The sequence below is a fragment of the Diceros bicornis genome, chromosome 12, assembly GCF_020826845.1.
Source record: "Diceros bicornis minor isolate mBicDic1 chromosome 12, mDicBic1.mat.cur, whole genome shotgun sequence".
NCBI classification, from domain to species: domain Eukaryota; kingdom Metazoa; phylum Chordata; class Mammalia; order Perissodactyla; family Rhinocerotidae; genus Diceros; species Diceros bicornis.
The window spans coordinates 68,480,834-68,619,512 of NC_080751.1; the positions used below are offsets into that span (position 1 = coordinate 68,480,834).

The window sequence follows — 138,679 nt, forward strand, 5'->3', positions numbered from 1 at the left end:
GAAAAATACCCCTCTTTCTTCTCAAGCCTTCCTAAACAAAGTGGGGAAAAAAAAAACTTAGGAATACTGTCTGAACTTAGAATTTATCATAGCCAGAGTGCAAACAGTTAACCACAAAGAGCGAGAGAGATGCAGCAGGATGGTGCTAATCTTGTAATGCCAATTAGAGGACAAACCGTAGCACTATATACAGAAAAATAAAGTCCAGATTAACAAAGGAGGAAATAAGTTCTAATGAAAACTCACAGCCATGATTATTACCTCTAACAACATGGTTTTCACACAATAAGAGATATGAGAGTATTGTCCAAAATTTGAAGAGCTCGAATCATTTCTTTGGCTTCTCTTTCACCATTTCTAAGATGAGGGTAATAATTACATCACAGGGTTGTTGAAAGAATGAAATGATGTAATGTATATAGAGAGTCTGCTTTAGTACTTGGCACCTACTAAGCATTTCATCATTTTTTAGTGCTTTTCAAAGTCGAGTTCAATGGTCCTTTAGAATTCTCATTCTTATTGTCCATCTGATTGGAGGAGCAGAGCTGTTTATTGAGGGCCCGCTCTACATTCGTTACTCTACAAGGTGCTGTATAAAGTGGAGTGTGTGGGCGCACCCCGTGTGATGTACGGCATGAAATGGTTGACGAGCAGTACCCTCCGAAGCTCTGATTGTTGTCGCCAGGTCTTATCTTTAATACTGTGATACAGAAAACGTCATGGCGTCTACATTTCTACTCGATAGCAGAATCTGTTTTCAGCTCAGACGCCAATAACAAAGTGAGTCTTGCTACTGAAAGGCATTCACAACACCCTTCCTTTCTCCACAGAGCAGTGGAATTCAACACTGAAAGAGAAGAGGTGGGAAGCTCAGAACAGAAAAGGAAGCCAGGCCTGCATTCACAAGAAGAGCAGGCGACCAGTGTTTCCGGAGAGTGCAGAAGGAAGCTAGCCTCCTCAGATACAGTCAAAGTGACTGCACTTAGAGAAAATGGAGCAAGTGCATGCATACACAGACAGATGCGGGTTCCTATCCAGGAAGACGCCCACCACGCCATGGTAGCAGGGGTGGCATTCACAGATGATAGGCAGAGGGGTCAGTCCTCCCACACCAGGTCATACTGGTTACCAGTAATTCTTCATAAGGAGGTTCTCAATCCTGGGTGCACTGTGCAGTCATCTGTGACAAACGCTTGGTTGCACCCCAGCCCTACCTGATTAGAGTCTTTGGAGGTGGTGCCCGGGCATTTCACAAATATTACCCCTCAGTATCCTGCCTTCTGACCACCGCCTCCAATTTCTCCATATCTTTCCCACCTTCATTCTCCTTACATCTGTCTCTGACCTTGAAGAGACCTCTAGGTCCTGCTTATGTGAAGCAGTGTCCATTTTCGCACACCCTCCTGGTCTCTCTTCCTTTCTAGCCCAGTCTGAAGTCTGTACTAGTCTGGGGTCTTCAGAGAAAGAAAACCAATGCGAGATAGATAGTTAGATAGATAGATAGATAGATAGATAGATAGATAGATAGATAGATAGATAGAGATAGATAGATAGATAGATAGATAGATAGATAGATAGATATAGATAGATAGATAGATAGATAGATAGATAGATAGATAGATAGAGATAGATAGAGATAGATAGAGATAGATAGATAGATAGATAGATAGATAGATAGATAGATAGATAGATAGATATAGATAGACAGACAGATATAGAGATAGATTTTTTATAAGGAATTGGCTCATGCAATATGGAGGCTGAGTCCAAGATCTGCAGTCAGCAGGCTGGAGACCCAAGAGAGCCAGCCAGTGGTGTGTTCCAGTCTGAGGGCTGGAGAAGACCAATGTCCAGCTCAAGCAGTCAGGCACACGAAGTTCCCTCTTACTCAGCCTTTTTGTTCTATTCAGGTCTTCAACTGATTGACTGAGGCCCACTCACATTAGGGAGGACAATCTGCTTTACTCAGTCTAGCAACGCAAATGTTAACCTCATCCAGAAACACCTTCACAGACGCACCCAGAATAGTGTTTAACCAAATGTCTGGGTACTCCACAGCCCTGTCCAGTCGACACATAACATTAACCATCACAGACTCCATGGTTGATCACCAGGACCACAGTGATAACTTCTACCATCCCTGCCCAGTAAGATCCAACATCTTCTGCATTTCTACACCCAAGTGGCTCAGCGCTCTTGGGGAAAAGTTCATAGTGTGGGATTGGAACAACTACAGATTCATCTCCCCACTGCCAGCTGGATCCTCAGCACTCCCTTCAACTCCTTCACTTACCCTCACCTCTACCCCAAATCCCTTCCATAATTGTTCCACCCATTTCCCATCCCCTTCAAGCCCCTACTAAACCCCTCTCATGGCTCTGCTACCTCCTGCCTCCCTAACTGTAAATCCAAACATGCCTACTCCCATCACTACTTTATTTTCCTGATTTCCCAATCTTTTCTCCATCTGCTCGTGATGTCCACTGTTATCACTTCCTCTCCTCTGTCTCCAACCTCTCTCTCTCTTCCTCTCCCTTTCTCTCTCTTTCCTACCTCCTTTCCCTCAAACTTCAAACATGCTCAATTCTCTCCCATCCTATGGTTGACAGAATAATGCCCCCTCCAAAGGTGTCTGTCTCCTAATTCCCAGAGCCTATCAATATGTTACCTTATACAGCAAAGGGACTTGCAGATTGATTAAATTGAGGACCTTGAGATGGAGAGATTTTCCTGGATTCCATCTGGGCCCAGTGTCATTGCAGTGGTCCTAGTAAGAGGGAGACAGGAGGCTCAGAGTCAGCGAAGATGTGACTACAGAAGCAGAGGTCAGAGTGATGCAGAGGGAGCCATGAGCTAAGAAATGCAGATGGCCTCCAGAGGCTGGAAAAGACAAGGAAACAGACTCTTCCCTGAGAGCTTCGAGAAGGAATGCAGCCTTGCTGACGCCTTGATTTTAGGACTTCTCATCTCCATGACTGTAAGAGAATAAATTTGTGTTGTTTTAAGCCATAAGTTTGTGGTAATTCGTTACAGCAGCCACAGGAAAATAGTACACATCTTAAAGATAATCTCCCTTGATTCAAATCCCTCTAGCCCACCACCCAAAACTCATCTTTCTTTCTTATCCAAACTTCTAGAATTAGTTGTCTGATCTCCTTACTTATACTTCCTCAACTTCCATTGACTCTTCAATCTACTGCTTCCTATCCCATCCCTACTGACACGGATTTTATAACTTCTTAGTTATAATAACTTATTGCCAAATACAATGGGACCCATCCAATCATATCTTATTGGGAATGTTGGATGAGTTTACTGAATGGAGGGGTTGACTGCCACCTATATACTCACATCCTGAAATCACAGCTCCAGGCCACACCTCTCCCCGTCACTTCCAACCATCGGATCCACTGCCTGTTGCACATTTACACATAGGCACCCAATAGGAGCCTCAAACTCAGGTTGTTCAAAACAAAACTTATTTCTACTACTACCCTCATCCTCCCCCAAAAAAAGCCTTCTACATATTTCTCTCAGTCTGAATTACAACGATACAAGTCACCAATGTTAGAGACCAGGATTCGTCTCAATTTCCTCTCCCTCCTTCAGTCACCACATCTCCTCAGTCTTGCCAGTCTTACACCTTGATTATCTCTTGAACCCATACATTTTTCTTCATTCCCCATGGTTGCTGTTTTATTTGAGGTCACCATTGTTTCTCACCTGGAATTACCTCTTGATTTACCTACCTGCTTCCACGTGTATTGATCTGCTATCCCCAGTGCAACCAGAGTAATTAATCTAAAATGCAAATCTGACTATTTACTCCTTGCTTACAACCTTTCAGTGGCTCCCTGGATGAGACAAAGTGAGAGGCATGGCTTACAAGCCCCTTGCTAATCTCATGCCTCTCTACCTCTCCAGCCCCCTTTAACTTCAGACCCGGTCTCAAGCTTCATGCACCATCAACACCGCATATACCAAGCTGTTCCTTACTTCCATGTCTTTTGCTCATGTTGATTCATGTCTTTCCAGTCCTCTTCACTGTCTTATCCCTCAAGACTCAATTCAAGCATCACCTCCTAAAAAATATTTTAGTTCTACACTCTCCCAGACTGAGCTAGGTTCTCCTCCTCCAGGCTCCCAGAATGTGCTTGCCGCAGTGCCCAACACATTGTAGGCAGTTCCATCAATGCTCATTGTGTAAATAAATGAATACATAAACAGTCCATTATAGTTAATAGGTGCACTAATAGAGGTGAGAAAAAGATGCTATAGGAACACTGGACAATGGAGGGCACCTCACTCTCTTGGAGAGTGAAGGAAGGCTCTGCCATAAGGAAGCAGCCAATCTGAGCTCGGGAAGTGAGCTAGAGGAAGGAGAAGAATTGTGCGCCAGGCAGATAGGCAGAGTCAACTTCATGGGCATGTCACCTGTGTAGTTGCTCAGGGACCTTACTTTAATGCTCTGCTGCCATCATCTTGAAATTCTTCATTTTTGAACATAGAGACCTGCATTTTCATTTTGCACTGGGCCCACGACTTAGGTAGCCAACCATGCAGATAGGGCTCCCTTGTCCAAAGGCAGAGGGACCTGAGGGAGTTTGACAGAGTTCATCGGGATACCTGCAAGTAAGTCCAGTCTGGCTGTGCTCCTCCTAGCAGGACACTTAACCACAGTGAGAATGAATGTTTTCTTCCCCCGTGCATCTTGATCTATTTATAAACGTTTAGAGTTTACGAGGGAAACACCAAATCCACATTTCCAAGCCTTTTTCTGCTCAATACTTAAATGTGCCTATCAGGGGGCAAATCAAATCCATATGTTTCAGATTCGTTCACACTCTGTTCCTCAGACTGGCCTCCTCCTCCCGCCCCATGAGGTCCAGCTCACGTCTAAGAAGCCATCTAAGCACTAGTGGAGCTTTCAGGTTTAAAGAGAAGAGTTTTGAAAAATCTGAATCTGACTCAAGAAAACTGGATTTAAACCTCCAAAGGTCCGATTACATTTTGCAACTCTAAATCCCCCCTTTCCAGGGCACTCAGCTTGGCTCAGGCCCCTGAGTCAGCCCAATATCCCGTGGCAGGCACAGCCCCCAAGGAGGGACATTTCCTCCCTCGGAGCAGACAGTGCCTTGATTGTGCGGTAAGAACTGGAAACTCGGAGGAAATCATATCAATAGCTGCTTGAGAAGAAATAAGCCTCTCTCTCACACTGCTGCATTTAGAATCACAAATCTTTAGGACTGAAAGAGATAATCGAGATCATCTACAATAATAACTACCATCTGTGCAGTGCTTTACACTTGATAAATCACTTCCACACTCATTTTCTTATCTAATCCCTATTTGGTAACAGAGGTACTGTTATCATCACCCTCAATTCTATAGCTGGGAAAAGCAGGCTCAGAAAGGTCATGCCGGTTTCCCAAGCTCACACAGTAAACAGCAGCTGTGCCTGGACTCAGACTCGTGCCCTTGACACCCTTTCCCCCGCCAGGGCTTGTCCCCAACCCCACTGCCCACTTCTCAGGGGTGTATGAGACCAGCAAGGCAACGTCCAGGCCCTCGCCAGGCTTGCCAGTGTCCCTCGTGTGCAGGGAGGAGCCACAGAACCAGCAGGCCCACTTCCCGTCTGGCACTCTTTCCACTTCTCTCAGTGTCCCTTTTCTCCCTTTATTGGAAGAAGCCAGGAAGGAAAGAAGCTTATCTCTTCTCATCCTGTTCAAAGATGTGGCTTCATTGTTTCTGACATTGCAACACCCACCCCTTTGAAATAGCCAGGAACAGAGCCATACATTTTAACATGTGGTATCTCTCCAATTCCTACAACCTGGTAAAGGAGATATTCTGCAACCCATCTTCCTCAAAGAGGAAACTGAGAGTCAGAGAGGATAAGTAACAGCCCCCATGACATCAGTGGTAAAGAGCTCACAGGACTGAGACTTAAACACAAGGTTTTTGGCACCAAGCCCAAAGATCTTTCCACTAAGCCACATTGATGGAATTTGGCTCCGATCCCTTGAGGACAAACAGTGGCAGAAAACTGAGCTGATAGAAGGAAAAAGGCAGAGAGGAAAGATATCCCTAATGGCTTGCAAATGGGACAGATTACTATACAACTTGCCTATTTGGCCAGGATCATTAAAAACCGCAGGAAAATATTACGCATAGAAGCAAGACAGACTGGGAGGAGGGACGGGGGCTTCTTTAGAGCAAACTCTGAGGGGCGCATGTGTCTATGCATACAGAAGATGCACAGTTTTACCTCTTTCAAGTATATGCAAACTAAGCTGTAAATTAGTACTAATCAGTACCCATGAGGTGAATTAATTAAAAAGTTATAATTCACAAGACGCCTACATTCCTTGATAATGTACCACTAAAGCTTATAAATATGAGAATGAATTACTTGGCCCAGATGTTGAAGGAATGTTTAATTTCTTGAGCTCTTGGTTTGAAGCATCCACTGATTTTATATAGCATTGAAACGAAGCTAACATTATTGTGTGTTTACTAAATTATTATCTTAACAAACAGCCGCCATTTATTAATGAGCTAATATTCAGTGCCTAGCTGTGCTAGATGTTTTATAGACATCATTGTCTTTAACCCTCACAACAACTACATAAGATGAACATAATTATCATTTTGTATGTGCTAAAAAAAAGGCTGTATCATCTAAGAAGCCAGGCTCACACAAAGTAAGTGAAGAACTGAATCTACAAACTTGGGTCTGCCCAGTTCTGCCCATGGCAATTGCCCTTATTTCAAATGAAATACGTTATTTCAAATGACTAAACTTCAAATGACTGAGAATTTATTCCATTTGTAAACCATTTGGTTTTGCCTGTTTTTCATTCAAAGCTTAGGGATACACTTGAATCTCAAAGCTGCAGGCAGACAAGTCCATTTGTTTCCAGGCTGCGTGTTCATTCTTAACTTGTTTCTCAATTCACTTTAACCAAAACCAAAATCAAATGCTTCTGCCTGGTAGGTAGTACAAATATAGAGCCAAATTTCAGTCATCACTGAGAGGGCTGGGGCAACAGCATGCACATAAATAAGTCATATCCACATAGCCCCTAAACCTCACTGTACACAGCTGCAGGAAAAAGGAAGCAGTGGAGAAACTGGAATTTAAAAAGTCTGGATTCCATGTGATTTTGAGTTTTTAAGTTGTGTTTTAAATTTTTAATAGTATGTTTTTATTTTCTACAATACACATATTTTTCTTTTGTAATAAGAAAATGCATGTTAATTATTAAAATTATGAATGACAATTTGGCTGGGTATAGAATTTGGAATCAATCCTTCTCCCAAACTTTATATACATTGTTCCATTGACAGCCTTCATCCAATGTTGTAGAGAGAAGTCTGAGGCCTCCCTCGATTTTTTCCACTGTACTTATTGTGTTTTTTTTGTGTGTCTGAAGTTTTCTAGGATTCTTTTGTTAGCCATGGAATTCAATATTTTCACCAGGATATGTCAAGATGTTTGTCAGATTTAAGTAATCTTTCTGATATGGTTCACATGATAGGTTCACAACCTACTTTAGCTTCAGAAAAATTTTATTCTGTAGTATTTTGTCCTTTTTTTTTTTTTTTTTGCTTGAGGAAGATTAGCCCTGAGCTAACATCTGTGCCAATCTTCCTCTACTTTGTATGTGGGACGCCGCCACAGCGTGGCTTGACATGTCGTGTAGGTCCATGCCCAGGATCCGAACCCACAGACTCAGGCCACTGAAGCAGAGCACACCAAACTTAACCACTACACCACAGGGCCAGCCTCTGTGGTATTTTGAATATTATTTCTGATTTGTTCTTTAGGCTCAGCAGTTATTCTGTCTCTAGTCCACGTTTACATCCTCTTTTCTCTGATCTTTTATCCCGTAGCCAGTTTTCCCTCCATCCAGCTTCTCTCATAATTTGGTGCTCTACCATTTAGTTCTGTATGACCCTGAATTTCTACTCTGCTCTGATCTGTTTCCTTACATTATTTTCTGGAGTCTCCTCTATCCCAATAACAATAATGCAATTTCAGTCAAAATACAATGGAATATTTTGAGAGACTTAACATACTAAAGTTTATCTGTAGGAATAAATCTAGAAAACTAAATGGAACATTAAGGGGGAGAGAGAGGGGAATGGTAGAAATAAAAGGAGGGGAGCCATTCAATAAAAGACATTAAAATGAATTTAAAAACTAAAATAAATAAAACAGAAAGAGTGGTAGCCTATTGCCAATATAGGCAGGCAAATCAATAGGACAGTACAGTTTTGTTTATTCTTCAGAAGGAGGGGAAAGGATTCCACATGGCAATGGCAATGAAACTTTTAGCTACCACTTTAGGAAAAAAATACCACACTAGAACCCTGAATTACATTGTATAACCTAAGGTCTAGAGGAATTGAAGATTTCATTTTTTAAAATACATTTAGATGAAATTGATGAGTATCTACATAATCTTCATATATAAGAAGACTTTGAGGTATTTCAGCCAAAGATAAAAACCGTAAAGCAAAATCTGACAAATTTAACCCTAGGAAAATCAATTAGAAAAATAAACACTGAAGGCAATGAGAACAAGTACAAATGGGAAATTCACCAAAAAAAAAAAAAAAAGACAAAAGAAAAGAAATAAAAATGGCCCAAAACTTAAGAATAACATTTAACCTCATTATAATCAAAGCATTATAAAATGAAGGAAACTCTTAACATGTTCTCAACTCTTATCTCTTGCTTCATAGTCTCTATTTTTATGCACTTGTGAGATGTAAAAGAGAGATTTGATTGAAGAGCCTTGTAAGGCCTGAAGTTGGCAGAACTTGCTGGAGACTCGTTAGAGAGAAGACAAACATGACATAGAAGAATGTAACTGTGCCCCACAATAAAAAAAAAGTGCAACAGATTGGACTAGGTGCAGAAGACAGAAAATTCACCATGGACTGATATAGTCAAAAATGACATTCGGGAGAACTGGATCTTTGAACTTGACCTTCAGAAAGGTAAAACCAAATATATAAAGAACTCATACAATCAACAACAAAAAATGAACAACCCCATCAAAAAATGGGCAGAGGATATGAACTGAAATTTTTCCAAAGAAGATATACAGATGGCCAGCAGAAACATGAAAAGATGTTCAACATCACTAATTATTAGGGAAATGCTAATCAAAACTACAATGAGATATCACCTCACATCCATCAGAATGGGTATCATTAACAAGACAAGAAATAACAAGTGCTGCAGATGATGTGGAGAAAAGGAAACCCTCATACACCACTGGTGGGAATGCAAACTGGTGCAGCCACTATGGAAAACAGTATGGAGGTTTCTCAAAAAATTAAAAATGAAATAGCATATGATCCAGCTATCCCACTATTGGGTATTTATCCAAAAAACATGAAATCAACAAGTCAACAAGATCTATGCACCCCTATGTTCATCGCAGCATTATTCACAATAACCAAGACATGGAAGCAACCCAAGTGCCCGTCAATGGTTGGATGGATAAAGAAGGTGTCGTATATATATATAATGGAATACTAGTAAGCCATAAAAAAGACAAAATCTTGCCATTTGGGACAACATGGATGGACTTTGAGGATATTATGCTAAGCAAAATAAGTCAGACAGAGGAAGACAAATATCATATGATTTCATTCATATGTGGGAGATAAACACATAGATAAGGAGAACAGATTGGTGGTTATCAGAGGGAAGGAGGGAGGGCGAAAGGGGTAAGGTGGCACATATGTATGGTGAGGAATAAAAACTAGGCTATTGGTGGTGAACACCGTGCAGTCTATACAGAAACTGAAATAGAATAATGTACACCTGACACACAATGTTATAAGCCAATATGACCTCAATAAAATAATTTAAAAAATAATAATAATAAATTAAAAAAAAAAAAAGAAAGGTAAAACCAGTACAGAGGACTTGGGTATACTCCAAACTTGGCCGCCTGCCTCACTTGACCAAGATGACTATGAGTTCACGGAAGATAATTGGGCAGTAGGAAATTAATTCAGTCTAGATTGCAAGAAAATGTGCTTGAGCATCATGCTTTATAGTTGGAAAAAAGTCCTTTGATACATTGTTTTCACATAATCTTGCCACAAGCCTTAGTGTTAGGCAGTAAAGAGGTCATAACCCTTATTTTAAGAAGAAGAAACTGAGGTTTAGAGAGATGGGATAATGTGCCTGCAGTGCACCACTAGATATTACTGGAGGAGGTACTTTGGTCCCATCTCATGGGGGAACCCTGCCTTCGTCACCATCCATGTTACCACGTGGAATAAAAATAACCAGCTCCGTACTTCTCCATTAGAGCTGCACTGGGTTCAAAGAATGGATTCTCATCCAAGTTTGAAGTGGTTTGCTAAGGAACAACTGGTGTTGGATGCAAAATGTTAGCAGACAAGAATTTTCTTAAAGAATCCAGATGTTCTTACAACCCAGAAAAACCCTTTTGCTGCATCTGGATCCCTTTCTGGAAAGAGTAAGGAAACACTGCAATGAAAATATAAAAGTAGCTGCCACAAGGGCATCATAGCTATAACCACATAAATCAGAATACACAGCTGGGGGCCTTGCCCCTAACCACGGCAGAACTTGCTGTATTAATTCTCCTCACATTGGGCCTCAGTTGCTCCAGGTACAAAACTAAAGGTAAGATACTCTCTAAATTCCCTTTCACCTCTGACCCTTATAAGTACCAGTTTGAGTAGGAAGTAGGCACACACTCAGAGAAGAGTACATAAGGTGAGGGGATTGGAGACTGTGTAATGATAGGGGGTGGCCAAAGCACGCAGGGACTGGGGTGAGAAGACATGGGGACAGGAGTGATGTCTGCAGGGCTGTCTTAGGAAAGACTGACTCAGTTCACCCCATGTGGCCACTAAAAGGGAAATTGAGACTGATAGGTAAAAGCCCAGGGGGTCAGGACTTGCTAAAAAGTAGAGCCATCCAAAGGTGAAATGAGAAGCTTCCAGGGAAGGGGAAGAGAAGGGGGAGAAGGAAGACAGTTATTGCACTCCTGTCTTGACCTTTGATGTGCATGACCTCTACCCCCTATAACAATCTTGATACCTGGGCATTATCAACCCCTTTTCCAGATTAGAAAACTGTTTCTCAGAAAGAAATCATTGGATCAACATCAGTGGTGGTGAGTTATTGAATGCCCCATCCCCAATATCAGGAGAATGTTGAAACAGAGGGTAAAATACCAGTTTAAATGTACTTAGGCATCACATGGAGAAGGTTGGAAAAAAATGGTCTTTATGATCCCTTCCAGCCAGGAAATCCCATGATTCTATTGTATTTGGGTGCTACTTCCCAATCACAATGAAGAATCATATATCTCAAAATACTGAATGGAAAGAAAAAGCCCCATTGATACTCAGCTACACCACCACCACCATGATGACCACCATCATCACCACCACTGCTACCATGATGGCCACCACCATAACCACCACCATGATCACCACCACCACCACCATGATGACCACCACCATAACCACCACCACCACCACCATGATGACCACCACCACCATGATGATCACCACCACCACCACCACCACCACTACCATGATGACCACCACCATCACCACCACCACCACCATGATGACCACCATCATCACCACCACTGCTACCATGATGGCCACCACCATAACCACCACCATGATCACCACCACCACCACCATGATGACCACCACCATAACCACCACCACCACCACCATGATGACCACCACCACCATGATGATCACCACCACCACCACCACCACCACTACCATGATGACCACCACCATCACCACCACCACCACCATGATGACCACCACCATAACCACCACCACCACCACCATGATGACCACCACCACCATGATGACCACCACCACCATGATGATCACCACCACTACTACCATGATGACCACCACCATCACGACCACCAGCACCATGATGACCACCACCATCACCACCACCATCACCGTGATGACCACCACCATCACTGCCACTACTACCATGATGGTCACTACGATAACCACCACCACCATGATGACGACCACCATCATTTTCATCACCATCAGCAGCATCATTATCAGTAGCAGCATCTCTTATACGCTGGATACTAGTATAAGCTATAATTAGAGATATTGATTGTCATTAAATACAATGACTATCAAGGTAATTGTCTTTGTCACCATTTCACAAATGAGAAAACTGAGCCTCAAAAAGGCAAATTATTTACAAAAGGTCATCAGCAAGTAAGTGGCAGAACTCTGGCCCAAGCCCAGCTTTATCTGATTCCAAAGCTGGTGCTATCTTCAGAATACCCACCCTCTTTCTCTAATTCTTCTTGCTCAGTGCCATGCCAATATTGCACATACCATAGAATACACCACATTAGGAAGCAGAGGAGCAGGTGTTGGAGCTTGAAAAAAAAGACGTTTCAAAAAAATGTGCTTTCCTACATGTAGCTATCACAAGTATTACTTCATTGGCTATTGCACTCCTTGAGAAACATAAAGAGCTTGATGGCATGATAAGAATCAGCCTGGCTTCTCAGCTCAGTGTGGCTCTCAGAAGGTAGCTCCAGGACACTGGCCATGCCATCTGAAAGCCCTATCCACAGAACCTCAGGAAGGCAAGATGCCACCTTGCAGAGTACAGCTTATTTGAAAGATTCATCCCCCCTGTGCCGTACCCCCCACTCTGGGGATGCTGACTCGGCTTGCCTTCCCCGCAAGGTACGAAGGCCATCAGTAACTTTCCCCAGGCTCAGCACTTTTTCCGACTCTGGCTCTTTCAGCTGAGGCTGCAATGTTAAACATGGAGTTTTGTAAATTAATTCTTTGAAGATTCACTCTTGTCAGCTAACTTTCCTCACTGCAATAAGCCGAGGAAGTCACTTACGAGCAACTGAATTTTCCACTTTCATGTCCTCCCAAGCCTTTTTAATTTAAAACAGTGTTCCAAAACCTCTATTCAGCAAAATTTACCAGTTATAGACAGGAATCTCAAAAATGGTCACTTAAAATTAATGGGGAACGTGATAATCCCATCTTGGCCTTGGATAAAAAAAAGTGTCTGGGTACGTCATATGGGGTAAGAAAGGAGGCGGAAGAAGAATAAGCCTGCAGCTAGCATTTGACTTAAAAACAATCCCAGTTTTTCAGTTTCATTCCCTCTCCAGCCCCAATTCAGCAGTCATTTGTGCCATCAACAGACTGTGCCAAGCTCAAGGTAAGTGTTGCTACAGGTGAGAACTTAGCAGAATGAGCCACAGCCTCTGCCTTCCAAGAGTTCACAGTTGAATAGGGTAAGGACACACGATCCACCATGGGGCAGAGCAGACAGTCCTCAGAGGTGCGGGGGTCCTGGGAGAAGCTCTGGGCTGGGAGGCCTGAGTCTTGGGTTTTGGTTCTGACTCCATCCCTAATTTGCTTCATAAATTTGGACAAGTCGTTTCCCTTTTCTAACTCTCAACTTATTCATCTAGTAAAACAAAAAAAAAAAGGTAGAACCAGATGATAACTAGATTCTTTCTAACTCTAGTTTTCTAAGACTTAAGAATAGCAAAATGTTCCATCAGAAATGAGGAGAGTGGTTCTCATTGGATTGATCTGGGAAAGTGCCGGGAAGGTAGCAATCATGAGCTGGTCTTTGAGGAACGCTTTAGAATTGATGGGTCTGGAGATAAAGGGTTGGGAGACATTCTTGTCAGAGGAAATGGATAACCACCCCTGCTCTGCTGAAGAGGAGGGGAAGGGAAAGTAGAGAGGTAGGGGAAGAAGTAACACTACCTAACAACAACAACAACAACAACAACATCTGCATAGTCCTTTATAGTTTACAGAGCAGTTCCACGTACATTGGCTCATTTAACTCTCAGAACAAAACTAGGAAGCAGGGATTGGCATGTTAGCCCACCTTACAGACTCAGAGTTGATCACACATCTAGTAATCGAGCCCTGATTGACAGCAAGCCTCACATCACACAACCATGATCACAAGCTCAGTATGCTGTCACCGCGTGATAGAGTGTTCAAAGGACTCTGCACCTGGATGCGTGCCCTCACCTAGGTTAATGGATAACAAGCTCTCCAGAGGCAATGAAGGAGAATCCTGCTGTGCTCTGTTCTGACCACCTCAGGACCACCGCTTTTAGTTCTGGGTCCCACACTTCATAAGGGAAATTGCCCAAGTGGTACATTTCAGACGATGGTGAGAATTCTTAAAGCCAAGTAATATTGGGCGCAATTGAGGAATCTTGGGTCATTCGCTTGGAGAAGGGGGGATATAGTGGGTACATAGTGTTGTTTCAGAATTATCTGAAGGCCTATTTTATCAGCCAGAGTCCCATCTGGAGACAGACGGCTTCATCAAATTAGATTAATCGAGGAGGATTTGTTATTTGCAATGGTATAGGTGTAGAGGAACCCAAAGGATCCAGCTGGAAGCAGGGGTGTTGTCCTGCTTAGACTCAAGGAAGTAGACAGGAAGCGGTTACTGAAACCTGAAGAAAGTGACGCAGAGAGAAGGTCTCCTTGAAAGAAACAATGACAATAATTTGGACAGTAAGGACAATGTCAATCAGAGGCAACCCCACGGGTAACAGCCTAGGGAATATAGACATCGGAACTCATTGTCCTCTCTCCTTTCAATCTCCTGCCAGGACACCCCAATGGCCAAATCCAACCAGAAGTCAGAGCACACAGGACCCCATGGATGAAGTTCTGTTGAATTCCATGCAGGTCAGCTTCCCAGGGCAGACAGCAGAGTAAACAAGGGTGAAGGCAGGGCCCAGAGGGGCAAATGGAAGACATCAGACACGGCCGTCCTGTGTAAGATTCAGACACGGGTGTGAGCCCATAGGGTAGTGGAGAGGGGGTAGAAAGAATTAGAGCCAAGAGCCATTACAAAGAAATGAATTTTAGCTAAATTAAAAAAAAAAAAAAAGGAAGAAATTAACAGTCAAAGAGAGCTGAACTAGGAAGGAATGAATGTGCATAAAGGATACTGAGCTTAAGCCCGCTACCTGAGGGTTACTGTAGATACTCAAGAAGACCACGAAGAACATGACTGCCTTTCGACCTTGTTCCCAACACAGACGTGGATGAATCTGGTCAATTGCTGTTTTCTTGTTTAACTTGAGGGGTGACTCAGGTCTCGAGGATTTGTGAGTTTGTTTTGCAGAAGAAAGAGAATGCCTTTAATGAGGATGGCCAGCCCCCCGGGGGCCATTGTAGATTGCCCAGGGGCTTATCAGGAGTGATTCCTTTGTTTCTCCAAAGCTCCCCCTGCCAAGCCTCTTAGGTCTATAAAACCCCCTGTTTTCTGCTCTTATTAAGGCAGATTTGAGTGAACCCATGCTCCCAACTTCTCCTTTGGACCAGTTTAAATGACTCTTTCTGCATCTCCAAGCACCCATGTCTCAGTGTTTGGCTTACTGCGCATCGGGCACACGAATTTGAGATTAAGAGGTTCAGTATCAAGCTCCCACCGTTGAACCACAAGCCGAGGTTAGAAAACCTGTGAGTCATGAATGCTCAAGAGGAAATCCAATGTTAAATTGGATTAAATGACTTATAAAGTTTCTTCTACCTCTGACATTCCAGCATTTTATAAAAAGGCGATGAAAAGTAAAATAATAGAGGGGTTTTTTTTTTAATTAAGCAATCTTTCTCCTTGGTCTCCTCCCAAAGTACCTGCATTCACTGTACCTGGAAGAGAACAGAAGATGTTCATAGATTAAAAATGTCACCAGAGTTAAAGTTCTGATTAGGCAGAATTTTGAAGTCACTTGAGTTTTTTTAACAAATCTTCTGCCATGTTTATTGTGACAATAAGATGACCTTGACAAGGAAAGGGAATGTTATTTTCTAGTCCAAACAACTTCAGAAGATCACGTCATCATCTCAAGAAGTGTCAACCCTTTGCTCACAAAATTTTGATCCATGATTTCCCCACAATCTCTCCAAAGTGGGATAGCAAATTACAAATAAGGGAGTATCTGATAGGTAATTTGCAAACTTTATTTACCTTTAAGTTTTTTCTCTCTTGTTTACCAAATAATAATGTTAATAAGTTCCCCCCTTTCATTTACCCAGAGTTACACTGTGATCTCTCTCAAGGTTAATTAAAATCTAGATTTGCAGATGCTTCCATTTCCTAAATTTCCAAACAAATGCTTTAGAGAAGTTTAGCAATTGCATAATTACCCATAATGTATCTTATATACTAGAGGCATTTCATGTGGGCCTTGTCTTAAGTGAGTAATAGCAATGTTGTTTTGAGCGAATAACAGTTCAGTTAACTCCATTGTTACTAAGTAATTTACACTTACTTGGAAAACTAAGAGGGTCATTTCGAAATATGTGCATTGAAATCTGCCATACCTTGGTTACACAATATGCTTTTCATTATATCACAGTGTCGTGAAGAATGGAACTAATAGAGCTGATATTTCATAGTGTAGGGTGCAGACTAGCAGTTTGATGTAATGTTTCAGCTTGCAATTTTTTTTATACAAGGAACAGATTAATCTGTTCAACTGGAGGAAAGGACCACCCAAGGTTTAACTGCACAGGTGAGGTTCAAAAACTGACTCACCACGATTCTCTCCCAGAATTAATGTAACTCATTGGCCCATCTCCAAAACAAGCACGACAGAGCCATAGGTCGATGGATTCAATTCCTCTTCCAGGAAAACCATGAATTAATTCAGTTATGCTCAGTAAGCCAAAACATTGCAGCCATTAGGGAATCTTTTAGGAGCGATGGTTTTGATTTCTTTGTTCCTACATAGTCAGTAGTAAGTGGAAGACTTGATCCTGTGATCGGTCCATGTTACAGCACATTAGCAAGAGCTGTTCATGCACAGGCACGCCCCTTGAGAGAGGCAAAATGAACCCAGTGTGCCTGGAAAAATCATCAAATTCCCATCAATTCTCAATACTAGAATTTCACGCAATCACCAAGAAATCCTTGTCACCCACATAATCTCTACTTTCACTCCAGTGTGAGCCTTTTGAGTCCTAAACCATACGGGGAACACCTATCTCTTCTCTGCATTCATTCAGCAAAATCCACCTTCATTCACACTTTTGTTCAGACATCATTTAGAGATCCTCCCTCACAGGACTTCGCCTGCACTGCGCAGGAGGCTTTCACAGACCAGATCTCATCTCCTCCACACACCAAATCTGCCACGCATGTATGTCATTCCTGGTTTTAGCACTATTTTTCATATCTTCACTCCCTTCCAGCGATGCTAGTCCATGTGCTTGCAGGTGCAGATAAGGAAAACAAACTCAGAGCGGGCAATGGGCTTGCCCACATCACCTGGCATCTTAGTCTGTTCAGGCTGCTATAACAAAATGTCATAGACTGGGTGGTTTAACAACAGACGTTTATTTCTCACAGTTCTGGAGGCTGGAATTTCAGGGTCAAGATGCCGGCAGATTCAATGTCTGATGGGAGCCTGCTTCCTGGTTAATAGATGACCGTCTTTTTGCTGTGTCCTCACACGAAAGAGAGGAGGGAGTTCTCTGGGGTCTCCTTTATAAGAACACTCATCCCTTTCACGAGGACTCTACCCTCATAACCTAATCACCTTCCAAAGGCCCATCTACAAATACTATTACATTGGGGATTAGGTTTCAACGTATGAATTGGTGGGGGGGACACATTCAGTCTACTGCAGCTGGTTAGTAAGTCATATAGTCAAAGCAGGATTCCTGGTCTGTCTGACTGCAATTCCATGCTGTTTCTACTGCACCAAACTATTTCAGACACTGTAGTCTCCCCACCACTGTAGCATCATCCATTTTTTCATGTGCTCTAGCAATAATATTATAGGAAATATATCCTGGACACTGTCCAGCACACACACACATACAAATGGCTAGTACTCATTGAGCACTTACCGTACGCTGGACATAGAAGTTCTAAGTGCTTTACAGGTTGTTTACACATCATTCAACCCTCACAACAACCATGAGGAAAGTTACTAGTATTATTCTCATTCACCAGATGAGAAAACTGAGGCACAGAGGGGTTAAGTAACTTCCCCAAGGTCACACAGCTAAGAAGTAGCAAAGTTGAGATTCAAACCCAGGTAGTCTGGCTCCAGAGTCTGTGCTTTTACCCTCTACACTACCCTGATTCAAGAGTTCCTCCATCAACATAAGGGGCCTTTATTTATTGACATAAGCATTTATTAAATGCCTCCTGTATACCAGCATTGAACAGGTCCTGGGCACCCAAGAGTTAATGAGACATGTGGTCCTTACTGTGCTAGAATTTATAGCCTAGTGGGCGAGACAGATATTAAACAACTAAGAGTTATTAAGGAAAATATACAGTGAGAAAAAATGATCATGCAGAGGTGGGGACGAGATCATTTTTAGACCGAGTGGTCAGCAAATGCTTCCTGGATCTGACATGATGTGATTCAGCACTTCTGAGAAACATAACTGATAGATGGGAAGGAAACAGATTCTCCCTCCACAGTTCACGTGCTCAGCCTGCATCTGCATCTCAACTTGGACCCTTGAATGAGTTACTTAACTCTATTGAGATACCATTTTCTCATCTACAAGAGGGAAGTAATAATAATAATAACTTCATAGGCTGCTGTGATCATTAGAACATAGAGAAAGCACCTTGCAGAGTCCTTCATGCACAGTAGATACTGAACAAAGGTTTGTCCTTGCCTTTCTCTCTTCTCGTCAGCCTCATCAGCCAACCAGTGCTTGGGCCCTGGTGTCAACGGGGGCAGCTGTCACTGGGAGTATTACAGCTCAGCCACCCTCACACCCAAACCTTCTCGGCCAGGCACATAACTTGCTCAATAAGTCTCCGAAATAAAAGAAATCCAAGTGTCAGCTGCAAAACCAGCACCATGAAGGCTGTGTGGGCCAAACGAAGCCAGCTACTTTCACTGTCTGCCCTCAAGTACTGTGTCAGTCAGAATAAGCTTGGTCCTGCTGCAATAACAAGGAAAAACGTCGCAAATGCCCAGAGATATAAAACAACAAAGCTTTCTTTCTTGCTTATGCTACATGTCCCTACGGCCAACTGGGAGACTCCGTTGTTTGTCACCCTCCTTCAGGAACCCAGGCTGAGAGAAGCCCCATTCCCTCTTTCCATGATGGCTGAGACTGGGCAAAGCAAAATGGCAAACCCAATGCTGGTGCTTGAGACTTCTGCTCAGACACGACACATGTCACTTCTGCCCACACTTTATTGTCCATGACAAGTCATATGGCCAGATCTAATTTCAAGGGGCCAGGGAAGTACAATCCTAGCAAGTGCCTGGAAGAACAAGAAATAGTCTGTGAACAGCTCCAATGACCCCCACAAGGAGTTTATAAAGATACTGTACATGTGCCCGGAGAGGAGAGATCCCACATGTCTGTTCCCAGAAGGTTCTCTTCCAGGAAGGCTGGGAGGAAACTGCTCCCTTCCAAGCACTGTCAGTGTGGCTGCCCAGCAGGCTCTCTTCCCTTCTGAGAAAGCGCCTCAGCATCTTCCAGAGCTTCCCAAATATTTCCACTGAAACAGCCCGGCTGGCAAGGAAGGCAGAACATGTACCTCTGTGCATTTGAGCACCAAAGAGACCTCCCATTGGTGTGCAATTTCTTTTTTTGTTTTTTGGAGTTTTTGGGGTTTTTTTGCAAGGAAGGATTCTCCCTGAGCTAACATCTGTTGCCAATCTTTCATTTGTTTTGTTTTTTCTCCCCAAAGCCCAAGTGCATTGTTGTATATCCTAGTTGTAAGTTCTTCTAGTTCTTCCGTGTAAGCCGCTGTCACAGCATGGCAACTGACAGATCAATGGTGTGGTTCTGCGACCAGGAACCCAACCTGGGCCGTCAAAGTGGTGAGAGCACCAAACTTTAACCGATAGGTCATCAGGGCTGGCTCGGTGTACAATTTCTTTGAAGCCTTGTGTTTTATCCTAGAAGTTCATGTGAGTTTTGCATCTTAGTCCATTGCATATCACTGTGTGTTTTAATATCAAAATTAATGCTTATAGAAGGTGTGCAGTTCTTATCCCCTGGTTTTGCATTGCCACTAACCCATCACCTCATGCTCCTGGAAAAACTCAGTAACAGATCCCTGACATTCCAAAGAATTATTCTTGAAATTTTCGCAAATTGCCAAAATCTCTAAACCATCACTTTCTCACATAGATCACTTTTCTTTTTCTGGATAAAAATACTATCTATTTACCATTTACTGAGAACCTTTAGTGCCAACCATTTGGCCTGCATTAGCTCATTCCATGCTCATAACAGTTCTCTGAGAAAGGTACAGCATGACTGTGGTGTCCACTCACGATGGGAAGTAGAGGCTCGGGAAGCTCAATGACTTGTCAGAGCCACGTAGTAAGCGGCCAAGAAGGAATGTGAACCCAGCTCTGAACGTCTCTGAACCCCACCCCCCCCACCCCCCCCCCACCCCCGACCCCGGCCTTTTTCCACTATAATAGAATTCCCTCTTAGCTTCAGCTAAGAAATTAACCTCAGATCTCCATCAATATAAAAGAGAATCTGCAATACAATTGCATTTCCTTCCATCTTTAGCGCCTGATCTTGGCTTGATCTCTTTCAGGGGCAAACTTCATCAAGAACCAACGCTTTATTACTTTGCAAGCAGCACTATGAAGTGCCATTGAAATGCAGGGGCTAGACAGCGATGGGCCTGCCATCAACCCGCTAAGCAACTCATTGTCATGCATCAGTATCACGCTACTGGGATTCAAATTCACACCATGGGAAAACACAAACTACTTTGTAGCATGGACCTTTGGAGTGTCTGGTGATAAGTCCAACAGGGATTGTAACAGACACAAAGAAGAGCAGGCACCCACTGCCTGGTCAGGATGATGGGAGGCTAGGGCCAACAGAAAGGAGATAAGCAGTGGGTGTAGGTGCGGTGCAGTTTTCCTGATGGGCTCACAGCAGCACCTCGAGGCTCCAAAGGGCCTTTGCTGATCAACCTCGTGTCAGTTAACAGGGACCCTGGGGGCAGTTCGGCCAGACTCCCCTGGAGGGGAAAACACCCACAGGAGGTCAGCTCCCCCTGTCAGTTCTGCTTCCACAGACAGACAGCCTAGATGATAATGTGTCAATGACATTAATACAGGGTAATTCATACAAATCGATGTAAAATGCATATCTTTTTTAAGAAAAAAGACATTCATAGAAGAACTATAAATGGTCAATAAACATTTCTAAAATGTTTATCCTTTCTGGTAACCAGGAATACAAATTAAAATAAGGTACCATTTTTTGCCTAATTGATCTTTTTCCTCTTTTTAAGAGGATACTTAGTGCTCTTGCAAGTGCCACAATGCAGGCCCTTCCCCACAGGACCAGGAGAGAGTGAATTCCAGGAAAGCCATTTAGCAATGCGTATTGAAAGCCCTACAAACGCTATCTCCTTTGATCCAGTAATTCACTTCTGGGAATCTGTCCTAGGAAAATCATCAGAACTGGGGATAAAGATTTATATTCTGGAATTTTCAATATAATGTTATTTGTAATAACCAAAAACAAAAAAAGAAAGAAATGGAAGCAACCTAAACAGCAAAAAATAAACAAATAAAAGGTAGGTGAGGTTAAATAAAATATGAGGGGGAGATACGATAGAGTATGAAAAGATACCATATTTTCTGGCTGGTCTAGTGGCATAGTGGTTAGGTTTATGCACTCTGCTCCAGTGGTCCAGAGTTCACAAGTTCAGATCCTGGGCGTGGACCTACACACTGCTCAACAAGCCATCTGTATGTGGGCGTCCCACATACAAAATAGAGTAAGGTGGGACAGATGTTAGCTCATGGCCAATCGCTGTCACACACAAAAAAAAAATACCATATTTTCAAGAATTATTTGATGACATGGGGAAATGTTCATAATATAATGTCAATTAAAAAGGCAGACTCTGATATCATTCTTTTAAAGGAAAATACTACACAAACATGCATACACACAGTCATAGACTCACTCATATGCTCATAAAACAGGAAGAAACATACTAAAATGTTGACAATGATTATCTCTGGATGGTACGTTACAGATGATTTATTTCCTTCTGTAGAGTTTTCTATTTTTCCCCAATTTTCCAAACTAATATATATAATATATGAATGTATCATATATTTATACATTTTTATAATTTAAAAAAGTTTTTTGAAAACAGAATGTGATAGTTTGAGAACTTTGCCACAATGATTCCCTCCCTGCATCCATGCCCTTGGGCGGTGACTTACCACACTGATTCCCAGCTTAGCCACGTAACTTGGCCATGGGATGTTAGCCACTGTGATGCAAACAGAGGCTTGAAAAGCACTTACACACTGGAGCTTGTGGTAACTTTCTGCTTTTCCAGCATGCGTTAGTCTGTTGGACACTGAGAGACACCTGGTCCGCTTACCACCATTGCCCGGTCACAAGAAGCTAGCCTCCAGACAGAGGCTTTCTAGCCAGCCAGCAGCTGACCACAGATGCATGAGTGAGCCCAGCCACCATCGGCAGAAAAACCACCCAGCTGAGCCCAGCCCAAATTGCCAACCCACAGAATCATCAAATAAATAAATCGTTGTTGTTTTAATCCACTAAGATTTGGAGTGGTTTGTTATGCAACAAAAACTAAACGACATAGGAAAAAATGTACTCTGGTAGTAAAGTGGAAAAATCCTGGGTTTCTCCACTGGGTACATTATCTGATCTCTCTGTGACTCCATTTTCTTGTCTAGAACATGGGACTAATACCACCCGATTCACTGGGTAGTTGTAAGAATGAAATGAGTATGTACATGAGAGCAGCTGACATAGAGGAAGGCTAAATAAATATGAGATTTATCTGAATTACTATTAATTGTTAGGAATTGTTAAGAAGAAAGAAGTATTTAATAACATGAAGAATAGATGAATCAGGATATATCCAGCTCCACAGCTTAGGAGTGGGTGAAAAATATTATTTTAGTAGTCAAAGGATTTCATTACTACGAGCAATGGATAAAGCCTTGGGCTGGAATTTGGAAGCATGAGTTTTACATCCTAACTCTTCCATTGACTAGGAATTAGACAAAGGATGCTTCTTCTATCACAATTAATTCCTAAGTGGTGGTCCCTCATGTCTGAGCCAATTGTAAAAAAGCAAAGGACGAGGTCTAGGCAAGGTTATTTCAGATCTAAAGCTTGAAGTCAGTCTCCTTACCTGACATTTATAAATTGGTGTCAACTTCTCCTGCCACTCACAGTCCACCCCACCCCATAGGCTCAGCACTCAAGCCAAGTAAAGCAGCTTGCTACTCTCGAGAGAGTACGTGGCTGTGGTACCCTGCTATGCGGCTCTTCTGCTTGGAATTTCTTTTCCCACAATCGAACTCCTACTCATCCTTCAAGACCTACCACAGGAAGATTCCTCTGAGCCCCCAGAGAAAAGTATCTCCTTCCCTTGTGTTCCCACGGCTATTTATCTTAGCTCAGGTTCTCTAGAAGCAGAGGCCAAGACAGGGATCCTTGTGCAAGTGTTTTATTAAGGGAGGGCTCTCAGGAGGACCCTTAAGGAGAAGAGGGAAGCAGGGTAGTGCAGTGGAAAAAGCTAAGCAAAGATGTGGGTTCAGCTGAAGTCTATGTGGAATGTAAGTGAAACCACAGAGTTGCCCCATCTTGAGTCAAGGGGTCTATCTGTCTTCTGTATCCCCATATCAGTCAATCAATGGCTGGAAGCCATCCTCAGAGGGAGGACATAACCTTCCAAGCATTTCCAGGGCAGCATCCATTATCCAAGGCAATTCTCAAGAGACGGGAGCAGCCATAGCCGAGAGTGAGCTATCAGGTAAAAGGGATCTAGAAGAGCAGCAGCAAGGTCTACTGCAGTCCGCTCCATGCACCCTTGCCTCTCACATTAAGTTCACTCCATTTAGGCACAGCCTCTTCAGGGTTCTGATTGGTCACAATTCCTGAGGAAACTTACAAGAGATGGGCCGCTGCCTTGGTCCCAAGGTCATATCTGAAACTCATCATCTCTCTCCTCCATCACTCACACCAAGTTTCCCTCCACATTAGCTAGCACCTCTGCTGATCCAGGTGGATTTTCCTGAGGCAGAGGGAGACCCAGATCTTCACCTAAGGGGTTCTGAGCCCCTGGTTACCGTGGCTGTGGAACTTGCCCATTTACTGTTAATATGGAGTGCGGGAGTGCCAAGAGCTGCCCAAGGGATCACCTCAACGCCAAACCTATTTCTCCTTACCCTCGTTATGAAGCAGCAGCCCCACTTCCTCGTGATGATCAGAGCTGTTTACCTCCACCAATATAGTAACTCCTTTCTTTGCCTGATGATTATTGGCACAAAGAGCACAAAATGACCAGCAGCAGCTGTGGCTCTAGTTTAGTGGTCTCTTGCTGTATTCTCTGGTGGCATCATCTCCACTCTGGGACCCAAGACCTCTAGACCCGCAGAGCCTAAAGTTGCAGAGATGACGGGAAACACAAATATCCCGAGTGGGTCACTGGAGATGATGGTGAGCAGAGCCACTCCCGCTTGCACCTCCGAGGTCCTGGCCCCATGTGTTCTGTCTATTCTACAGCACGTCTCACTCCATGGACTATACTTGTGACTGTCTTCTCATGCCCCCTTGCCTAAGGCTCCTTGAGGGCAAGGTCTATCTCTATTGATCTCTGTACATATAATAACTCACAATGCCCAGCATAAAGGAAGGATGAGTAGTGAGAGCAGAGAAGACAAGTGCTTTCTTATACCATGCACATCACGCCTCTGGACGGTCTGGCTCACATTCTTCCAACAAAATATCAAGACTGTGGTCCTAATACCTAATGAGGAGACAGTGGGTCAGAAGGTTAAATTAGGACCTTTCCAGGACACCTGCAAAACAAATGGCGACCCAATTTTGGGTAGTTCCTTAAAAAGCTGGCAAAGTTAAAAATACCATGAGCAGTATACGTGTGGTCAGGAAGAGGGAGGGAGAGGCCAAAGGCTGGGGTTTCCAAGGGCCCTGACCCTGATGAAAATCAGACTTTGAAGATGAGACTCATTTCCCTGCCTGGCGAGCTCCCCTTATGTGGGAATCAGGGCTAGAGACAGTCACCTGGGGCCACAGCAATGTCAGGTCTCTGTCCCCAGGACCGCAGTATGTTCAGGCTCCGGGAGTGGGGGATAGGGTGGGCAGAGGGAGTGACCATGGAAAGTGCTGGACAACGACCAGCTCCCTGGCCACAGCCAAGTCTGAATATCCTGCCTTGGCCAGAAGGGGCTGGAAAGGAAGCAGACACAGAACAATTGGGAAAGGTCTAAAAACCACAGGAGTCTGATGAATAAAGCCGAGAGGCCGTCCAGTGATGCAATTCATGGGAGACAAGAAAAGAAAGAAAAAAGAAAACCTCCAGTCCTACCCGGGAGCATTCATCATTCAGCGTGACCTTCCAGGAATCTGCTGACAGACACTAAGTGTTTTGTGCGACTCTCTGCCTGGGACCTGGAATGACTGCCCCCCAAAGAGAAGAGGAGGAAGGCAGGGAAGGGAGCTGGAGTGTGTGGGAGGCTTCAGTGGGGAGGCTTTTTCCTGGCTCGCCGTTGTTGGCACCATCTGCTGGTGGCATGGGGAACCACATCCATCTCCCTGACCAAAGTAGAACAATGTTTCTGAGAGAAGGTGTGCATGGGAGGAGAGGAACCAAAAACATATTTCCACCTGTGATGAGCCAGACGCTGCCACATACCTTTCACCTCCTTTGAAGGTTACATACCTGTTAGGTGAGAATTGCTATGCTGGTTTTACAGATGGGAAACCCAGATTCAGGGAGATGATTAATTTCACCGAGGGCAAGCATTGATGGATTCGCTGTCATTGAAGAATCGTCTTGCCTTCTGAACTCATAGGGGCTGGAATAGTTCCTGGAGCATAAATGCTTGCTGAGTGAATGATTGAATAAGGCTTGAGTAACTCGCCTCTTAGTACGTTGTATGAACCCAGCAGAACAGGACAAAGTAAATGCACAAATGGGAATGGCGGCTGTGTTTGTAGATAGCACTCAGCGAGTGCCCCGGGCATCTTCCGCCTCCCTTATCATCTCCCGCCTCCCTTATCATCTCCCAAGATGACAAACTACTTCAAAGCCTGGGATGGGTTTTATTCCTTCTTGACCTCCTGCTAGCACTGAGGGGCCTGGAGGGGCCACATAAGGAAGAAGGGGGAGATTAAGCTGCATAGGCTGGTGCCAGATTTCAGAGCCACTCGACCTGGTCCAAGGTGACAGGTGGCAGGCTACACTGAGGATCTGAAACACCATTGCTATTGTGACAGCTTTACTCCACCACCTCTTCTTTTCTGTCCCAGACTAGGGCCCTTCTTCCTCTCAAATGTCTGGTGATATTCAGGCACATCAAGTCTCTTCACGCTGGGCGCCACCTACCCCTTCATCCATCCCCTCCTAATCACCTACACACATACACGCCCTTCCCTCAAACACAGAAACACACCTACGGATCCATACTCTTACACACAGGCAAAATTGCTCCAGTCATGGACTCTAGCACGGTAAACCTCAACATCCCCAAACACACTGGGATCTGTCACATCTTTGAATCTTTGCAATACTTGTGTTTCTCTGTTCTCTCTGGTTGGGGTGACTATCCTCCTCTGGCAAACTCCTATTCAACCTTCAAGGCCCATCTCCAATATCACCCCCTTATGAAACCTCCCCCCCAACCCCATTCACTGTGGAGTTGCTCCCTTCTCTGAATACACAGAGACTTTGTTCATATTTTACTACAACACATGAAGCACTGTCTTCATCTGTGCATGCCCTAGATGTAAGTAGATACTCAGTAAGCGTTCATTGATTGGATAAATGAATGAATGAGCACAAGCTTCTTATAAACCCTCTAAGACAAAGAAAAGGAGTCAAAGCAAACTTGAAAGGGAATCTGTACACTCTCCACTACGAGGATCCCAGATTTGGGCACAGGCAGCTCTCAATCCTTTGGTCTGGTCTGGAGCCTTTAGACAGACGTGACTGCCTTTCTGGAGGAGGAAGGAAAGTGGGAGTCCCCTAACTTCCAGAGGAACAACGCACAACTAGTCAAAGAGAAAAATGCCCCTCTTAGGACAGCAGCAAGTCAGAAGTATTGAGATCCAGAATCCTTGGCATCCAGCATAGCTCCCATGCAAATTTGGTCCAGCACGGGGCACTCGTTTCTTGTGCTCAGGCTTTGATCTCTCTTGATATTTACCTAGAAAACGTGACTTCCAGATGTCCCAGGCTAGAGGAACAGCGCCATAACTGTTTACTAAATGAATGGTCTAAAAATGAGAAGATAAACCAATGGTAAATCCACTCATCTGAGATTTTCACCCCTGTCCCAAGACCCTAAGTCCTAGACCGCAATGGTCCCTCCAGGGAGGAAGGACACCCATGTTTAGTGCACATCTACTGTGCCCTAGCCATGGACCTGCACAACAGAGCGTCAGGGTGGACATCATCATGCTTTTCTGACAGATGAGGACAGAGGCTCAGAGAAGCAAAGGAACTAGCCCAGGGGTCCCCAGCCTGTCAGGGGAGCAGCACTTGTCAGGCCACTGTGCCAGGCCACCTCCCAGAGCCCACAGGGGCTGGGACCAGGGAACAGAGACAGCTGGTTTCCTTCGGTGCTTGTCCTCTAAATGACCCCTTTTCAACTCCTCATCCCACGCAGGAATGACATCAATGCTATAAAGGGTTTGAGGGAGACCTCCATCTACTCGGAGGGAAACTGCAGAGAGGAAGGCAGCACCTGCACCCACTGTTATGCATTCAACAAGCACTGGTACCGCACACGCATGGACCAGGTGTGGGCTGGCCGAGGGATGCAAGGCCTGGTGACGTTGGGCCCTGGTTGTCCCATCATGGCACACCACAGGAGAACCAACGCTGCCCACAACTGGACGTAGGGCAGCTCCCCGGGCCTTGGGAATATAGCATTGATTCAGGGGTGCAAACAGGCATGCCACCAATTTTTTCTAAGGCTTGCCAAAGGTGGAGAAGTGAGAAGATTGTATTTTGCAGGATGTGAAACGGAGATTCAGGCCAGCAAACCCTCGATCAGCTTTCCTCAACAGTACTGTCATGGAACATGTCAGAAACGCTCATCGTATAAGCCAAAAACTGCCTCCGTTTCTGGAACACAGGGACAAGGAAAAACGCTGAGCCATGATTCTTACTTCAAGAACAAATGGCACATCGAGACGGCAGGGGAGAGCAAACTTCCCCGCAGTGCCATAGATATTTGCACCATTATTTCTCACGTATTCACTCATTAACACAGGGGCAGAGCGGAATTCCCATGTCCCAGGCACTGGCCCAGCCCCGGAGGTGCAGAGGGGACAAAATGGACAAAATCACCCATCTGGGGCCAGCCCTGTGGCTTAGCGGTTAAGTGCGCGCACTCTGCTACTGGCGGCCCAGGTTTGGATCCCGGGTGCGCAACAACGCACCACTTGTCCCGCCATGCTGAGGCCACATCCCACATACAGCAACTAGAAGGATGTGCAACTATGACATACAACTGTCTACTGGGGCTTTGGGGGAAAAAAGGAGGAGGATTGGCAATAGATGTTAGCTCAGAGCCGGTCTTCCTCAGCAAAAAGAGGATTAGCACGGATGTTAGCTCAGGGCTGATCTTCCTCACAAAAAAAAAAATATATAGATATCACCCATCTGCACGCAGGTTATGTACCAACAGAGGAAGACGTCAGACAAAACAGGAAAGTGAGTCATAGGCAACGCAAGAGGATGAGTGCTGTGGAAAAGATGTAACGAAGCAGGCAAGGGGAACGAGAAGTGCAGGTGGCACTGTGCAAGCTCTGAGCATACCAGGGTGAATAGGGTCCTCGGTCCCCTGAGGAGCTGCTGAGAACGGACAGGTGAAGGAAGGCTTCCTAGAGGAGGCGACCCTTGAGCCAATGTTGGCCAGCAGACCAGGCGGGCCTGGTCGTTTCAGCCCACAGTCAAAGGCCCAGGTGCACCCCAGCAGACAACTGTCCCTGGGGGTGTTGCCTGGCCTCACGTCTTAGTCAGCTCAGGCTGCGTAACAAAATACCATGGGGAGGGGCAGTGAAGAACAGAAATTTGTTTTCTCACAGTCCTGAAGGCTGGAAGTTCAACATCAAGGTGTCAGCAAGTTTGAGGCCTCTCTCCTGGGTTTGACCATGGTCACTGTCCCACTGTGTCCTCTAGTGGTCTTTTCTCTGTGTGCACCCCTGGTGTCTCTACGTGTCCAAATGTCCTCTTCTTATAAGGACACCAGTCAGAGTGGCTTAGGGCCCACCCTAAAGGTCTCATTTTAACTTACCTCTTCAAAGGCCTTTTCTCCAAGTGTAGTCACATTCTGAGGCACTGGGGGGTTAGGGCTTCAACTTATGAATTTTGAGGGGATACAATTCAGCCCATAACCCCAGGTCATCGAGAAACAGTTTCCCACCTGGGGTCGGGGCTTTCTTTGCAGGGAGGGGTGTTCCAGTCAGGCATGTGAATTGGCCCATGAGTGAGAATTCCACAGCATCCCACATTCATCCCACAGTGGCTGCTGCTCCCCCGCCCCCACGTTGGCATGTGGCCGCCCGCCCTGTGCTGCAGGCTCCTCCCAGCGCTCCAGACGGCGCACAGCCAAGTGCCTCAGCCGTCGTCTTTCACGTCAACATAAGAGCACACCTCCCAACCCCACAAGCTCAACTTCCCATGTCTCCTCACACCTCCCGTCTTGAGCAAGAGGGAGAGAGAGCATCTGATTAAGGGTATTAGGGGCTTTAGCTGCATTATTCTTTCAACTTTTCTATCACTTTAAATTTTTCATAATAAAAAATAGAAATAAAAGAGAATGGAAAAAATGCTAAGAAATTTGTTGTGGGCTTCAGATGGGATCCTCTTTGATATTTATGAGACACTCCAGTAAAAATTTAAGTTGTTTAAAGAAAAACTTCCCTTGATCCCTTCCCCCTACACTTACTCTTCCTCACAGCAGAACCCCTCAAAATGGCCATCCACATTCGCTTTCCCTTCCTCACTTCCGTTCCTCTGAAACCATTCTTGCTGGGACTCTAAAGACTTCCGTGGTGCCCATTTCAATGGACCCACATAGCCAACCACCCACTGGGAATCTTAAAGTTAACGTCTCCAAAATGGACTTCAATGGGCTTCTCCTTTGGTCTTCTCTAAGTCAGTTTCTTTGCCACCACCATCTTGCTAGTTTAACCCCGAGCACAGGAAACACCCTTGATTTCTCCCTTTCCTTGAAGCCTCACATCTAAACAATCAAAAACCCCCTGGTTCTACCTCCAGAATATTCCCTAAGTCCGCCTATTGCTCACTGTCTCCACTGTCCCTCCCTTGGAGCCAGCCGCCATCCTCGCTCTCCTGGACTTCAGCAACAGCTGTCCAGCTGACCCCCGAGTCCACCGTTGCCTCTCTGCTATTTATTCCTCCCACAACATCTGCCCTTCCTCAAAATACCTCAGTGACTCCCCCACGCTCTTAAAATAAAGTCCACCTCATCACCATGGCTTCAGAAGGCCCTGAGTAATCTGCCATGTGCCTTTTTCTCTCACCTCCTGTCACATCACTCTCCTCCACTGCTGTCACACTGGCCTTCTTTCGCTACTCTGCACACACCTGGGCCTTTCCAGCCCCAGGTCTCTGTACTTGCTGTTCTCTCTACCTTTCCTCAGCTCATCTCGTGGATGAATCGTTCTCATCCCCAATGCTCAACTTAAACACAGAGCTTACCCGCTCACCCATCTAAAGCAACCCGCCTCCCACCACCCGGCCCCTGCGTAATTCTGCCTCCCCTCCAGATAGCTTCTTTCAGAGCATTCTCTTGCTTACACTGTTACTGTCTGTACTTCCAACTACCAGGGCAATGCCGAGGCGGCAGGGACTTTGTCTCCTATCACTGGGGCAGTGCAAATGGATGAAGGAGCCACAGCTGAGCAGAGGCGTCACAAGGAGACATGAATGAAGCATCAGGATCTAAGCGCTCACACAGCATCATCCTGGACAAATGCCATCTGGCTGACCCTCGGAATGTTCCAGCCTCCAACGGCTCAGTCCATTCAGAGCAGGTGTCTGAGGAGGACTTCAGTTCTGGCGGCAGCTACCTGAGATGCTCCAGAAGTGCCCCTCCAGCCACCTCCCTGAAAAGCATTCCCTTTCACATTTAGGGAAGATCCGCTGAACCAAAGACCTTGATCTTTGCGGGGGTCCCTGCTTCCCGCCCCCAAAAAACAGCACAAACATCTTCTTCTCGTTTGGTTTTGCTTTTCTCCCTAAACCCTCCAGTAGCTCCTCACCTTCTGTGGGCACTCCATGCCCTCATATGTGCCCATTGCCCATCTGGCCTCATCTCCCACCACCAGCTCATGGGCCTGCACTCCAGGCACCCACACCCCGACCCCCTGCACGTCCCACCTTTAGGCTTTGCTTACACTCGTCCCCTAACCTGGATTGCTAGCTTTATTTTTCCCCATCTCTCCAGAATGAAGCACTTCTTCTAAGCTAGTGCTATACCTTTGTATTGATATTTCCCTTTTAAGCCTCTTCCATCAAGCCTCTTGGAGTGACAGATAGCAGTTTACCCCACTAGATAGTTGTAAGATCCTAACACTAATGCTAACATATGTTAATAGCATATGATTTGCTACATATCACCACGTACAAAGGTCATGGCCCTGGGCAGGACAGCTGAGACGCGTACCAGAGTGAAGATCATACACAATGGGATGGAATGGTGTGGGGACGCAGGAAAAGAACTGGATTTGGAGTCAGGCAGACCAGAGTTCAAAACCCACCTCTGACGATTCTTAACAAGGCAGGCTCGAGGAGGTCACTTCCCGTCATCCCTAAGCAAGATCGTGATCCCAGGTCATAGTTGCAAGTGCGATTAAATGAGGTCACGAGTAAAGTACTTGGCACCCAATCAGGGTTCAGTAACTGTTCACCTCCTCCCCTCCCCTGCCTTCCCTCCCCTGGGCTCTGCTGTGAGCCGGCCCACCTGAGTCTCTGTAGCTCCCTTCTCTCACTGAAAGAGCAGTTCTCCTTGCCCTTCCCCTGAAGGCAGGTTGCAAAGCCACACACATGTTCCAGCTGAGAAGACTTTCTGTGGCCTCTCTGCCTCTGTCTCCTGCTCTCGGTTCTGATGTGACGCTCTCAGGCTTCTGAGGGGAAGCATTTTGCAATGACATCACTGCAGCCTTCGCTAGGCTTCCCATCCTGAGGAAACAGACTTCCACTGTCCCAGCTCCGGCCTTGCTCACATAACCTGATGCTGGAAACCGCATGAGACTACACATCTCAGATATCGGGTTCAAATCCCAGCTCTGCCACTCACAGATTGTGTGATCTTGGACACATCTGCAAAATCTGTCTTCGCAGGATGGTATTTATCTACGCACTGGCAATGAACTAAATGCTCACAGCTGATGCATGAATGGGCGTTGTAACCCACAGACCGCGTGCTCATTGTTGTTATTCTGAAGTCAGGAAGGGCATTTTCTTCACTGTTGTTCTTGTATCTGTGAAAATTAGGGTACTTGGCCAAAATTACAGTCCTTGTCCTGTTGTATTATACCTTATTATAGTTTAGCGACGTGCTGCTGTGTCTCTGCCACTTGGCTGTGGGTTTCTTGCAGGTGGAGATGGAGTCTCATCTCTGTCCTCCCCTGTGGAAGCACAGCCCTTGGCCCAGAGAAGATGCTCAGAATAAGTTTGACATTGGAGTCAACGATGCACTGAATGAATGACTTCAATTGAACCAACTCTCTCCCCCAACATCTCTGGGCTCATTTCTTCATCTGCAAGATGAAGACTGTGTTACTGCATGGGCCAAATGTAGTGAAGGTTCTCTTCATCACCCTCTTCACACTTTCCTTCTGGAATTTTCTCTGGTTAGATGCCCTACATCCTGCTCAAAGGGCTGTGGTTCTTATACTTCTTGAGGTGCCTCTGTCCAAAGGAAAGTCTCTATGATGAACTGGAGGCTAATCATGTGGACTTGTAATAATATCACACCTCTCCAAATGTCTCATCTTATAAAGGTCATGCTCGCCTGTCCAGGATACCCACACGCTCACTCAGGATTGGGGGCCAAGGTGGGTAAAGTCCTAGACTGCTGATGGAGAAAATCCAGACACCGCGACCACAGACAGGAAACAGGTTTCTTCCAGGCCTCACGTCCACACCCCACAGGATTATGGCTGAGAACAGGCTGTGGTGTTTTCCATCCACGTAAACACCTATTGGGCACAATTCAAGCCCAGCCACTTTCTAGCCCTGTGACCAACAGTAAGTTAATTTGCCCCCTTAAGCCTCGGTTTTGTCATCTGTAAAATGGTGAAAATAATACCTATTTGAAGCATTACCATGAAGATTAGAACAACTAAATAGATATATTAGATAAAATAGAATAAGTATATATAATAACTAGATCAATAGAATAATTAGAAACAGAAAGCCATTATATAACGAGTGCATTATTTGGCTACATGGTAGTGCTCAATAAATGAAACTAAATTTAATATCTTGACTCTAGACTTACTTCTTGTGTGACTTTGGTCAGGATGTTTTTTTCTGGGCCCTAGAGTTTTCGTCTGGAAATTAGAAACAATCCCTACCTAGCAATCCTGTGGCAAGTGTAATGCAATGTCTAGATGGGAAATCATCGAGCATGCCACCCAGCAAAATGTAATTTCCTCCCACGGCTCTTCCATTAGACAGGAGCTAGGGAGAACAGGAGTCTGGTATGATACGCCCCTCCCTACAGCACCAGGGAGCCAAGGAGCTGCCCAAAATTGATTCTGGGACTCCATTTGAACCCCGAAGCAATTTTAAGAAATGACCCAACATGTGATGCTCACCACACCTACTATGCACTAGGCCCTGAGAAAACCGTTCCCTGGCTCAGTCCCAGGCCAGCTCCGGAAAGCAGACCTTTCCATGAGTGCATGACAAACCTGCCAACAGGAGCTGGGGACGCCTCCCACGGAAACAGATCGCCCCTTCTCGGGCTGCAGGCACACTTCCAGGAGCGCTGGGCACACAGCTGCGGCTGGAGGCCGCCCGGGCCGGCGCACACTTACCCAATTGTGTCAGGCACCACTGGGAGACACAGTATCCCCTCTGAGCTGCACAAAGCTGCTGTCAGCCTCCCTCTCCAGGTGCTGCCCACAGGGGACCTTGTCGGGGCCTTTCAGGGACAACCAGGAACTGTTCTTAATGCATTCACTGCGGGGCCTCAGGCCCTTCCCACGGGTCTCCTTTCAGCTTTCCTTCAATAAATTAGCAAATGGAATTCAAGTAACATGCTAATAGGTGACGCCTTGAAGGGAACTTATCTAGCAACCTATTTGAGTTCCATTTTCCTCGTGAGAGGCAGCTCCCTCGCTCATCATCCCAGATGTTATCAGTAATAAGTGTAATCTGTCCTTACAGATAGGAGCAGAGAGGCATAGACTATTAGAGCCAAAAGAAAACTGAAAATTCACCTAAACCAGTGGTTCTCAAACTTCAGGTTATATTACAATACCCCCCAACCCCCACCTCTAGAGGCCTCGGTAAAATACAGATTGCTGTTCTCCAGGCCCTGAATGTCTGAGTCAAGAGGTCCAGCGTGGGGCCTGAGAATTTGTATTTCTAATGAGTTCCAGGTGATGCTGATACTGTTGCTGATGCTGATGCTGATGCTGATGCTACCAGCCCCAGAGACCCTACCAGTGACCCAGGCCAAACTGTTAACATAATGGTAGAGAAACAGGAGCCCAGCGAGGGGAAGGGACTTTCCTGAGGTGACACGGGGAGTGAGGAGCGGGTCTCCTGTCACGCAGGGCAGTTCTTAGCCCACCAACCCAGAGCCCTTCGAGCTTGTTTTCTTGGCAGTGTCTACCACATGATGCTCAACTCTCTACACGCCGCCACCAGGAAATAATAACACAAGTCAAGTCGCCGAGCTGGTGGTTAAGGTAGGGATCACCTGGAACCTGTCTAATGTGTTTTCAAAAAATGGTCCCCAAATTTCTCAGTGGAGAAAACAGCCTGCAATGGCCCGGCCAGAGCCAGGGGCGCTGGGGAAGGCCTTGGGGCTCTGTGTGGCTGGGTTGGGCCCAGGCGGCAGTGAACGATGCCATGGGAGAGAGCCACCCCAGCCCCACCTCCTCCGTCCATCTTGCCAGGTCCCCAGCCTTGTGAGAGATTCATCACGTGGTACTTCCTCTGTTCTATCTGCCCCTGCATTTGTTAGAACAGTGCGTTCCGGGTCAGAGCTGGAGAAGGGATCCACTCAGTCACAGAGCTGGTGCAGAGAAACAGCCTGGCTTTGGCACCTGCCTTGGGTTCGAGTCCCAGGTCTCATTATGCACACACGGCCTGCATCCCCCATACCTCAAGGGTGGTTCTGAGCATTAGGTTATAATAAATGTGAAGCACCTATCATGGTGCCCAACGTGGAACAGATGCTCAATGAACCATAACCACAGTAACAGTCATCACTCCCCCAGCCCACAGATGGAGTTTCTCCCCTTGTAGTTCTGATCCTGGGCCAGATGCTGCCTCAGCATTTTTTTTTTTTTTTTGGTGAGGAAGATTAGCCCTGAGCTAAGATCTATTGCCAATCCTCCTCTTTTTTTTTTACTGAGGAAGATTGAACCTGGGCTAATATCCGTGCCCATCTTCCTCTGCTTTATACGTGGGATAACGGTGTAGCTTGCTAAGCGGTGCATAGGTTGGTGCTCAGGATCCGAACCCATGAACCCCGGGGCCGCCAAAGCGGAGCATGTGAACCCAACCACTACGTCACCGGGCCGGCCCCCTCAGCAAATTTTTATTACGTGCTGAAGACTGTGCAGCAGTGTCTTCTCTAAGCAGGTGTAAACTCCGGAAAACGCCTTCTGAGGTTGTTCTGTGGATCTAAAGGGGGCAGGCCCATTCAGGTAGGAGAAAGGGTGTAGTTAGCACCTTAACTCTTCCTGTGAGTAGTTGAGTGTATGGGGGAGCAGAATTTGCCACCTCAAAATGTGTCTCTTTGGCTTGATCATTTTTAAGGACAAAAGACTCAGAAAGAAACTTTGACCTTTCCCCTAAGCACCTAAAAGAATTTAAGAGAGAAGGCCTGTCCCAGAAAGGAGCTATCACCATAGATAACTCTGGGTACGGTAAACTTGGAGGAACCTTGCTAAGGCCATTTTTATCAGAGCTCTCTCTCCGACCACATTGCCTATAGATGGCCCAGCAAACATCTGTTTACCAAACATTTGCTTTTCCATCTCCGTGTGAATTGCCTTCCTGCCCTTTGAAGTCCCAAACCACTACCCTCAACATCCTCCTTTGTCTTTAGCTGAAGATGGTATTTAAGGTGGTGGCTTCTGCCATTTTGGAGAGTTACTCCATTTTCCTGGGTTTCTCCCATGTATACATGTTGTTAAACTTTGTTTTCTTCTGTTATTCTGTCTCATGTCAATTTAATTCTTAGACCAGCCAGAAGGACCTAGAGGGTAGAGGAATAGTTCTTCCTCCCCTACAAGTGTTTGCAAGAGCCTTTTCAGTCAAGTCAGTTTTACTCCTAGATCATGTGTCTCCTGTGTTCGGGACTGGGAGCCACTGAGGCAAACGGGCCATCCCAGTCGGTCTGTCCTCACAGCTGGGGCCAGGATAGGTGTGGGGACCCCGCTGAGTGTAAGAGTCTCAAACGTTTACATGAGACTAGAGGAATGGTCTCTCTAAGAATACGGAGTTGATTAACAAATGGGATGCAGCCTTTGGCTTGAGGGAATGTTCATGAACAGGTGAGAGGAGGAGCACTGAACTTGTTCAAGGAGACAGGCTTTTTCCTGAAGGAGCCAGAAATCATTTCTCTCATCCCAGAAGAGCCGGGTAAAAGTGTAAGACGAAGGAGAAGCTTGGGTGAACTCCTCAAGTACCCCTGGTGGGTTAGCCTGGGGAAGAGATGCCCCAGAGCTGCGAATGTGCCCAGATAACCGGCAGGAGGGAACACGGTAAAATCACGTTTTCCCGTAACTTCAGTTTAGCAACAAAGATACGTGAATTTTGTTTTATGCTTGTTGTGTTTCCCTAACTTGGGTTTTATATAGAAACTATTCTTTGTTCAGTCTAGGCACATGATAGTCATTAAATAATAGTAGCAAATACTTAGATGGCACTTGGTAGGTGCCAGGAACTGCTCCAAATGGTCACAAACATTAACTCATTTAATCCGCACAACAACCTACAGGTACCAGCCCCATTTTAAAGATGAAGGAGCTGAGACACAAAGAGGTTAAGTAACTTGCCCAAGGACACAGTTAATTAAGCAGTCTAGCTCTGGAGTCATTGCTTTCAACCACTGCTTACACTCCCCCGGGGCTACCCACCTAGGAGTCCAGTTACCACTGCGCACGTCACACAAAATCATAATTACTGATTTACTTGTTGGTTGGTCTCTTCAACCCCTCCTGCCACCAGCCTACAAGCTCCCAAAAGCCTGTGATCTGTTCATGGTGTGGTCATGAGCTATGCATTAGCTTGGCATGCACCCAGTATAGTTGGCCTGCAGCAAATGTGGAATGGAGATGTGCGTGAATGAAGAGATTTTTGGGGAACAAATCCACATATCGGTTTGAAAAAAAATACAGTGCAAGATCTAACGTTGACTGAACACACACTCTGTGTCAGAAAATTTGTATATATTATTATTGTTGTTCTGCAAACAACCCAATGAAGCAATATCAGCCCTATTTTACAGATGCAGACACTGAGACTAAGAAAGGTCAAATAACATTCCCATAGCCATTATCCTAGGATTCCCCAGTGTCAGAAAAAACTGTGAAAGTCTTTGAAATGAGGAAAAACAGACTACTAGGTGTTCTTTCTAGAGCATCCTTCCAAGATATCTGCACCTTCTGCACATCTTTGTGCTATTTTACTACTCTGTAAATTGTAGAAAACTGATAATAATGCAAATAATTCTTGTCCACGGAGATGCAAATCAATTTTGGTCCTTGGAGATGCAATTGATTATTGCCCTGTGGACACTGAACTGTTTTGCATCTATTTGCAAATTCATTTCCGATTCCTGACGGCCCGCATTTGTGTTCTTTGAATTCTCCATTGAATCTGTTTTTACATTTTACTGGTTTCCTCATTAATTAATGACTTAAATAAAATCTTTGGCATGTATTCATTCTATATTTCCATGAGAGTCATGATTTTATTTTAATTTTAGCACCAATTAGGATTCAAATCCAGGTTTGTTAGTTCTTTCCAATTAATTATACACACACACACACACACGTATCACTGCTGATCACAAGTTCTTTATCATTAAGCTCTCTGTCAAAGGCAAACTAAGGTTGGTTAAAACATAAAAGCAACACAAATTTAAATACGTGTTTTAAAAACTGTACTTTTTCAATATTGTCTATTAAGGACTGAATTAGTAACGTTCGACTTGAGTACTACGGCATCCTCAGTGACAGCCCTGGATTCCTCCTACAGCACATACCCCAGTCCTTCTGTTTTTGTGCTTGCCTGCCTCCATCTCCACCAGATCCTCAGGGCACGAGCCATGTATTTTCAGCTGTTTCTCCTAAACTACACTGTGGCCCAGAGCAAAGTGGCACTTGGTCAGGGAAAAATAATTCAGGTTGGATTGAATCGAGTTGATTTGAACTGGACCTGAGCTTAGCCTCCTCAATCTATCCAGGAATCCTTACCTTCCCATAATGCCAGGTCCTACAGAACAGTCCTCCAGAGGTAATATACCACCGAGAAATCTGGGGAAATCCCAGGTTTTTTTCTATCAGGTGACCAGAAGCTTTTCAAGACAAGAAGAATGGCTGCTGCAATCAGCAGACCCTAGGCTAATACTCCCAGTGCCCCCTCCACACACAGGCACGCGCACACACACACACAACACAAATACACATATACTAAATGAGATAGTGTGGCTTTATGAAACAAATTCTAGAGTTAGGGAGCTCTCAACTCAAGTCTTAGCTACACCATTCAATAATTCTCCAAGTTTCAACTTTATCATTTATGATGGTTAATTTTATGTGTCAACTTGGCTAGACTATGGTGCCAGATATTTAGCCAAACACCAGTCCAGATGTTGCTGTGAAAGTATTTCATAGATATAATTAAACATTTAAGTCAATAGACTTTGAGTAAAGCTAATGACCCTACATAACGTGAGTGATCCTTGTAGGGGAGGAAGAAATATTCATCTACTCTTCTTGGTTCTTCTGGCTGATTTAAGAGTTAAATTGACATGGTACAGAATAACAGGGGAAAATCAAAGTTTAATAACATGTATACATGGGAGAAACCCAGGAAAACTGAGTAACTCACCAAAATGGCCGAAGCCACCATCTTAAATACCATCTTCAGCGAAAGACAAAAGACGATGTTGGGGGTAGTAGTTTGGGATTTCAAAGGGGAAGAAGGCAATTCACATGGAGATGGAAAGCAAATGTTTGGTAAACAAATGTTTGCCATGCCCCGCAGAGACAATGGGACATGGAAAGGGCTTTGATCAAATGGGCCTTGCAAGGTTCCACACCTAGTTCATGTCATACTGTAGTTATCTGTGGTGATAGCTCCTTCCTGGAACAGGCCTTCTATCTTACATTCTTTTAGGCATTTAGGGGGAAGGTCAAAGTTTTTTCCTGAGTCTTTTCTTCTTAAAAATAATCAAGCCAAAAAGACACATTTTGGGTTGGCATATTCTGCTCCCCTACATCCTCATCCAATTAACCAAAGATCTTAAGAGAAAATGACTGAGGTCCCCTGAGGAAGAAGGACTTCAGCCTCCAGACTGCCTTTGGACTTGAGCTGCAACATCAACTCTTCCTTAGGTCTCTAGCCTGCCAGCCTGTCCTGCAAATTTCAGACTTGCATGAACTGATTCCTTTATCTCTCTTTCTGTCTCTCTCTCTCTAGATAAAAGAGTATTAAATGACAATCCAGGGGTGGACTGTGCAGAACTGGGCTGTCTGGGTTGTTGTGCAACAATAAGATATTTGCTTTCGTAGACCCAGTGAGAGCCTGCCTTACCGGGCTAGTGTCTTGCAGATAAATGAAGGGCCAATGGAAACTGTAATGCATCACAATGTATCTTCTGCCCTCTGTTTTCTGTGGCTACCTCACTTCCAACATGTGTCTGCATCTTTAGCTAAATAAATAGAAAACTTAATCCAACCATAGAGTGAATGTTTGCCTGGGAGAGGGGGGTCAGATACATAATCCACCTGAAGTGTTGCACAATTGAAAAAATCCAAGATGATTTACTAAAATTTGATATCTTTTGAGGACTACTTTACCAACTCCAGAAAGGTCCGTTAGTGAGTAGATTGTTGGAAAGTATTTGAATGTTTCACAGCACCCGTAGATCCCTGGGCTAGTCCGTCTGATCAAATGCAAACCAAAACCAATAGAGAGGCTGCTGTCGCCAGACCCTGGGATGCACTTCACTGGACTTGATTCAATTGTGCGAGTGTGTATGAGTGTCCTCCTGAGGGAGACATCGCTCCCCGAGCAGTGAAACCACTCCCTCAGCTCCTGCTACTAGTCTCTGTGCACCATTAAAGGCTCTTAAATGGGAAAGCACAGGATATTAATTAATTAACTCCAAGGTCACATTTTCCCCTATTCTGAAAATTTACCCCCATTCTATTTCACACGGTAAATACGTTTAGCTGGATTGTCTAATACAGCCTTGGAGAGATTATACAGTGAGCCCAAATATACCTTAGGAATGCTCCCAAATACGCACACTGTAAATTGTTTCCCATTTTTTAATTTCCACATAGGAATCAAAGGCCAAAGAAACTGAAGTCTAAAATAATTCTCCTTTCAACTTTCTCATTCTGTTCTGTGTTAGAGAAAGCGGTTCCTGATGGAAGCAGATGTCAGATGGATTTGGTCTGAAGCTGCTGCTTGCCAAGCTCCTTCCAATGGAAGGGACGTAACTCTTTTAGCACCTGCAAAGAGGTAGAAATCCAACGTCAAGTCTCTTGTATGTCCCATTTTCCCAAAGATCATTAAGAACCACAAGATTATCTCAGGACCACCCACACACCCCCAAAAACTAGAAAACCCAAGCAAATTCTAAGCCCTTGGAGAATGATGGCGGCAGGACCAGTTCATCATGCAGTTCAGAGCTCAGCCAAACACCATAACAGAGACTTGAGGAATTTCTAGGAGAAGGAAAGTATATGAAAAAGTTAAAATATGCTTGGTTTCAGCCTCACCAGAAATACCAGTGAGTCTGGCCAGTTGTTTGATGTGTCTTTTCTATGAATAAAAATTCAGCAGGAAGACTTCACCTTTGAGGAGGTTCGTGGTGAGAGCTGGGAATCAACTACTCTCCAGAAAGTGATATTTGAGACACTGCTGTCTTCCTGCAAACTTGAGAAATTTGAAGTCTCTGTATCTTATTAGAGACTCCCTTCTGCCTCTTAAAGTCTCTTCGTTTCTGTTTCCCCAGATGTTCCTGGCACCCCAATGCTGAACCATGTACCGGATCTGTCTCTACTCCCTCCTGTCAGCAATGCACACCACATGTATTTTTAGCTTTTTGTTTCCTGATAATTCCATTTTGGTTTTTTCTCTGCATTACACAAGAAGATGGAATATCCCTCCTCCGGCTCACAAAGGTCTTTATCTTTTTATAGATAAAATCCACCATCATGCTGCTGTGGTTGAACCCACAGTCTGGGTCTTTCAAATCTACAACAATCAGAGTTTATGATGCAAGCACTTCCGAGCCAAGCTGACCCCACCGGCAGGTGGAGATGCAGAGACACAGATTCAGTTGGTCTGGGGTGGGAGTTAGTCATCAGTGATTTTTAAAATCCCCCCCTCCATTAATTCTGGTACAAACCAAGGTTGAGAATCTCTGATAGTGATTCTAGAAGTTTCTCTGTCCTAATATTTCTCACCAGCTCAGCCACAGCTGTAATTCTGATGGGGGCACACAGCTGCTGCCTCCCCTCAGGGCAAGTGAGCCCTGAGGCCCACAGAGAGAGTCTGTAAAAGCTTGGCCTCCCCACCAAGAATCTCTTCTGCGTGTAAAACTCACAAGGTTTATTCTCAAGGATTCCCAGCCAAAATGCACCAAAATGTACCAATGACTCCTCCTCTGATCTGCATTGTAATACAGATAAACGTAAAGCCAATAGGCATGTAGAAACCAAAGATCAATTTTATTAATTTGGGCAAGTTGTCAACAACCCCCTCTCTCCTGAAAGAATAGAAGAAGAGCTAGGATGGAGATCACACCTGGACCCGAGGCCATACCAGCCTCCCCGCCTACCTCTCCACAGGTGTGAAGATACCAGGTGCCCACTTGGCTGGGCTTGGGCTGAGAAGTTGAGGGGGACAGAAGGTGGGGACCCACACATACCTACAGAGCTGTGCTCCAAGGGGCTCTGAGAGGGTCCAAGACTTGTTCAACCCAGAAGCGAGGCCCGTCCTGGCTCAGGGGAGGCCTCGCAAGCAGAACAGCACTTCCGTTTTCCTGCAGTGTAGGCCTCACTGCAAAGGCAGCTTGGAGAGAGGAGCCATTCTGGAGCCACTCTCCAGAGTGGAGCTGCTCTGGCAGGACCCGTGTCTGAGTCTCTCCTGTCCACCTTGTCGCGGACAATAAAGTATGTCCAAATGGACACGTTACCTGCTGCTCACTGCCACCAGATGGGGTTCCTCAGGGCTCAACCCTGTGACATACCTCGAGCTGACTCTTCATCTGTCCGGTCCGTGCCCTTGGCTGGTTCTGTTTGCCTGGGCTCCTAGATTCTGTGGTGGCTCCTCGGGCAGAAGAGTCGGGCATGTGGAAGTTATTCTGGGTTCCCCTGGTCTCCCCTCAGTTCCCGCTCCTTCCCCTCATGTTACTGCCTAGATTTGGGCCCTCGGCCCCTCCCACCTGAGCAGCCCTAATGGTCTCCAGTAAGTCTCCCTGGCCCGGCCCACCGCTCTGGTCCATGCACGCCGCTGCCTGAGTGACCTCCCCACAGCACCACCCGATCGGGCCGCCCCCTCCTTCACTCGAGTGGCTGCCAATTGCATTGGAGGTGAGACCAGACCATCAGGCCTGGCCACACCGTGACGCAGCCACCTCCCAACCACGTCCCTACTGCACTTCAAACCCCCCTCTAACCACATGGATCTCATCGCTGCTTCCCGCTCACCGTGCTGCTTCACACCTCCGTGCATCTCCCTGTTCCCCTGGGGAAAAAGGTCCAGTCACCACTCTAGACTCAGTCCAAGCACCACTCACCCCCAGAGGAGGCCTTCCTCTACCCTGATAACACCCACCGCGCCCCCACCCTGAGAAAAACTCCACCTTCCCTCCATGGTGCCCTCCCAGGACACTGGCATTTCTGTCACCGCCCCTGCTGCGGAGCACACAGTTTCTTTAAACATCTGTCTCCCACTGGCCATGAGCTCTTCAGGTCCCCTGACACCTGGCATTGTATTGGACATATGGTAGGTCTTTCATTCCTTCAAATGTTTTCTTTATTGTCAAGTACTGGCTCTAAGATACAAGACACCGCTCAGGAGAAATGGTGATTGTTTCATAAACACTCACCCCAGGCAGAAAGCAGCTTATAAATAAATGGATTGGTGCTCTCAGAATTGGCCACTAGACAGGTTGTCCTTGGAGAGTTTGTCTAGTGAAAAAGACTTGTCCCTTAGAAAATCTTAAAGAGTAGGGACGAGGAGAGGGAGATCTCCATCCATTCTCTTGGCTGGTTCCTCGCTCTCTCTTCTCCTCCTCCTTCTGTCCCTCGTCTCCTTTTTGTTGAACTTTTCTTCCTTTTTTACTTTATTTTGTTGGCATCCTTTTATAATTTTCATCCTATTGTTTTTTTAAAACCAAAATAATATATTCACATAGTTTTAAAAGTCACAGTATTTCTAGAAGACACAGAACAAAATCCAGCCACACCCACCCACACACCCCTCCTGCTCCTTGGACAACCCTTTTCAATTCTTGCAGCTGTTTATTCTGGTATTTACTTTTATATTTCTAAATAATATGAATGTACTATAATTTCTTGATTAACCAAATTTAGATATTACTTATTGACTTATTATGATCAATGAAGATTTTATCTTCCTCGTACTCTCTTTTCATATCCCCAAATCTCCTAGGATAATGACATGATACTTTTTATTTCTATAACTTTTGACTTTTGCTAAGGCTGATAGTTGCTCCTTTTTTTATTGCTCATCGTTTCTTCAACGTTTGGCAACTTCTCTCTCTCCCCAAAAAGTGCTATGGGAGAGACAGCTTCTCAGTAACATTTTCCACATTGTCAACTATGTCTCTCCTTTCTCTCTCCTGCTTTTACAAACAGAAAAAGAAAATATAAAGCTCAGGGTGGAACCCCACTTCTCCTAAAGCACACCGGCCCTCACCATCACAGGAAGCCTGGGTGGCCACCTCTCTCCTTGAGGCTGCTCTGCCACTGTACTCCTCTCACATCTGAATCTCTTCCCTCACATGTGCTCTCACCTGTGCCTCAGTTAGATTATGCTAGCTGCTGTCACAAATAAGCCTCTGAATCTCAGAGGTTATCACCATGGAAACTTATTTCTCACTCTACAAAGCCCATTTTAGTGTTTGGGAGGCCGCCTGTCACATAGTAATTCAGGGGCCCAGGTTCCTTCCATCTTGTGGCTCTGCCCTAGAGACCTTTGCTTCCAGTTGATGGATAGAAACAAGGAGTATGAAAAAAGGACACCTGTTTTTTAACTGCTTTGGTCCAGAGGTGACCCACATCTCTGCTGCTCATTCCCACTGCCAAGATGTAGTGACATGGCCTTACCTAGATATGGGGTGGGGGTTAGGGGTTGGTAAACTTGGTCCCTGGGAGGCCGCTGCTTTTCAGCCACAACACAATACGAAGGAAAGAGACTCTTTAAGGACATCTAGCCTCCTCTGCCACACCTCCTTAAGCTCAGGGTCTCCAAACTCCCTGTCCCTGCCCCATTTTCACAGGAAGCCCCAAACCAACATTTCCACCAGGATATTATACACCAGGATTTCAGCAACTGAACGTGAGTGTCATTCCTTTGTATTGTTATGCCGCTGTAATACATCAGTGGGAAAGAACAGAATGCTGAAGAGGAGCACAATTCACCTGGTCCTGGGCTCCAAATGCTACTTCACCTGCTCACACCCTAGTGCGTCTGGTCAGCAGGTTTCATGGGACCCTGGCAAATCCTCCAGTTCAGCCAGGAGCTGGTGTTTTTGGCAGGAGCTTCAGTTACATATGCTCCCTCCCCCCACCCAAGCATAACTGAGTCTTTGCAGATATTTCTGAATTGAAAGGTCAAGCTCTGCTTGGGAAGAGGAACACGGTCTGGTTTACATTTGTTCCTGATCAAAACAGGAAGTACTTACCTCATTTTTCAAAATGTGCTAGCTTTTTATAAAGCAAATAAATGCACAGAGGTACACACAGTGATTCAACCCTGAGCAGTACATGGGAGCTGCTTCAAGTCTTTCTCACGGCCTGTTCCCTGCTCTGTGTCCTCTCGCGGCCATCAGCTCAGCCAGGCCGGATGTTGGTGCCCCTCTTGTGTGTAGATTTCTGGAGGCTGGCTTATGCAATGGGCACACGGTGTGGTGACTGCTCTGATCTTTGCCCACTTCCCCTCCATCGTCCAGTGGCCACCCACACAACCACCACTCTTGGTGGGTGCAGTGGGACAGAGCCTGATGACACTTGAAATTATGCTGGATTTGGAGACCTGAGTTCCAGCTCTGCTTTTTACTAGTCAGAGGACCTTCGACAAATCACAATATCTCTGAACTTCAACTGTCTCCTCAGTAAACTAGAGTGAGTGACTGGGAAGGGAAAAGTGATCTGAAACAGCAATGACAATAAAACTTAGATTTAAGCCATTTCCTACAGTTTCCGAAGCACAGACACGCCCATTATTTTATGACATTATTTGCTTTATGGCAACCACATGGAAACAGCAAGGAGGATGATGCTCTCCCCCTTCACAGATGAAGAAACTGATGCCCAGAGAAGACACTGGTGGCCACAAGGAGAAACTGCAAAACAGAATAGGGGACAGTTCAGACTGTTTCACATCAACCCCTCTGAGAATATACAAGGTGCCAGGCACTGCGACAGTTGCTTTGGAAAAGAATTATCAGAGCATGTCCTTATATGGGGCTCAGAACTGAACTCGGATGACGCTGGGAAAACGGAGAATCCCGTTCCTGGCCTGGCTCACAGTCTCGTTCAGCAAGTTCAGATGAACTGAATGATTGACACGTGGCAGCGATCCGGAGAACGTCGTGTGGGCCAGGCTGCAAGAGACCATAGGGTAGGTGAGGCTTACGCTGGGCCTTGAGAGATGCTCGAGACTTGCAGAGGGGAAAAGAGGGCAAGTCAGCGAGCTAAAGAATGTGACAGGACTCCATAAACTGGAGGAAGAATTCCATAAACTGGAGAAAGAGTTCAAAGATGATTATTGTAAATGTAGTCTACTGGCTCACCAGTTGGGAGAAGTTCTTAAAGGCCTTGCTTCAATGAACAGGTGAACAAGCATATCACCTATTTCTAAGTAAACTGCATGTTTTATGCACATGCGTGGGTGAGATACTCCCACCGACACGTGGGACATGCTCATGTTGGCCCTTTTTATAGCTCATGTTTTCATACACTGTACACTGATGCCCCTAAACGATGCCTTGTGTCTGAATTTCAGGTCTTATATGTTAGTTGATGATTTTGTAAAATGAGTTGATGTCTTGTAAAATGATGCTGATTGCCAGGTACCGCTGCTGCTGCTGGGAGAAAAGCCAGGCCTTCTCTGAGGCCCAAGTCAAAGCCGTTGTTGTCCCTTCCTCCTCCCTGCAGATGTCAAGGGCATGCCAGGAACCCCCAGGTCTGGAGCTTTCTCATCGGCCTGGTGTTGCAGGGGTGGGGCGGTGGGAGCTGGGTGAGACAGACACCACCCAAGGTCCCACTCATCTCAAGGTGTCAATGTAAGCTCCCTCCCCCATGTCTCCTCCAGGTGCTGAGTGAACTGGAATAGACCTTGAGGGCTTGGAGGCTGCTCAGCTACCCTGCCCCAGTTCCTGCAACAGGAGGTGCCTGTGCGAATGAGAGGGGCCAGGCCAGTTTCCCCAGTCCCCAGAGAAAGGCATCTCCCATCCCAGGGCCCCTCCAAAACCATGCAAATGTACTCACCTGATCATCCACCAGCGTGCTCCCAAGCAAGCAGAACCATAATTAGAAGCTTCAAAAGCGCTTTGGCTCTCTAGAAATAGAATTGCCCGCCCACCTCCCTTAAGGCATACAGACGTCCGTTTAGACTAGCAGTCCGGCCACACGGTTAGGGAGTGACTGCCAGTGTGCAGGTCTGGGCGCGGCTGTCCACAGATGTCTCCTCAGCGGCCCCTCTCTCCTCCCCACAGGAGGAGCAGCTCCGGCGTGTGGGATGGCTGAGCCTCTGCCCCAGGGTCAGGGTGCTGGCCGGGTGCTGTGCTCAAAAGCAGGAGGCGGCTCTCTCTCTCCTTTTCCCAGGCACTCAGGCAGCGGAAGCTGCTTTCACACCAGTTAAGACTACTTGAGGAACCCCCCACCTCCATGGAGCCAGATAGAGGAGGAATTCTCCAGCTTTGGGGTGAAAGATATTTGAAAGCTCCAATTTGGCTTCAGGCAACTTCAGTAAGTTCTGTGACTTTGGGGAATAAAGCTGACCACAAGCGCCCATTCGGCTCAGTTTGTGCTCCATCAGTCAGAATCCTGGAGGAGAGAAGGGTGATGGGCATCCCGAAGCCAATCCCCAGATGTTCTGATGCCTTAAGAACACTAACTGACATCCCAGAATGTCCAAACGGAGGTCTCACTGCACCTCAAAGAGAAAATGAGAACAAGGGAGTCTGGGTAATGTAGTCCCCAGATAAACTCAGAAGGCCCCCGTTCCCAGTCAGTGCCACGTTCATGCTGTCACACGATATTGAGGGGACCCCATCCTTGGAGTAAAAATCTGCAACAGTTCATTATAGTCAATGTAGATGGAAGTGGGTAATGAGAACTTTTTCATTGCTGTATTCTGCAGGTCAGCGTTAACGGTGACTTAAATGGTGGCCCATCATGCTCAAAAGTTGACGGGATCAAGGTGACAAATGAAACATAGAATATGAATACAAACTTTTATTATAAACCCAAAACCAACATCATCCCACTAGCTTCAATATGTCAACATTTTCCACCACGTAACATTTTCTTAGTGCTGCAGTTTTATCTGTACTTAATTTTAAATGCATTTTGGTTTTATTACTGTATAAGGGCTACTGTTTTATGTTTGTACATATTTAAATAAAATTGTATAAAAATAACTTAGTTCACCACTAACATGTTGAAGACAACTATATTATTTGAATTGGAGAAAAAATGCTGCACAGCGTCCATTTAACACACGCTGTCTAATCCTAAGAAATTCATCTATTCAGGTAGCATAAACTGAGTTCCATGGAAAGTCCAGATGAAAACTATTTTACTGTAGAGGAAATGATCTCTACTATCATCATCCTTTGTGCGCCGCATGAAAACAAGAACACAAACCTTCGTCCAGAACTAAGTCTCTCTCAATAAATCAGAGGTTAACCGCCTCACTGGATCAACAAGAGCTGTTTATTTTTAGGATATCCCTGAAATATGAATCAAGAAGACAAAGAACAAAAGCGAAACTATCAAACCCCTCTGGAAGGAAAAATATGAAGTTCCCCAACGAACGCGTTACTTGAAAATATAAACCATTTCTTAGCTTGGCTCTGTCATCCATCTCGGAAAAGGATGTTTTTACAATCAGAGCAGAAATATGACTGGCGCTCCTACATTTACATTTCTTTGTTGCAAAACGAATCTAACTTGTTCAGATTCCAGCAGCAGAGAAAGCAGCAGAAGTAGCGGTTACTTTCCAAAGTGAAACTTAAAACCACAATCTCCGGTGCACAAAAGGCAGAATGAGTCACGGGAAGAGGCCACTTGCTTGCAAAACTCATTAAAAGCAATGCAGGGCTCAATGGACTTCCTGCCCCAGTGAAAAGATCGCTGGCACCAGGACAGCGCCTCCAGGCTCCTCCAGGCTCCGACAATTGGGGGGAGGAAGGGAGCCATCAGATATCTGGGCACAGCCCAGGTCTGCTGTTCGCAGGCACTCGGTGGCCCATCCTGGTCACAGGCAGAATCCCCTGCCAGCCAGGACCAGCTCACACTGAGATGCCCAGGAAGGCAGCTCAGGCTGGCGGCTATGTATCAAAGGGTCAATCAAGCCCCATATTGGGTTTCCAGGGGCCTCCCTCCTTCAGCAGATCCTTTCTGTCGCTCTAGCCATGCCAGACTCAAGTTAGACATCAACTGCCACAACCCAGAAGCAGTTCCTGGGGAACAGGCCCCGGGCCTCTGGGGCATCATCTGAACTTGAGTGTGCATCGGAACCCCAGGGAGGACTTATTAACACAGGTTGTGGGCCCCACGCCCATAGCCTCATTCAGCAGGCCTGGGGCAGGGCCCAAGAACCTGCATTTCTAACAAGCTCCCTGATGCTGGAGCTGGAGGCCTTGAGACTACACTTTGAGAACCACAACTCTAAATGATTCTGAGACCTGAATGGATGACAGCCACAAACTGCTCCCTGCTGAGCCAGGTAGTGAGATTCGACCTTGGGCTATGCCAACTCAGGCGCTTTGGTACCCAACAGTCCTGTAAGGAACTCCTCCCTCACCCACGAGCCCACAACACGCCTGGCTGGTCTCGAAGACAAGCACTGCTGGGAGGGGCCTTTGTCAAGCTGGGACAACATTTTTAAAGGCTGTGCCTCCAAACCAAAACTAACTGTGCCCCCAGGCGGCCGTTTGGGGCCCGTGGACTTGCAGGGCCGGCTTCTGTCTGGTCACTTTCTGGTTTCCTTCAGGCACCAAGCCTTCTGCAACAGCAGTGTCACTTAACCCCCACCTTCAATAGTAGCAGGAGTTGGGAAAGGGATCACAGACAGGAAGGAGACCCTAGTGGCATTTTAACCGCCTTCTCTTCATTTAGAGCGGAGACGGGATGCCCTCCCAACACCCCCAGGCCCATGGAGGCAGGCCAGTGCTGCTCCCACTTACCCCTCATGTCTGAATACAGAGTACAGATGTGCAAGGGGGGGCGGATGCATAAGTGGTGGGCGATGTGACAAAGCTCCCCTGGAACAGCTGGTTAGGACACCACTCCTCCTAGAATGAGGAAATTCGGATTCCAGAAGGAGTTTGTTGTTTAATTTCTTAAAATGAGGCCTGCTTAACTTTCCTCCATGGCATTCCTCCCGTCCTAGGACTGCACCAGGGCCACAGGCATTCTTTCGTAAGAAAGGGCGCTTTGAGGCCCAAAGCCAATGGTCACTGACCCATTGTCCATGTTCCTCGGCCTCCCATCAAAGGGCTGGTGGCAAGTCTGGTGGGGTGTGTCAATTCTGAAAACCAAGATAGAAAGTAATTTAAATATTCAGGTGATTATAGCCGAGACATTGGGGAAATTCAAGCTACTGAACTAGCTTCTCACTAGCAGGCAGTGAGAGCTGCCTGCACTACCGAATAGAAACAGCATAGCCTAGTGGTACCGCTGAGAGACAAGTGGCGAAGGGCAAGAGCAGGTGGGGCTCCCCGGGCCCAGGACTACAGTTTATACTAATTTTTATTTCACAGACAAAAGAGCCTACAATCTGAAATCAGAGTTGGAATAAATCTGTGATGTTCAGCTAAACGACAGGATTTGTTTTGTTTTCAAGACACATGAGCAGTAATTCCACAGACCCCCAGAGATGAAGTGTTTGGATCTGGGCCTCATGAGTTCGGCCTGGTACCCTTGTGCAGCCATCGTTTACGGATTTAGGGACCAATATTCTAAAATTTATTCAAAAAACACTTAGGCTGACGCAGGTAATGCAACAGGATGTCTCAGGCATGTCGACGATGCACAAAATCAATAGGAATTATGGTGGTTTTCAAGTTATCTGGGTGAACTAGTCAAGGGTTTTGATTGATTCGTTCAAAATGAAAAACGAATTGGGTACACCACAGAGAAGTGCAGTCCAAAAGCTGAGGACAGTGGATGTGAGGTAAGGGAAACTGTATTGTTCATACTTTTATTTTCTGTGTCTTATTATAGTGTTTTGACATCTTAAAAATCTCCCTGGCTGGGGAGAGACTGGCTAGCCACTTCTTAGAGACAGTAAAGGGCCCAGCAGAGCACGCCGTGATATGCAAACTAACCGATCCAGAGCCAGACCTCCTCTATCTGCCTGCGCACCCCAGGAGGCAATACTCCTCTGCCCTAATCATCCAGGGCCAGGCGCCAGGCAACCAGGGACCACCTCTATAGACCATTGCTTAGAGTCCGCTGAAATTATTCAAACTAGCCAATCCTAACTGTTCGCTCTGCCCCGCCTTGCCTTTCCCATACACCCAACTAAGGCCCTGGCCTAGGCTCTCCCCGCTCTCCTGCCACTTCTGCCTCCTGACCAGCCTGGAGCTTTCCCTTGTGGCCCATGTGGCATGCATACCTCCCAATTCGAGGACCTGTGAGTATAATAAACTTTGTTTTCCTGAGCCTCTCCTGGGTCTCCTCTTGTGGCTGCACCTGACTGACCATCACACAAAAGAAACGGAACAGAACTCGCTTGTGTTAAACACCAATTATGGGCCAGGCCCTGGCGGCACGTGACGTACAACATTTAACTGAACCCTCCCTGCTCCGGAGTCATTCCCTTCAGGGCGGGAGCAGCCCCGGGTGCAGCCCTCTCCTCTCCATCTTCAGCCCCCTTCCCCCTAAGTGCACACAGAGCCGGCATTGTACCAGAGACATCAGAAAAGACTGGCTCTTTTATTCCAAAGATTGAACAGTTCATAGTCTTAAGGTTTTTTTTTTAAATAAAATAATATGCTTGATATCAGAAAATCAGCAACACAATAACTTACCAAAAACTAAAATTCACACACCTGATTTTCAGAGAAGTCTTTCATCAGTCTCATTTATTACAATATTTTCTAGCTTTGGATCCAGCACAACACAATGAAATAGTACAGTGATTGTTACCATTGCAACAGCATATACAAATACAGATCAAGTGTTGTAAATAAAATGTATTTAAAGTGGTGATCCAAACCTAAAATTGAAAAGGGAATTCTCTCTGAAGGTGTAGTCATTTCTCCAATGTACTAGGTATATATATTTTTCTATATACCAAGTATATATATTTTTCTTCATCACCTGTGATGAACATCTGATGACTTGTCACTACGGAGTGACTCATTTCCATAGGACAACTTTGAAATGTATGGTCCAAATGCAGCATTCTAGCACACAACTGTGGGGTTTGCGGATTATAGCTGTGTAAACACAGATAAACCAACTCCCATACGTGTGAGCACCACCCATGCATAAATCACATTTTCCAAAGCAACAAGGCAGGTGTGATGTTACAGCCTCCCCAGGGGTCACACTCTGAACCTGACACAGATCCGACAGTGCAACTTTCTGCAAGGCATGCTCTGTTTCAGACTGCAGTAGTGCAGAAGCTTAAGGTACATCAAAATTAGGAGTCCAAAGTTGCATGCTCTCACACCTCCACGTGGAGAGTGGACTACAGCTGTCGTCCTGATGAAGGGGCAAATGGCACGAGGGATACGCTACCCACGCTCGCAGCCACGCTCCTCCCAGCACAAGGGAGACACTGTGCTAGCCTACGCAGGCCCCTGAGCTTAGACTGAGTTCACAACGGCTAAATTCACCCAAAAATACCCTCGTAACAGAAAGAATTAATGTGGCCTCCAGAGGTCACTAGTGAACAAACCCAGAGTAGTTAAGGCAGGACTATTCGTAACTATTTTTAACGCCTCCGGAAGGGAATCTGCACATGCATGTTCTCGCTGCTCTGCAAATCTGCAATCAACTCCACACGTACACCTGCCTCTCTCTGCACGGCCACGGGAACCGTTCAGTAAAGGATCCCGCTGCTAACGGAGCCCACCGACTACAATGAAGGCAACACCATTGGGTTTTCTTTCACAGAAAGAGTAAAATTTCATTCAACTGTTCCATATTTTGCCTCCTATGATTCTAACAATGTGATTTAAATAGCAAAGTATTTCAACCATTGGAGTAAAACACTCTTTAAAAAAATAATACTTCAAAAAGTAAAGCAAAATCTTTTACCAAAATAATTCTTTCTTTTCAAATTGTTCTCTCCACAAGCCAATTTAATAAACAAGTAAAAGAATCATCTACTGGCTTAAAGTACGTCACTTAAATTATTACCTATCCACTTGCCTTTAATTTGAGTGGAAAAAGCTAAGGAAAATAAAAAGCATTACTCGTAAATCCCAAAAGAAGGTCAGTGTTGTGGGATATACAGAATAAGGCTCTTTGGATAGTCTAACATGCATATCTTTTTAATGGATTAATGACAGTTATAATAGAAAGAATATGGCTAAAATGCTTATAACAGTAATCCAATCAGAGTAAAGCAATAAATAGTAATATCTACAAAGAATATAATTCAACTTCTTGGAACTGTTTTCTTAAAACCAACCAGTTTCTTTTGAGAGCTCCCAATAGAAATCGACATCATTATCATCTGGCATCAGCTCTGTTCAAGCCCACATTGTCAGCACCACCCTGCTGGATACAAGGCTGCTGGAAGAGTGCTGAACCGACTGGAAATACTGCCTTAGTAATATTTACTATCATCTGAACTTAAGGCATTGCAAAGTTACCGAGAGCTAGACAAAGCACATTCTAAATAAAATGTCTGCCACAGATGCTTTAAGGCATAAATATTCCAGCCTGGAGCCACAGAAATGGGGGAAAATATGCCAGCTACATAGATTATCTGTAACCAAAGGAATTAAAGAAGAACTTATCACCTAAAAACTAGACCGGTCAGCAAACACTGTAAGGGAACATCCACAGGCCAAGGCCCAGAACAGTGAGGTCTGGAGCCCCTTCAGAGAACCCAGATTCAGGTCATGAGACCCTGCACAGCCCTCCTGCCAGGTGCGGAAGAGGTGACACAAACCGCCATAATGGACACATGCCCCCTACTCTACTGAAAGTCGTGCACATCTGGCGTTCCTCGATTGATACTGTCACCGGCCAGGACCCCCTGCCAGCCACCTCTGCGTAGGTTTCATAGACAGTATTGCACATTAACTGATAACGAACTGCTAGAGCCGGTTGGGAAGGGCAGCACTGCGATTGGCTTTAAGCCACAACCAAGGAATGCCTTCCTCTCTAAGAATGCACCCGATGCCTCGCCTATAATTTCACTCAGAAATGTCAACCCCCAGGGCAGCGGGGGAGAGAGAAATGCTTCTCCACTCTCCCTGCTCTTAAGCAAAGGACTGCACGTCAGGCTCCCGAGCTCCTCTCCACGGCTCCCAAAATCTACCCTTTAATGGGGGTGCCCAGTCATCGCATGATGTCAGGAGGCTGCTTGGGACCTTTTACGTTGAGGCAGAATGAACGTCCTGGTTTTCAAAAGGCGGCAGTGGCTCTCTCCAAAAGGTGAAATTACTGAAGGTATCTGAGCAGGGGAAGTCCGAAGAGTGGCTTCTTTTCAGCAACGGGAAAACGTGGTCGACCACTTCACAGAGCCTCACGTACCTGGAAGGGAAACGGACAACGTCACTGCCTCTGCGGGACACCCAGCCAAGCGGAACACCTGCCACACCCCCGGGCCGTGCTGGGAAGTTAGGAGAAACCTACAACCCCGAGGAGCAGACCACCTACCTGACACAATGGAGGCTGCTCTAGAATAATTCCTCACTGATTACTAAGAAATCAAAGAGTACGCCAAGGAGGAGTCAGAGAGTGCCATGCACAAGGTGGGTGTGACCTGACTTCACACCAAGGACCGACGAGGGAGGGCTGAGCAGAAGCAAAGCAGGACGGGAAGGAGTCGGCATAGTGGACGGACAGACAGCCACCCCCCGCAGAGCTCACGTATGGGCATCGGGGGAAAGAATTAGACAAAGCTCATCTTTGGAGCACCAAACAGGGACCGCTTCACTGTGCAATGAAAAGACCCCGGGCCCTGGGGTTACGGAGACACGGATTTGACCTTCGACTCTGTCATTTACTAGCTGTGTGATCTTGAGCAAACGGCTTCATCTCTCTAAGCCACAATTTCCTCAACTGTAAAGTGAAGAAAACGAAAACTGTGCCACAGTGTTCATGTGAGAATCAAATAATGTATGCAATAATAAAATAATGTGTATTGAATGCTCAATAAATTTAGTCAACAAGAAATTATTAACATTAGGAAATAATTAGCCCTGGCTAATTATGAGCCTCAGGAAAAGCCCTAGTTGGCATGAGGGTCAAGAGACCCGGGATCTACTCCCACTCTACTGCTGTGGAACCTCAGGCAAGTGTCTTGCCCCCTCTGGGCTCAGGCCCTTCATCTTTATAGAGCGTGAAGTTGGACTAGACTCCATGTTTCTCAGTGCTCCCTACAATATCCTCTCATTCTGTTTTCTGTGTATTCCCAAGAAGATGTTACATCGTAGTTTCTGGGGCCTACACTACAAAAAGAAAGTTGCTGTACTGAATGTGAATTTTCAGACCTCCAGTCGCCTCCAGCCGGAAATTCTGACAGGTCCAGGCTGCTCTACACATCCCCAGAGGCACCCTGACAGTCACTGGGTCCCTCTCCAGTTCCAATTTGCTAAGAACCAAAGGGGCTTTCGAAATCCAAACTCTAGGAATTAGCACGTTCTGAGGCATAAGATAACTTACTAAACAAGGATGAGTGTGTGTATTTAATAAAGGAACTCCAAAGGGCTTATGAGAAACATCATGCTTGCACAAAAGAGGAAAAATCTCTCTTAAACAAACATTATGTCTTTCCTGGGGATTAAAACAAATTTTTAAAATACCTCCTGGCTTTAAGACCTATTTGCTTGAGTTTTGTGGCTGTGGAGGAGGCCCCTCCCCGCAGGGGGCAGTTCATCGCTCATCGCCAGGGCGTGGTGGGCACAGATCCAAACCGCCCGCATGTGCTCCGAGTGGGGGGCCGAGCCCCATCTGTGAGCTTCTCTGGGACCAACCCTCCAAGCACAGGGCTCCCTCAGAGCAGGCAGAGCTCAAACTGATGGTCACAAATGCAAAGAAAGAACACACTGAAATTCCCCACCCGCACGGCCCTGATCCTCTGAAGACATTTCAGATGACTTCTCAGAGACAGTGGCCCAGGTTCCAAGCGGCAGGCACCGACCTGGCTCTGAGAAGGTTGTACCAAGTTCAGTGCCAGAGAAAAGTATGCGCTTTCCTGGGGAAGGAGAGTCACTCTCTCACAGGAACCACCACACCTCCAGCCTAGGTGTGAAGTCCCCTCCACGCAGAGATCCACTCTAGGCCAAGGCACAGGCACAGCACGCATTTTAACCTGAGTCTCAGTGAATGGGATACTCCCTCAGAAGCCTCCCGGCAAACCCTCATAGATGCAGAAATCCCTCTTTCCACGCCCCTTAGGACAAGACCTGCCACTGGGCTGCTGCTGGGCAGAAACCTTTGCCACTTCTGGGCAGCGTCCCATCAGTTAAGAGTTCTTTTGACCCTAAATGGAAATCCACCAGATCTCCTCCAGAACGAGGAAGACCTCTCACATGGAAGGTGCTATGCTGGGGAATTAGGGAGAAGAGGGAACGCTGACATCAGGGTGGCCACGTAGCACTGGGGAGGAGGGGAACAGCAAGCAAAAGGTTAAGAAAGGAATCAGTCCCCGCTGCTGTTCTGGAACTGCCCTAGTTAAGCTGGATTAGACTCCAACTGGTATAAGGAGCATAGTGAAAGCAAGAATCTGCTCTAGGGGCAACCTTGATCTCGAATTTACCTGAAACTACAGGAGGCGCCTGGCGAAGACCAACCCCTAGAAAGCCACAAGACCCACACTCCCCCCACCCAACTCCTCCACATGAGGAGGGCTCCAGCACTCAGGCCACAGGCTACTTTCTAGGTCTGCACAAACCAGGCCAGAAGAGGTGCAGCCTCTGAGACAGACAACGCTGATGACACCTGTCTGCCCGGGCTGATGTCACCTGATGGGCAATGCTCCCGACACACGAGATGAGGAAACACTCTGTGTTCTAAGAAGTTAGGAAGCCAAAGTGAGACACGTCAAAGTCAAGAGATTCTACAGCCCACCAGGATGCCTCATGACAAACAGTAACCCAGTTCAGCCCCTGTCTCAGGGAAACTGGGCTTCAACCAAAAATATGAGAGGAATTCTTATAATTACACAGCAAGGCTTCTGGTGAGACTATCATTACAGGGCAGCACGTGAAGAGACATAGAGTCCCTCATCTTTAAATACAGCCTCACGTGATACTCCAATTTGGTTACATTTCTAATCCACATTCTAGGCTTTCAAGCCCAAGTTGGCAAATCTAAACCACTAGTTTTCAAGTTCATTCAATTCCACTCTGTAGCAAAATCTAACCACTAGTTTAAATTTTCAGCCCAGAGGGGATCTGATTTAATCAAGATTGTCCAAAAATGAAGTTTTGGACAAAATACAAGGAGTTAAAATATATGTTTCCTTGTAAGAATTAAAGATTAAAATACAGGCAACAAAAGATAAAAAAGTATACTGTAAACTATGAAACAGCATTCTAAGATTAAGACGGCGACAACAACATAACAAAACAGTAATCACACAAAGTGTGCACAATACTCACGAGGAGATGTTGGTCTTTGCGTGCTCCTGTATGAGTTCTCCTTTGGGATTGACAGTAAATATTCTGTTCAGAGACACTCCTACTTGCTTGTATGAATACACATCCTGTATTTGGTAAAGTGTTAATTAGAAAAGAGTTCATTGTAAACACAAATGCATGATATTTTCATTACCCAGAACTATACTTCCAACTAGTGTAGAGAAAGAATATTTCTGGAGGTGAAACTATTAACTCAGTTTTCTCCTCTGGGCCTCAGTTCCCTCATCTATTCAGGAGCTGAGTTAGAGAGTCAACAACCCATCACATCCCCTGCAATTCCAACATTCCTTACCGTTATTCTCTGACCCACTTTCTGGGGCATGAGTTTCAAAAGTAGGGGAATTTTCTTACTGGGAAGTTAGTACCCAACTATATTTTCCAGAATGCTGAACTTTCCAGCAACTTTGGGTAGTACACACACAGTCTCAAAGCATTTCTTTTACAATATGAAACAAATATTCTGAAAAGTTGAGATGCTGAAGGATCTCACTGGATCACCATCATGCCAAACTTTGTGGTTTCCCTTCTGGTAGAAACGGTTGAATGCTATTCAATGTTCTTGTTTTACTAATTTAGCAGGTAATTTGGAATTTGAAGTGACTAGTCCCACATTTCAAGCTTCAAAATGAAACCCACTAGCCAATCTTCAAAGAAAACTAGAGGCCATGAAATAATTTACCATCTCCTTGCCTTCAGATGTAGGCAAGTGGCTCTTTATCAGCCATTTCTTATAAGATGAGCTTCACATACAGTCTAGGCCAGCCTTTCAGATGACTGCTGTCAGAAAAGACAGTAATTTCAATAACTCTTATATATCCCATCTACTACTTACAGCCGGTCGGTTTCCAAAAGCAGCATAAAAGGGTTCTGTATTTGGAAAAAACAGGTTTTTGATGTCTGTCAAACACTGGACTTTAAACTTTTCTGGTTTCTTTTCAATCACTTCTCTGTTAAAACAAATAAATAAGTAATGGATGAACATGAGAGGATAAGCTTCATTAGCGTCAAACTATTTTTAACTGTCAAAGATGCCGTGACACTAAGAACACTTTCACAGCTTCAAAAGTTCAATATGCGCAGGTCAGTTAAGCTGCCCGAGGAGAGTACTAGACAGAAAGTGAATCCATACTTGCAAGTCTTCCCACAAAGAAAATGCTAAGGACGAGTGATTTCACCCAAGAGCTCCATCAGTCATCCACGGAACAAAGAATTCCAGAGCATAGAAAGAGAGAGAACATCTAACTCATTTTATGAGGCACATAACCTCAAAAAAAAAAACCTGAAGAAGAAAACTATAAACAAAGTGAGGGCCGATCTCATCTGTGAACATCAGTGCAAAAATTCTAAATAATTTATGAACCTTATTGAAATATATTAGGGAAGACCCAAATAAATGAAGAAATATACCATATAATTGAACTGAAAGATTTGATATTATAAGGAGATATTAATTCTACCTAAATTGATCTATAGATCCATTGTAATTTCAATCAAACTCTCAACAGGTTTTTGTCTGTATGTTTTTATGGAACTTGATTCTACTAGTGGCACAGAAGGGTAAAGGCCAGAACCACCCATTTATGGCCACGATGACAATTCAAAGCAGGGAAAGGGCAGTCTTTTCAGTAAATGGTGCTGGGATAACTGAACCTAGGGAAAAAAAAAAAAATGAAAATGGGTCCCTACTTCATTTATATACAAAAATCAATTTCTGGTGGATTACAGACCTAAATGTAACAGGCAGCACCTTTAGATAAAATATAGGACACTGTCTTCATGCTCACAGGTCAAGGGAGGCTTCTTAACACACAGACAGCAAAAACTACAGAGAAAGTGATATGTTCAACTCCATGAAATGAAGAATTTATGTTCATCAAAAACCATAAACTAGGAAAAGGTATTTGCAGCACTCATAACAAAGCTGACATACATAGAATCTACAACACACTCTTACAAATCAAAAAGAAAATGGAGGAAAGACTTGAATTCACAGAATTCACAGGCAATTCACAGAAGATGAAGTCCAAATGGCCAATAAACATATGAAAAGAGACATTTCACACCCACCAGACTAGCAAAAGTATAAACGGCTGACAATGTGTTGGCAAGAAAGCAGAGCGAATGGTACACTTACACACTGCTGTTGGTACATAAATTGGCTCAGTTACTTTGGAAAACAGTTTGGAATGACCTAATAAAGCTGAATATGTGCATACTCTATGGCCCAGCAATTCCACTCTTAAGAGCAACCTTGGAGCAACTATGGCACATGTGCCCCCAGAGGACACACAGAAGCACTGCTTCCAGTAGCAAAAAATTGGAAATGACTCAAGTACCCATCAACAGTAAAGTGGATAAACAAATCGTGGTAGAGTCATACAATAGGATATGATACAGGAGTAAAAATGAATGATACACAGCTATACTCAACAATCTTGGGAAGATAATGTTGAATGAAAAAAGCAAGAACACGCAGAAGAACATGTGATTGATTCACTTAAAGTTCACAAATGTACACAATTAAACATATTGGTTAGGATTGCAAATATATGTGATAAAACTATTTAGAAGAGCAGGGAATGATTAACACAAAATTCAGGGATAATGGGTACTATTACTACTGAGGCGGAGGGATGAGAGCAAGCGGGACTTCAGATGGAACGTATGTCCTTTTGCTTTAACTGGGTGGTGGGTACACTGGTCTTCACTGTGTGACTATCATTTTACCTTGCATGTATTTTAGAAATAGTCTTCTGTACCTACTCAAAATGTAATTAAGATGATTATGAAGACGACGATGACGATGACGATGGAGGAACACAAACTGAGCGTCAAAAGACTCAAGGGCTGGTCCTGGACCTGCACTGACTCCAGAGCCCTCCTTAACACTAAAAGGGTCTTGCTTTCTACATCTTAGAACTCATAGAGACGCATGTGAGTGATTGTATGATTATAAGTCTCCAACTTCAACACCCTGGGGAAAACCACCCAAATTCAACTTCCTGCTTCAATCTCTCTCACACACACAGACACAGTCACACACACACATTGTGAATGTGTGAGTGTGGGAAGCGGGAAGAGGATGTCTGCATGCATGTATACGGGGTAAGTAAGAAAACACCTCGTCAGCCCCATGCTGCCCAACGCCTTGTTTGGCAGTAAGGACACCAGCGAGTAAGTGGTGAGGATTGCTGAGAATTGCTATGGTGAGCAGTACAGACTGCTCCTTGGCACAGCCTATCTCTTTGGTGATCTGAATTTGCAAATAGTCACTGGTCACTCAACTCACCCTAGAGGTAACTGGGGACCCAGCGTAGGTCCCTGATTAGACGAAATGCAAGTTGATTCTCAGAGTCATTAAGACTCAGCCCAGCAACACAGGGAGAAGGGGAGGAGGAGGGGCAGCATGTGCGAAGGCTCAAAGCAGAGAACATCACTCTGGAAAATGGAGACAGTTCAACACATCGGAGATCTAGAAACTGGAGAGAAATGAGACTGGAGAGGAGAGCAAGAGTGGGTCATGAAGAGTCAAGAGATGCTGAGTTGATGAATCTGGACTTTATCCCAAGAGCCATGATGAGCCAAAGAAGGGTGTTGACGGGGTGACAGCGTGAGACACTCATTTTAGGATGATTTTTCTGGTGCACAGTATGGAGCAGGTTATTGGTTGGGAAGACCAGTTAAGAGGCTATTCTTGCAAAATTTGCAGTGAGGAAGAGAGAGGGCCTGCAGCGGCCGCAGGCCTGGGGCAGGAGGTGGACAAGCGCAGTGGCGTTACCTGTGCAAGGCGGAAAAGAGACTGCTCGGGCTCAGCAGCAGTGGCCCCTGAGGCAGCACGGTGCCCCTCTCGTTGACCCAGTGCAAATAGCCCCTCGTCATGTCCGCCATCCCGATGGCACGCGCAGAGCAGTAGAGAAACTTATATCCATTTCTGAAAAAGAGACAAAACATTCACATTTGATGGCATCACACAGTGGAACTGTTTTGCATGTGCAAACCCTCATCTCTATCTGTTTCATGAAGAATGGCATTGCTGCAAGTTCCCTCCCAAGCAAAAGGCCACATTCTATAAATATCTTCTTGTCAATTGAGAAATGGGCCTGAATGCATTTGGCGGTCATTACTCAGCACGGTCACATATTTCACTCGGTTTAATTCTCATGGGAACATTGTTTGGTAGGTCTTTTCCTCCCACTTTCCCACTAGGGAAACCGAGCCTCGATGCATCAAACCGGCCAACCTGCCTACACCTGTATCGTTCAGATTCTCGGTCCCTGCTCCTGGCTAAGGGCCTCCCAGCCACTTGGGCACAGGGCCCCACCACCACCTGCCAATTCACAGACCTCACACCAGCAGTGAGCTCATCCCCCCTCACACACACACCATCAAATCCTCCCCCTCCACAGGGTAATTCCCGTCAGCACATAAATACACTCTAACCTCTCTCATCTCACCCTAAAAACAAACAAAGCCAACAACAATCACAAAAAAACCCTTCTCAGGTTTTCCCTCTCCAGGTCAAATCCCATTTCTCTGTTCCCCTTTGTGGGAAAATCCTCTCACAGAGCTGTGTATCTGCACTGACTCCATTCCACCCCACTTTCTCTCATCACCCACTCCAAGCACCCTGGTTCCCCGCTTCACTGCCCTTGTCAAGGTCACCTATGATGCCACCTTGCCAAATCAAGGCATCACTTCTCAATTCTCATCTGAACAGACTTCCCAGGAGCACTTGACACAGGTAACCATTCCTTGCTCTAGAACACCTTCTTCCCTCAGCTTCCAGGACCCCACAATCTCCTCCTTCGCTCCCCCTCATCAGCCATTTCTTTCTAGACAAGTCACCTTGGCTCCATCTCCACCCGGCCTCTAAATGTACAAGTGTTCTGGAATCCTAGGGCCTCATTTCTTCTCAACACCTTCACTCCCTAGGGGATCTCACCCATTTCCATGGCTTTAAATGCCACATCTAAACTGAAGCAATGTAACATATTTGTGATATTGCGATACAGTAAATACACGTTTGGTCTTTACCCCTAGTTCCTGGCACAGAGCTTCTAAAACCCTGGGAATTTCCTGAGTGACAAGGATAAGAGGAGCATCTTTTGTTATGAGGAATAGGCCCCTTTCATCCATACCTGAGTTTATGCTAATGAGGTGACTCTTGGAGTATGGAGGCTGGTTGCCAGAAGAACCAACCGTGCAATTAGAGGATTGGAACTTTCAGCCCCACCCCCCAAATTCTCAGGAAGGAAGAGTGGCTGGAGATTGAGTTCAATCACCAATGGCCAATGATTTAATCAGTCATGTCTAAGTAATGGAACCAGCATAAACAACCTAGACAATGCGGTTCGGAGAGCTTCCGGGTTGGTGAATTCATCCATGTGCTGGGAGGGTGGCATACCCCAACTCCATGGGGGCAGAACCTTGCCCTATATACCTCTTCACCCAGCTGTTCACTGTATCCTTTATAATAAACCAGCAAATGTGTTTTCCTAAGTTCTGTGAGCCAATGTAGCAAATTATCAACCCTGAGGAAGGGGTTGTGGGAACCCCCGATTTGTAGCCAAGTTGGGCAGAGGTGTGGGTAAGCTGGGGACCTACTACTTACAACTGGCGACTGAAGTAGGGGCAGCCTGGTGGGAACGATCCTTAACCTGGGGTCTACCCTAACTTCCGATAGTGTCAGAATTAAATAAACTGTTGGACACCCAGTTGGTGTCTGTAGATTTGGGAATTACTTGGTGTGAAAACCCCATATATTTGGTGCCAGAAGTGCCGGGAGTGAAAAACAGCTCATAGGAACATTCTTCTACTGAACGTAACTTTATCGTTTCAGTATGACTACATTTCCCTTTTTTCAACTATTGAAAACTTACTGTCCGAAATGAGACATACTGTAAATATAAAATATATGCTAAGTTTCAAAGGTTTATCATAAAAACAGAATATAACATACATCCCATTAATAATTTTTATATTGATTATATGTTTAAATGGCAATATTTTTAATATATTGGATTAAATAAAACATACTTAAAAATTTTTAAACACCATCTATACACTGATGTCTCCCAAATTTATATTTCCAGTCTGGACCCCTCTCTGACGCCCCAGGCCCCACATTACCCATTGGATACACAGCAGCTCTCACGCACGATACATCCGTAACCAAACACATACAGATGCTCCTCCTGAGCCTTCTCACCTCAGCAAGCGGCAACCCCATCAACAGGGGTGAAGCCAAAATCTCAGGGGCCATCCTGGGTTTCTACTTTTCCTCACAACCACCCCCACCCATTAGTAGGTCCTCTGAGCTCCACCCCCAACATGTACCCCAAACCTCCAAGGCAGGGATTCTCACCTCTATTCCTGCCTCCATCAAGTCTCCACGCAAAAAGAAAACTTAAAATTTAGTCAGCTCATGCTCAAAACCCTCCAAAGTCTTGCCATTTCCGTCAGATAGAATCCAAATTTTCTGCCACGAGCTGAAGGCCAGTAAGACCTTGCCCCTGCCTCTCTCCAGCCCACCTGCTCCCTCGCGCCTGGCTCACCGCACAGGTGTCTTATCGTTCCTCCCACTTGCCACACGCATTCCTGTGCTGGGCACCTGCTCATGCTGTTCCTGCTGCCTGCACACCGTTCCCCACTGCTTCCCCTTGGGCTCGCTCGCTCCCTCATCTCATCTAGGTCTCTGCTCAGACATCACCTCCTCACAGGGCCCTTTCCCTTTCCTTCTATTGACAAACACCCCCTCCCTTCCCCACGCCCAGGCACTGAACCGTTGCTCTGTTTGCTTTTCCTCACAGCACTTATGACTAATATCATATTGTGGCCCCTTGTTTGATTGTATCTCTCATTAATCCGTACACTCCCTGAGGGTGAGGACGTTGTCTCCTTCCTTGCTGTAACCCCAGTGCCAAAAACAGTGCTTGGCAAGTAGGAGACACTTAGCAAATATTTGCTGAATGAGCGAATACAAACTACCCGCTTCCTATCTGACTCACTGTTCCAACATGAATATTTTATGCTGGCCAGAGGACTTGTCTCTAGACTTGCTTAATATGTTCTCTAAAACCAAGAGACAGGAAAGTTTTAAGACAAACAGAGTCTAGAAATATCAGCCTATTTGGAATACAGGGATGCATCTGAAAATCAAGCAACCTTTTAAACATGTTTGTATCTTAGCTGTCTAATTAATACAATCTTTTCTTTTAAAAAAATCACTATTTCTGTATGTAGCTCTTCACCATCAAAGTCCTAAAAGTCGCCACCTGCAGGGTCTGAGATGCTAATTTTATTCAAAACTTGATTTTCAAATCCATTTCATGGTTTGGTCATGCCACCGAGTTGTTCTCACCACCGAGTATTCTGCTTCAAAGGCTGTTACTAAACTTGGCTGGAAATTCAGCCCGAGGATGTCCTGATGAGAGAAACGCTTGTTGCCGGCAGCAGGGATCACCCTTCCAGAGACTTCGCCCCCATGAATGCTGTATGAAATACCAAGGGCTCCCATCAATCACTCAGGTGGCACCACGTCACCAAAGCTTGCTCTCAATGGTGCCCCTCATGGGTAAGACCCCTCCCCTTGCTCAGAAGGGCAGCCAGCAGCAGGACACACTCCTTCCAGCAATGCACACCCACCGGCTCCTGCACCAGGCCCCATGCTGGGCTGGGCGTGCACATGGGGCCAGCACAGCGTGCGCGCAGGAAGAGGGAGTGTTGCGGGGAAACTGACAATGACAGACACAGGACATGTGACAGAGCAAAGGTGGACCCCAGGGGTGGGAGGGTGAACCCTGCCTGAGGAAATACCAGTGAACAGAGGTGCAGTCCACACACTGGATCACACCTATCCCTCAACATCTGAGCAACTGGAACAGGGCTCTGGGGAAACCCCAGAGCCAAAAAGGAAGAGCACCCTGCTTCCAGGCTGGGTACCAACAGTCTTCTCCTTCTGCCCCAATCTCTAATCCCTCTTAAAACGCCTGGCCCAGAGAGATACTAAAATACCTCAGAAAGATGACCTTTGGGAGTATTTTCCAAGATAAACTTCCAGATCGGAGTTTCTCAACTACCGACACCTTGGACGACTGCACAAGTCATTGTTGGGGGGCAGAGGGGGTCCCTACAATTCTGCATTGTAGGATATTTAGAAGGATCCCCGGCATGCTAACTCATGACAATCAAAAAAGCCTCCAGACATTGCCACATGTCCTGGGGGGACAAAATCGCCCTCAGTTGAAAGCCACTGCTATAGAGAGAAGGTTCCTCTGCAGCCCCATCTACAGTCCTAAAGGGAGGCTACTCGCCTGCTCCCTTGAGAAAGGAAAGCTCTGTGCCAAAGTCAGGCTTGTTCCCAGCCCAGCCTCCAAGGCCCTCTGTGATCCGGTGCAGCCAGCTTTCCGTTTCATTCACCCCACCCGGCCCTGTGCACCGGAGCCTCCCTTCAGTGAGCCCACCGCGCACTCGCTCATCTCTCAGCCCCTCCTCTCACTCCTACTTCCACCCAGATGAACTTTCCTCTCTGTTGAAACCCGCTCATCCAATAAGGCTCAGCTCAAGAGCCACCTTCTCAATGAAACCTTCTCTGATTCCTGCCCCCTCCAATCGGAATAAATTTCTCCTTCACTTACGTCTATGAAATCTGCATCTCTCATTACACGCCCCCATCCCTGCCTCATTACGGAGAGAGCTGTCCATGATCACAGGATCCCTGAGAGCAGAGGTCCTCAGCACCCTGTGCAGCACCTCAAACAGCCCTGGTGCACAGTGGGTTTGCAATCAGAGTCGGCGAAATCTGCAGGATTCTCACCAAGGCATGGCTTGGAGAAGCCCACTCGGCTGTTCACACACACACTTATGACTTCAACCACACAGTCCAGCAGCAGAGCACGCCTAGGCTAGCAGAGACCTAAGGCGTCATCTAGTCTCATTTCCTCATTTTCAAGATGAGAAAACCAAAGTTCAGAGTGGGGAACGACATCGGATCTGTGGCTAGATGATGGCTGTCGCCCCTAGAATCCAGGTCCCCTGACCCCCTTCTGCTCACCGCACAATCCTCTCCCTTACCAGCAGATAGTGATGGCAGCAACAACCCAAGATGACCTGAGGTCAAAGAAATAAGTAACAGCTGTGGGCAGGAGAAGACAACAGACCCTAATGAGTCCACTAACGGTTATTTCCCATCTGCAATATCCCAGCTTCTGATGATACATTCCTGGGGCCAGCGATGAACTAATCTATCTATGGAAATGCAGTAAGCATTCATTCTCGCTGTCACAGAGACATTGATTTCATGAATATAAATGAACATAAAAATTTATATCAAGTAAGGTAGAAAATCAGAGCAATTATTGTCCACATTTAGCCCCCAAAAGACCCACTGGCTCAATGATCTAGATATTTTAGGAAACAGTCCTTCTTTACTTTCCTTTGACTTATTGAATATATTTGAATATGACGGAGTTTCATACATCTTCCATTTGTATTTGCTATAGTTCTTTTTAATCAATAACCAAGTAAGCTTTTTTAAATCAATAACCCAGCAAGTTTTATACCCTCTCTATGAACAAGATAACTATCAGCCTGACAGATCATTTCTCGCGGGGTGACCGTATGCAAACAGGTAATTACATTCAGCAAAAAAATAAATAAAATTGCCCTCATTTTCTGTTGTTTCCAGGCAAGGGGCTATCTGCAAGACTGGTTTTTCATTAGACAAAATACTACAGTGCATACAATTTAAGTGGGACCCAGCTTCAAGGAGACCAGTATGAGAAAAGAGAGATCAGTCCAAAAACCCTAAATTAAAGGGCACCTTCTTCCTAGGACTCTAGCATGCTAAACAGTTCTCTAACATGTCTCTCGGTAATCACAAGTAAGAAATCCAAGAACGACCTGGACCCACTGGAGAGTGAGTCACGACCCTGACCGGTTCTCAGTGCCCGCGCTTCCCCCAGCTGCAGCCGCCTAAGCCCTTGGAGAGATGGCGTGTGAGACACTGCCAAAACGGGCGCGCATCCTACCAACAGTCAGCTACGGACACCGCACGCCATGTCCAGCCCGGGCTAGGACTGTGTGATGGGACCGAGGCCGCCAGCCAGGCCAAGCTCTTGGGTGTCAATGAAGCGCTCGGTAAGCCCCGAGGAGGAGGAGATGAGAGCCGCCTGGGGTCAATCATTCTGGCCTGGAAAGGCTTCGTGAGGATTGTGGCTCACGAGCCAGGCATTACAGGCTGAAAAAAACGTTGAGGCAAAGGCCTGCATTGCGGAGGCCATCCTATGAGCAGAGGCGGGAAGACAGGAAAATGAAGCAGGAGTGAGCAACACAGTCAGCCTGGATTACAGCGAGAAGTTCTGGGGAGAAGCAACAGAAAATAAAGACCAAGAAGAAGGCTGGGACCCAAAATTGGTAGGTTTCCAAAGCCACACCCAGGAGCTGCTCTTCACGTTAGAGGGGCTCAGTACAGAGCCCCCAAAGGCCACGGCTGAGCTGTTTTTGGCCCACTGCTCTGGAAGCCCTGACCACCACTGCAAATCACACCGGCCTAACAGTCTGGGTGTCACTGAGGACACATATCAACCTCAAAGAAGAAACATACGTCAAGCCCCTTCCTCTCAACCAAAATGAAAATACAAGAAGTATTCTGTACTACTCTCAGATCCTCACCAACAGACTCAACTCATCCTAAACCAATCAATCGAAGAAAAGAACAGTCAGGTGTTCTTTGGGAAGCTACACAACTTTACTTTTCAAGAAGGTATCTTTTCTGGGAAAATCCGAGAGAGACATAAATCAAGACCAACAAAAAAAAAATGTAACTGTGCCTTTTTTTTTTTTAATGTTACAGTAAGGACAGGAATAGATTTACATTCCAAAAACCAAAACGAATCAGGCTGTGAACTACTCAGTATGCTGACTCATGAGGGTCTCTTTCAACTAAAAATAGATGCAATTTTCAGTGTCATGCAAGTCAAGGCAGCTCATCGGTGGATTAATCCTTCTAATGAAAGGTCAGCCCACGGTGACGCTGTGGGGAAAGGGGTCTGCACACACACCATCTACGAGAGCACGGACTGCAACAACCTTCTAGAGGGCAATTCAGGAATATTGATCAAATCTTTAAATGTGCTCCTTCTTTGACCCAGCAAGTCTGCTTCTGGGAACTGACTTTACAGCAGTCCTTCCCTATGTGTGCGTGCCTTCTTTACTTATTTATATGCTCATTATATATAATAAACACTCGATGTAGACGCTTACTGCATCACTGTTGGAAAGAGTGAAAAACTGGAAACTACGTCTCATGTGCATCAGTGGAGGACTAGTTAAAGGACGTCTACCCACATCATTGAATCCGTGCAGCAGTCAAAAAGAGTGAGGCCATCCTTACATGTAATGAGACAAAAGGATATATTATGAAACAATGTGAGCACGTGTATGTGTGTCAGGGGCGGGGAGTGTGTAAATGAATTGTAAGTACAGCAAGACAGACCCAAACTGCTCACAACAGTTTCACTTGCAGGGAGAGGACCAGTCTGGCAGCAGAGCACGGAGAGAGAAGCTACACCCTTTGTACTTTCACATTTCCCTAATTTTTCTTATTTCTCTTATTGTTCTTTAAAGAAGCATGTACCACTTCTGCAATTTTTCAAAGAAGAAATCTAGAAAAGTAAGGTCAAACCAATGAGCTGGGCATCTAAAAAACCAGGGGCTTTAATCAGGATATAAGGTCTTCCTCCCAGAAGCATAAGGCAAAGCAGGCCAGGGACTGTGTCCACTTCATTATCATCCCAAGCACCATGATAGGACCAGACGCACAACAGGCACTCAGTAAATGGTGGATAAATGAATGAATGAGGAGTAGGAAAGTATACTCCATTCATCTGGGCCTACGGAGCACTGGAAATAGCTGAGTGCCCATCCCCACCCCCACCACCACCAACGTGGGCCAGAGGTAAGCACGGGAGGTAGGGAATCACAGGCCTGGGCCCTCTGACCTGACGTTTACCAACTGTGAAACTTCCTCACCATCCTCCCCCATGGAAAGATGGGGCTGTCCTGAGTCAGCCCAAGGCACCTTCCAGCTCTAACTGGCAGGAACACAGAAAGTGTTGGAGGGAGAGGTTTCACTTATGTGAGAGACTCTAGTTCACACAAAGATGGAGAAAGTGTGACCAAGCACAAGCCGGTATGCGGGAGGGAGAAACCCCAACTGTCTTTGCAGCCTGGAGATGGACTGCAGAGAAGAAGTAGACCCAGAGCCGGGCAGACCAGGGCTTTAGCGAGTTCTGCCCGTTAGCAGCTGTGGGCAGATGCGGACAAATCACTCAACTTTCTGGGTTTATTTCATTTAAAAACAGAAATGTTATTACCTACTTTCCAGAATTACTATAAGATGTAAGTGAAGTGACCCACATGCCCGACATGAGATACACTCTAAGACCCATTCTCTCGCCCTGACGTCCAGGTGTGGGCCCCACAGCAGGTGTCCTGCGACCCACTGTCCTGTGTTCTCGCCACTCAGCCGAGCACTCCCCAGACCAGGTGAACAAGACATGCACAGCTGGCTGGCTCTCGGGGCCTGCACTGCAACTAAAACCTGCTTGGAATCTGCACCTTGTAAGCCTGACATAAGTCGCCTGGCATGTACCAGACCACCAATTCTTCACCTCATTATCTCTGACATTCCTCAGGATGAACTGAACCTCAAGCCTCCCCCAGTGCTGCCACCTTCTTCTTTCTCCATCAATTCTCAATTCACCCATCTCTTCCTTTCTTGTCCTTCAGTATTGAATTCAAATCTGAAGTTGGCGGGATTCACCATGCGCTCAGGATCCTCCACTGCCACCCCCGCTGACCCTCCCTGGCTGAGGTGCCCCACTCTTTGTCAGTCCCCCAGCAGCAAGGATTCCAGGTGCAGAGTGTCGTGTGTATAGCAGCCATGTGTGAGGGGCAGGGAATAGGTGCTCTGTACTTACTGGCTCACTTTATGGTACAGCTTAGCAATGCCCTGGTGGGTCCAGTCCTTCCCGAGGGTGGGCAAAATGTGGCCAAGAGTATCTGATCTAAATAAAGATAAAAATGAGAAAAATAAAATTAAAAGGGCATCACAGAAGGAAAAAAATTCCATTCCGATTTACTGCATCATAAAAAATGCAAATGAGACCCATCACTTATTTTCTGGCTATTCAGAAAGGTGCTCTTCAGAAGCAGCCAATGAGCAACAAAATCAGGGAGCCGACAGCCCCCAGGGAAACCACCACCAAGCCCAAACTGCAGCTGTTGAATCGAGGCGTGAGGACTCCGTGAGCAGCACCGACTGCAAGGGAAACCGAACTGCGTGAGCTCCACAACGCCACAGAGGAGAAGTGAAATGCTGGCCCGGGCCCAGGGGTCCCACGAGGAAGGTAAGAACTCGCCCATAGCACCGAACCCGTGGGACCTACCTCGTGATTGTTCCATCGATATCAGAAATGACGACTTTGTCGTCCCAGTTCCACAAGTAGATGGTGCCCTCGCAGCGGCACGTGCCTTGATACTGTGTGGTGACGCTGAAAACCACGTCATTGGGGCCATTCTTCAACTTTAAGCTTTTCTGCAAAACATGAACTATGTGTCTGCTTCAGGGGAAGGCCCAGATTGAGGGATATTTGATTTCTGTTCCCTGAGAAGCCAGATTAGGATTTTTTTAAAAAATCACTGCCCTACCCAGCCCTGGGTGTCTAGTGGTTAAGATCCGGCACTCTCACTGCTGAGGCCTGGGTTCATTTCCCAGTCAGGGAACCACACCACCCGACTGTCGGCTGTCATATTGTGGCAGCTGCATGTTGCTGTGATGCTAAAAACTATGCCACTGGTATTTCAATACCAGCAGAGTCACCCATGGTGGACAAGTTTCAGTGAAGCTTCCAGACTTTGACAGACTAGGAAGAAGGACCTGGCCACTCACTTCTGAAAAAATTGGCCACGCAAATCCTGTGAACAGCAGCAGAGCGTTGTCTGATACAGCGCCGGAAAGTGAGAGGGGGGTACAAAAAGACCAGGCAGGATTATGTTCTGCTGTCCACAGGCTCGCTAGGAGTCAGAAGGAATCCACTCGACGGTGCTAATAACAAAGGCCACTGTACAATCCTTTCTTTCCCTGTCTTGCTCTAGATGAGGATGGTTCTTTCCAGGATTTAGGCACCTGAACCCCAGCTCTCCTCTCAGACCCACTGATAACGCAGCTCACACACTTCCTGCACAGGCATTCTACCTCCAAAGACAACACTAACTTGACCCAGTATTTCTGGATGAGAATTATCAGAGAGGGTTAAATGATAGGCTGTAAGGCTCAGCCAACCAAATCACCATTTCAGAACAGGTCACACTTACTTCTCCATGACTAAATATGAAGGGCCATGGGTGGGGAGATTAACACAAGCCAAGTGTGGAGATAGGTTTCCCTAAATAACCATGTTTTTAATGATGATTATACTGACACAGACTGGAGGAAAGCAGTCTCAGTTATCAGGCCCATCTCATTTCTAGAAGCATCGAGTCTCGACCTAGGAAAATCACGCCAGATTCAGAAAGCAAAATTACTCTTGGCGGTTTGAATCTCTTTGCTCGGACCCTCTGGTGCATGCCAGCTGGTGCACAGACCCGCAGGCCGCCTGACTCCCCCAGGGTCACTAGTCGGAGCTGTGTGCCACGCAGCTGCACGGGGACTGACAGGCTGCAGGGTGGCACTTGTGGCATTAAGTGGGTTCTGGGCCTGTCTGTTACCTTTTCCCATTAAACACCATCACAGCTAAGCCTGGCCCCCACTTACTCTTAGGATATAAAGGAAAAGAGCAGGGATATTTGCTCACTGGGCAACAAGGCCCAGGCAAGGAAGGGCCTGATTAAAACAGGTCGTACACCCGCACACAAAAAGGACATTGTGACCCTGACGGCCCCTGCTCCCTGCAATTCCCTAGATCCCATCACAACTGCTTGATGTCCCCCAATGTAAGAGATGCATTTGAGTTAACAAACAGCTCTCTAAATGTGGAAACAGGGCCGGCCCCGTGGCGTAGCGGTTAAGTGTGTGCACTCAGCTGCTGGCGGCCTGGGTTCAGATCCCGGGCGCGCACCAACACCCCGCTTGTCAGGCCGTGCTGTGGCGGCGTCCCACATAAAGTGGAGGAAGATGGGCACGGATGTTAGCTCAGGGCCAGTCTTCCTAGCAAAAAGAGGAGGATTGGCATGGACGTTAGCTCAGGGCTGATCTCCTCACAAAAAAATAAATACATAAATAAAATGTGGAAACACTCCTGTGAGATTTTGGTCTATCAGTCCTTTACACCTCAGGATAAATTAGCTCCATCACGCAGCCTTCTTCTAACACTTGAAAACAGGATACTCCAGGGCTGCACCAGGGAAGCCAAAGGTGAAGTGATATTGAGGAGCCAGCCTGCACTGACGCTGGCGTTGGGTGAAAACATGGAGTACCAAAAGGAGGGGCCTGAGGCAGCCAGAGGGCAGCAGGCACTCTGGAATAGATAAGGTGCCAGGAGTAAAAGTGGCAGCCAGAGTGCAAGAGGGACACCCGCCAAGTCTGGGTGGCCGTGCCTGGGCCAGTGCCCACAAACAGGGCGAGGGAAGAACCAGACCCTCACCAGCTGCTCTGAAGTGAGCCGGAGGGTCTTCTTGTAGCTGACACTGGACAACAGAGGGAGGTGGCTCGAGCTTGATGGCTTGGCAGCTGCGTGCTCTTCATCACTGGAGGATGATTCATGCTTTATTCTGGAACACACAGTGATGTAATCACCAATGAGGAAATGCATCTGGGTAGCCATTAAAAATGCATTAGCCCAGAATCAATGACAGAGTCAATCGGGTCTCTCCCGAGCGCTGCCTCCTGGGTGGTCATCTACCATCCGCCATTACATTTATCAATGGACTCGCACTAAACTCCCATTCATATGGCTCGTGCATTATTCATCCGGGGCTGCCTCTCCTCATTCACTTTCCTATTTACTAGCTATCATCGCTCTATTTTAAACCAAGGGCTCCTCTTCCTGATCAGTGGTTAACTCCCTCCTTGCCTAGGGGGACGCTCACAAACGTTCTCCTCCCTTCCCCATCTGAGGCTGTGGGGCAAGCACAGAGTGCAAGTGTCTACACGTGCCACTCATCAGTTCCCTGTACCTACCGCTCCAAATCCACAATTCCAAATAATTAGGGCATGCTAGGACTTCCGCACAGGTGCCAGTGAAGACAAGGAAGTCTCACCAACCCTCCTCCAGAACCCCTAAGCAGGCTGGCCCACGAGCAAGGGCCGCACCTTACCTGCCTGCACAGAATTCACAGGCCAACACTCCCAGCTCTTCTAGGCTCTCCTGTTTGGTGGGGAGCTGGGAGGTGCATGTGGGGAGCAGGCTCATTTTCTTTAAATAGTTCATACAAAGCATATCAGTAATTAGTTGTTTCCTAGATTAAAATCCTGCTACAGCATAATCCCCAACCCAGAGCCATTAGCTCTGCTTCCCAGGACCATTATCTTTAAAAACGCCTTAATGCTACACAAAGTGTTTAATAAATGTTTGTTAGGCTAAACGGAAAAGGCTGGGTGGCCCCCAAGCAGGCACGTCCCAACTCCTCAGATGCACGCCTTCCTGTGAGGCTTCCCGCTCCCCACATCCCTCTATGCAAAGCCCCGTCTTATCTTTTTATCTCAATGAGCTCTTACATCTCAATACTAATGTCCCCTGTCCTCCTGCCTCCTGTTTTCTCCTTTGCCTCCCTTCTCTTCTACCAGAAATGATGAGATATCTCCTAGGCAACCTGCTGCTTTCTTAGCCCATATGTATTCATTCCAGAAGCAGGTCTTATAATCCAATACTGCCCCAAACTAGGGGTGACATGAGACACCACCACTACACAGCACCCCACTTCTGTGTTATTCCTACCACCTCTTAGGTGGAGACTTGGCTCCTTCCACGTCTAGAATGAGCTGCCCCTCTCCACACACCTGTTTCCCAGCCCCATGAGGCAGCCTCTGGACTGCAGGCTGGTGGACTGGAGCTCATTCAACCAGTCCTTATTCGCACGGTGCCGGGCGTGGACGTGACAGCAAACAACCTGGCCCCGGCTCTCCAGGGCTTTTTGTGTAAACAATCACAACACAGCAGAAGAAGTACTATGATCGGAAAGCAGAGGCCACCCCGGGGAGCAGCTAGACTAGGGGCCTAGGAGCTGCACAGAACAATCCGGGCTAGAGTCGCAGACTTGTCCATCACCGAGATACAGCCCTGATGAACAAGCCATGGGAACAGGTGACTATGTCCACGGAGAAGGACAAACCACGTAGGCTAGAATCCTGCTGGGTTCATGGCAGGGCTAAGCTACGTGTGGATGAATCAACACCTGTGACACCGTGGGCTGGTTCCAGGTGGAGTGGAGATATGGCACTGCGGTTAGAACCTGCGAAACCCAGGTGTGAACCCCGTAGGAACTTCCGGCTGTGTTACCTCGCATGAATCACTTCTCTTCTTTCAGGCTTGATTCCTTATCTTACAATGCAGAGGAACAAACTGCATCACCCACCAAAAAATTCAGGATGCAGGCAGATAACAGATGGAAAGATCTAGACTGGGAGACACAAGTCCCAGTAAAGGCCTTGCAGCTACAGAATTCCTCTCTGGGCCTCAGCGGCTCGTCTGTACAATGACGGGTTCCAACAAAAGGTCCCTCCACTTCCAACCCCCGCAGATCCAACGAACCATGCTTGTCCTTCTGAACCAACAACCTAGAGGTTTTCAGACAGATGGGGCAGACACAGTCTTGGAGCCAATCCGGCCGGACAAGCGCCTGGGTGGGAACCGGAAGGAGGCGAGGCCACAGGCCCCTCATGGAATCAGGAAATGTTTACACTCCATCCAAACAGTTTGGGTGAAATGAGATCCAAATGTGAACTGAAGCTCTTAGTGACAACAGATTGACGTGTGCCTCCGCTGGGAGGATGCGGAAGCAAGGCGGAATAGCTGTCATTTCCATCTGCTGCTTTAAAAAAAAAAACCTAAATCCGTGCAGCTTGCCATGTTTGAGGGAACACAGAAAGGAAAACAGATACGAAAACTAAAATGGGAGCTGTACAGTTGGCTGCTGGTGGTTCCAGCTTAGGGGGAGTCCACGGTCATTTGCGGACTCTGCCACCCCGCGTGCAGCAACGTGGCCCCCGCCCCCTACTCCTGAATGGCTAACTCAATGTTGCTCGCTTTACAGCATCTGCAAGCAGCAACAAAACAAAAGGGCTCATCTCCCTTGAAAGTCTGTTTTCAGGCGAGTAGCTGTGAACAACATCTAAGGCAGCACCTGTCACAGCGTTCATTCTTCAAACAGTATTTGAGTGATTTGTATGGCGACAAGCTGTTTGCTCAATTATGAGACTGCAGGGACTGTTCTGTCAATCAAGTCTGTCAATTAGGCAGGCACTCCAACCCCTTCTTTTCTGTCAACTGCATGAATCTAATTAGGAGGCTAAAAGTCTAAGATGCCAGTAACAATTAAAAGATTTACATTTCTCAAAAAGAACTTCATATTAAAACTTTTCAAAATCTCAATTCCTTTTCACAAGAGTCAATTCTTCATTTTTCAGGTTTAATAAAGTGTAGCATGACTAACCCAGAACGGTGAACAAGTCAAACTACTTCTGTTTAACTGGGAAATGCGTTTTTGTCAACATTTGAATAGGATCATATCAGACAGTCAGAAAATCCAAGATGCTTCAAATAAACTGCGCCAGCTGATGTTCCAACTGGGGAAGACCTGCACAAGTGTCCTGCTGTCCCCTACCCTCAGGCCACCCAGAATCCTCCCCAGGGCCTCCAGGCCACTGAATAACGGTGGACTCATGTCCTCTGCACACCACACCCTGCACAGCTACTGTCACGTTCCAGCCCTTTTAACCCTCTCTGAGCCTCAGGCCCATCTTCCACCAGGTCTAAGACTGGCATATCACAGGCTCAATTTGGCAGACATCCTGAGTTGGGCCATATCGTACAGTATATTTTAAAATATTTGAAACTGCACAGTTAGGATGAGCACATGTCCTCCAGCTCACCACAGAGTCACCCTCCTGACAGTTCCCTGCAGGCACCTCCCCTGCGCGGCCCTGTTGGGTTTTTCATTCTGGATCTCCCTTCTCCTGATGCTGTGGTGAGGATGACACGAGCCGACGTCTGCGAGGCTGGTGTCACTCTTTTCCCCATTTTGCAGATGAAGGAGGAGACACAGAGGGGCTGATGAATTTGCCAAAGATCACACAGAAGGTTGACAAAGTCCCTGCTCTTATGTCCTGCCCACACTGCCGCTCGTGTTTGAAAATCATTGCTGGGACAGAGAGGGTTCTTAAAGAGAATTCCAGGAGAGCAGGATGTTTCTACTGCAGCTAAACCGCTGGTCTAAACTGCTGAGGAGAAAGGGGCTGGCATCTTTGTTTGTGTCTCCTCTCATGGATTCAACCCTCTCCTATACAGCCTCCCTCGGCTGCTCTGGGCAGAACATCACACCTGTCCCTTTGCTCAGATATGGAAGGCAGTTTGTCTGAAGCCAGGATTCCAAACCAGATCTGCCTGACTCCAAAGTCTGCTGTTTACAGCCTGCTGCTTCCCACAAATAGGCATCAACAACCACTTCCTGGAAATCCACTGGCTTCTATCCTGGCTGCTTTATATGTCCCTTCAAAGGACTGCACCTGCCTTCTCCCTCTCAAGCTCAAAATTCCAGGTTGGGAAAGTATCCAAATAATCGTGCCTGAAAGCCCTTCCCCAGGGATCAAGGCAGAGACGGAGGGTGAGGAATGGGCAAGTCAACCCTGCTCCCTCTCCAGTGCAGATCCACAGGGGTCAGGTGGGAAAGGGCAGTGCTGGGGCGCCATGAAGGAAAACAGAAAGGGAATCCTCCTGCAACATCCCAGCCAGAGACGGCTGGGCCATTTAGAGTCACCTTCAGAAGCGGTTCTATCAGGTCCTGCACACTCTTCTCCAGAGGGAACAATAAAGAAGTCAAATTTTTGCCTACTTGCAACTATTTCCAACAATGAATTCCAGAAATAAAACAGTTCACGATATAGAGCTATGGCCACGAGTCAGGACTTGAACCTAAGCCTGCCTCTCCTATAAATCAGCAATGTTTTGGGAAAACCTCATCAGTTCAGTAACAGTTCGACAACATTGATGAAATGCCTGCTCTGTGTCAGGCATCAGCTTGGCCTCCAAGACACCAAAATGATTAAGATACGCATCTTGCCTTCAATTAATTTGTTGGCATTTTCTATCTGCTAAATAAGAAATGCAATCCTGGGTTTCTTAAGCACAGGAATACAGTAAAGGTGAGGTCATATGTAAAAGGTGTTATATTAGGTCATTCTGGGTCAATATATAGGATTAACATCAGAATTTGTGGGTGATGGCACTGCCCTCAGAGTGGTTACCCTCAAATCTCATACAAATAGATTAACCTAAAGACAAAACACTACAAACATTGATCAGTATTTCAAAATCTAATGTCTCCTATGCCAAGTTAACATGCATCCATATCAATACTTAGAAAGGTATCAACTTAACATTCTGCTAAGTATTTAGACTACAGAGAAAGGCAAGTTCCTTCAGAAGGGAAACTTATTTTCATGTCACTGTTAACCTACTGTTTATCATCATTATCATCATTATTACTACTACTATTATCTTCTGTATATCGAGTGCTATCATATTCCAAGACCATAAGTACCCTAGTTACATTACCTCATTTAAGCCTCACATTTACTTAGCAAAGTGGATATCTAAGGGAGCAACTGCCTCCATGTGATTGATGGGAAACCCAATGAAGTCAACTGCTCCAGGTCACGGAGTAAATGACAGAGCCAGAGCTGGAGCCCAGGTCTGCAACCCAGGTCCATCTGGGTCCAGAGCCCGTGCTGTTGGGTGAACCCTATCAGCATCCGATGGGCACGCGCCATGACCCTGCACACAGAACGTAGCTGCAGCACCCCGAGTTGACTCACACTGTACCTGGTGGCCATGCTAAGCTGTGACGGCTGCTCCCCGGTGCTGTGGCTCTTTCCAGCCAAGCACTGCTCTGGCTTACTCTCCTGGAGAAGAAGAAAAGAAAGAGTCACAGGAGCACCAAAGAGAAGCCCCAGTGCGACCACTGGTGTGCTACAATGAAGCCTTCCCCAAAGCTCACACCCCAGGAAGGGCAGGGCCTAGTTATGCCTCTGCTCAGAAGTATACAATTAAGCTGAGAAATATTTTTGACAGAAATGAGTCTGTTTTCCAGAAGTGTTTGTGGCACCAGACCAAACTCCATCATCAGTGTAGCTGATGCAAATGCTTTATCATGGGCTGCTTGGATACCCGAGGGCTTTCAAAATATTTTCTTTTAATTGCTAATAGAAATGTTTGAAAATATTTTCACACCATATTTTGCTTGGGAAAAACATGGATGCATTTCTCTCTTTTTCAATACCACATACTCAATAGAAAATGCTCCTTTGATGTACTGGAAAGAGGTCTGGAATTCTAAGAGATCTGGGCTCAGTCCTGCTTCTCTCACTTAGGAACCTCGGGCGAGTCACGGAACTTTTCAGAGCCTCATTTCCCCACCTGCAAAATGGGGTGATAATGTCCATCTCCTAAGGCTGCTCTGAGGACTACGGAGATGCTGCACATAAACAGAGCCTGGCACCCAGCAGGCAAGGGAGGAGCAAGACAGCCACCAGCCCCTGGACTTCACAGGAAGTCATCAGAGGCCAGACAGAGGTATCAAAGTATATACCATTAAATCTCATTATTTGTGGTCATTTGGTCAGGGAATGAGTGATATAAACAATAAACAGGGTGACCACCTTAACATATGATGAGTACAAACTATTTTCAAATATTCTTTAGTTTTTTATAAGCACACAAATAATTGATAACATGCCCAGTAATTTTTAATCTATTTATTGAGGCAGGTAATGTAGACACCACTATTAACAATTCTTTATTAGTCTAGTTCAAAATATTATATCTGAAATAAATATATCTCAGTTTTTTTAAAGAAATATTTAATTTCATAGCTGTTCCTTATTTCATGCTGGCATTCCCCTCAAAACAAACTGGTGAGAATTTGGATGCTTAACAATAAACAAGTCTTTGAAATAGCCTTCTGTCTCAATTCTAGAACATTCCACCCTCTAGTAAAAAAACAGAACCTCTTTATGCCTTAAGTCTCCGGATGGAAAGCATATGTTTGCTCTACCTTGTTCATACCTCTTGGAGATGACAGACAATCAGTAAAACTCAGGTTTGCTAACAGAAAATGTCAAAGAACAATTTTATCTTGATACAACTCTTCCAACAGAATCTTCCTTTGAACTTTTTTTGTCCTTTAGTGGGACAAATAAATCGAGCTCACTGGGGTTCCTTTCACTATTATAATAACCACTTGACTGTTATCCTTGGGGTTTTTTTAATACTACATTCCAAAAGAAATCAGCTTTCCCTCAACAAGTATTTGCCGACCCCTGCTCTGGGTCCGATATGGGCACAAGGGATACTGCAGGGATCAGAGCCAGACATGGTCTCTGCCTTCCTGGAGTTCAGGGTCTGAAGGGGAATGACATGTTAATCAAATAGTCACAGTAGTAAGTTTACCAATTAATAATTACAAACTGACAAAATTCATGAAGGAAAAGGTGTATGAGAGCAGAGAAGAGCAGTCTAGACTAATCTGCTGAGAAAGGACCATTGGAGATGCTAGTTAATTAAGTGAAGAGGGGCAAGAGGGGTCCTAAGAACATTAGACAGAGAAAATAACACATGCAAAGGTCCTGGGGTAGAATGTACTCTCAGCCAGCAAGGCTAACATACATAGGGCAGGGGGGTAGCGAATGATAAAAGATGAGGCTATAAAAGGAGGCAGAGGCTAGGATACACAAGTCCTATAGACCATGTTAAGGATACTGGTCTTAATTATAAGAGCCCTGGGAACCCACTAAAAGGTTTTAAGCAGGGAGTAGCATAAAATGGACCAGTACCCTAAATAGACCAATGCAGCTACAGTATAGAGAATGAGGAAGAGAGGCAAGAATGGCTATAAATTGACCATTTGGAAGCAATCCTGGGAGAGACAGTGGTCGCCTAGATTTGTGAGAGTAGAGCTGGAAAGAAATGGAAAATCTGAGAAATACTTAGGATGGTAAATTGATATGACTTGGTGAGGGACTGAATGTGAAGACTGACAAGAAGGGAAGTGTCTAGACTAAGGAGGGACAGTGGCTCCATTTTCTGACTATGGTCCAACAAAGGAAGAATTCACAAGAAAACCATCAGTTCAATTTTAGAAATAACAAGTTTGAAGTGCTTGACGTATCCACACGGAGATGTCTACCTAGTTGGCTATTTGATAGAGATGCGGAATACAAAACAATGTCTGGTTTGGAAACAAAAATGGAGCCAACACATGGGTGTGGGTGAGGTTGCCTGGGGAAAAGCAGGCAGTGAAAGCAGAAGAGAGGCCCTCAGACAACGCTTGAGGACCCCCTGACGGGGGCTGAGCCACAGGAGCAACAGCCTGAGGAAGAGGAAGGCCAGGTGGACACGGCAGCATGGAAGCCAAGCAAAGACAGTGATTCAAGAAATAAGTTGAGAGGTTAACAAATATCTGAAAAAAATTATATGCATTTATAGAAATAGAAACCAAAGAAAGCCATGTATACTTAGACACGCCATTTAAGTGAAACGACTAATGAGAATTAGTCCACTGCTGCAAGTCTACCTCATTAAAACTGTCCTCACAAGCAAGAGGAAGATACTTTAAAAAAATTAAACCATCAGGTTGAATTCTTTCTTTTATAGATGAAGAAATGTTCTAGAAGGGGAGTGACTTGACTGCAGCCTCCAAGCCAAGAAGTAACAGAGCTAAGAGGTGAACCCAACTCTCCGTTCACTCTTCCAGACCCTTCTCTACCTGCCCCACATTCTGTGATGCCTTTGCCTACTTTGTGGCAGAACTGGCTCCTGAAAATTCAGTATTATGGCTTATACTTATTTCTCCAACACAAAAGCATAAAAACAAATGCCACTACACAAAACCAAAATTTGCTGAGCCAAGTAGAAAGACTCTTTTGTTTTCCATGCTTACCTCCTTGATTGTGGTATTTCTTCCCCTCCATGAAAACCACCATCTTCCTCCCTTTCTGGGCATCTTATCTCTCATGATAGATTCCACAGTGGCCTGTTTTAAATGGATGGTAACATAAATAATGGAACCAAAAAAAGATCAACTTAGCACATTCAAACCAAAAGAAACACACATGCAAATTAAAGTAAGATTAAAAAAAAAGAATCAGAGAAAACACAACATACTATTTGCGGATTAAAAATTTTCGAGAAGCAAAACCTAATGGCATCCAAAATTACATTAAGGTAACTTAAGCATGAAGACTTAAGAAGATGTTAAAGGAATAAACAAACAACAAATAAAATACAACACAACAACAACAAAAAAAGAAAGCATTGAAAATCATTAGTGATTAGTAAAACCAGAAGTTCTCAAATTAAAGTGGCTTACTGGTTAAGATACTGTTACTCTCAATGTGATGATTACAAAATAAAAAATGAAATGATTAATATGGGGAATAGGGTAAGACAGTCTTAAACAAAAGGTAAAACGTGCAGGATCTTTTTAGTACATTTCCAAATTTTGACAAAGTGAACATTAATAGATGCAGTTGATTTAAAATCTCAAGTATTAAAAAGAAAATTCATACTCTTACCCCAAATAAATGAAAGTTTGATGGGGGAACATTAAATATTAATTAATAATTTTCTAAGTATTTCCAAAGAACAAAGTATTTATCGTGAGGCTAATTCCAGTGCCAAGGTAAACGTTATCTGACTTCCCTTCCTCGGTTTATAGAACTATCAGGTAGCTGACACCTCAGCTAATAGGAGAGAAAGATTTAAGTCTTTCAACCTAACAGCTTGCAGGTAAGTGGAAAGATAAATAATTCACATATTTAGCCTGAAGTGTGCTTCTTTTCATCATTTGAAAATCCCTACCCAACACAAAAGAAAACCTGAATACTAAAAAGCAAACCATGCATACCCTGTTCACGAATCGGACAATTCATAAAGATGGTAATTACCCCACTCCTCCTAAATTTATTTACATGTAACAAAACCCCAATTTAAAAAATATTAACAGGATTATTTTCAGACCTAGACAAACTGATTCTAAATTTGATTTATAAAATAAACAAATAAAAGTAGTCAAGAACATTCTCAGACAGAATAACAAGAAGGCACACACCTTATGAGATATTAAAATGTACTTAAAAGCTACAGTAATGAAAAGAATAGTGTTGGTACATAAGTAAACATACTAATGGAACAGAAGACAAAGTCCAGAAATAAATCTCAATTCATAGAGAAATGTAACATATGATAAAGTTGTAATTGCCTATCAGTGGGGGAAAGAGTTACCTAATTAATAGTACTGGGATAATTAACTAGCTATGCCAGATCCCGTTGGTTGCCTCCTTAAGGGCATCATCTCCTTTCTTTCTTGCCAACAGATCCAAAACTGTTCAAGAATCAGGCTGCAGTATGTTCTGGGAAGGCAGTCTCAATTCCAGAAGATGAACCTCAATGGGTCTACACCATTCATAGTCATTCCACTGTTTTCCCAACAATGGGTTTGGAGGTGATCATGTGACCAAGTTGTGGCCAATGAACTGTGAGAAGTCTGCCTCTCTCCCTCCTGTTTGGAGGTGGTTGTGTGAAGAAATGACATGTAGAGCAGTCATCTCGTGATCATAAAGCGAAAGCCAAGAAATCACAGAGTAGCTAATCCAAATTCATCAAGTCTGAAACGACCAACCTCTAAGTTTCTTATTATGTAGGACAATAAACCCCTATTATTTAAGCCACTATTAGTCATTCTGTTTCTCGTAACCAAAGCCTCCTAACTGATTCAATAACCAGCTGGGAAATAATTTGGTTCCTGATACCTCACTCATTACTCTCAAAATAAAATCTAGGTGCAGCAAAGATTTAAGAAAGTACTAGAAGAAAAGAAAGGGCATATTTTCACAAGTTTTGGAAATAGAGAAGCAGAGTCATTCTAAGTGTGATACAAAACCCAACAGCCACAAAAGATAAGAGTGACAAACTCTACATATAAAAATAATTTCTATATTAGATAAATACCATAAACAGAGTCAAAAACTACTGACAACCAGTAAAAAGATTTAGAACACCTATCACAAAGACTAATTTCTTTAAGTTTAAGAGGCGTGTGTATTTCTTTTTCTGTGAACTATATCCTTTAACCATATTTCTATTGCACTATTCTTTTTTCTTAGGATTTGTAAGAGCTGAGACACGTAACATAACAATTTGTCCTGGGCCATGGATACAACGAGGAACCTGGCAGCGACAAAACAAAAACCACTCTGCAGAACACGCCCTCAGCCCAGTGCACAAAGAATACTCACAGATAAAGTTCCACCAAAGATGAGGTCACAACCCCCAAATCCCAAAACACACTCACACACACCAGGAAGGAGTGAGCATAGACTCAACCAAGTCAGATCAGACCTTCAAGAGCCTCAGATATCAGAGCTACCTGATAAAATACAGCCAAAGCAGCACAAGGCACTCGCTAAGTGTACAAAGGATACAACAAGGGTAAGACACAGTCTCTGCAACAACAAGAAGGTATAATCTAGTAGGCAGACACAACACTGAAACGATGAACAATTCCAAGCGGAATGAATCGCTGGGGGAAGATGAGAGCAATAGCTGCAGGGGTGTATCTGCCCTCCTAACCCTGCCCTTCCTTGCAGCCACTCACCTGCTCTCCCGCGCAGCTAGGAGCTGCCCCAGCCCTGCACCCGCTCCTCCCCGCCCATCAGCCCCAGGGCTTGCTTCCTGGCCGAGCGAGGCCTGACGCGAGCGCTGGCACCTGGCGTCTGGTGTGCCGCCTCCTGTACCCAACCCACTGCCTGCTCCAGCCCTTCTCTCTTCTCGCCTCCTCATCCCTGGGCTCTGACACCCGCATCCATCTGCTCTGCCCCCACCTGTGTCCCTAGTACAGCAGGTGCTGAGAACGGGACCCTGGAGGAGGCAGGACTGGGACCAGCACTGCCAGGATTGGGACATCTTGCCTTCAAAGCAGGAGGGGGAAGAACATTCAAGGTGCAAGAGAAACAGATTCGAAACTCCTGACATTTATACTCATGAACTTCGAAAGAGCACAATGTACTTAACTTTGCGGTTTTTAAAACAAGACATAAATTCCAACCGCCCAGATTAATCTATCCATCATTTTCAGTGCCCCGTTTTCTTTCTCATGTTAACGCTCACCTTTGGCAGAGGTTTCTGGAAGGCCTGCATTGCCAGGAGCAGAGGTGCTGCTGTTGTCCAGTTATAATACCTAACACAAAACAATGAAAAGATGTCAGAAGACCAAGGCTCAGACTGAAAACTCTTTCTAATGTCATGAGAAGCGGTCATGGAAAGCTCTGGAACTCCAGCTGGGTCTGTAAAGAGCCCAATACTGGGGCTAACACTCCCGGCCCTCCCCTGCATGCCCTGCCCTCGCAGTTGCCCCCTCCTGTATCTAACCCCATGGGAGCCACACTGAGGGGCCAAGCAGCCGTCATGGCAGCAGCACAGTCACTGAGACGTGGTGGGAGACCCCAGCAGCCAGCTGGAGAGCAGCCCACGCTCCACGGTGCATCAAGCCAGCAACATGCTTGTGGTATTTCTCGCCATGCTTCAAGGAAATGGCAACTTGGTACCTAGTTGATATGCAAACATCCATGACTTCTTCTCAGAGAGACAAGTTTGCCAACAGTCTCCAAAAACACCTGCACAGCCCCTGACCTCAGACAACGGAGCTTTCAAGGGGTGGCTACACGGCCTATTCTGTTACACTCATGTGCTCTATCGGCCCAAGTCCCATAGGCCACGCACTGTGACTTTACACACTCTGTTATAAAACTAGTACAGATAAAGAATAAAATCCACAAGATCGAAAGTTACGTCAACCTACCAACTACATAGCAACACAGTATTTTGCCAATAGTGAAGTGACTATAATAAATCTTAACAAAGACTTTATTTTATATATTTCTAAGGCCAACTGTCTAGGTCTCTGTGTTTGAAAAACTGAAGCTGAGACAGTATCATGCAACTGCTCAAACAACTTCAGGAGGAACTTACTTATTCCCGATCTTCACCACAAGATTGGGGTCATCGATGAGGGCAGGGTTGTCCACAAACTGCTGATAGGACACAGCTTGTTCCAAAAACGCATCTGTGAAAGCAATCGTAGGGAATGGGGGGAATATAAGGAAAATTTGGTTCAAAAAAAATAGGCCTATTTTTCACTCGTTTTCTGAGAGTTCATGCGTGCCGACTGTGAGGACGATTCTATGAATGTATTTGTAAAGGGGGCTTCAATGTGTTTTGGGGGCAGTGTCTGTGCAGAAATGAAGGGAGGCTGGGGCAGGCTGAGGCAGTGGATTATGAAGGAGCAGGTGTGGAAAGCATGGTGTACACACACATCTGCAGAAGCAGATGGACAGTGAGCAGGGATCGGAAACCAGGTTACCTCGATTTCAGTCACATTCATTCGTGTGGCCTTGGGCAAGCCTCAGTGTCCTCACGTGTGACATGGGGATAATAACCACGCCCGCCTCCTCAGTGGCTGTGAGGATGGATAAGGTTGTGAATGGAAAGCACAGTGTCCTGCCTAAGCAGGTGGGAGGGGTGGAAGGAGGATGCCCAGGGGAACGAGGTCAAGGAATTCATCAGTTGGTAGTGGCTGACTACATGGACTGGGATCTCGGGCCACCTCACCATGTAACTGTCATGAAACGCTGGGAGGAAATCATTGTTACGAACATGGTGGATGCTATGAATTACTTCACTGCCTAAGCCAACCCTAGGAGCACCCTCCAGATCCAGCTGGGAAGCCTCCCTGGACTTGCTCAGAAAAACTCAGACATCCCTCCCTCCTCCAAGTCCTCACAGCATTTTTGCATACTTCCAACACACTGTGTTATCATAACACTGACATTCCCACCAGGCTGCAGGCTCCAGAGGACACGTCTGCAGGACAGGCATGGGGCAAGGAGACACACAGCATGCTCAGCAAACACGCCTGATGACAAGTGACCCCAATGGCTTTGTTGCCTGAAGCCAGGTGTGACCAACAGAACCCTGAGGTCAGTCAACTGCAAGCCAGCAACATGTGGGTCATGAGCGACAATGAGTCATCGGTGCTATCGTTAACCAGCCAAGTGGAAAGCAACTTCTAACATGAACTAATTATGGAAGCCCAAGCTTCTGAACGTTCTGACCAGCCGCCACAAGAGGGTGCTCTTGGCTTGAAGACCAGCTCCAACGCCCGGCACGGTACCTTTGGTTATCTCCCTGTTGTCGCTGAGGCCCCCGCAGAGGGAGATGGCAATGGATGGCAGGTCCCTCAGGCCGTCCGAGGTGCTCTCCACACCACTGTCAACGCCAGAACTGCCCACGGACTGCGGGGACTGGTTGGCTGAGCGGGCTCCGTTGTCGTTGGCATGTTTCGCAAGCCCAGAAGGATCTCCGCTGGAAGGAGAAAGAGTGGAAGATGTTCTGAGGATTCTCCTTGTCTTAGGTCTTAGCCAGTCATCAAATGACTAGCAATCTGCTCCCCATCAGACAGCTCATGATGTCATCTCAGGACAGACAGCTCATCAGAGCGCCACGAGAAAGACAGACAAGTTAAGTGACTTGCCTTAGGAGAGAAAACAACTATTTTTAGCCTATTACAGCTCCTTGTATCCCCTCCCAGCCCACGTGAAATGAACTGAAGAGAAAGCATGCTGTTCTAAGAGGCCACAGCCCCCGTTATTACCCTCCGAGGAGCTAGCCCACCTGCAGGTCATAGAACTGAAGGTGGAGCCCCAAAGGCCACCGAGACTCTCTCCTGGGGACAGGGACCTCCCTGCCACTGACTGGGGTTCTGGGCCTCTGACCACGGTGACACAACCTCAGTGTCATCAGGGGAGACGGCCTCGTGCCCACGTCCCTGTTCAGAAGGTGGAAAGCCAGCCTCACAGGGATACACCCACACACCTACGTCCACAGAGAAAGTCCGCTGCTTTTACTGGCTGCTTTTCAGAGTCAAATGTGAGCTTCCTGCAGCCTTTTCTTACTCACTTTCTAACCAAATACAAGGGAAAAAACAGACTCACAGATTAATGTTCAGATGACAGAAAATGATATGAAGAATAAAAACAAATTTTACTTTTTGGGAAAATACAACGCAGCCACTTCAGGATCCATATCCGTGAGGTCATCCAAGTAGACACCGTCAGCACCAAGGTGTCGGCTTCGTTTGTCTACAAGAGCAAATGGGTGCAGTCAGGACACTGTTTTTCCAGAAACAACCGCATGGACTTCTGAGTGTCTCTAAAAAGAGCATTTAAGCACAGCACGCAGATTTGCTCAGAATTTCCCAAACCGGCCCAAGAAGCACAGGAGTGAGAAGCCTGCAGCACAGCGGCCTGCAGAGGCCGACGGCCCAGGTCCGCATGCCGCTCCAGCACTCGCTGCCGTGTGGCCTTTGTCTTTTCTTTTTTTTTTTTTTTTTGAGGAAGATTAGCCCTGAGCTAACATCTGTTGCCAATCCTCCTCTTTTTGCTGAGGAAGATTGGCCCTGGGCGAACATCTGTGCCCATCTTCCCCTACTGTATATGGGACGCCTGCCACAGCATGGCCTCCTGACAAGCAGTGCGTCGGTGGGCGCCCAGGATCTGAACCCGCGAACCCCAGGCCACGAAAGCAGAGCTTGTGCACTTAACCGCTGCGCCACCAGGCCAGTCCTAATCGTGTGGCCTTGATCAGGTTACGTAACTCTGCTGAGCCTCGGCTCCCCATCTGTGAAGTGCCTGAAGTATACCAGGCACTCAACATCTTGAAGCGGTTACATTATTATTATTATTATTATTAAATGATAAAGCTTTCAGGGCCGGCCCGGTGGCGCAAGTGGTTAAGTGCGCCCGCTCTGCTGCGGCGGCCCAGGGTTCGAAGGTTCGGATCCCGGGCACGCACCGACACACCACTTGTTAAGCCATGCTGTGGCGGCATCCCATATAAAGTAGAGGAAGATGGGCACGGATGTTAGCCCAGGGCCAGTCTTCCTCAGCAAGAAGAGGAGGATTGGCAGTGGATGTTAGCTCAGGGCTGGTCTTCCTCACAAAAAATAAATAAATAAATGATAAAGCTTTCATTAAGCACTTCCCCATCAACACTCCGAAGCATCCTAATGGTGCACATCGGTCGCCGTGCACCATGACGGCAGACTCCTGTTTCTTTTGTTTCCTTCTGCCAAAGAATGATGTCATTGGTTCACAGAAATCTAGAACTGCACAGCGGTGTGTGGCTAATGGATTAGGCCTGACATCAGTGCTCCTGATGGACAACCAGGCGTGCATTTGACTAGCATTTATGGAGCATCCTCTAGGTGCCAACCACTACTCTAAGTACTAAGGAAACAAAGTAAATCAGACCAAAAAGAGACTGATCTCATACAGCACACGTGTTCTAGAAAGGGAGTCAGGCAAAAGACCAACAATGATCGCTTGAAATAGTGAAGAACGGTGTGCAGAAATTGAAACAGGAAAATGCACCAGAGAGAAACTAGCGGCAAGGGGAGAGGGGGGCAGATTAGCTTAATCACGACTTCTCCTGGAGTTCCCGAGTGTGCTGAGAGGACTCAGGCCCTCTGGAGCCAGCATCCCTGATCTGTAAAGAGAGGGGGGGCCCCACACGGTCCCCAAGGCCTCCTTTAGGTCTGATTTTCTATGACTAAATTCCAATAACGCATATATTTAGCAAAAAAGTACACACTGAACGTGATAGAGGACACAGTTCTGTGTCCACCTCGATGCATTCCGAACTTCGGAAGGAACCGTAACCTGCAAGCACCGACTGTGCACAGAAGAAGCTGGGCAGTGTCAGCCTTCGCACCTTTTTTCCTAGAAGGAGAATCCGTCTTGCTCACTGCCGGGGCTGCGCTGGCAGAGAGGGGTTTGGGCTCTTCGGTCGTAGGGAAAGGCGGGGCTGCTGCTCCTAAGGCCTCGACATCCTCTTCATTCACAAATTGCATCTCCGTCTGAGACTTGTTCTGCTCCAAAAGCGGCTGCACAGGAGGCCCCCTGGTCAGCGTTGGCGACTGGTCACTAAACGCATCTGAAGATTCACTATGAATGGCCTGAAAGTGCATCTTATCACAGATTTTTCTACTGCTCAGCGGGCTGGACTCTTTCATCTTATATGGAGATGACTAGATCAAAGGGGCAGGGGGAGGGAGGGAGAGAGAAGGTCAGAGCACGGTCAAACGGAACAACTGAGCTAACCAAAGAACAACAATTAGTCAGTTAACGATCCGCAGCACTGTCCACACTTCGCAGGGAGACTTTTAAGCCTCAGGAGTCACCTGGTGATTTCTGCGCCTGCCAAAAGGTCTGAAAACCAAGAATATTAGTTCCAAACAAACAAATTCTCGCATAAAACATCAACTGCCAAAGAGAAGTGAGATCAGTAATGACAGCCAACAAGTGGAAGTAACAGAAATGACCATCAGTAGAAAGGGAAGTACGTGCACACAATGGCGTATTTGCAGTAATGAGAATAAATGAATTACAGTCACACACACAACATGACACATGCTGCAAAACTAATCTCTGCTGTTCAAGTGAGGATTGTAGGGGGCCAGTTTGAGTAGTAACCATAAAGCGTGGGGGCTTCCAAGTTGCTGGCTAAGTCCTGCTTCTCAGTCTGGGTGCAAGTCGCCTGGACACGTTCAGTGTGAAAATTTATTGATCTATGCACTTACGATCTGGGGGTTTCTCTGTGTGTTTTACTTTAATGATTAAGTTTACCCCCAAAATGTGAGTGAATAAGTAAAGATTTGGTGGTTGGGTCACACGAGTGGGAAATTAGCATTTCTGATTCTACCTCTCCAAGGAGTTTCCAGTTATGGAAAAAATTTCTCCAAACAAAAACCAAAATGCAATTTATGGGTTAGAAAGAGGGGAGAGGGTATTCATTTCTGTATCTGATCTCACAGCTTCTAGCACAAACGAAAACAACGCTACAGCAGATCTGTGGTTGGAACTGTTTTGCCAGAAGAAGTGATGGGTTTGCACTTTGAGGCCGTTTCTCCAGCAACGAATGACATGAATTTGTAAAGATGGCTGGCTGGGTCAGCACTACAGCTTGTGGGCAGAGAAATCAGCATTTTCTGTGAAAGCTAAATATAACCTAGAAAGGGAAGGAATCCACAACTTCAGCCTCAACAGACCTACACTCCAAAGAGCCGCCCATCTTGATTCTTAATAGGAATGCTTTCAAGCTTCACTCACTCATTCATTCATTCATATTACAAACATTTAGTGGGGATACAAGAGGCTACAGCATCTTCTAAGGTCATTACAATATTAAAAAAAAAAACAGCTTGCAATATAATATAATTCAAGATTTTTGTAATACATTGGAATATGAAATAAAATTTCTTGAAAGAAAAGATTGTGTCCATTTCATGTTTTCAGAAACTACCTTCAGTGTATAGCAGAATTGAGGAAAAGAACTAACCTTTGTAGCTTGTGGCAATTCTCCCCAAAGCCAGAGCATTTCTAGGTTACTCTTCTGCATCGTCCTATCTGTGGGCTTACTGACCAATTCGGAATCACTTTTAGGTGTCGAAGGTCGGGAACCTGAAGGACTTAAGAAAATACAAATCCATGATTAAAGTGGGAAGAGAAACTTTTTTTTTTAATGTTTTTGGCCCAGAATTCTATGGTTCAAATAGCCCAGAAAATGCACTCAAGCCGCCATTCCCTTACGAACACGGCTTCGTGACATATCCCATCTATGGTCCACAGATCACACGTCCAGGTGGAAAGAGCTTCCAATTTGGGTAACCTGTCCCAACCTGCCGCCAAATTTCAAGTAAGTAAAGAGGAGAAGAAGTAGTATTTTAAAAGGAAAATTGAAAAAAAGAGAGATGAAAAGAGAAAGGAAAAAAAGAGTTTGTTCTTACCTTAAAACCACCCATCCTTCCCCACCTCACCCTGAGCTCACCTCTCCTGCATTCTCAATTTCCAAATCAACTCTTAACTCTCAGACAGCTGCAAAAGGGTCCCAGCCATCTCTGAGATGCACTCATCATATTCTGTATTTAAAATATTTATAAATCTGCACCGGCTTTGAAAACAGGGAAACTGCATCATGTGCCAACTTTACCACAAATACCAGATGCCACAAATAAACTCACTAATGTGGCAGGAAGCTCCAAGTTGAGATTCTGTAAAATACTGTCTCTTCAGGAATACTTCACAGATGCACCCATCTGCTAAGCCTCTCTCTGCAACAACATATCACCATGTTTAATTCTCAGGCCAGCTTTCAAGGGGCTGTAACTTGTGTTCTCATCTCTACATTTTCTATGTTTTTACTCTTTAGATCTGAACAAAGTCTTCTTTCCGTCCAGCCAGAGTAACTGACCAAGCGTATCAACTTAACTACATAATTCTCACAGCATTCAAAACAAGATACAGATGAGAAAAAAAAACTATTTAATTACTCCTTGTCTTACTCTCCTGCATCATATCCTCGAGAATAAGATGACAGTTTTAAACAAAGCAGGAAATAAAGCTTCCACAATTTTCCTTTTACATCTTCTTTCACAGACCTCACAGTCTCTGAAGTTACGTCTCACCAATGTGCTTGGTCTCATTTATCCGTTTGAGTTAGATTTCAACTCCAATTGAATACAACTTTCCTGTCAGGACAAGGAGAGCTCATGGACAATACTTAACTTGTATCAAACAAATAGGGACCTTTAATGGCTAGTGATCCTGGGTCTCTTTAGCCAAGCTCTTTGGACCAAACAGACTAAACACTCTCTCTCCTTCATGTCACACTGAGGTATATATAGGCTGGTTCCTTTTCCCGTGGCGCCCACTGCCCACCAAACCACCTCAATGGAGTGTTGCTACAGCGCAGCCCTCAGGCTCTATTTCACCAGTCTGTGGAGAGGAGGAGCGTGAGACAGCAAACTGTGAGAGTGTATACAACGGAATACCTCTCCCAACACACACACACACACACACACACACACACACACACACTCTATTCTGCCCTTCAGGAAGTACAATCATGCACCGCATAACAACATTTCGGTCAACAACGGACTGCGCATATATGACGGTGGTCTCATAAGATAAGTACCACATAGCCTAGGTGTGTAGTAGGCTATACCATCCAGGTTTGTGTAAGTACTCTCAATGATGTTCACACAATAACCTATTTCTCAGAACGCATCCCCGTCGTTAAGCAGCATGTAACTGCAGTCCCATGGAAAGGAATACTGGGCACTCCGTACATCTGATTGGTAGAGTGTTCATCACCTTGCAACCTCTCTTGCTCCTTCTAGTTCTGTAATTATGCTTTTCTCCAAAGCATCAATGCGTTTCTGGCACTGAAGTGTCCATAATATGTTCAATATCGGTGAAACGTGCAAAGGGAGTGTTGTGGCCTCCGGTGTACCTGCAACCATGACCTGAATCCAATCTTCCTCCAGAGTCATCAGGGAATAAGTTCACTGAAACTGGCTTCCTACCCTGCACCCAAACCTCAAATCATTTGTTGAAAAAACTCCTATTATATTTTATCACACAAAATATAATTTATATTTTGTTATAAATTCTTTGGAACAATAAATTATCTTACCCACTGCACTAAATTAAGTAAAGCCCTTTAGATTAAGCTTGCTCTGGAATAAGGCGTCAGCAAACTTCTTCTGTAAAAGGCCACATAGCAACATTTCAGGCTCTGTGGGTTATGCGATCTTTGTCACAACTACTCAATTCTGCCTTTGTAGCACAAAAGTGGCCATAGACCATATGCAAACAAACTGGCTGTGCTCCCATAAAACTTTACAAAAACAGACAGGGGGCCAGATTTGGCCCACGGGCTGTGGTTTGCCGAGCCCTGCTCTAGAAGAATGCATATGTTGAACACAGCTCTCTGGTAGCACCTCCCAACGCCAGAATCCCTAATATTCTGATCCTTTGATAAAAGCCATAAGCCATAAGGTTTCCACAGAGGCAATTAGGTTTGCAAACTCATTTTCATAAAGAACCAAGCCCTGTGTGAAAGTCACAGCCGGAAGTCCCACCTCTCACAGTCGATATGCCACTACAACAAACGCTGGCCACTCCAGCCACACCAGCCTTTCTCAAAAGGATTCTGTACACAAACACATGTGCACATTCTGCGACTGCTCATTGCGGGAATTCAGACCAACAGAAGATGAATTAGGGAAAAGACTCTTGATACTGAGCGTGACTGATGAGAAAGATGATTCCAAAATTTCCCATTATTAGACTTTTCAGATCAAGGGTTGTTCAAAAAAGTAAGCTTACAAGGTTGTTGACTGATTTTCATAAATAATGCACTGATTAGCCATATAAGAACTTTCAGTATGTTTGCCAGTCCCAATTAAGCTATTAGTTATAACTGCTCAAAACTTAGTTTACTTCATTTAAAAATGGTCTTTCCTCTGCATGTGTAACCTCTGAACGAAGTACTTCCAGAGATTCGGTTATTTCATCAAAAGAAAACCAGTTTCCCATGTAGAAATTAATCACGGCTTCATCTGCTAGAGTTCATAAAGTAAACCACGTACGCCCACAAAGTATGCAGGCCACAGTGTGGAAACACTGAGGGAATAGAGGCAGAAATCTGAGACCACTGCATGAAATGAAAGATAAACCTACGGTCCTAAGCCTTAACATCCACCCTACGCTATTCTCCAAAATTCTGTTCTAGAAATGCACAGAAACATCTGATTCCATTATGCAGAAAGTCTCACGAGCTATTTAAAGAGTTATAATAGCTTCCTTATACTAAAGTGGCATGCTAAAAAATATCTCGTAAACTTATTTGTTGAACAACCCTAGACACAAAGCAAAAGATCATATCCCCCAATTTTATTCCATTATTCTGTTTTTCAAAGCACTCCACAGAATTAGGAAGAATTATATGCTTAACCCTAATTTCCAGAGAGTCAAATTTAGTACTTTAAAAAAAAATCTAATGATCTACAAATGCTTAAATTGAAAGGAAAATAATAATCTATATGTATTATCTTCATAAGTAATTTGGTTAGTAAAATAGATTTGTAAGCATTAGATCAAAATTTTCACTTCATATTATTGATATGTATTTTCTGCATAAGTAATGTAGTTAATGGTAAAATAGATTTGTAAGAGTTAGATCAAAGTTTTCATTATTGAAGACATCCACGTGGGGAAAGAACCCCTCTACCTGTCTGAAGCACGGAAGTGGGAAGACTGTGGAGGGCAAGAACTAGAAAGACCTCCCTCAGCCGCAACTGCCAGATGGAGGGGAGTCCTTTTGCAATCTATCAGGCTACTGGATACCACATGTAGACATTAAAAGAAAGAAAAAATCATAGGTCAATTAAATTAAGAGAAATTTCACATAAATTATTTGACTACTCTCAACAATAACATTTCTAAGAAAATGAACATACTTAGGCAACTGACAATAGCAGAGGACTACATGCTGAAATCACCAAGAAACCAACATGAATTTTCTGAACCACAAAAAAAAACAGGAAACTGCCAAAAGACCCATTTCACTTTCTATTTCATCCATATGCCCATAAAAGATTGTTTTTACAGTCAGAATTTTTTCTGGCCAGAATTTAGTGCTTAATCAAACTACATACTCCAAAGATTTGATAATTTGTGCTATCAATTGTCTCTTTAAAGAAAATACATAATTCCAAGTATGGAAATGTATCTATTTATCTTAATTTGTAATTGCATTTGACAGTGGTCAGATCCATATAATCTGACACAGTCATTATTCTGGATTCATAAAGCAAAACATGAAAGAGAAACATATTCAGGGTTCTGTTTAAAACATTTATTTTAAATCCTTAAAATTAATGTAGACTGTATGAATAGATTTTTCACTAATTAGTGGTTTCTAACTATTCCACATAATTTTTTCCTAACGTACTGTGTTTTTGCCTCCTGAGGGTTTATCTCCACAAACCTAGGGAGAGAATGGATGAAGTTCCAGAACGGTCTTGTATCTGCACTGTCCAATATGGTAGTCACTAGCTGCATGTAGCTATTGAGCACTTGAACTGCAGCTAGTTCAAACTGAGATGTTCTGTATATGTGAAATACACAACAATTTTAAAGACTTAGTATGGAAACAAGAATGTGAAATATCTCATTAATAATTTTTTTAAACTGATTACTTGAAATGATAATATTTTGGATATACTGGGTCAAACGACATATATCATTAAAATTAATTTCATCACTTTCTTTTTTTACTTTTTAAGGATGGCTACTAGAAAATTTTAAATTACATATGTAGCTAGCAGGATGTTTCTGTTGGACAGGGTTGGTCTGAAGACAGACAGACCTTGACGAGGGGGCTTCACAGGTCCCCAGCCCCACCCTGGTTGACTAACAGTCATTGCCAAACCAGACATGTGACATATCTATTTTTCTCCGACCTCAACTTCAGCACACACCCCTGACTGTGCTGTCTCGTTAGCAAGATCAAACTGGAACCAGCAGGAGTGTTTGCATCAGACTGGCTTCAGATAGGAAGACTATGAAACCTCTTTTTCATTATCACCACACTCTCAAGCATTCTGAGACATTTTTTTCCCAATAGCCTTCCCTCCACCATGAAATTTTAATGCCATGGATGTGCTCTCTATCTCTTTATGTGCTCTGGCCCTTTAGAGGCCACAAACCATTATAATATCTAAGAATTTTTTGCCATCCAAGAAGCAATTTTTGCCCTGATGGGGGTGATATCATTCCTGTTGAGAACACACGATTTAGATCTGTCCCCTCCCCAGTTCTTCTGAAAACTGCTCGGAAGGGCTCACAGTCTCACAGGTTTCGTTGACTTAACAGTCTCTGGAGCCTCCAGGAGGCAACCTGCACGCTGAGCAGCTCTGGTTCTCCAAGGTTACACGGGAACTCTCGGGCAACGTCCGAGTTCATTTCAGGGAAATAAACAGTCTTAAACCCAGCAGAATGGATTAAGTGTGGGGAGGAGGCGTTATTCTAACAGCCCCGAATGACCTCAGTGGCTCCGAAGCAACCTCTCTGGGTCTGAATTTTACTTTAGTGGTGAGTGTCAAGAAAGGCTCAGTCACCTGGTCTCTCCTGCTGACAACCAGCATTATGCAACTTAACAAGCAGTCTTCCTTTCAATGTCACCCTGGGGAGCTAACAGCATTTCTGCAGTTCAATTATAATGTTAGATAGAAGCTTAAGATCTGCACATGTTCTGCTTTTAATCCTGTGTCTCCTACTTTAAATTGCATTTTTTCTGGTCCTAATTATTTTCATTTTTTATTTATATTTCACTGTTTTCTTAAACACACTTCCTATAACTGCCTTCAAATCCTCTGGACCAGGACAGGTGGACACACACATACATACACCTCAACGTACCTGGCACTGGGTGACCACTCTCTATCGGAATTAGGGTACGACGCTGACTGAGGATAAGTCATAACTGAGGAGAGGTTTTCCTTAGGAATATCTTCTTGGAATGGAGGTATATCATTAGAAAGAGTTCTGGAGAAAAAAAAGATGAAAGTCAAAGAATTATTAGTGATAGATAATAAAGGCAAATTCTAATTTTTCTAGATTATCTCTAAGTGTTTTATAGATTGACATGATCTCTTTTTAAACCACCCAGGCTTATTCCAGGCAGTGGAGAGAAAAAAGTGAGATATAGTCACACAGAAATGTGTTTTGTGTATTTATGCTTTGGCTGAATTATAAATGTAAAATGATTCTGTTCAAGGATTTGGACTTATACACCTGCACGATGATGACACTGCTTGTCATTTACATCGTACCACCTTATATAGTCACTGTCTTCACATTTCATCTCACAAAAGCCTGAGATGTAGATCGGGCCCAACACTGGACCCAGGGGGCTATAAAACTCTCGTCGTGCAGCGGTGGAGCTGCCAAATAACAGAATGACCACACACAGATAATGTTTCATCTAGCACAATAAATAAATGATACAAACCAAATGATTTCTTATAATTACAAAATGATTGCAAATCTACCTCATTTCAGGTATAACATACTCATTACAAAATACGATTCACTATTTTACTTATGCAGAGGCCATCTGCCTGTATTTTTGATGTTACCTGAAATATCTATCACTAAGTTTGGAAATTAAAAGCCATGCAGGAAGGCAACTGTAATAAGCCCAACCACTCAGTTTCTGAGCCTGCAGCAAATTAGAGGCCGTGGTTGGGAGAAGTGACATTGCCAATTTGCCTTTATTTTTAACCAGGAAAAAAAAAAATTTTATTCTGAATAATGAAGCAGGAAGATATTCTTGATCTTCCTTATCCCTTCTTAACAAGATACAAAAACAATTATCAAAAATGACACTGAATTACATAAAAATCTGAAACATCAAATATTCTTTACAAATGGGATTTGTCTTTTAAAACTGGCATTTTTCACCAAAATAGTAATAGAAACAGAATTTCACCACACTGTTAAAAGCAAAGAAAAATAGAACAGACATTAAATGGACATTAAACTTTGGGCTTAATCACAATTGAAAAGAAATAGTCTATCATAGATTAGCCCTTAGCTAGAAATCAGCCTAACAGCCACGTACACAGTTGGTGCTCAAATAAAAACAAATAGGTTCTGAAACAACAGTTTCATGTATGAAGTATTAACTTGTTCAGTTCCTCTATCTTAGTTCTGTTCTGGAATGCTGAAGTTATCAGCCAAGGGGGACTGGCGTGTTACCAATAGTCTCTTAGTCGTAAGCTACACCAAATCTTCATGCATCTTTAAGATTGGGTCCACATGACTCGAAACTTCAAACTAAAATGTATTAACAGAAGAATAAGAAATTCTGCAAGAAAAAAGCGTTCATAAGAACCATCTTAAAAGATTAATTCACCCAATTCTAGTACAGGCCCTGCCTTTCCTGCACATTTACCTACTGCTGTCCAGCGGTTCTGTCTCCTCATCGGAGCTCATCTCTATGGGAAACATGTCTTCATCCTCAGACGTGTTCATGTTGTCATCCCTTTTCAGGGTGTCCAGCTGGGACTTTCTCCTCCTTTTTCGTCTCTTCTTCACTAAAGAACTACTTGAAGGGGTCTCACTGGGAGGTAAGACTTGGGCTGAGGTGCTGGGGTCCAGGCTTCTCATCCTATCTACAGAGTTCCTTTTCAGCTGGCACTCCATGCGCGAGGCTCCTTCTGACAGGATCGGGGAGGTGGCCAGGTGCGTGGGGATCACTTCCTAAAAGACAGAAAATATTTTCAAGAGAGTCTTGTTAATTTGGGTTTAAGGAGCAGGATGGTGCCCAAGGGCAGTGTTAATTTAGGAGTGCAAGCACTCCTCGGGAGGACCACTCAGGGCAGCGCAACAAAATATCACAGCCACAGTGATCTGGGGATGTGATGTGGCTGCCGAATCTGGTGGAGGATCACAAAGACAACAATTCATTAAATGCCATTTTGTACTGAATCCTGCATTTTCACAATTATAACAAAGTGAGGTGATTATCAAGGATTCTGGACCACCAGAATTCAACTTTGTCTGAAATATCCAGCATAAAGAAGAAAGAATGGGCTTTGAGACATCACATCTCCCTGGGAATTGACTCAATTTTGCATTTCAGTGTGTGCATGTGTGTGTGTTTGAGAGAAAGAAAGAGTGAGCGAATGTGTATATGTGTGCATTTTTAACGTACACTGCATTAAGACAATAATAATTTTTTAAGAAAACAGGTGACAGTCCTCATTCCCCTGCCTGCACAACAGCACATCCAGGTATGTGGCTGTCAAGTAACTAGATATTGACCCTCTTCTTAAAAACAAAAGGAAAAAACACATGGCCTGTCAATTTAACAGTTGTTTGATAATGATTCACCAGTTGTTAAAAAACTATAGCAATCATTAATGAATGACTCGTTTATTATGAGAAACCTGGTAACAAGAATATATATAAAAAAGAGGGATAAATGCAAACCTGCTGCTGATGGCTGAAAGTGGTTTAGAGAGCATGATGTGCTAGATGGATAAAATCTACAACTGAGGGGTGTAGCCTTAGGCTGGAAGGAATATGAGAAGCCATCTCACCCCGCTGCTCAGCTGGACCAAATGAACAAGAAACGCAGAGTACTGACCCTGGGTCAAGAGCAGAGAAGGGTCCACAGACTGAAAAGAGAAGGGCAGACCTCTGCAGGGGCAGGGTAGATGGCATCCTGCCACAATATGGTGACGAAGGACATAGGCTCCCAATCTCCAGCAGCCTCCCAGGGACAGTAAGCGGCATGTGTATGGGGCAGATCATACTCTGGCCTCCGAAGCCCTGTCCCACCCACAGGCTCCCTGTAAGGCCCAGCTAAACCCATGCAGACCATAACCTGGTCTGCAGCTCCCACCGCATCCTCACTCAAGATGCTTCCTCAACTTTCATGGCACAAAATCGGTCTAAAGCCAAGGGGCAAATTACGCAGGTGTCCTTTTGAGGTGGAAAGAGTTTCCGTCAGAGCACTACTAGAAACCAATCAATAATTCCCAGAGCCTTCCCTTTAAACAGGGAGATAAAAAGCAGATGGGCAGGGCTCCCTGATGGCCACAGGGTAATTACAAAAGATGAAAGGCAGACGACGACAACGCTGGTCCTCCTCCTCCGTCACATCTTTGGGTTCCAAAAGGAAGCAGAATCTGAAACAGTTTTGTCCTGAAACTGAAACTACGGGCATTCGTTTTAGAGTCTGGAGCTATTTAGAGCTAATCGTTTTTAATCAGGCTCTTTTCCCATACAGGAGCTTGTTCAAGTGCACTTTATTGAGGAATCACTACATCAGATCCCTTCAGAGTGGCTTTCTCAGTGAATGAAAAAGTTAAAAAAAAAAAGTGGCTTGTCTTCAAAGAAAATATAGTGGCATATCTTCATGACCTTGGATTTGGCAAAGGATTCTTAGACATGAGACCAAAAGCATGAGCAACAAAAGAAAACATAGATAAATTGGATTTCATCAAAATTAAAAACTTTTGTGCCTCAAAGGACACAAGTGAATAGATGACCCACACAAAGGAAGAAAATATTTACAAACCATATATCTGAGAAGGGTCTTATGACTTATGTCTATAAGGAAAATACATAATCAACTTTTATAACTCAATAATAAAAAGACAAATAATCCAATTTAAAAATGAGCAAAAGATCTGGATAGACATTTCTCCAAAGATATATACAAATGGCCAATAAGCACAGGAAAAGATGCTCATTATCATTAGGGAAATGCAAATCAGTACTATAATGAGATACCACTTCACACCCACTAGGATGGCTAGAATCACAAAGTCAGATAGCAAGTATTGATGAAGACAGGGACAAATCGGAACACTCGCACACTGCTAGTGGGAAGGTAAAATGGTGCAGCAGCTTTGGACAACAGCCTGGCAGTTCCTCACATCTCAAGCACAGAGTTAGCACAGGAGCTAGCAATTCCGCTCCTGAGTAGATAGCCAAGAAAAACGAAAACTTACGTCCATACGAAAAATTGTACACGAATGTTCATAGCAGCGTTATTCACAAGAGCCAAAAGGTGGAAACAACCCAAGTATCCATCAACACCAGAAAGGATAAACAAAATGTGGTATATGGATATAAGGGAATACTATTCAGCCATACAGAGGAATGAAGTACTGATACATGCCACAACACAGATGAACCTTGAAAACATTACACTAAGTGAAAGAAGCCAGGCACAAAGGACCACACTATATGATGCCATTCATATGAAAGTTCAGAACAGGGAAATCTATAAACACAGAAAGTAGTTTAGTGGTTGCCTAGGGCTCGGGGGAGGATGGAGGGGCTGGGGGTGGGGATGGGGATGTGACAGCTAAAGGGTATAGAGTTTCTTCTGAGGTGCTGAAAATGTCCTAAAATTGACTGTAGTGATGGTTGCACATATATGTGAAAATACTAAAAACCATTGAATTATACACTTGAAATGGATAAATTGTATGGTATGAGAATTATCTCAATAAGGCTGTTAAAAATTTTTAAATAATAAAAAATAAAAGTGATTTGGTCACTCACTAAACAGAAATTAGAACATCCAACTGTTTGAGGTTTCACACATCAGTATAGTTTGTATGCTTTGGACAATGGTGGAGGCAAGTGTGATTCGGTTCCTGTCTCCCTAGACACAGTGAGAAACTGAAGCAGGCCAGGACTGCTGAGTGGTGTGGACAGAGCACACATCCACCCTGTCTGGCTCAAATCCCTAGCACAGGTAAACAGCTGCTCTTCTCTGCTGCCGTCACCCACAGAGCCAGGCGCGAGCACCACGTCTCCACAAACCTGCTGTCTCCCGGATAAGCACTGCTTAAAGCTCACAACTAGGAACTCACCTTGACCACCCTGCCCTCCTTACCTGATCATTATCAGTCTCTTGAACAAAAAAGGCTTCTCCATTATCTCCTAATTTCATGTGCAAATCCACAGATTCCCCATTGATTTCTATGTCAACCTGAAGGAAAAACATACGTTTAAGGAAACAATGAGCTGCCTTCATAACTGGACACCTCATGGGGGATGGCCGTGTCTCTACATGTTTAATCTATATATATCATCACATACATCCCCAAAATATCTCACAATTCCAAATCTCAATCAGTTGATCCCGTCCTACATGCTCTTCCCCATCAAGAAACAGAGTCTATTCCTCAGCCCCCCACCTTGAGCCCTTGTGATTGCCTCAACAAGTAGAGCACAACAGAAGTGACACTATGTGACTTCCGAGGCTGGGTCAGAGAAAGAACACAGCGTCCTCCTGGCTCCCTCTCTCTGGAGATGCTCGCCCTTGTAGCCAGCCGCCATGTTTTGAGGCCACATGAGACCACATGCAGGTGCTCTGGCCAACAGCCTAGCTGAGAGGCCAGCCAAGAACCACCAGGCATAGGAGTGAACGCATCTTCAGAGGATTCCAGAGAAGTGAGCCTTTCAGCCAAGGCCCCAGACGGCAGAGCGCAGACAAACCAGCCCTGCTGCACTTGGTCTGAACTCCTGACCCACAGAGCCCACAAGCTTAGTAAAGAGTTGGTTTACATCACTAAATTTTGGAGTAATTTATACAGCCACAGTAACCAGAACAATTTGCATTAGTAATTGTCAATTCAGGGAACAGCCCTTTCAAATGGAGAGCTAAAAATCTGGGTCTGTTAGAATCTTTAGATATGTGAAGCCACAGAAATACGACGATTTTCTCTAAGGAGAGAATCTGTCCCCCGGGTCACCGAATCCTCCGCTCTTACCACTTTCTCTCGGGAGCGCAGGACGCCCATCTTCCCAAAGCGGACGTGGAAGGGGGAGCACTGAAGGGTCCCGTTGGGTTGGCGGACAACGATGATATCGATACATCCAGACAGGGTGGCAGGATTCAACCCCTTGTAGAGTTCCTTCACGGTGACAAACACCTGGCCCGCCAACTGCCCGACGTAATTCATGGTTTGAGCCTAGAAAACAGAGACACAAACAAAACACCCACAGACGCACAATCAATTAATTCGGGGAAGGTCGTCTACCTAGAGCCCGTCACAACGAACTCCTCGTCATTTCAAAAACCTCTATTCCACGTTCGACTTCACACCTTGCTCAGATCATTTTGTTCCACTCGCATGGGGTCCACTACACCAACCCCCACCAGCCATCTCACCCACCCAAACAGCAAGCCCACCAGTCTCCACCCTCACACGGTCCATCCCAGGGCCCCCGAGCCCAGGAAGCCCGATCCCAGTCAGCACTGGGCTCTTCTGCTGAGGTCCACGGTACCTGGTTATATCATCCCCAGGGCTCTTGCCACCTGTGCCTCACTCTGTCATTACATGCAGGTTTTACAGACTAAATCTTAAGACCCTTGAGAAAAGAGACTATATTTTATACCTCTTATCCCCCACTGTGCCAAACAGAGTAGGTACTTAATATTATTAGTTGGAAAAAAAAAATGACTATTTTTCCTTGAGAAGTGGGAAAAAAAAGGACTTTTATTTTGAACAATTTCCATCCTGGTCCTTGCCTGCCCACCTGATTCTCTGCCACCACTCCAGGCGATATTTGTGCCCTGCTCAGTCTGTCTGCCCAGCTAATCAATGGAAATCCACTGGGCAAACATCCAGGGCATTTACTCTACAAAAGGCCTGGCGCTGGGGACACAGAGACACAGCCTCTACCCCTGAAGGGACACACAGGCTCGTGAAGGAGAGAGAAGTAAAACACAAGTAACAAGATATATGTCATTGTCATCATGTCTGTTTGGTTTTAAGTCCATGTTAAGGGAGTTCCGACCAAGGAAGGAGGGGGATGCATCACAGAGGAGATGGTACTCCACGGGCTTGGAGGAACACTGAACACTTTCAGGACGAAGAAGGCGGACAAGGGCCCTGCAGGAGGAGAGGCTTGTGCAGAGGCACAGAAGGGGGCTGTGCCTGCAACTGAGACTGTGCAGGGGAAGGACAGAGAGGTGAACTGCCAGGAGATTCGGATGGGGCTATATGCAGCAATGCAAAGCCATTGGAGATTCGGGAAAAACAAAATGACGATTCGATCGTGATTTAGAAAAAGCATGGTGGTAAAAATGCAGAGAAGACCAGCAAGAAGAGAAGGGGAAGGCAGGAAGACTAACTGGTGGCTGTTGATGGTGCAGACAAGAAATGACGCCAGCCTGAAAGGGGGCAGTGAAGAAGCAATGGAGGCAAACCCAGGGACATGCAGGTGCAGAATCACGGGAGTCTGAGCTGGCGCTGTGCTCTGGCTCTGACACCACCTCGGCGCTGGTCCACACCCGCCCGACTGCCCACCTCGGCATAGCCCGGAGCTGCAGATCCATGGTCTTGCCCTGTCACCTGCCCTGATGTGACTGGGCCACCTCAGATGGGCCCACAGCACACAGATCTCCCCCTTGCAGCCTTCCTCTCGCCACTCCTCCTCCTCCTCGCTCTGCTTCATGGGGCCGCACCATCCACCCTCTCACCTCCCTCAGGGATGTGGCCCCACTCAGTGGTCCTTCCCCTCTCTCGGTCCTTTATTCTCCAGCTCTAGCTGCACTTATACTTCGGGGCTGAGTCCGGACCCTCTCCTCTTCTCTCCTCTCTACACACTTAACACTTTGGTGGACTCATGAGGCCACGCGGTTTCAAACACCATCTGAGCATGAAGGGTTTGCACAACGTAACTTCCAGTCGATGGATCCCAAGACCTCACCCCTTCTCCCGGCCCACATGCCCAGGTTCTCCACGGTGACTGACTACCTACCCAGGGCAGGTGGAACCACACTGACCCCACCTACTTCAAGTCCCTTACAATTACGTACCCCAGTGACCGCCACAGCGCGTGTGCACACCTGTCCCTGAGGAACCCCACTTATGCAGTCTGGCTCTGCAAACCTCCTTGCTCTGATGTGTCACTATTTTGCCATGCGGTTCTCCTGTCCCTCTTTGAGGCCAAGGATCAAGCCTTGTCTTTTCAAGTTAAAAAAACAAAAAATACCTTTGGTAAGCCTCACCTCAACCCTCATGACATAAGCAGAAGTGATATCAGGATCCCCATTTACAAGTCAGGAAACTGAGGCTCAAAAGTGGTGGGTCAAATGCCCCGCATGCACTGGGCAAACAAGAACTGTTGATTTAATTCAAACTTAGAACAGGTCAGAGACCTAAAAGCGATGAACAAAACCTTCAAGGAAAAGAGAACAAGGAAGCCCTCACTGGCTCGTTTTACACTTTTGCAGGAGACCCTCTGGATGGACTTCACTTCCTCCCTCGGATGAGGAAACGAGCAGGCCTCCAGTGAAGGCATGAGAGATGCACAGACCTGCCCCCTCAGGTGACTCAGAGCCAGAGCCGCCCTGCTTCCTGCACGTGCACATACACATTCAAATCACGCACTGTCTAAGTCTGTTTAGCGGCACAAGTTTAACTCACTTCATGCAAAAAGAGGGGGTGCAGTGCCTGAAAAGATGAACGATATATGAAAGGATTCTTTGTAACCCTTTGTAACCTCTTATAGGGAGTCATTTTATAAAAGAAACCGTCACCTCGGTGTTCAGCCTGGATTTTAAAATACTGTGCCCACCGAGAGGTAAACACCTAACTCCATAGCCATGTGCAGGCAGGAAGAACGGCGTTTTTGTACAATTTCCTTCATCACACTACTTCACGTTCACAGGATTCTCACAATAACGCTGTAGGTGTGCAGGCTTTCAGATGAGAAAAGTGAAGGTCAAGCAAAGTGCAAGGAAGCAAAGGCCAAGATCACAGGCATGCCGGCACACCTGGATTCTGGATTCCAGACCCAGATTCTGAAGCCACCTCCATTTTGGTTCTGTCAAGCTCCCTCTCCCGTACCCCACGGCTTCTCCTAACTTCATCACCCTCATACATGAGCTATGCCCATCACGTGATCACCTCCCCAGCAGTGGGGTCCCGCCCCCACAGCCACCGCCAGTGCTACTGCTGCTGCTAACACACTCCTAGAAGAGCTCAGGACCCAGAGGCCAGCATGCTTTATTCATAAAAACGAGATGGCTCCTAACTGGATGGTATCACCCCATCTCTGCATCCTGCTTCTCACCTGTAACATGAGGACATCGGCCTAGATGACCTGCGAGGTCCAATTCCAGCTCCAATTCCAGCTCCAAGCGTTGGAAGATAAAGGCCGCGCTCCCTAATTCTTAGCAACTGAAAGGTCATCTTTAATAATTTAAACTAAGTGTTCCTCTGTTCTCTTGTTCTCAAGGACAAAGCATCCCCCCCCCTTTTCAGTGAGCAAATTCAAGGTTATTGTGCAGAATCCGAAAATTTCAAAGCTGGCAGGATCCAGACTAAGTTGTTATTCCGACATCCTCACTTTAAAGAAATAAGCCCAGAAATGGGAAGCAACTTAGGCAGATCCGCCCATGGCAGAGACAGAGCCCAGACTCAGATTCCCAGATTTCCAGATGTGATCTTCCATCTGTGCGTGCCACGGGATTGGCCTGGTGTATTTTTCCTATCACAAACAATCAGAAGTTGCTTTGATATCCTTAGCTATCCCCTCTGTTGAATAACTTATTTGCAAATCTGAAAATACCTCCATTTGGAAGCAGGAAGTCTGTTCCATGATTCTTAACAAATGACAGGGTCACAGCCCCACCTGGCAACACGCTCCGAGGAGGTGTCTTCAACATCTACTCCCTGGGACTGCCTTAGCTGAGCACTGAGAATTTTTTAAAAGGGAGAATACTACCACCTCACACCTATTTGGATGGCTGCTACCTAAAAAATAGGAAAAAACAAGCGTTGGTGAGTATGTGAAGAAACTGGAACCCTTCTGCACTGCTGGCAGGAAGTAAAATGATGCAGTCATTATGGAAAACAGTATGGTGGTTCCTCAAAAAATTAAAAATAGAATTACCACATGATCCAGCAATTCCACTTCTGGAATATATCCAACAGAACTGAAAGCAAGGTCTCCAAGAGATATTTGCACCCCCATGTTCATAGCAGCATTATTCACAATGGCCAAAAGGTGGAAACAACCTGAGTGCCCATCAATGGACGAATGAACAAACAAACTGTAGTATAAAACACAAGGGAAAATTATTCAGCCTCAAAAAGAAAGGAAATTCTGGCACATGCTACAACATGGATGAATCTTGAGGACATTATGCTGAGCGAAATAAGCCAGCCACGAAAGGACAAATACTATAACAAACTCAGAGATAGAAAGTAGAATGGTGATTACCAGGGGCCGGGGGAGGGGTAAAGGAGAGTTAGTGTTTAATAGGGTACAGAGCTTCGTTCTGCAAGATGAAAAAAGTTCCGGAAATGGATGGTGGCGATGGTTGCACAACAATGTGAATGCACTTACATTAAGTTTACTAAACTGTATACTTAAAAATGGTCAAAACAGTAAATTTTATGTTATGTATATTTTACTACAACTAAATAAAATTTTTAAAGGGGGTGTGGGAGAATACTGCGTTAATCAGAACTCATTTCAGGAAGATGAGTGTTATTTGGTTAAAAAATTTCTTTGGTGGCCTGCCCGGTGGTGTAGTGGTTAAGTTTGCGTGCTTTGCTTGGGCAGCCCGGGGTTCGCGAGTTTGGATCACAGGCAAGGACCTACGCACCGCTCATCAAGCCATGTCATGGTGGCGTCCCATATACAAAATAGAGGAAGATGGGCACCGACGTTAGCTCAGGGCTAATCTTCCTCAGCAAAAAGAGGAGTATTGGCAATGGATGTTAGCTCAGAGCCAGTCTTCCTCATCAAAAAAAAGAAAAAAATTCTTTGGAAGACAGCATGGGCCCAGGAGGCCCAAGACAGCACCCTTTACGAGAAGAGGCATCTGCGCAGCTGAGGGGCTCAGGAGAGTTGGGGGCAACCCCGGCTCTTCTTTATCTGTCCCTCCTCCAGGATCTCTTCTAAATAAATGCTGGGCAGATATTTAAAGAACCCGAGAATAAACCAGCTGGGCGCAAGTTCCCAAGTTTCACTTCCTTCAGTTCTGTTTGAAATAAAAGGCTCAAGAAAGAAGCTAATTTGATTTACCTGAAGATAAGAAGCCAGATAAAGCAGCCCGAGAGAGTCCCCTCCCCACACACACACACCCCGTTAATCTGCCATTGTTTTCAGTTTCCTGGTGTTCCCCAAGACACATGATCAGGCAGTGAGAGGAATATTTGCTTTGAAGAAGGAAGTATCTCAATTACCTCAGGAGTAACCAAAGATAAGTAAAACCTCTAGAGAACAAAACAAAATGCTTAAATTTCCAGTTCAATAGCTTTGAGACAGCTACTCGTCACTAACTCCATACCAAGTTACTTTAAATCTTTTGATTTTTATCTCAAAATTTGGCAAGAAATAGCTGCTTCATCTGACTGGGTTTCACTTACCACCTGAAACAGGATTCCACAACCCTGGTTCAAAAGGTTTTCAAGGAGAGCTGAGCCAAACCTCACAAAAACCCTTTGGCCAAACTGAGATTCTCTAAGCTGTGCTGCAGATTTTCAGGGCAACTCTGAGGTCGAGAAACATGTAAATGCATTTTTTTAAGGTGACATCTTCTAGCTTGACCTTCTGGAATAATACTAATTTTCTAAGGTTATTACACCCCATTGGAATACCACCTTTCCAGTCTTCTTCCCTAAGTTAGAAACTACTTCAACACTTATATTAGACCCAAATAGATAATACACTGAAGAACATAAAAACCCAAAATATTTCCACCTGGGGTTCTACCTTACAACATTCATCATAAACAGCGTGTTCAACTTGAATAGCACCAATTATTACAACTAAATATGGAGATTTGAACTATTTTAGGCCAAGGCCCTTAACTGTCAATTCAGGAATCAGTTGTTCTGCTCATTTATAATGCAAGTAGATAAAAGTGACTTTAATCCCCTTTCTGGTTCTCTCAACTACAACGTTATCAAAGGTACGGTACCTAGGAAATAACAGCTTCTCCACTTTAATATTGCGGTTTGCCCCTTGGAAATGAAATGGTGACGTGGCAGGCAGCATCTAGCTATGTGCCACTATTCTCCTCTCCCCTGAGAAGACTGGGATCAGGACTCAGGCGGAGAAACCTCACCTCAGCAAAGGTCAAGATGCCTGCAAAACTCCTCAGTGAATACAACTCTCAGAATCACCATTTTTCTGAAATCTTTCTCATCTCAAGAACTAAGTGTCCCACAAGAGTCCCAGAACCACTCCTTGATCTGAATTTCCCATTGCCTCCTCCATGTCCTCACCTAGCTGTCCAGAATCCCTCGTTCATAAACACACCCAAAACAACTCATGTTTTGCCAGCTGAAGCTCCTCCTCAGCTGTCGGGCTCAGTTAACGACATTACCTCTCATCCAGGGCAGTCACTTCACAAATGGTGGCTGTCATTTGTCAAGCGGCTGGACAGACACCCGTCCACCAGGCTGGTCTGCTCTCCACGAGGACAGAGAGGAGGCCTGCAGTCATACATGGCCACGTTTTCTATAACTACTTCCCGTGCTTTCTTTGACTACAACTCTTCAAGATTTGCCAGGAGTCTAATCTTATAAATTTGTCTATTAAGCTAAGTGCTTCTGGAATGATTTAACTGAATTAAATCTATATGGTGACTGTCTCCCCAAAGTGAAAATGTTTTGTTGGTTTAGAACACATTTCCATTGGTACAATGAAAACAGAGGATGTACAGTCAAAGCTGCCTCCGTCCTTCTCTTATCACATTAAAAACAAACGTATGCCCCAGAGTGAAGCACGAGGGCTCAGGTGAAGTTTATTTACTTCTGGTGACCATTGTGACAAACCAGCATGGGAGCGGTGGTAGCAGGAAGATGCGGATTTGGTTTGTAGGGGGGTCTCCACTTATCCGGGACACAGATGGCCTCAGGGCTGTCACAGCCACACGGGCATGTGCAATACTCTAATGTTTTATAATAAGGAATGAGTTGGCAGGTCATTCCATAAAGAGAAATGAGGAAATGCACTAGGAGCAAATGAAAGAGAACTACTGAAAACAAATTACCTAACTATACTCGAGTTTCAGCAGAGACTAACCTTTGATTCATCTTAGAAAGGACAGCCAGAACAAAACAGAATTTCGGACTCTCTGAGAAAACAAATCCACTGTCTGTACGATGTTAAATTTTTGTCCGTCGGCACAGCCCCCCGAGACCCATCCTTGTTTTTGTGAGCCCTCAGGGGAGCTGCAGGTGCAGCCGAAAGGAGCATGCTTCTTTCCTGGCAGAACAGCTAAGAACGCCAGGGATAATGACTGGAGGCGAGAAGGATAAAATGATGGTTATGAAAAAGATTTAAATGGGCTTGGAAAACCACGAAGGTGTCTACCAACTTTGGAGAGAAAGTAATACCCCAAAGCCATCAGACCCAACGCCCACCACGTTTATGCTCCAAACCCTTAACATATTACTAATTGAATCCAGGAAACAGACCACGCAAACCTCCACATGACATTTGTACAGCAGTTTACAACATACAAAACTCCTTCACACGGGTGAGTTCATCTGATGCAAATCTAAGCAGCCCTAGGCAGTACTCAGGACCAACATTATTACCCCATTTATGACAACGAACTAGGGGCGCCAGGTTTGCGTGCTGTTCACAGTAGCATGAGCAGTAAGCAGCAGAGTGAGAAGGGGGCCTAGGTTGAACCCCTAGTCTCCCCAGTTCTCCTTTTCATAGTGCCACCTCTCCCATCTCGGCAGACAAAACTGGTATAAATGGGCGAGGCCCCGTTAAAGAACAATCAGTCATGTGGCTTTAGCTAAGCAGATGGCAGTAATCTAGTTCTAAATGTCAAATAATATTCAACATGTTTACAGAATATCCAGTGCCATATGGATCGTCATAGATTGTAATTAAAGTTACAGAATTACAGAGGCTGTTCCAGAGCCAGGGTAGAAAGCGTAATCTGCGAGACTAAGCATCTAAGGAGAACTGACTCATTAGAGGGAGTGAGGCCACCATCAATGGAAATATTCAGAGAGTCTAAGCCACCACTTGGCAAGGAGGTTGTGGAGGGAATTCAAGAACTTGATGGGGCTCTAAGTTCATGATTCTATGACCTGGTCATAGCAACATCAGGAAATCAAGTCTTCATCCCAAACAAGAATCCAGGGGTGGTTTTGTTTTTGTTTAGGGGGGTGGGGGGAGGGAGGGTGTGTGGGGTTGTTGTCATTGTTGTTCCATCACAAAAAATTCCAGACATGCAGGCACCAAAGTGCACCCACCACCTCCAAGGTAGCTTGGCAAGTTTGGGTATGAAGGGGAAAAGTGCTAAAATTCAAAAATTAAAAGAAATTACGTGAACAGGAATTGTTCTCTCCCAGGAACATAAAGACAATGCCCCAAACAAAATTCATTGCAAACCAAATTTAAATAACAGGCTCATAAGGCTTTTCTTACCAACAGACAGGCCATGAAATGTAAAGGGTAAGAGTCTGAAAAATAGAAACTGCACAAAATTTGGGGTCAGAAGGCCTGGATGGATCACCCTCCTCCAACATCTACAAGCTGTGTGCCGGGGAGCAAGGCATCAACACACCTCTCTGACGAAGCCTAACCGCTGTCATCGTGAGTGTAAATATGATGATGACTTTGAAAAGGCGTCTGCCCTCGGACAGCACAGGGCAGAAGTTACTTATTATTGTCCTCACCTCCCTGAGGAAGTGACTAGATTAGTCAGCTTCAGTCGCCGGCTCTGGATGTGATGTTTTCACAAGTGTTCACACCTTCATCAGCCATCCCTCCTCGGCTCTGGATGTGATGTTTTCACAAGTGTTCACACCTTCATCAGCCATCCCTCCTCGGGGCCTCTCAGAAGGTAAATTCAAAACCTTCCCCCTCAGCCTTCAAGGACTAAAAGGTCAAACACTGTCCTCTACTGGGTCTGTGATCTGATGATTTCTTTGCCACTTTTGTCCTCAGAATGAGTCATCATTTCCCGGGGCGAGCTGCCACTGACCCACTGCCTGAGCACACAGAGGGCAGACACACTGTTTGTCGCCTCTCTCCTCACAGCAGGTGCTGAAGGGACACCTGTGGAATCTGGGTTGAGGCACATCCAGGGAGCCTCTTGATCAGCAAACCAACCCAACACCAGGTGGGGTGAGGCCTCCTGCCCTGTGTCCCTGTTAACAGCAGCAGCAGGATGACACCTCGGACACGGAACCAGCTACTGCTCTCGTAAGCCAACAGACTCGGAGCAATCCAACTGTCGTGTCCCAGCCTGCCAGCTACTCTGGTTAAATGAGCACATCTGAGAGACTTCTAAATATCCATGATTACTGCAACACTAGGCAAAGACAACAGCAGCAGCAAACCGGCACGACATAAGCCTTTAAATCCACTCTCCATTTTCACATCCCATTAAGGTTCGTGCACTGTCTACGTGGTAATAATAATAATTTCAATTGTTTACTTGTTTATCATAATGACGCAAGGGATATAATTTTCCCATTCTTCAGAGAAGGAAACTGAAGTGTAGAGTTTATTGTAACTTGCTCAGGGTCCCAATGCAGGTAAGGGGTGGAAGCAGCACTAAAAACCAGGTAAGTCTGAATTCAAAACTGGGACAAACCTGCGAACCTCCTGCAAACCTCCTGGATCACTTGCCGGTCCAATCTACACGTGAGACAGCACACGAAGACTTTAAATTACATATGCTTATATATGCAGGAAGGGATGATGCACAGTATACGAAAATATATTCACTTCTCCAATGGTGAGGCCAAAATTATCTACTGTGGGACATTTTTAATAGTTTTTCCTTTTTCTAGGCCGGTATCTGGTTTGGAAATTGGTCTGTTTGCTCCAGAGGTATGTGTGTGCTTGCCAGTCAGTCCAGGAGCAGCAGACCAGCCTCATCCTCTGCCACCTCCAGGTGGCACATGCAAGTGAAACAGAAGGTGCTCAGGTCTGTCACACAGCCTCAGCTGAGCCCTGTCACCAGCTCCACAAGTCAGAGGAAAGCCCTATGGAGCCTGCAGCTCTGAAAGGGGTCTCATTCCTTTTCAGTTAATGAAGAAAAAGGGCAAAGCGATTTTACTAGGGACGTCTAAATACTCACAGATAAATCGCCCCCTCCTCCTTTTTATCCTGATCTACCTCGAATGTCTGAAAATTGTCTCTGAGCACAGGTGAGCCACTAGCCAACACCCACCTCTCCCCTCACACATCCATCCCTCCCTCTATGCAGCAGACATTACCCAGTGCCCACCCTCTGCCTGGCTCCGGGTTTGGCACCAGGGAAGATTCATTCCAGTCCTGGAGAAGCTGAAAGTCTTTACCTTAACTGGCTGAGTTATGGAACAAATGAAGACCGTTGTTCATTTATAACCTTTCTGAAAAGTGAAGAATTTGCCTTGGGAGAGTGAGCACTCCGTCACTAAGAGTATTTAAGCCAACTGGCTTTTAGTTAGGATGGTTCTTCCCTGAGAGTACAACAAAATCTGCCTCCCTAGGGGTCTCCCCACAGGTCCTTGGTTCTCCCCATGGTGCTTGGGCCATCTGAGACAGCTTCCACTCTAGGAAGGCGCTGCCTGCTCCCAGCCGGGCCTCATGCAGACGTGGGGGGCCTGCACTCACCACCCCTGGCTGCTCTCCCCTGAGCACATTCCAGTCTGCATCTCCATGTCTGGGGTCCCAGCCTGAGGTCTGACCAGCTCTGAGTAAAAACGCAAACCTCGTGTTGCTACTGGGGCTGGCCAAGATCACAATCACCTGGGAGGCTACGAGAGAAATGCTGGTTTTCATCCAATGCATTAAAAAAAGAGATAATTTCTAAGAAATTGCAAAAATGGTATAATGACTAATAAGAATTGCATGAAATTGGTTTATAAATAGCGTGTCTTCCTCTTGTGATTTCTATGAACAGCAAAGAGGAAGACTTTTTTCAGAGCATTGTGGATTGATACTTATCAGTTGGTAAGGGTGATGAATGACATATAAACGACAAAAAAGGAAGTATGACTTAGATGCAGCATGGTGCAGGGAAAAAAACACCCGACTGCAAGTCAAGATATGTGGGTTCCATCCCTCCCCCACTGCACGGGCGGCACACCAGTAGTCGAGCCACTTCCCTCTTGCCAGTTCTGGGTTGAGCAAAGTTCTGAGTCCGTCAATACCCTTGGGGATTTGGGGACTTTCTGGGCCTTCGAGTGTTCTTCAGGAGACACTCTGGGCCAATAGAAGAAAATTCACTAGAAACGCTTGAGATGCTTTTAAAAAGCCTATAAGTCAGACTAATACTTTCTGACAAAAGTGATGGAGCAGCCAACACCGCTGGCCCTGGGGTCCCCCACCAAAGCCCTTTCTGAATTCAGCAGGTCAGATCAATCCAAAGCTCCTGTTCATCACAGCTCAGCCTCAGGACCAGAGAGAAGGGGAGAACCAGCTCCAGGCGACCCTGCCAGACGGAGGATGTGATGGGAGGTATGGGGAGTGAGTGTGTCCAAGAGCAAGGGCGCTGCCACCCTGCAGAAGTGAGTCAGGAAAGTGGGCGCCCAGGACTCCGGACATGCAGGGAGCAGAAAGCAGGCACGAGAAGGTTTCCCCTTCTTTAAGGCCCCCACACAGAGGGCTCACCCCACACTGAAGCTAATCTGTACAACTCCTGGCACACGGCAGAGGTGCTAAAGCATCAGTTACCCCAACCCTGCACAGTTCCAGAAGGGCAGCACTGCTAACACTTGTCATGATTAGGCGACGGAGCCCTCATGACTGCACGCCTAGTTGTTCCATCAGAAAAATCAGCATTTCGTCCAAAATTGGCAGAATTCCCTCTGGGCTTCACAAATTGCCAAGAAACATTGCTTTCTTGGAATTTCTGCCAAAATTCAAAGCCCCAGCCATAGCTTTCATAGCTGCAGTTCTTGCTAACACCATCCACCTCTCGAATATTACAAACAGTTTAAGATGGCCTCACACCATCCCAGTAGAAAAATGGGCAAAATATAGAGAGAGAGTTCACAGAGAAAGAAACCCATTTGGTCAATGACCCATGAGAAGAGAGTCCACCCCATTCGTAATTTAAGGTAGGCACATCAAAGGAGGCCTTCCAGATGGTCCAAAATCAGAGTATTTCGTAAAAACCCCAGGGTCGGTGGGTGTGGGGGAACAAACCTTGTCACTCCCCGCTGCTGGGCTAACAACAGGGTGAGCACTATAGCCACATCTGTCATTCTTCCCACGTTCTAGCAAACCCCAGCAATTCTACTGCTCTAAGATCCACGGAGAAAACAGTAATGGTGGCAGTGATTGTAACAGAGAAAATTAGGATCAACTCAAATATCTATAGGACACTGGTTAAAGAAATGATGGCGCACCCACACCATATGATGGAGCATCATGAGGCTGTTTAAAACACAGGGAGAGGGAGAAGTACCTCCACAAATACTAACATGAAAAGGTATACACTGAGTGAAAAAAGTACAAAAATATTTATAATATGAACCCACTTTTTAAGAATTACATTTACACACATTCTGACATGGACAAAAAAGCTGCAGCCTGATTTACATTCCACTGGGGACAGGGAGCAGACCCTCACTTCTCATCACAAGTATTTCCGTGGTGTTGGAGTCCGGTGTTTGGTTTTCACATGTGCATGTGTTACTTCAGCCTTAATGACCTTGGAGAACTGGGGGCAGGATGGAAAACTCTGGCCACCTCAGTGTCAGGGTCTCCTGGCCACTGAAACTGCTGAGAGAGGAGGGGGTGATGGGGGTTCCTGCTCTGGTCCGAAAGGCAGATGGGTGACCACTCTGCTTCTCCTGTTTCGGGATTTTGCAACACTCAGATCTTATTATCCCATGTGACGAGCGTTCTCAGGTCCCTGCCAAGAAGCACGAAAGGCCTGGACAGAGGCGGATGGAGACACCCGAACCACAGCGTGGCCAGTGTGCTGGGCAAAACACGCCAGGTCTAGAGCCCGACCCTCTGGCTTGTAACCATTAAACTCACTAACTGAGCACAGGGCTTCGCCTCCTCTCCTCACACACCTGCAAGAGCCCTCTGTCTAAGTCTGTGTCTGGTCAAAAAGAACACCCTGCTCTTGCAACTTCAACTTCTGTCTGACCCCGCCCACCCCACCCCAGCAATTCATGGAGGACGTCAGGTCACCTGGATGTTCGAGAGCGCTGCCCACAGCTCAAGGGGTAGGAATGCGGGCTTTGAGGCAGACAGTTGGTGTTCAGGTCCCAGCTCCACCACAGGCTAACCAGTGACCCTGAGCAAGTCATTAACCTCTCAGCACCTCAGCTGCGTTGTCTATAAAACAGGATGTTAGCAGCGCCCACCCCATAGGAGAGTTGTGAGGTGGTATATGCAATGTACTTTTCAAAGGACACATGCCAAATGAAAGCCACGGGCTGATCGTGTGGTCACAAATGGCTCCAGACAAAGGCTGGGCTTTGAATTAAGGCTCTGGCCTGACAGCGCTTTGTATATATCAACTATTTAAACTGTGCCTTCCCAAAAAGAAGGGGCAAAGAATACTATTGGTTAAAATTAATACAGAAATATTAGAAGGGTATGTGTATTTTCCAATAGAAGTAACACATTTCCATTTTGTCCAAAAATCTGGGCCCAAAGGCAACCCCAAGATTGGGCAGCATTCTGCAATTAGGCAGAGTTCACTGGCAGGAAATTCTTTTGACAAAGCAGTTGTCAGGAAGTGCGCCTGCGCCTTGTTGGGCGCTGGGGCCTGGTTACCCCAACCCTTGCCGTTTCTCTCGTCTTTTATAAACCAAGATGTATGCCTAGTGAGACTCAGGAATGCAGAGGAAGATGTCACCAAAAAGAGAGCCCGGGAACAAGGCACACGGTGTAAATGTGCTCATCTGTCCCACAAGCAGCCAGCAAACGGGTGTGCCTCGGTCATGTCTTGGTCACAGGGTCTGTTTTGTGAGCAATGCAAGGTACATCGCACGTAGGAGCATGTTAGAACAGAGCCATGAGTCTGTTCTAACAGCCTGTAGCTTTTTTCTGGAAAGCCCCAGCAAAAAATTCTAATTGGTTGCAAGAACCACAAAACTCAGTCAGTGAGTTGAGAGATGTGGCTGCAGTCAGCAGCGTGGAAACTTTCCTGCTCCTCTCTAGCCTGAGCCCTGTCCATCTGCTTCCACCCAACCTCCCAGCTGGACAGTGGACACGGCACAACCACCCTGAGCCACCCCCCAGCAAGCAGGGACTGCTGTGAGCCAGGAGGGAGCCAGCACCTCCGCGAGCCGACATCCATGGTAGTGTGGCTCCCACACACCCCCAGACCCCCTCCCCACACACCCAGGCACTCTCTCACACCCCGTCTTTCCTCCACCGGAGCTTGCTCACACTCATACTCACACACACACACACACATCACAGCTAAAACAAGTCTCACAAAACAATCCCTAACCTAAGATTAGTATGTCCCAGTCTGATATTTTCTTTTATACTCTATTGCACTTTTTTAAAAAACGCCTGTGGGGTATATACAATGGAATACTACTCAGCCACAAAAAAAGACAAAATCGTCCCATTTGCAATAACATGGATGGAACTTGAGGGTATTTTTTTTTTCCCCCCAAAGCCCCAGCAGATAGTTGTATGTCATAGCTGCACATCCTTCTAGTTGCTGTATGTGGGACGCGGCCTCAGCATGGCCGGAGAAGCGGTGCGTCGGTGCACCGGGATCCGAACCCGGGCCGCCAGCAGCGGAGCACGTGCACTTAACCGCTAAGCCACCGGGCCGGCCCGAGGGTATTATGTTAAGTGAGATAAGGCAGACAGAGAAAGACAAACACCGTATGATTTCACTCATATGTGGAAGATAAACACATGGATAAAGAGAACAGATTAGGGTTACCAGAGGCGAAGGGGGTTGGGCAGTGGGCATAAGGGGTAAAGGGGGACATATACATGGTAACTGACAAATAATAATGTACAACTGAAATTTCACAATGTTATAAACTATTACGACACCAATAAAAAAAAAATGCCTGTGGGCCCACTCACCTGATTTTAAGACTAGTGGGTCCCAAGCTACACTGTGAAAAACACTGGCCTCTGCCTGGACCCAGAGCGCTCTGCAGGGAGAAACTCTTTTCCTCAAAATCCTCCAGCCTGCACACACCCCAGCCCCAGCCCCAGCCCCGCTCACTTCTCGTTTGTTGAATAAAACGTGGGGAGAAGAGCGGGGAAGACGTGGGAAAAGGAAGAAGAAGGGGTGCACAGGGGAGTGGGGAGCACAGAGGAAGGATCCCTCCATCAGTCAAGAGGATCTCGCCTCCCTTGTAGAGCCAAGTGGAGACTTCCTGGAGGCAGAGGTGCCTTCCAGGCCCTGGAGCACCCTAATCAAGGGGCCTGGGCCCTGTGTCCCCTGAGCTGGACTGGCTGCCAAGCACAAAAGCAGGTGATGGGCCCCTTGCTCTCTCTCTCTAGACCCTCCTCTCACAGCTTAGAAAGCTAACACTTCAGAAACAGCCAGCAAACAGGCATGTGGAGACCTCTATAAATTAAGAACACATCAAATCACTGACAGGCTTGTTTGGGCTTTTCCCGACTAGTTTCACAAATCCCGTTCTGATTTTGAGTGAGTGGGCTTATCCCGTAATAAATCGGGCCAGGGTTCAATAAAACATAAGAAGTGTGACTTTGCCCTTCCCAGGGAACTCCCTCAAAACCGAGGGTGTGCAATTGACGCATCACGACCTCGACTATTCCTTGTCAGTACCTCGACAGCTCCAAATTCTCACATCCAGCTTACACTGAGGGAGTTCAAGCGCAGAGGTCAAACCGCCAGCCTCAGCGTCCCCACTGGTTTGCCGCCTTCTAAGTGTTTCTCAAAATGTCCCAAAAGCCACCCCGCCACAGCGCAACCCCACCCCCGCCAACCTGGAACAAGCCGCCTGCAACTCTCACCCACCCCCATCGGCACGCTTGCCCAAATCACTTCATCCCATTTAGGTACCTTTTACACCTTGAACCCAGAAGAGAGAGGATCCAGGAGAGGCCAACTCCCAGTGGAGAGAGGCGGCAGGAAGAAGCGGCGGTCCCATAGTGATTTACGGCCCAGAGGCCACTGTAGGCAGGACTGTCCTAACCCTACACATACACCTCCTCGCTGGCACCCTGCGTTCCTCCCATAAAATGATGACCGCCACAGTGAGTCACTGACCCCATATTCTGTCCCAGGGGCTGTTGTGTATCTCAGTTAACTTGTACACTGTGAGTAGGTACGATTATCTCTTCTTTTCACAGATGAAGAAGCCGAGGCTCAGAGAATTTAAGTCTTTGGGCCAGGTTACACAGCGGTAAGCGGCCAGCGTAACTACAAAACTAAGTTCTCTGCACTAGCCTCAGCACCCCCAGGTCAGGGAGGCCTCTTTCGAAACACCTTTCCATCTCCTGCCCCTCCCTTCCCTCTGGTCCAGGGATCTCAGTGCAGCTCACTTGGCAAAGCGCAGGGCCCACAGACTTCCCTCTGGCCCGGCTGGCCACACCCGCCCCAACCCAGGCAGACTTCTCCTCAGCCCTTCCCACGGCCCCCCCAGGACCAGGAGACCCTTCAGTCCCTCCCCTGAACCCCCAAGTTCTCTCCTGTGCAACAAGACTCAGCAGGTTTGCGCCTCGCAGCAAGTTCCTTTCCTGAGTGATGAGTGTTGATAACTGAGACCTGGGATGGTGAAAAATCGGCGCAGCATCCCACCGCAGCTAAGGCAAAGCTAAGACCAGAGCCAGGGCCTCCAGACCCACGACGTTCGGGTCCGGGCTCTGTCCAGGCCCAGCTCCACAACACCACACAGCCCTACGCACAAACAGGAATAAAAGCTCCAAAACACACAAAAACGCTTGATGATAAAACAAATGCTGGCAAACACCAAGCTTTACCAAAATACAAAACCAAAATAAAATTCTTAGATCTTCCAACATCTCTGGCATAAAAAAGGGTGCGTGTTTATGTCTTGATTACTGTACATTCCTTAATTGTTTAATTCATAAGACACAAATTATGGAACAGAAGATAAACAGTAAATTTCACAATCAAGACACAAACCCTGGATAAAAACATTGTTACAAGCTCATCTTTTCCAAAACATTCCTACTATCCTGGGGAAACTATCCGGTTCTAGCAACTCTCTAATTAATACTGCCAGTTGCTTTAGTTCACGTTTCCTGTTTGGTGGTCAAAAATAGGGTTGACATTGCTTTCTCCAGCAACTACCCTCCACACAAATTACCAGCCAGTTACCCACACTACGGCTCTACCGCGCTTAAGGTTATTCCCAAACACTACTTTTCATCCCACATTTTGCTGGCCTTCCCCAAAATAAGATTATTCGCAGGGGCATCTGCTGGAAAGCCTAGCACCCACTGGGGGCTGCAAGAAGGGTGCACAGAGGCTGGCCGAGGAGGGACCTGACTGGAATCCGAGAACCGGGGTTCCAACCCGGGTCAGCCGGCCCGCCCAGCAGCTGTGTGACCTTGGGCACGTAGGTCACCCTCCCTGAGCGTCAGTTTCCTCAACGGCGAAACAGGAATCCTAACGCCCCCCCTCCCCGGGAAGATTTTCATACAAGTGCCGGGCGCAGAGCAGGGACTGCTCGCTGCACACGTTAAGCCACCCGCCCTCCCTGGACGGAGCTGGTCCCGCCGTCCCGGGGTCCCCGGCCGCCCCCCGGGTCCGCCAGGCCCCGAGGTCGGCCCCGCGGGCGCTCCGAGAGGCAAGGCCCGAGGGATGCTCGCGAGGCCGCCGGGCCCCCGGGCCTGTGTCTCCGCCTCCCTCCCGGAACCACTTCCCCGGAGAGGGCCGCGGGGACAGACCTCGGTCCTCGGGCGGGCCCCGTGCCCCCCGCCCCGGGCCGCGCGCCCCCCGCCCCGCCCGGCGAGGCTGCGGCCCCTACCTCGGCGCTGCCCGGGCTCGGCCGGGTCTCAGCCGGCGGTGGGGCAGGCGGCGCGGGCGGCGGGCGCGCGGAGGCGGCTACTCACCCAGCGGCGCCGCGCGCGGCCGCCTTTGTATGCAAACACCCGGCCCGCTGCGCGCGCCTGTCAGCCGGCTGGGCCCCGGGGGCGCGGCGGGGGCGGGGCGAGGGGCGGGGCGAGCGGGCCGGCCCAGGGGCCTCGCGAGGGACGGGGCCCTAGGCCCCTTTCAGGGCTCGCCGGGCCCCGGGGTCGGAGCCTCCCTCAGAGGTCTGCCTGTGTCCGCCAGCCCTGGCCTGTGTTTCTGATTTTCCTCCGCAAAGCCAAAGTCCTATGTTTAGTTCAACGGGCTTCGTGCACATTTACTGAAGCCTTGGAGTGCACTGGGCATGCAAAATCAGACTCGGGGCAGCGCGTGGGAACACCCCCCCCCCCCCCCCCCCCCCCCCGCCGCTTTCTCTCCCTCCTTTTTTTTTTTTTTAATTTTTTGTTTATTGCAGTAACATTGGTTTATAACAGTGTATAAATTTCAGGTGTACATCATTATACTTCTATTTCTGCATAGATTACATCATGTTCACCACCCAAATACTAATTACAACCCATCACCACACACATGTGCCAAATTATCCCTTTCGCCCTCCTCCCTCCCCCCTTCCCCTCTGGTAACCACCAATCCAATCTCTGTCTCTATGTGCTTGTTTATTGTTGTTGTTATCTACTACTTAATGAAGGAAATCATACGGTATTTGACCTTCTCCTTCTGTCTTATTTCACTTTGCATAATACCCTCAATGTCCATCCATGTTGTCACAAATGGCTGGATTTCATCGTTTCTTATGGCTGAGTAGTATTCCATTGTGTATATATACCACAGCTTCTTTATCCATTCGTCCCTTGATGGGCACTTAGGTTGCTTCCAAGTCTTGGCTATTGTGAATAACGCTGCAATGAACACAGGGGTGCAGGTATCTTTATGCATTGGTGTTTTCAAGTTCTTTGGATAGATACCCAGCAGTGGAATAGCTGGATCATATGGTAGCTCTATCCTTGATTTTTTGAGGAATCTCCATACTGTTTTCCATAGTGGCTGCACCAGTTTGCACTCCCACCAGCAGTGTATGAGAGTTCCCTTCTCTCCACATCCTCTCCAACACTCGTTGTTTCCTGTCTTGTTAATTATAGCCATTCTGACGGGCGTGAGGTGATATCTCATGGTAGTTTTGATTTGCATTTCCCTGATAGTTAATGATTTTGAACATCTTTTCATGTGTCTGTTGGCCATCTGTATATCTTCTTTGGAGAAATGTCTGTTCAGGTCTTTTGCCCATTTTTTAATTGGGCTGTTAGTTTTTTTGTTGTTGAGATGCATGAGTTCTTTATATATTTTGGAGATTAAGCCCTTATCAGATGTATGGTTTGCAAATATCTTCTCCCAATTGTTAGGTTGTCTTTTCGTTTTGTTGATGGTTTCCTTTGCTGTGCAGAAGCTTTTCCATTTGATGTAGTCCCATTTGTTTATTTTTTCAGTTGTTTCTCTTGCCCGGTCAGACATGGTGCTTGAAAATATGTTGCTAAGACCGATGTCGAAGAGTGTACTGCCTATGTTTTCTTCTAGAAGTTTCACAGTTTCAGGTCTTACATTCAAGTCTTTAATCCATTTGGAGTTAATTTTTGTGTATGGTGTAAGATAAGGGTCTACTTTCATTTTTTTGCATGTGGCTATCCAGTTTTCCCAACACCATTTGTTGAAGAGACTTTCTTTTCTCCATTGTATGTTCTTGGCTCCTTTGTCAAAGATTAGCTGTCCATAGATGTGTGTGTCACCTCCCTATTACTCTTCCCAAGCAGTGGGACTTGGGCACATCCATTAACCTTTCTGAGCGCCAGCCTTCCTTTCTTCAGCCATAACGTGGCAGCTGTGTTGGCCATATTGCAGTTCACACTTAGCTTCTCAACATCGGTCCACCTTTATCCTTTATCCGAATGACCAGCACTCCTGCTTCATTCATTCAATAAGCAGATACTCGTCAGGCTCTGTTCCAGACACCAGGGAATGTAGCTCTGAACAAGAGACAAGTCCCTGCCCCCTTGGAACTTCCCTTCTCCAGCAGGGAAACAAGGCAAGGGACAAATTATGAACAAAATAATCTCTGATGGTGAAATGATTTAGAACAGATGATCAGAGGTGGTCACATTTGAACCGAAATCCTAAAAGACAACAAACACTTGAGTCCTACCAAGATAGGAGGAGGAGGCTGAGCTCTAGAGAGCAGAAACAGCCAGTGTAAAGGTCCTGAGGCAGCCCTCTGTGGGGGGCTGGAGGGATAGCAGGGACCAAACCTTCAGGGCCTTGTAGGTCAAGGCAGGGAGTTTAGATATTCCAAGAAGGGTTTGGAACGTGGGAATTATACAAGCTAATTTACATTTTTAAAAATCACTTCTCTGCTATATGGAAAATGGACTGTGGGGGCAGGAGTGGAAGCGAGCAGACAGGCTGCTGCTGCAGGAAACCAGGGGAGATGCCGGTGGCTCAGACTGATGGGGGGTAGGGGTGGTCCTGAGATATGGAAAGAGTTCGGATATATTTTGGAGGTAAAACCCGTGGACTGGCTGATGTGTGGGTGGGGTGGGCGTGGCGCATGAGGAGAGAAAGGAGAATCAAGGGTGAGATCTCCATTGGGAGCTTGAACAACTGAAGGATGGCTGTGCTCTTTACTGAGACGCAGAGGAAGAGGGGAGACGCAGACTGGGAAGGAAATTCAGGAGTGCAGTTTTGACCTCTCTGAGTTTGAGATGCTTTTCAGCCACCCCAGAGGAGGTGTCGGGAAGGCATCTGGTGCTCATTGGAGAAGTCGGCTGGCTCTAGGTACAAGTTTGGGGGCTTCTGCCTGGGGAGCTGTGCCCTGTCCAGCTGGACATGTGTGATGCCCTCTAGCTGGTCTTGGGGTAACTCCCATCTAGGCAGCCCCTGTCCCCAGGAAAGCAGGCACCCTCCCATGCTGGCATTTCAGAGGAGGGGGCTACAGACAGGATTATCATTTACAGGTGAGATTCCTCCCCAGGGGTCTCTCAGAGAGCCGAGTGTAGAGTGCATCACCGCTGCTGGCAAATTGCAGGGCCCTAGAAGGAAGCAGTCTTGTGCTCCCCACCGCCCTCCCCTCCCCTCCTTCCAGGGAGTGCCTGGCCTTGGGGTGGAGAAGTAAGTCTGCCCTACACGGAAAGGCTTTCTGGAAGCAAAGTCCAGCTTCAGGCGGCTTAAGTGAAGTCTTTTTTTTTTTTTTTTTGTGAGGAAGATTAGCCCTGGGCTAACATTCATGCCCATCTTCCTCTACTTTATATGGGACGCCACCACAGCACGGCTAGATGAGCGGTGCGTAAGTCCGCACCAGGGATGCGAACCCCAAAACCCCTTGCCGCCAAAGCGGAATGTGTGCACTTAACCGCTACGCCACCGGGTGGCCCTGTGAAGTCTTTCTTTAAAAATGAATCTTGAATTATTAAAATTTGGAGACTGGAAGTCTAAAAACGTACAAAAATCAAGTCCAAGGCACTCATTTTACAAATGATGAACTTGGAGGCAGAGTGGGGTTGGGTTCGCCCCAAGTCTCCGTCTGTTGGCAAGGTCTGGACAGACTCTGAGCAACTGAGGTCTGATGGCTGCCCATCTTAGCCTGCCACCTCAGGAAAGCTGTCCCCACGACTGCCACAACATCTAAACAGGGCCAGACGTGGGGTTTTTTTCAAACAAGCCATGAGGAGAAACCACTCACTAGATCACATTTCACTGTAAGCTGAATTGCATTCGCCAAAGCCCTGTCACTTCTGATCCTGCCCTGTCTGGAGTCCCCCTGGGAGGGCCCTTGCTGTGTCGTCAGCGACCAGGCTGGTGACCCAGCTGTGACTCAGCCAGGAGAGCTGAGGTGATCCCCTTGGCCAATCCCAGGACCTGCTGCTTTCAGCTCAACTCGGAAGAGAAGAAGGAACCACAAGGATGAGTAAACTTGCTCCAGCTGGCTGGAGGAGGAAGGAGGGGGTGAGTGATGCCAGGGCAAAGCAATGGAAGCATCCTCAATTCTAAAGACCCAGTTTCGCAACCTGGAAAATGGGGACAAGATGCTCAACACACAGATCTACTTTGAGGGTGGAAAAGGTCATCACGTAAAATACGTGGCACGGCTGCTGACTTGAATGATTTTTAAATTCTAGAACCCCATACATGAAGGAGTGGCAATTCCCAGAAGCATTTGTTCAGGGCTCAGCCCACCTGTGATACAGAGAGAGAGAGAGCCCAGCTCACGCAGCTCTGGGACTCAGCGGCTGCCAGCCTCCCTCCTAGGAGGGACCCCATTGCTGAGGACGCGTAAGGCTAAACAATTACAACTCCTCAATTGTCGGAACTTTTCTCTGCATATAAAAGTGACAAGACCGATATAAGCCACTCTATTCTAGCTGCAAACCTGCCCCCTTTTAGCCAGTGACATTAGCTCTATTACCCTGGGAATTCTGAAGTTTTCCAGATTAACTACCTACACAACTGAAAGGGCTCTGCAAGGGGGAGGGAGACAGGAGGGGTGAACACCCCTCTTCACAGGAACCCCATGAAACATTGTAGGTAGATGTGCAATTGACTGTCTCCTGACAGCTCTGGGCAGTGGCATCAGTGGTTACCTCTGTAAATGCCTGGGGAAGAAAGGATACCAAAGCAAGCACAATGAATTATTCCCCTGGAGGGCTGCGCTTTAACTCTGGCACCAATGACTTTGAGGTCCCAGGTAGGGAGGGGATCTCCTCGGGATCCAAGGCCAGTCCTTGGCTGGGGGCCCCAGATGAGGTGACTTCAGAATGGGCACTCCCCCGCACGGGGCCTCAGGAATCAGGTGGGAGCCAGGGACCACCTGGAGCTGCCTCACCCCCTCGGAGGGCAGGGGACAGAGCAGCCTGGGGAGGAATAAATGACAAGCAATAGGATATACTGGAGGATATGAGGAAGCCATTTAGTTTAAAGCTAATTCGGCCTGACCTTGTTTTTCCAAAAGGCCTAACATGGCCTGTTGAGTAAGCATTGGACACGTGCTTTAAACATCTACAATATCCCAAAGACAAAAATGATGCCCTTAAGGGCATGTAGCTTCCCGCCATGTTGGCATTTCTTTAAAGGTAAGCATCTCTTCCTGGGAACTGAGGGTTAATTACCGACCAGCTGTGCTCACCTTGTGACCACTGACCTGCTGTGCCAGCAAAGCAATCTCATGACTATTGTAAAAGGGACTTTCCTATCATATGTGACGTATGCTCTTTGTTCCAAGACGGTATATAACCACTCTGTACACTCTCTTCTTTGGAGTGCATCCTTCCTTCCTGAAGGTACTTTCCCAGGCTGTATGGTCCTTGGAGTTGGCTCCTAATAAACTCAGCCCAATTTTGATTTATAGATTGATTATCAATTATTTGTGTCGACACTGGAAATCCACCAGAGATGGAGCGGGTCCCCCGGATGCCCACGGGTGGCCGACCAAAGCGCGTTTCATTGAGGAAGAGGTGGATATGAGAGGCCGCAGGTTCTGCAGGGAGAGGAGGAGGAGGGAGGGTAAAATAGGGAGAGCAAACGTCTGGAACCAAAGCACAGAGGGCGCACCCCCAAATTAGGGTGAAGATCACAGATTAGGGCGAGGCATCCAAGGGGCAAAGGAAGTCACAGGGAGATAAAGGGGAGAGCTGGCAGTTGGCCACAGCTGGATCTTGGAGGCCCCACCACCCCAATTCACCCTAACAGACACATTAGTTAACATCATGTACCTCCCTCAGCCAAACAATGAGCAGAGTCAAAGATTCATAGGACCCACGTGCACCCAGTGCAGCAGGGAAGCAAGGAAACCCCCAGGCTCAAGGCAGAGACGTGTGGCTCCCCTCCGTGGCCTGCGCTGTAACAGTGCCCAGTGGGACCACACTGTCTCACTGGGAGAGCAGCCACCACCCATCCCCCGCTCACCCGAGCCTTCATTCAACACTTGTTTGTTGAGTGTCCACCCTGTGCCAGGTGCTGTGTGGAGCACTGCGGGCTCCACTGGGGAGCAAACCAGACATGGTGCCTGTCCTCAGTGAGTGTACAGTCAGGGGCAGTAATCACGGCCAATCGCACAAATACACGTAAAAACTGTCACCCTGCTCAGCGCCACTAAGAACTGAAGGGTTGAACACTGCTGCAGGATTTGATCTGCTGAACCCCCCAAGGAATAGGATTCAACTGAACTCGGCGGCCTGGGCAGGCACAGATCTGGGCTAATCTAGATCAGGTGTGGAGGAGCAGAAGGCTGGAGAGGGAACAACGGTGCAGAGCAGTCTATGTGTGCAGGGGCTGAAGGGAGGCCCTGGCTGGCCTCTGATGGGGTAAGCGGGGGCACAGCCAGCCCTGTACCTGCCCAGCACGGGCTCCAGCCTGTGTCCCCTATGATCAAGAGGGGCGGGACACTCTTTCTCCTCTGGCCAAATGGAGAAGATTCCTAATGAGCCAGACTAGGACAAGAGAGATTTTTGCTGGGACTATTACCTGGTTCCATCTTCCTGGTCCACTTCCAGGCCTGCAGGACCCAGGTCTCTATGAACCAGCCCGCACACCTTGGAAGTTATGTGTCTTGGTGGATACTTCCTATCAGGATGTCTGCGACTAGCTTTAGAGGATTCATCCTTCTCCCCAGCTCGTCCCCAGCCTCACAGTGAACAGCGTCTCCTCTTTGCAGTCCCAGGACTGATAGTCACACTATTTGGTATAGCATGAGCATTTGCCAATCAGAAGAGACACTAGGCACAGCAGAGCAGGGTCTGCTGGGTTATGGAGCAGGCTGGGAGGGGAAGGGAATAGGACAGATGAGGTGGCAGGAGTGAGGCCACTTAGGGAACTTGGGACAGTGACTACTGACTAGTATTTCTAAATTTCTAATATTTTAATCATTGGCAAGGCCATATTAGTGTATACTAGATGAGTTTACCCAAGAAGAAAACACGTTTAGGATTCAACTGAGAAATACATCCACTATGGACTAAATGTTTATGTTCCCCCCAAATTTATATGTTGAAGCCCTAATTCCCAGTGTGGTGGCATTTGGAGATGGGGAGGTAGTTGGGCCTGGATGAGGTCACAAAGGTGCAGCCCCACCAGAAACCAAAGCTAAGCATAGTGGTCCAGCCTCTGACCTCAGTGAGGGAAGTTGGCTCCAGAATAAAATTGGGTTCCTGTAAAGAGGATGCTATGCAACCTGTTAAGTGCTGTGAGCTCTGGGCCACCCCAGGGTAACCATTTACCTACTAGACTTTTCAGCTGATAGACCTCTGCACCCAATTAAGATAAAATCTGTGATGCCAAGTGATGTAATCCCTTGTCAGCTCTAAACAAACCATTAGGAAAGCAGAAAAGAATTGTTTGCCAACAAATTGTAACATCTGTTAACATGCAGAATTGAAATGCTGCTTGCCTAGAGCCATCCACATTGGCATCTGCTTGTTGCCTAAATACAGCCTCTTTCACTGTTGACCTAGACCCTGGAGTTGGTTGAGGAAAGTAACGCCACACACTGAGGACTTCAAGTCATCGATGTCATCATCTCTTGTTCTCGGAATAAATGAAATCATTCTCACCAACCCCTAACACTCTAAAGCAGTGTTTCCCATGAAAACTTGTCACATATTAGAATCACCTGGGAAACTGTTAAAACTCTCAATGACCAGACTACAGTCCACGTCAATTAACCACAATCATGAGGGTTGGACCCAGGCATCAGTCCAGGTCCAAAACTCCCCATGAGACTCCAATGTAGAGCCACGTTTAAGAACCAGTGTTCTGAGTCCACCTCCCTTCATCCTGTACCGTGGCCAGCTGCCATTCTCTCTCTCAAAGCCCCCGCTCTCCTCTCCCGGCCCCCCATGCCAAGTGTCAACATATGATTTATATTTCTTCTAAATGTCCATATGATGGAACCCATATAAGCCAGCTCAAGTAAAGTGAGTGAGTGTGTGTGTGTGTGAATGGAGCATGATATAGTGAAAGGAGCCACAGATTCCAGAAAGGAGCATTGGACTATGGCGGCTTTCTCTCTCACTCACTCTCCTTCCGCTCGGTTAGTGCTGCGTCCTTGCTCTCTCCCAGCCTGCTTCCTCTGCTCCCTCACTGGTTCTCCTCCATCATCAGTCTGGCCACACACAGCTCATCACGTACCTCTCCCCTTCACACGACCTTCCACGTCAGTTCCTCTAACACCAAAATTTCAGAAGACAAATTCTACTGATCCAGGTCATCTTCTCAACCTACAGTACACGAGTCTTAGACAAGTCACTGACATCCTAGGAATGGCTGTCTTTGGGTCACTTTTCCATCCCTGGTCCAGTGCTTCCCCTGTCTGCTCACATCCCCTTTTCCTTCACCTAATATACCCCAGACACAGTGCTCAACACTGTAGCAGATAGAGCCATGAGCCAGCCATGGCACCTTCCTTCAAGGCCTCCTTAAGTCTGTCAAATATCAACAGACTTGATACAAGTAAGTGCTGTAAGAGAAGGAGGAGCAAGGTGTTATGGAAGGGCACAGAAGACAGGATTCACCTGATGGGAGGGGCCGGGGGGGGCGTTCCAAGCTGGGCCTTGATCCCAGCTTCACCTTTTGTTAGTTATGTCATCTAGGCGCAGGAATATTTGACCTCTCTGACCCTCAGTTTCTTTTTCTACTAAACTGGGGTGAAAATATCTGTTTCACAGGGTTGTTTGGAGGAATAAATGATCTAAAGCACTTATTACAATGTCTGGCACAATATGCATGCTCCACTCCAGTGAGTCCTATAATAATAACAACGGTAATTACTATTGTTATTATTATTATTATTACCTACTAAGAACACTTAGGAGCCTGATGAATGAATGCGGTATCAGGTTTGGGCCTTCGAGAAGGGGAACACTCTTGACAGATGAAGTGTGTGTGGGAGGAGGTGTTTCAGGCTGAAGGAACAGCACATGGAAAGGTATGATCAAGGAGAATGATGAGCTGTCAGTGCCGTGTGGCTCAGAATGTGAGGTCCCTCCCTGGTTTGGATGCAAAAATAAATTTGTATCCTTCTTCTCTCTTCCACAGTGAAGAATTAGCACAGGAAGGAATAACCGCTTAGGAGAATTAAAGTCAATTCCTGGATTAAAGCTCATGTTCCTTTGTACTTAGGAAAGCTACATTAAATTTTCCTTTAACCCAAAGCAGAACTTTAATCTCACATGTAAGTAGAATGACATGCACCTACAAGGAGCATCAAAGATGATAGAGCAGCAGCATGCCCCTCTTTTGGCGTCCACGGGAACAGTCTCAGTAACCTTCCAGCCTCTCTCTCGTCCCTTTGGTCTTACAAAAGGAACTCTACAGCTGTAGCTCAACTACTCCTTTCTGAGGGGAGGGTCAATACAAATCGAGAAAAATTCAGTCTTCCCTGGTGCAATAAGGGAAAGAGATTGCCTTCCCTCCCTTTTCTTAGAGCATCCACTGTACAACACTTATCATTATAAATTCTTTGTCTGCCCGTTTGAGATGTAAGTAAATATTTTTAAAAGCTAGGGGCCGGCCCGGTGACACAGCGGTTAAGTTTGCGCATTCCACTTTGGCGGCCTGGGGTTTATAGGTTCGGATTCAGGGTGCAGATCTACTCATCACTCATCAAGCCACGCTGAGGCGGCATCCCATATAGAAGAGCTACAACTCTACAACTGTGATACACAACTACGTACTGGGGCTTTGGGGAGAAAAAAGAAAAAGAGGAAGATTGGCAACAGATGTTAACGTAGGGCCAATCTTCCTCAAATATATATATATATACATATATATATATTGTTTTAAAAACTAAATAAGCTTTTGGGCACTGTATAACTCAAAAATGTTTCATAGACCTGGGAGTCATCTCTCTGATATGTAAACATCAAGAAAGACGGCACCCTCATCTCCCAGTTTCCGTGGGAGGGTAGGTACCTAACTTCACAGGTGCCGTGCCTCGCTTCAAGGTGCCAAACTAGCTCCTGTCATAATGTACTACTAGAAGTTCCTTTTTTTTTTTAGATAAAGGCAATAAGCCAACACAGATGACCACCGCATTACCAGGTGAACTAGGATGAATTGTGTGTGACAAATAGCATCGTCAAGTCCTCTTTCTTGAGGACTAGATGTTGTTTAACTTGAGAACATGTATGTAATGGGTTGTATCAGCCTGGCTGTATAAAGGGGTGAGATTTCTTTCCATCTGTGTAATCACTTAGCAGATTGCCTGTGATGCGCATCACATTCTGGTTTAATGCTTATTCAACAATCCAACTGTTTTCTTTCTCTTCTCCCTTTGTGGAGAGGTTTTCTGGGTTGAGAAGAGATTTTGTTTTTTATGACATATCCCCAACACCGGCCCTGCTGTCCTCAGGATGTAGGCCTTTCCTGCCCCTCGGGTCAGTGAGCCAAGACAGGGAAGATTGCAGTGTGGGGTGGTTAAGGTTAACTCAAGAGAGAAGTTCTACAAGCCTGATTCTGGTCACAGGTCAAGTTATTATTGCTATCTTCCATCTCTCATCCTGTGCTTTCTCTCTCAAACAGTGCTAGTTAGAAGTCCAAAGGATCCATAGATAAAAAGCACAAATCCATGAACTTAATGTGGAAAAAATTGTCTCAAATTCACTAACTTCTAACTCAAATTTAGTAGGATTTCCTTCAATTATGAATGTAGGCAACAAAACACAATTGTATTGACAGTACCTGTGACTAACACCAACACCAATAAAAAAATCACAGAGATTTTCGTGCCACATTGAAGTTGTTGCAGATATTGCAAAATATCATATACACTCATTACTACCTAAAAATTACGGTTGTTTTTAGATCTGCTGCTCAGGGAGAGGAAAACTGAGAAAGTCAGACCTCTGACAACCAAGGACAGAGAGCCTGCCTCCACTGAGGCTTAGTCAAAACAACAGAGAATTTCTACCTCCCCCTCACCACACCATCAAGCTAACCAGAACAACAACAGGGTACCAAGAACAGCAATGGGAGGAAAGATCACACGCAAAGGGACCCCCCTCTGAGGTAGAGTGCAAAGGGAAAGTCTCAAGTTGACAGTCAAGCAGATGTTTCTCTGACAAACCCGCCTCCACCCTAAAACACAAGGTGTTCCCACAGAAATTTGAAGAGTTTGGTGCACGGAGGGTAACCACAGCAACAACGAACCTCAAACCCCGCTTCTACCTAGGTTAAATCAAACTCCTACACTAAAGGCCTACCAGGAGGAAAAGCATGTCCATTTCTAGAGATGAAAACAATTTGTCTAAGTTTCTACATTTCTATCAAGATGTCCAGCTTTCAAGAAAAAATTATGAGGTAAATGAAAAGGCAAGATAAAAACCCAACACACTTCCAAGAGACAGCAATAATAAGAACCAGACTCAGACATGACACAGATGTTGGAACCATCTGACATGCATTTTTTAAAAACTATGATTAGTAGGTAAAGTCTCTAATGCATAAGGTATACAATATGCAAGATCAGATGAGTAATTTCATTGGAGGGATGGAAACTATAAGAATCAATTGAAAATGGTAGAAATGAAAAATACAATATCAAAGATGAAGAATCTCTTTAGTGGGTCATCAGTAGACTCAACAGTGAGGCAAGAATCAGTGAAGCCAAAGTAAGGTAACTAGGAATTACCCCAACTGAAACACAAAGAGAAAAAAGAGGAAGGAAAAAAAGAAAAGAACAGGACATCTAAGAGCTGTGGGTCCATATGAAATGGTTGAACACATGTGTAATGGAATCCCAGAAGGAGAAGAGAGTGAGAGAGCAGAGCAGAAGAAATATTTAAAGAAATAATGGCCTAGAATTTTCCAAAATTAGCGACAGACGCCAACCACAGATCTAAGAATCTCAAAGAACACCAAGCAACCAAGCAGTATAAATATTCACACACACGTGCATGCACACAAGCATACCATATTTGAACTTCTGAAAATAAAAGCAAAGAGAAAGTCTCGAAGGCAGCCAAAAAAAAGACAAATTATATAGAGGCACAAGGTAAGAATTATAGCAGACTTTTCATCAGAAACCATACAAGAGAGAAAGAGAGTGAATATTGTAGACTTTGTGAGTCACACAGTCTTCATTGCATCTAAGCTCTGGCATTATAGCACAAAAGCAGTTATGGACAATATGGAAACAAATGGACATGACTTTGTTCAATAAAAATTTATTTTTAAAAACAGGTGGTGGACCAGATATAGCCCATGTGCCATAGTTTATCAGCCATTGGTCTAAAGCAAAAATAATAGCAACACGTTGTGTGTTAATAGCATATGTAAAAGTAAAAGCACAAAGGATGGGAGGAAAGACTTGGAAATATACTGTTGTGAGGTCCTTACCCTACACACAAAGTGCTATCCTATTATTTTAAGGTAAATTCTAATTAAGGATGTTTATCGTAAGCATTCGGGAAATCACTAAAAATTTTAAGAAATGTAAGTAACTCAATAGGGAGATAAAATGGGATCATAAAAAATTTTCAATTAACATAAGTGAAGGCAGAAAAAGAGAAAAAAAGAACAAATGACACAAATAGAAAACAACCAGTAAGATGGTGGATTTAAATCCAGCCACATCAAAAATCACATTAAATATATAAGCTAAAAGATAAGATTGTCAGATTGGATAAAAGAGCAAGACCTAGCTATATACTGTCTAAAAGAAAACCACCTTAAATGTCAAGACAAGGAAATGTGATGGTGGGTACATGACTATAATCATTGGTCAAAACTCATAGAACTGTACAATACAATATTACTATATGTAAATTTTAAAAATCAAAGAGGATGTAGGAGTAAAGATGGAATGCAGATGGTGACACATGACTCTAAATGTATTACAAATGGATCACATAACCACAATGTAGAGGATGGAGAAGAAAGGAACTGACCTAATTTTGGCAAAAAGTGTTTCAACTGGATACTATTAAGCTAAAGACTAAAAGAACTGGATACAAACACTGTACTCCAGTTGATAAATTTGTTTCTCACAGGGGCATAGGTAGCAATTTTGAAACTGCTTTATTGGGGTACTAGGGTTGAAAATATAAGTAAATAAATTGTAGATCATAGGAGCAGGGTTCTTGCTGTTGGAGAAAGAAGCTATGAATAAGTACGTGGGGAGATGGCTAGAATGTACCTTGTGGTCTGAATTGGAGTCAGATATGAACTCAGGTTTGTTATTTGATGGATGGGTGGATAGATAGATGATAGATAGATAGATAGATAGATAGATAGATAGATAGATAGATAATAGATGGATAGATAGATAGATAGATAGATGATAGATAGATGAATGTAGATGCATGTCTATGCATGGGTTACTATACATACATATATTTTTATCTCTCTCCACTGAGAGGGACTAGAAGCTGTGACACCCCAGTAGCAATGAGCACACAAGCACCCAGGGCTTGGTTTCTAAATACCATTGTAAAAAAAAAAAAAAACCTAGGTTTCATGGGAGAACTGGTTGATTCCAGGGCCAGAGCGGAGAAAATACCAGTTCAAGCTGGAGGATCTTATAGTACCAGAAAGTAAGGAAATGCCAAAAAGAAAGAAAAGAAGGAAGGAAGGGAGGAAGGAAGGAGAGAACAAACAAATGAACAAAGAGACAAAAAGAGAGAAAGAAAAAAGATGGGCAAACATGTTGAAAGAGCACAGGAGCCAACCTGCAAGACCTCCCAACAGCCAAAGTTGGAACTTGTCTGACAAAGTCATATCAATCCATACTGATAGAAACAATAACTGAATAAAGAAATGAATTGTGAAGACAAAACTCTTCCTTAAAGAAGAATTCCAATTAATAAACGTAGAAAGAATGACGAAAACAGAAAATCACCATTCAAATGCCACAGTGATAATTGCTGTGGGCGGGACACACCAATGGAAGCTAAAGTTAGGAGCAAAGGTAAGAGCAGAAACAGTATTTCCATGGTTTCAAAATAGTTAGTAATTACATCGGGAAATTACAGCGGAAAATCCCGGCAGACACCATCTTAACCAGGTGATCAAGGTTAACATCTCCAGAGATGCACAGCAACACCAGGCGCCCCCTGATAGGATGCACTGGGAAGGCACATCAGCTCTGTAGCCCTCTTCCCAGTAATATAACAACTTCAATCTAATCATGAAAAAACATCAGACAAACTCAAATTGAGGAACCTTCTAACAAAGTAACTGATTAGTACTCTTCAAAAGTGTCAAGATCATGAAAGACAAGGAGAGACTGAGGAACGGCCACAGACTGGAGAAGACTAAGGAGACAGGACAACTCAAAGTTTTTGATGATCCTGGATTAGATGCTGGAACAGAAAAAGTAATTAGTAGAAAGACTGGTGACATTTGAATAAATTCTGCAGCTTAGAATTAGCCCAAAGGCCCAAGGAGTTTGGGAGAAGGAGCTGGAGAGTTCTGGGTGGAAAAAGAGGCTACAGGCTTTACTTAAGCAGATGGGGTGTGATCCAGACCTTGAAGGATCGTTGTATGACAACCAGTAGAAATGAATAAAGAAGAGATTTTGTGGGGGGAGGGGTAAAGGTAGATCAACAAGTTTATCAAAGGTTTGGCAGTGGGAAAGTCCAAAAGCTGTTCAGGATTCACTGTGCAGGTTATCAAAGAGAAAATTTCCTTATGGGTTTGTTGAGTGGTTAATATGGGAAAGCAGACTGAGACCAACACATCATGGCCTCAAATGGCAGCCTAAGGAGTTGGTACTTTATCCTGACAGCTCTCAAAAACCACTAAAAGCTTATAAGCAGGGAGTGAGATATTATGAAACCACCATTTTATGAAAATGGATCTGGCCATGGTAGACAGGCCATACAGGATGGTGGGAAGGCTGGGCAGCAAAAGACAACTGACTAGATGGCTTCTGTGATGGTCCAGATATCCAGTTATAGAGAGAGTCAAGCGATGATCAGGAACTGATTGCCATGGAGAATTGGTGAAGGGGCAACACATTTCCAAATTTATCAGTTTTTAAGTCAGTGAAAATGGATAGCTCCAACAGTAACGCCACCCATCACCACACAGGCTCAAAGTGGGATGTAGCCAGCACCTCTGTAGGTGCTAAGTCCTGAGCCTGTCCTGTGAAATGAGAGCACTTGTCACTTCCCCCACATTTATGTCCTGCTTGGATGTAGGAAAACTGATCCTTCATTTGTTTCCTTCATCCCATTAAAGAAGGGTAAGAGATAAAGGGAGAAAAAGTGACTCAGGGACTCCTTGTATGTTTCCCTGCCTGGGGCCAAGGTGGGTGTCTGTCTACATAGGTTGGCTGCTTTGAGAAGGCTCTGACAACCAACCTTTCCCAGCTCCAAAAAAAAAAAGCAAAGAAAAAACCCACTATCTTAAAATCCCAATGAAATTGCACTTCCTATAAATATTAGATTGCTGATTGCTGTTGCATGACTAATTGCTCTCCGTATTACAAATTCCTCAGCTCTGTGGAATATACGAGGGGAAGGGGGAGGGAGCCTCGAGGGGGTGGAGAAGCCAAAGGCAAATTTCACCCACTTCTCAAAGGTGCTGTGGGCCCCTGGGGTCCAAGTCCTGTCCCTACTGCCTCTTATCCTTTGAATGGGAATTAGACTCTGGAGATTCCTATTAGGCGCCAACTTGGAGAACTCCCTGAAAATACACTCAATATCACATGCCGGTACACACATCTAAATGGCATTTTCTTTGCATTTCCCATGTTAATAGGACAAAATATTGCGAAAAATCATTTGTATAAATTGGAATTTTATAAATATAGACCACGGTTTATCATTCTCAGAGAACTCCATGAGAAGGCAATCTATTACGCTGAATAGATGAAGAGACCTGCACAAAAGCCCAGAGCAAACCAATTAACAGAGGGTAGAATTGAAACCCCAAGAGCCTTGTTATGTCTTTGGTGTCCCCAGATTTCCATCGCTAATTCCACTCTTCAGTGAGTTCTGTGCCTGAGAAGCCAGCACATGGGGAAGCTTGAAACCTCAAGGTGCTCCACCCACCCCCTGCCATTTACCTTAGCTGTCGGGGAAAAAGCCTTGTCTTTCCCATTTGGAGGGCATATTGGCAGGATCCCATGGAATTTCTGTTAACTTCAGATGGAGGTCCCTGCTTATGGGAGCCTTGGCCTCCTGGTTGATTTTCCTCTTTCTCCTAGCTTTCTCAGCAGGCTCGGCCACCACTTCTTGGCTGTTGTTAGCATAAGCATGGCTGGCTCGCCTCCAGTCTTGCCTTTCTCTCTCTTTCCTCCCGGTCTTGCCCCTCAGCCCACCTCCCCTCCCATTTTCTCTCCTTCTCCATTGTCCTTGCATTTGCTCTCTGCGAAGCCTCCAGGAAAAGCTCATTGTTGGGTGGCACGATTGTGATGACCCCACTGGAGTTATGATGTCAGCATTTGGTGGTGTTCAGAGGAGGAGAGAGAGATGAGAAGAGATGAGCAAGGACTAAGTAAGGCTGCTGCGTGGAGCTGGTTGAGACCAGCACTGGATTCAGAACAGGCCTGGTCAACACTGGAGCCGAAAGAAAGCTTGGAGCATAGCACAACCAAATCCTTTCATGAAATCGGGTTTTGCTTTGCTGATTTCTAAATTCACAACAAGCTAACCAGAATTACCTTTTCACAAAGCTGCACTCCAACAAATTGATAAAACCTTGAGGGAGGAAATTCCCAATGTATTTTCTACAAAGCATGCATTATCTACTAAGTGTACTATTAAGAAATTCCTGTAATAGACATTATTGGGGAAAAAGCATCAATTCCAAGAAATTTAAGCTATATAGGAACTCTTTGAAATGCCTAAGTCATAGATAAAGACTAAATACTAGGTTCTTCTATAGTTTCTTCAGATCTTGTCAACCCTTCCTTACCAAAATTTGGGGGCTAAAAAAAATATTCTTTTGCTTCTTAAATTGCGATTCTCATCTTCAAAAGTGCACATCAGAGTACAATATTCTACTAGACCAGAGGGGGTGTTACTGAGACCAGCATGTTCAATGGGCCACAAGATTCCAGCTTCTGTGACGCCCGTGCCAGCCTCAGCAGAATAAGATCCTGTAGCTTTGCGTTTTCCCAACCCTGTGGTATTGGGCTGCACAGATATATGTCTGTTAGCCTAAAATGAAGCATGTAATTTTTCC

At 45.8% G+C, this 138,679-nt stretch overlaps 1 protein-coding gene across 3 annotated transcripts; it reads right to left on the reverse strand.

Moving 5' to 3' along the window:
• Positions 1 to 48,231: 48,231 nt before the first annotated feature.
• Positions 48,232 to 121,554, reverse strand: LPIN1 (lipin 1). Of its 3 annotated transcripts, none has more exons than XM_058551767.1 (21): positions 121,537 to 121,554; positions 103,326 to 103,526; positions 102,446 to 102,541; positions 98,981 to 99,288; positions 97,444 to 97,569; positions 95,252 to 95,359; positions 91,514 to 91,643; positions 89,888 to 90,203; positions 88,164 to 88,257; positions 87,291 to 87,481; positions 86,090 to 86,183; positions 85,229 to 85,298; positions 82,002 to 82,094; positions 78,887 to 78,966; positions 73,493 to 73,619; positions 71,297 to 71,445; positions 70,829 to 70,915; positions 61,627 to 61,779; positions 58,681 to 58,795; positions 57,810 to 57,913; positions 48,232 to 54,735 (listed from the first exon to the last, which is right to left on the reverse strand). In XM_058551767.1, the coding sequence occupies exons 2-21, from the start codon at positions 103,515 to 103,517 to the stop codon at positions 54,576 to 54,578; spliced, it is 2,793 nt and encodes a 930-aa protein (XP_058407750.1). In that variant the 5' UTR covers positions 103,518 to 103,526; positions 121,537 to 121,554; the 3' UTR covers positions 48,232 to 54,575. The 3 variants fall into 3 exon arrangements, with proteins under 3 accessions (XP_058407750.1, XP_058407749.1, XP_058407751.1); XM_058551766.1 differs by lacking the exon at positions 121,537 to 121,554 and adding an exon at positions 121,452 to 121,509; XM_058551768.1 differs by lacking the exons at positions 95,252 to 95,359; positions 121,537 to 121,554 and adding an exon at positions 121,452 to 121,509.
• Positions 121,555 to 138,679: the final 17,125 nt, after the last annotated feature.

What these genes read in the sequence shown, in the direction of transcription:
- LPIN1 (XM_058551767.1), bottom strand. Translation starts at nt 103,517, where the DNA reads ATGAATTACGTCGGGCAGTTGGCGGGCCAGGTGTTTGTCACCGTGAAG. An exon ending in GTGGTGAAGATCGGGAATAA is followed by an intron (nt 85,299 to 86,089) that starts GTAAGTTCCTCC and finishes GTTTTGTGTTAG; the next exon opens with GTATTATAACTGGACAACAG. An exon ending in GAAATACCACAATCAAGGAG is followed by an intron (nt 78,967 to 82,001) that starts GTAAGCATGGAA and finishes CTTCTTCTCCAG; the next exon opens with GAGAGTAAGCCAGAGCAGTG.